This window comes from Microtus oregoni, unplaced genomic scaffold (assembly GCF_018167655.1).
Source record: "Microtus oregoni isolate MIOR12 unplaced genomic scaffold, Mior012 000023F_ref0000262, whole genome shotgun sequence".
Lineage (NCBI taxonomy): Eukaryota > Metazoa > Chordata > Mammalia > Rodentia > Cricetidae > Microtus > Microtus oregoni.
In genome coordinates, this window is record NW_024543082.1 from 29,394,016 (window position 1) to 29,536,737 (window position 142,722).

General features: G+C 47.7%; 2 protein-coding genes across 2 annotated transcripts; both read left to right on the forward strand.

Moving 5' to 3' along the window:
* The first annotated feature begins 679 nt into the window (after positions 1–679).
* Positions 680–72,064, forward strand: Prdm15 (PR/SET domain 15). Its single transcript, XM_041673384.1, has 25 exons — positions 680–741; positions 12,569–12,614; positions 13,172–13,265; positions 14,813–14,966; positions 17,015–17,267; positions 22,604–22,705; positions 31,594–31,836; positions 35,283–35,412; positions 36,568–36,749; positions 36,959–37,053; positions 37,371–37,458; positions 41,904–42,071; positions 43,256–43,350; positions 47,119–47,250; positions 47,978–48,112; positions 48,572–48,735; positions 49,502–49,581; positions 49,890–50,009; positions 52,096–52,227; positions 56,005–56,088; positions 56,423–56,598; positions 58,216–58,296; positions 59,668–59,877; positions 60,794–61,234; positions 71,960–72,064. The coding sequence occupies exons 2-25, from the start codon at positions 12,578–12,580 to the stop codon at positions 72,011–72,013; spliced, it is 3,450 nt and encodes a 1,149-aa protein (XP_041529318.1). The 5' UTR covers positions 680–741; positions 12,569–12,577; the 3' UTR covers positions 72,014–72,064.
* Positions 72,065–86,210: 14,146 nt separating this feature from the next.
* Ripk4 (receptor interacting serine/threonine kinase 4) lies at positions 86,211–109,997 on the forward strand. Its single transcript, XM_041672716.1, has 8 exons — positions 86,211–86,427; positions 94,774–95,065; positions 99,625–99,773; positions 101,458–101,507; positions 103,568–103,726; positions 104,485–104,588; positions 105,710–105,974; positions 107,654–109,997. Exons 1-8 carry the CDS (start codon positions 86,246–86,248, stop codon positions 108,811–108,813), a joined length of 2,361 nt encoding a protein of 786 aa, XP_041528650.1. The 5' UTR covers positions 86,211–86,245; the 3' UTR covers positions 108,814–109,997.
* Positions 109,998–142,722: the final 32,725 nt, after the last annotated feature.

The window sequence follows — 142,722 nt, forward strand, 5'->3', positions numbered from 1 at the left end:
AAACAGTCTGGTTTTATTTAGTCCTATTCATGTGTAGAGGCCCAGAGAACTGACCCTCTGGGCACTTTGGAATGAGTAAAATCAATGAAAGTGGTGTATGGGATGCTGGGGTTGTTTTAAAGGTGTCTTGAAGGTCAAAGATGCTCTGTGTCTACCCACTCACATCACTCCCTTATTCACACACAGCCTGTCTGCCTAGCTCCTCAGTCCAAACACTGTCTGGCCAACTCTCATAGATCACACAAACCCCTCTCCCCAGCTTTCCCGTCTACTCAGTCCCTTCCCCAGGATCCTCATAGCCTGCTCCACGAACTCTCCATACTTTATTGCCTCTCCTGTTCCCCATCCGCACGGCCAGTTAGTTACCCGCTCCCCATGCAGGAAGGCAATCATCCTCCATCTCTGCAACCACGCATCTCTGTCCCCGGGTGCTTCAATACACGCAGTCGTTTCCTAGTCTCACTGTCCACAAAATCCCTGCCAGCTACTACTCCGAGACACAGTCCGTCCCAGGTTCCCCTACTAAGCCGCCAATTATCCCTGATTCTCTTGAAGGAGGTAGTCTCTAGCTCCGGGTCCCAGCAGCCGGAGCCCTAGGCCCGCCCCGTCTGCCCGCGCTGCGCACTACAACTCCCACGATGCCGCGCCACCACCCCCCCGGCTTCCGGTGCTGCGCAGTTTCCGGAGCGGATCGCAACCCGGAGTCCGGATCCGACCCCGCTCTGCACATTCCACAGGCAGGTAAAGCCCCGGGCCCGTGCCCGCCGCGGCCCCACCGCGTGCCTCCCGCCGCGACCCACGCCCCACGCCCGGCCCCGGCTCGGCCTTCACCCGCGCCCCCCGCGCCCGCCCCGGTCCGGCCGCCGCGCCGCCTGTTCTTTGTTACAGTCGCGGGCGCCGTGGGCGATCGGAGTCAAAACCCGGCTGGATTCCGGAGCCGCTCCGGGATCGCCCTGCGCCCGCCGGGTTCCGCCGCCGCGGGCTTGGCCTCCGCCCTGGGTGCCCGACCTCGGTCCCGCGCGCACGGCCCGCGCCAACTGCCCGCCACGAGCCCGGCCCACGCCAGCCCGCGCCCAGCCGCCCACTCGCTGGCTCGGCGCCCCCCGCCCGGCCCAGGCTTGGGCGATGCGCCCCCGTTGCGCCAAAAGTCAGGCCCGGCGTGGCTGCGGGCTCAGCTCCCTCCAGTCCCTTCCCAGCCACCCGGCCGCCTTACCCGGTTTTCGGGCGCAGCCCAGGGAGGGGCCTTGGTCTCCAGCCCCTTTGGCGTTTAAGAAAGTCCGAGGCTGCGCCACGGCTCCGAGGCCCAGGCGTTTTACTTGTCGCTACCTTTTGGTGGCCTAGGAATCACAGTGGAAAGAAAGGCTGGAGACGTGCCCGCCTCCTATTTGGGAAGAGGGTGGACAGGAGGGGCCCAGGGTCAGGTGGAGCCTGAGTGCTCCAGAGGTGAGTTTTGAGAGGTCAGAGTTAAAACACCAGCTCGTGGTGGGCAGCTTGTCCAGCCGAGCCCTTCTTGCAGTGGATGGAAAGCCTCTTCACACATGCTCACAAGCGTCCCCTCCTCTGAGGTGGATTAAAATGGTAGAAGCAAGTGTGTGAACTGAAGACACGTGGACCGGTGCCTGAATTTAAAGCTGCCAACGCTTCTTTCAAAAACATATGCTAGAGCCAGTCAGAACCCTCAAATGGAGGTGCTAGTGCAGAACCCTACTGGCCAGAAGGCGATTTAAGGGTAAAGCCTGAAGAAGTCTCTGACTCTGTGGGAACCTCTCAGAGGTGGCAGGGACAGTACTCCCTGGAGACAGCAATGATGTAGTTGCTGAGATATGATCCCCTACACACCCTGACCATATTTTGATTCAAACCTATAGGCTTTCCACATCTTACCTGCTGCAACCTCTTTCTCAGACTTCCCCTGAAATCACTGTCTTAATCTGAAATAAAACCTATAGATCAGATTATTTAAGGGAAAAGTGTTAAGTTTTCTCCTTACTTTTTTTTCTTTTACTTCTGTGATTCATGTTTTTACACAAATGTCAGCAAAGAATATACTAATTGTTCTCTTTGGGGAGCAGACAGGGTAGTTTATTTCTCCAGGAGACAAATGAGTAAATTAAAACATAACCACAGCTAGGCTGATGGCAAGTGCTCTGATCCCAGCACCCAGGAGGCTGAGATAGGAGGATCTTGAGATGCAGGGAAGCCTGGGCCTCATAGTGAGACCCTGTCTAAAAACAATGGCTATCTTAGTGTGATTACCTTTGAGAATTACCTTTGTTCCTATATCCTCCTGTCATTTTCCCCTCTGTATGGTTATCTGTGCAGAAGGCAGGGAAGACACTGCTGCATTTTGCAGGTGTGATGGAGCTTAAATCTGGTCACCAGCTGTGGCTTAAAAGGCTATCCAGACTCAGTTTATCATCTGCAGGCTGATACTTGTTCAGAGTACCTTACCCAGGTTCATTTACCAGGCCATTTCTGTGGTAAATGTTTCATGTACCCAGGGAGCAATGGAAGAGGTGCAAGAGGCCATGTAGACCATAGGTAACACTGGTTAGGAGTGGTAAGGACATGAAGGAGGAAGGCGGCTGGGTGTGCAGAGGTTGGCACACTCAGAACTGGGACAAGAACCATCTGTCTAGGAAGTGGTGGTTGAGTGAGAGACCAGTGCTTTGAGGCAGTCTAGCCTCTGGAGAGCAGAGTGGGCTCATGTAGACATGCAGATAGTGTACAGAGGCCCGGGTGGGCACATAGTTGAGATCTCAAGCTGGGGAAGGCCAATGGATCAGGGTGGGAAAGCAGCAGGAAGATAGAGAGCTTTGATCAGGGATGGCACAAGGTCCTTCTCCTTAGAGCTGAATCTGTGGCCGCCACCTTGCAGAGCCAGGGCATCACACAAGTTCAGGCCAGTAGACTACACCCAAAATAGGCAGAAACACTGAGAAAGTGATCCAGCCATGAAGGATGTCACTAAAATGCACATGGCTGCTGTCCTGGAGGCACCAGCTGACCTACCATCTAGGCATCCTCAGCTGCCCTTCAGAGAGGCCATGGGCATGGGTGGGACCTGGCTGACTAGTACAAAGTCACCGTGGGTGGCCACTCTCCACAACTTGAAGCCCTCCCTAACTGGCAATTTCACCTCTTAACTCAGAAGGGTAGGCATGAGGCCCTGTTGTTTCCAGTCTCCTGCTCCATCTCCTCACCTGTGTAACTCTGTTCTCGTCTCCCAGGAGAAGAGCCATAGTGGTCATCTATCCTCAGCAGGATAAATGCCCTGTGTACTTCCTTGAACCAGCTTCTCAAAACTAGACTTTTTTTGGTGCTCAGTGACAGTTCAGTGAAGGCTGCCACAGCTCACTCAGAAGAAATGAACGCAGCCTGTGGTCCTGTGAAGTCATGTCTGATTCAATGGATAGACATACTTGTGTTGCGAGAAGTTACGACAGGGGCGTCAGGAGAGCAATTGCAGGCAGCAGTGTGTAATGGACGGTTTAGGATCTCCAGGGAAGGAGGCAGGAGGGTACAGAGAAGAGGCGGGGTCAGCTTGCTGATGCTTAAAGAGAAGTTGATTCCTGTGAGTTGGAGGTGACTGAGGCCTTCCCATCATGGGATTTAAATTTTAATAGCTGTATTTACAAGAGTGACATCAGGATCTGTTTTAGAGGTCAGTGGTACTTTCATATCTTGCTGTTCTTTAAACCAGGCCTGGTCAGGTAAGCTGGTATTGAAGTACAGGGAATGGAGAATGGTAAAAGCACTTTTGTGGGGATGTTGGCAGAGAGAGTGCTGGGCCTGGTGCCAGGCATTAGGTAGCTTCAGAGGTGGGTCCAGATCTAGAGCTGCACCAGGATCCTGGCTTAGAGGTGGCTTTCTACTTTGTGCCAAATCTAGGGGGAGGGGGATGGCCAAGGAGACACTGCAGGGCCACTGCATGCGGACAGAGGTACAGACATACAGATGTCACAGTGAGGGAAGCAAAGCAGGATCTGGGGTGGAGGGGGGACTCGGAGGTACTGATGGAGGGGGGATGTAGGCAACAGAGAGAGACCTGTGGAGCTGTGTGCTGTGCAGCTGGTTCGCCCATTCCAGAGCCCATAGAAGTAGCTCTCAACCGGTGGGTTTCAACCCTCTTATTCTGCATAAGATATTTACATTATGATTCATAACAGTAGCAAAATTACAGTTATGAAGTAGCAACATAGTAATTTTATGGTTGGGGGTCACCACAACATGAGCAACTGTATTAAAGGTCGCAGCATTAGAAAGATTGAGAACCACTGCCCTAGGAGGTGAGGAAGCCAGCAGTTTTCCCAGGACTTACACAGTGGGAGGAAAGAGAAGGTCACATGGGTGACCTCCAGGCAAAGTCCTTTTGTTTCAGTGTGTGAGTCTGGGTGTCCATAGATGCTGCCAGAAGAGGTGCAATAGGAAAAGTTTCCGGGGGAAAGTGGGGAGGCATCCTTTCAGTGTGTGGTACTTTCTGTTGTGAACTTGCAAGGAGAGCCGTGTTAGGACAGACCTTAAACAGTAGGTAGGAATTTGTCGTTGGGGGAAAGGTTTCTGACTTAGACTGTTTGCTGGTAAGATGACAGAATTCCCCAGAGATGTAATTTATAAAGAGCGAGACCGTATGGAGGCTGTCCCCAGCTGGGTTAGAGGGCACCGGGAACCCCATAGACAGGGTATCCTCAGGTTACCTTTCCAGGTCCTTGAGGCTGAGCGATGGGGCCTTACGTTCAGGAATCGGCCGTCTTGCAGTATCATGTGGGAGAGCATCACTAGTGAGGAAGTGGGGGGGGACCATGTATAGGTCCACAAGAAGGGATAGCATCTTGTGACCTCCTGATAACATCACAGTGACAACCATGTCACAGCCAGACTTGTGAGACCACATAGCACCTGGTGACATGGAGGCTGGGAAGGGGACCTGAGTAAATCCTTAGGAAACCTGTACAGGTGAATGCCTTGCTGAAGTCCCTCATCTTCCAACCTCTGTCACATGGGGTGGGGGCAGGCACTGAGCCTGTGGGATCTAATGAGCTTTATTGTGTAAATTAGACCCAGAGTGCTTTAAAGACCCCACAACCCTGCTTCCCTCTGCTGAGATATCCCCTGGTCCAGGCTCTGTTTGACAGGAAGTGTCAGTATCACAGGATCCCTTGGATGAATGGCATGGCCTGAGGGACAGTACTGAAGCCAAGTGTGTCCTGAGTTCTTGGCAGTGCCAGGGGTGTGCAGGGGTTTCATGGCCTTCTGACTGGGAAGAAGGGATCATACCTACTGTGTCAACAGACTGCCTTTGAGTCCACAGATGTGTGCAGAGCCACCACATACAGTTGAGAGGCTGCCTTTGAGAAACATATCCCTGTATCCAGTTCTCTCTGCAGGTCTTTGACATTTTGTAAGTTTGATGAACACATGCTAGTTAGTTATGGCAGTTTGCCTTTTACTGAGATGGTTCACAGTGCTGCTTAGCTTAGCGCAGTGTTAGGCAAGATACTTCTAGAACTCCTCCCTCACAGGCTGCCACATTTCTGCTGTTATGACTGGCTAGGCTAGGATCTTCAAGTTAAACACACTGTCTCAGTTTCTATTTTTATGAACTAGGCTGTACACTTCTTTTGCCCAGAAACCCCTTTGCAAGAATCAGAAGTGAACATTGGAAATAAAGCCTAACCGTAGATGAGCTAGGAAGTTCAGAAAGGGTGTAGAAGTTAGGAAAGAAAAAAAGTCTAAGCGACTTCAGAGCCAAGAACTCCAAGCTGCCAGAGTGGCAGACCCAACCCTAAGAACTCAGATACAGGGGCTAAACCAGACTTGGAGGGTTCTGAAGATGGAAGTTGCATACAAGTACATTGATAGCTGGAAAGAAATCAGACATGGTGGTGTGTGCTGGAAGCTGTAGGCCAGAAGGGTTCTATCTCACATTCTGAGTGAGATTGCCATGCCCTGGCAGCTTGCTGTGCTTCAAGGTTCCAGTAGGCACACTCAGACCAGAACCAGAACCAGAACCAGGCTTTCCAGAGAAGCTGCGGTGGGGGACGGGGCAGGAAGTGAGTAGAAACACAGGAAACAATGCACTTAAGAGCAAAGCAAGATGTCATTGCTGGGAAGATTTGGAACATGCAGGCATCTGAGAAGGGAGTCAGTGAAATGGGTGGACCTGGGGCCCAACTCATTCATTTGCCTTTTTAAACAGCTAGCTGAAGCCGTGGAGAACGTGGGAGTGTGCAGCCTCCCCTCCTCCAGCAGCAGGATCTCCACATAGGTATGCTGGTAGCAAACCCTACACACGCTCAAAACAAGAGAATCAGGTGGAGGAGCAGTATCCAATCACAAGCCCTGTCTTGCAGGTTGTTAAGTTAGGCCAGGTGAGGGCTGCAGAAGCTGGTGTGGGAGTGGAGCTGGTGAGCAGAAAGTGTTGTATGAAGACACTAGGCTGTGGGGTCCTTGAGGCTCAGAGGACACAGGTCCAGCAAGACACCCGTGTGCCTGGGAATCAGGCTTGGGTGTCTGTGGTGGTAAGCGCAGGACCTTCTGCAGAGCAGTCGTCCAGCAGGGAGAAAGCTATAGCTTGACTACTGTGGTCCTCTGTTTGCATGGAGCATTTTCTCCTGTAAAGGGTCGGGTTGGTGACACTGTCTTCAACTCTGTGCAGGTCCTGCTATCCACTGCTCTGTGGTACAGGAGAACAGTCTGAATTTTAAAGATGGGTGGAGAGAGTGGGATTAACAGGGTGGTGAGCCTGGGCTGAGAGCAAAGTTGTGCTGAGTGTAGAAGGCAGGCGCAGTGTGGTGGTTAATATTAACTGTCAGCCTGACGGAATGAAGGGGCACCTGGGAGGGGCCTCGGGGCAAGCCTGGGGGAGGGGCTCGTCTTGATTGTACTTATTGATGTGGGAAGACCTATCTTGACTGTGTAAAATGGAGGAAGTCAGCTGAACATTGGGAAGTATTTATCACTATCTGCTTCCTGGCTGGCCCCTTCAAGCTCCTGCTGCCTTGACTAGACTACCAAGACTGAACTATGAGCCAAAACAAACCCTTTCTTAAGTTACTTTTGTCAGAGTATTTTATCCCAGCAGCAGGAAAAGACACTAAATAAGCAGGAAGTTCAGAAAGGAACAATCATTTAATGGTAGAAAGCATCGCGCTCCATAGGAAACAAGCTTAGGAATAGCTCACAGACCAAAAAGCCAAATATGGAAACCAGAGCTCAGGTGACCAAGAGGTCTAAGTAAGGGGTCACTTCTGGGTTGGTGGTTGTGCTGATCTTCTGGCATGGATGGCATGCTGGAACCATTCTGCATCTGCATCTAGGTATACACCTGCTGTCAGGTATCTGTCTGCACAGGAATAGGCAGAGGAGGACAAGGTGGTAGGACTGAGGGTGGGAAGGCCCCGCCCACAGTTGTTTGGAGCAGACCAGAAAGGAACTCAGAGTGTATAGTCATTTGAGGAAACCAAGGTCCAGGAAAGGGTGAAGATCAGCAGCGTCAGCAGTGGCAAACACGCTGGAACCTGGCATCTAGCCCTCCTGTGCTAGTGCAGGGCTGAGTCTAACCCTGTGACCCTTCAGCCTGTCCATCACAGAGGGACGTTCCCTCCACCCAGCTAGGCTGATGAGCTGCTGCCGGCCAGCCCATCTTTTCTGAGAGATTCCCCAGACCTCCAGTGCCTGATCGTGTTAGCTCAAGATTCTCTCTGCCTACTCCCGGGCTCCTTTATCACCTATCAAACCTAGATCACAGTCCAGAGTTTGAGATACTTCGTTTGCTTTTTCCCTTTTGAGTCCAAGACCAGCTTGGTTTACACAGCAAGTTTCAGGGACACATACTCAGACCCTGTCTCAACAAAAAAATGCAAAAAAAGAAAGAAAGAAAAAAGAAAGACGAGGAGGAAGAGGAAGAAGAGAAATTCTGCGGAGAGGCAAAAGAACCGGAAAGACTAAGACGGGAAGCCATGAAGCCTCACAGTAAGGCTGAAGTGGCAGGCTGTTGATTGCCCATCTCTTGTGTAGTGTCAGCAGCCATCAGAACAGAATCCTTAAGAATCCTGAGATGGCCACGTGGACACGTCAACAGATTTAATGGTTTATGTTGAAACAGAGTCCTCTGGAAAGCCACAGCTGACCTGGAGCATGTGATTCTTCTTCCTCGGCCTCGTTATCCTGGGATTATCTGCTCACCACACCAGTTGTGCTATTTTTTTAGTAAGATGTGGGGTCAGAGTTAATTTTTTGCATGTGGATATCCAGCCATCCTAGCACCATTCGAGGGAAGAAGGCCCTCCATCCTCTGAACCACTTCTGTCATTGTGGAAACTCGATGGGGTGTGTGTGAGTTTGTGTCTGTCTGTTGAGCTCCTTTCTGCCCAGATCTCCATCACCATAGCTTCATGGTTAAGCTTGGGGTAGGTAGACTGAATGCTCCCATTAACATGCTTGTCTTATTTAATTTTTCCTATTGCTGCAATAAAACACCACACAAAAGTAACTTAAAGGAAAAAAAAGCTTATTTTAACAAGATATAGTCCATCAGTGGGGAAAGTGTAATAGCAGGAGCACAAGGAAGAGGGACACATTGTATCCTCATTCCAGAAGCAGAGAGTGAAGAACTCTGATACTCACCTTGCTTTCTCATTTTTACCCCAGCCCATGGAATGGTACTGCCCGCAGTTAAGGTGGGTATTCTTCCTTCAGTTATCCCAATCTAGATAACCATGGACATGTCCAGAGGTTAGCCTAATCTACACAGTCCCCTCAATGATTTAGATCCTGCCCCTTTGAGAGTGAATATTACCATTACCCTTGTCACCTGGTGCAAGCTGTGTCTGCTAGGGAACGTATGCCCGGAGTCCACCCTCACTTGTATCACCAACCAGTTAGATTCAAGAGGTCGTTGACAGAATCTCCTAGACACTGAAAATGCATTTGGTTTCCTGATAATCCACAGTGGCCCTTTGCCACTGTAGCCAAGTTTAATTGGTGTGCTGTAGGCATGGACCAGGTTTGGGCTACAGCTGAGTCAGCTGAAGGGCACAGAAAACCTGCTGGGCCCTAGCCAACCGCTGGGCAGGCGTTTGAACATCCAGTAAGCATTCAGTACTGCTGCTGCCTCCTGGTCCATGGAACATACTTTGAAACACTGGAGAGAGGCAACCTTTCCCCTTCTTCTTTTGCACTAGATAGTACTTTATAATTCCTTCTTTGGGGATTTCCTTCTCAATTTTGGTTTTTAGACAAGCTGTCCATGTATATCCCAGACTTGCCTTGAACTCACAGTTTTTCTGCTTTAGTCTCCTTTGTGTGTGTGTGTGTGGGGGGGGATGGTCATAGGTGTGTGTTACCACACCAACACTGTTCTGTTACTGTGGGAGGGTCATAGAATCTGAGGACTGAACTTGGCTTCTACAGCCAAGCACATTAATGGATGTGAGCAAACTTTGAAAACGTTCATCATCACTTCACGTGACCCCTGCTTGGAAGAAGAGTCTAGAAGCTGTGCTTTGGGGACCAGATTCTACTAATAAAGAATGCCCAGGGTTCCCATGTTGAGCCCCATGTAAGTGACCGGCCTCACATTTCCTGTGCTCTCACTTTCTACAACAACATCTAAAGCCTTCTGGCTCAGGGTTCCTGTCCTTGTACTGCTGGGAGGGGTGGAACTGGAGCCTAGGCTGCTACCCTAGGGAGAAGCACCCTACCACACTCTGTGTACAGATTCTAGTTCCAAAACAAGCAGAACAGAGTAGATTCTTTTTCCTCTGCTCTGCTCTGATGAGCTTTGTGGGCTGTGTTCTGTGTCCTGCTGGGATCTAGCCATGGCGTGGGGTAGCCTCCTGTTACCTGTTCTGGTTGCAGAGCCCTCTGATCTGCGTGTAACTGGTGTGTAGAGCTGGTTTCTGCTGTAGTGCACAGACCCTCAAGCTGTTATGACACGAGTGTGACCCTGATGCTGCTTGTTACGGTTGTGACTCTTACACCCTCCCACCTGAAGTTTGTAGCTTAGAAGCTTGGGCTCCAGCTGATGGTACTTGTGGGTGATGGCATAACCTTTAGGAGGAGGAAACTAGTGGAAGAAAGTTAGGTCATTAGGGAAATGCACCTCCATGGAGACATTTGCTTCTCAGCTGCCATGAAGAGGGTAGCTTTGCTTATCCTGCATGCCCCACTGTGATGCTGTGTTTCCCATAGGCCTCCAGCCAGCAGCACTAACCACAGAATGGTTCCCTGGAACTAAGCCAATCCCTCCTTTGATGGAGGAAGGTCATTGGTTAATTAATAAAGAAACTGCTTGGCCCTGATACTTTAGAACATAGGTGGGTAGAGTAAACAGAACAGAATGCTGGGAGGAAGAGGAAGTGAGCTCAGCCGCCATAGCTCTGTTCTCTGAGGCAGATAAAGCACGCGATGAAGCAAGACGCCAGGTCAGACATGCTGAATCTTTCCCGGTAAGACTGGTGCTACACAGATTATTAGAGATGGGTTGATCGGGATATGAGAATTAGCCAGTAAAGGCTAGAGCTAATGGGCCAAGCAGTGTTTAAAAGAATACAGTTTGTGTGTTGTTATTTTGGGGTATAAGCTAGCCAGGCGGCCAGGAGCCGGGTGGCAGGAATGCAGCCCACAGCTCCTTCAACAGAATGGCGCCCAGACGTGGATAACTGCATCCACAGAAAATCTGAAAAAGCATTGAAGGCTCAAATTAATTTTCCTATCACATTTGTGTTTTTTTTTTCTTTTTGGTTTTTCAAGACAGGGTTTCTCTTGTAGCTTTGGAGCCTGTCCTGGCACTCACTCTATAGATCAGGCTGGCCTCGAACTCATAGAGATCCGCCTGCCCCTGCCCAATCAGGAAGGAGTCTAGTCACTAGAAGCGGAGCAGGAAGCAAAGAGAGAGCGAGAAGGGAAGTGGCCCCTTTTTTAAAGAGAGAGACCACGCCCCAATGGGCTGGTATCTCAGCGGCTATTGGCTGGAGGAGCAGAAGGACCTCCCGCAACACTCCCTGCCTTCTGCTCAGTGACCAGCCACTATCCCCATCCTGGGTTGATACCCACTCCACATGGTACCCACCTGCCAGGAGTTTTGAGGCCAGACGGAGGCATGGAATTGGGTTAGAGTTACTAGGCCCTTGAGCCAGCTTAGATGCTGATTCAAAAAAAGGAAAATGTTATACTGAGTTTGGGGATTAATGTGCCTAGTTGTTTTTAGCATTTTAAGGCAGTGTGGAAACCTTGAAAACTGGGAATTCATCTGCCTGGATTGTGTATAGCTCCCATCCTGATGTTCTTAACCTTTCCCTTCTTTGCTCAGTAATAGCTTGCTCAGCTGCTCTGATTTTTCACTGGAGTGTTAAGCTACCTGCATTCTAATCTTCAAGTTGCTGGGGTTGGGATGGGTTTGGAGAGCAAGAGAGACTAACATTCAGGAGGTGCGTATCAGCTTGCATCCTTTCCTGAGATGATGATCAGCAGTACGCAACCAGAGAGGCAGAGTGATCAGATAGCAGGAAGGATGTGAAGTGGGGAGGATTATTGGGTGGGACACGTGAGTACCCCCTCACTGTGTTTCTCCCCACACTGCATGAAGTTGATGTTTTTATATTGATCTTAGAGCTTAGGCATCTTATATCCCAGAATGAACAACACCTGCATCACTCTGTCTGAAACACATGTGCGGTACTGGATTGGTCTGTGCTCAACTGCCCACTATGGAGATGGCTTTTGAGGCATCCTTCAAAGGATGCATGGGAAATAGAAATAGCTTGACAAAGGTCTATGTGGGAGCAGGAGAACCACCGTGCTGTGTGTCAGACACTACTTTTTACCCACTCGGGATGATGAGATCATTGGCACGAGCTAGATACTGAAGGACAGATTGCAGTAGAAATGACTCTATGCAGAATTCACAGCCTTGAGAGGGCAGAGAATGAGCGGCAGCAAGAAAAGTGGCTTCTAAAATACAGTGTGTATTTTATAAATGACAGCTGCTGCAAAACAATGGAGATGTGAGTTCATTACAGCCCCCTTGTCATGAAGGCATTCAAATCCATTGCTCTTCCTAAGAGCCAGTATTGCTGTAGGTGAGAAAAGTTAGAAGTAGGGTTCCCAGTGCTTGTTCTCTTGAAAGCATCGTGCTATATCCCTGCACAGGATCAAGGAGCCTTAGAAGAAATTATCTAAAAACTGTTGGTGAGCTGAAGAGATGGCCCACTCAGTTAAGTGCTTTCCAGGCAAGCATGAGGACCTGGGGTCGATCCCCAGTACCCACATTTTAAAAGCTGGGCTTGTGGCCTGTACTTGTAATTCCTGCACTGGGGAGGCAGCGACAGAATCCCTGCTGCTCCTTGGCCATCCTTGGCCTCACTGGCAGACCCCAGGCCCCAGGGAAAGTCCATATCTTGGAGAACTAGGTGGATGACTCCAGAAGATTGACATCTAACAGTGACTTTGACCTGCACACACCTCCACACATAGGTGTATGTGCACCATTACACGTAGGGAAGCCCATACATAAACTATGTTGTAAAAGCTCACAGTTAATGGATCTCTCTTATTATCTTGACAGGTGTTAGCAATGGCTGAAGATGGCAGTGAGGAGATCATGTTTATCTGTAAGTGACCCATAGACCTCTCTGTGGCTAGTATGATGTCATAGAATGTCCAGGGAAAGCTACATCCACATTTTGTTTGTATAGCACAGACATGCACTTCTGTAATTTGTTCCATTGCTTTGAGAGCCTGGCTATTACCTGTCTGCTGCAGTGCTGTGGCCTCAGATCACTTCTCTTCAGTACTCCGTTAGGGGCACATGACTGACTGACCTGTAACTCAGAAAGTCACCAAGGTTTAGAAAGAGTGAAGAGTATGATGAGATTTGGGGTAATGGGTTAGTACTACCCTAGATCCTGATTTTCCTAACCATGGAGATAATGTGTGGGGTTTGAAAGTGCCATAGACTGGTGCTCTTGAGAAGAGGCTCCTGCTTGGCATTCTGTGCTTTTAGGAGCACTAAGAGGTGACTTCTGTGACCAGGCCTCCTGTATCTGCTGTACCCTTGCTTGTCTTTGTGTTAGCACCTGTCTCATGAACTCCATTGCATTAGAGTCCCCTTTCCCAGCTTTGTGATCTTTGGGTTTCTCTCTCCCTGACATTCAGTGTCTGTTTACAGGGTGTGAAGACTGTAGCCAGTACCATGACTCAGAGTGTCCTGAACTGGGTCCTGTGGTCATGGTCAAGGACTCCTTTGTACTGAGCAGGGCAAGGTGAGTGAGTGGCTAAGCTTCCAGAGCAGTTCTAACTATGAAGAAGGGCTCTTTACGTGTCTGCTGTGGCCACAGTGCAGAGGCACCAAGTGTCTACAGATAGAAGGAGGCTTGAGAGTCAAAGTGAAAGACTGTGTGTGTTGGGGGCGGGGTGTGGACACTTGCTGCTGGGATGAGTCCTAAGAGTTTCAAAGCATGAGCAAGTGTTTCCTTGGCATAGTCAGGAACCTTGGCATCTGGGCTGTGTCAGCCTGGACTTCATCAGTTTTATGCGTTGAGCAAAAGTGGCCAAACTCACCAGGTAGTGGTGGTGCATATTTTTGATCTCAGCACTCAGGAAGAACAGGCAGGGTGATCTCTGTGAGTCTGAGGCCAGCCTGGCCTGCAGAGTGAGTTCCAGGACAGCCAGGGCTACACAGAGGAACCCTGTCTCGGGCGGAATATGGACAAATTATTGTCTGCTGGGTTTCGTCTGTGTTTGACAGGTTACTGCCTATTGGGTTTCATCTGTGTTCTGAATCTAGGCCTCTGTGGGCAGGTATGCACTGTGGACAGAATAAGCTCAGTCAGGTAAGGGTTCTGGGTAGGTAATCCAGGAAACAGGTCAAGCTCCTGTAGCTACCAGGAAAAACAAACCTTGCAGATGTACCGAGACAGCTTAGTAGCCAGGCATTGCTCTGCAAGCCCATGTATTCCTGTGAGGTCTGTGCCTTCAGAGATCTAGGGTAACGGCCCATAAACTACCAGTAGCTTGAGAATTGGAGAACCTCAGTTACCCCTCTGAGGCTCTGATGGTGCCTGACTTGGTCTGGTGCTAAACTAAAATACTCAGTGTCTTATCACTGTTTCTAGAAATCCCCCAACTGGTATGTACCCCCATTTATTCATCTTTATTTGTGGCTTAAGTTTTCAAAATATTTTTGCCCTAAGTAGAGAGCTGATCAGCTCTTCTGTGGGGGTGAGGTGCCAGTTGCCCATCAAAATCCAGCTGAAGACATTGAGTGCAGAGCCATTGACTCTTACAGCATCTGCTCATCCCCAGGGAGGATGTCTACCTCTGTCTGCTTCTCGACATGTCTCCACTAGCCCAACCTGAGGTCCCAGCTCCACGACTTCCTTTTCCATCATTTTCTTTGACCTTATAGTCTGGCTAATAAAGGCCTCAGTGAAGCTGATCCAACCCTCCCAGACCGGAGCCCCTTTGTTGCTCTCCAGCCTGACATGCTCTGTGCCCCTCTCTTTTTCCCTTCCTCCACCATTCTCTACAACCTGGAAGGTCATAGCCTTGTCTGATTTAGTTATTATATACCAGCCCCCACACTAGGAATGTGGGGTTGGCATTGTCTTGTGGGGCTGTAAATGTTTCCATTAGTATATGGGCTCTGGGTCCTCACAAGCCTAGCGCCATTTCTGTTCCCATTTATAGGAAGAGATTCTGCTCCCTGTCAGAGAGCATCTTTGGAACATTATGGGGGCTTGTAGGCACTGTGCTGCTCTGATCAGTGGGTAAGGTGGCAGGACCTCTTTGAAACTTCTTCTGCTTTCAGGTCCTCGCTCCCCTCTAACCTGGAGATCAGACGCCTGGATGATGGGGCTGAAGGTGTGTTTGCAGTAACCCAGCTAGTCAAGCGCACACAGTTTGGTCCATTTGAGTCCAGGAGGGTCGCGAAGTGGGAGAAAGAGTCTGCGTTTCCACTGAAGGTAAAAGTTGCATGGGCAGGGACTTTGTGGCTACCTCAGAATCCGGGGCTGCATGACTCCTGATGGGAATGGAATGAGGACATCTGAGGGGTGATGATTTGTAAATCTTTCCTTCACTTCAGTTTGCGTTATTCCTCAGAGTGTGAGGGTTAAGACAATGCCTACTAACTTGTAGGTCTTTAGGGAGTACATTTAAGAGCACACAGGAGTGACCCCATGCTGGTGTGACCCTTGTCCTCCCCCAGCAGGTGCTGTGGCTGCAGCACAGCAATGATCTCTATAGCTTCCTATACCAGTGTGGCAATCTCACTCATGTTTGAGTTGCAGGAAGCTCTCCGAGACTTGAGTGACTGCATGGGGCTAGGTAGCTGCACAGAGCATATCTGGCTGAGGGAGAATGGGTATCTCCAGCTTGGATATAACACCAAGAGAAAGAAAGTGGATGTCAGTTACAGAGATGACTGAGGAGGCTCACACATAGAGCAAACCTTCGGAAATAGTTAGGACCTAAACAAATGAGGGCTGAGTTGCTCCTAGCAGCCCTAAAGACAGTGTGCTTCTTCTGAGACCTGAGAGAAACAGCCACCAACCTTAGGTGCTGTAGCCTCAGAGTTTGGCACGCCTGGGATATTGAGCTTATGGGACAGACTTTTCAGCCAAAGAGGAAAGACAAATACCTGATGACAGATATTAAAAAAAAAAAAACGTAAGGAAAGCATAAAGAAAGGTTCTGTGCTGAAGAATGATGGGAAAGGCCTAAATCTGAGCCCAGAAAGGCAGGTAGCTTAGTGCCCTCTGTGGGCCCACACTGGGTCATCACATGGCTGGAGAAACTCCTTCATGCCTGTTTGACTTCTTTTCACCTCCTCAATTCTAAAGGTTATTTTCGGGTATCAACTTGTCCTTATCCCTGAGCACCTTTGTGTCCCAAGGGAAGCCCTGTGTCCCTGAGAGGAGGGTGGAAATGTCCTTCCACACCCACTAGGGGTCACTGAGCAGCTGGTGGCCTCCAAGTTTTTCCCTGCTGTTCAGGAAAAGCTTGGCAATGGGACAGGGTTCCTAAGGAAGCAATCGTCACTCCACAGGTAGAGAACAGACCCTATACTTGTGCTAACTCAAGCTTAAAGTCACTAAAGGCTCTCCCTGCCTGCTCCCAATTAACCCTGAAGCTGTTCTGATGCTCTTCAGATCAGAGACAGCTTACCTGAACTGAAGAACTCGTCTGATGCCGTGCTTGGTGCAGAACCAGGAGGAAAATTCCAATTTCTGGGTATCTACCTGAGCCATGGGGAGAACTCAGGTGTCCCATTCCCAGTGAAGCTGGGAGAAAATCTCATTGTTATGCTGGACAGGAGGAGAACTCAGGGTCTTCATGATATCTAGAGAGGAGAACTCAGGGTCCCCTCGACATCTGCACAGGAGGAGAACTCAGGGTCCCCTTGACGTCTGCACAGGAGGAGAGCTGAGGGTCCCCTCTATGTCTGCACAGGAGTAGAACTTAGGGTCCCCCTATATCTGCACAGAAGAGCTCAGAGTCCCCTCGATGTCCACACAGGAGGAGAGCTCAGGGTCCCCTCGATGTCTGCACAGGAGGAGAGCTGAAAGTCCCCTCGATGTCTGCACAGGAGAGAGCTCAGGGTCCCCTCAATGTCTGCACAGGAGGAGAGCTCAGGGTCCCCTCAATGTCTGCACAGGAGAGAGCTCAGGGTCCCCTCAATGTCTGCACAGGAGGAGAGCTCAGGGTCCCCTCAATGTCTGCACAGGAGGAGAGCTCAGGGTCTCCTCGATGTCTGCACAGGAGAGGTGTCTTCTTCCCCATCTGGGTCACAAAAGTACTCAGATACTCCAATGAGGAGGGACCTGTTGCATGTCTTCAACTTTTTTGCTGCAACCCACCTTAGCCATCTAAGCCACCAAATCTTTCTCTGATCCCCTGGCTGTGGCAAACAGCTCGTCAGCAGGTCCTATCAGAAGCAGTGTTGTGTCCCCCATCGTCCCATGCCACACTGATAGACTAGTCAGTAACCAGTCTGTGACCCTCCCCTCAGGTATTCCAGAAGGACGGACATTCTGTGTGCTTCGACACTTCCAACGAAGACGATTGCAATTGGATGATGCTGGTGCGACCAGCACTAGAGCCTGGGCACCAGAACCTGACCGCCTACCAGCACGGCAGTGATGTGTATTTCACCACCTCGAGGGATATTCCTGCAGGCACTGAACTTCGTGTGTGGTATGCTGCCTTTTATGCCAAGAAGATGGACAAGCCCATGCTGAAGCAGGCCTGCTCTAGCATCCAGGGTACATCTTATTTCTTCACTGTGGTTGGGCCCCTTGCCAGAGATGCTAATGAAGGTGCCAGCAGCTGAGATGGGGGCAGTGGGATGGAATCGGTGCAGTGCTTGCCCCCATGCCTGGGCCTATGGGGTGACAGAGACAGTGCCTCTCTGTCTTTAGGTGATTTGAGGCACTTGGGTATAAAACAGGTTGGCACTTGCTTTGGTCTCAGGGCTCCCACAGTGGCCCACCCTCCTGGTGCTGTGAGGAAGCACAGAGGGCAGGGACGGCCAAATGAAGGTGAGGCCCAGGACAGGTGACAGTGCAGAACAGCAGTTCTCAAGCCTTCCTAATGCTTTGACCCTTCAGAACAGTTCATGTTGTAACCCCAACCATAAGATTATTTTTGTTGCTACTTCATAACTAATTTTGCCACTGTTATGAATCATAATGTAAATGTCTGGTTTTGAGTGGTCTTAGGCAACTCCTGTAAAATGGTTATTCAAATACCCCCCCCCAAGTGTTTGTGACCCACAGATGAGAAGTGCTGGTGTAGAAGGTGAGGGAACCAGGGACAGGCTGAGTGATTGACAGTATAGAAGGCAAGGCTCAGAAAGCAGTCACATCACAATGTAGAAGGTGAGGGAACCAGGGGCTGGAACAACAGGTCAGGGTGCTGGTACTGCCACTGTGTACTGGATAGCCGCTCCTCCTCAAGTCTGGTTCACGCACATGTATGTATGCGTGTGCCCAGGCAAAAGTGTGGGATGTCTAGACAGATGCCTTGGTGTGTGCATGTGACTGTTTTAAGCTGCAGAGAACATGCTCTTGTGTAGTAACAGATGCACAGTGCCTTTCTGTGTTTACAGATGTGTGCATGCAGATGCACCAATCTGTGCATTTGTCAGCATGTATGCAATTCACAGTACACATTTTGTATTCGTCTAGATGTATAGGTTTGTATATGTGTTAGAGTGTATGAATCGATGGGACTACATACATTGTTAATATATGTAGTCATTTAGAAGTACATACAGATGCACAGGTATATACCTATATTAGCATGTGTGTAGATTTATAGGTCTATGCCTGTATATGCTCAGATGTACAGATGTGTGCATATGCTTGTCTGTAAGTACAGATATACAGGATTGTATGTATATGTATATGCAGAGGTATATGTATGTGTTTGTGTGTGTCCTGTTCATATGCATTCAAGAAATGTAGTTCCGCATGGAGGAATCATTTCGGTGAGCCACTAGGTTCAGGATCTCCTGATGGAGAAGCCAGTCACTGTAGTCACAGTGCTTGCCCTATTAACCTGGGTACTGGGCATCCCCCAGGGAAGAGCCTTGCTCATTGTTGTTACTAAGGGTTTTCAACATCCAAGTGGGTTAACTCTGCTTCTGAACCAGATATAGTGACCTCTCATGAAAATGGTTTCTTCCTGTAGTGTGATAGAAAGGCTTCACGGGGCAGGTCTTAACATCTTGCAAAGATCTTACAGGTGGAGGTTCATGAATCAGAGGGCTCTGTCCTGTGCTGTGTTTATAGTCAGTTGTGGTTTAACTGAATGGAAGAGCCTGAGCCCAGCCTCATAAAGCAGTACAAAAAGAGCCAAGCACAGATATGGCTTCTCCCAGCTCTGGAACCTAGAGACACTTCACTGTGTGTTGGGACAACTTGTAGTAGTGTAGGTCACTGGCTACTGTCACCCAGATGGCAGCTAGAATCTTTATGTCTTTCTATCTTTGGAGCACTTATCTGGCTCTCCCAGGCTGGCTGCTGCTGGCATATGCTCCCCTGGGCTTCCCCACTGACAGTTTAAGTGGCAACTTCCATCACACCTTGCCACCTACCTCTCTGCCCGCCCCCCCGTCTGTCCTTTCCCTAAGTCCCTCTCTGCAGTACCCTCACAGAGTTTGGGCTATGTGCCGAATGCATCCCCCCTTGCAGAAACCATGCATTGCAGCCCTCCTTGCCCACGTCTCAAAAGCCCACAGAGAGCAAGGCCTCTGAAGAGAGGAGTGAAGCATCTAGAAAGCGGTACTGATTGATTAGTTCCCTGGTTGGACCTGAGAGGGATGGACTTTTCATTCTTCTTAGCGCTAGTCCTTGTGTGTGTACCAGAGAGTTTGTCACCCCAAGGTGGAGTGAGTAAGTCTTGTGGACATCACTTTGTCCTCTCCCTAGGTGGGTGAGATCTCAGGAGCTGTACTGTGGGACACGCTTTGGCCTGGAAGGCTCATATGGATGGTCTCCAGCTTCTGATGGGTCAATTTAATGATTTTTTTTTTTTTATGATGGATAGCATGGGTGGAGAACATTGACAAGAAAATCTCTACTATAAGCTTTGGTCTTCCCTCGGCCTGTGATGGGTAGGTGGTAGGATTCTCTGGAGGCTGGACAACTGCAGCTCTCAGTGGTCACATGACCACCAGGAGAACAGCCACACTATTCGCTGTCACAGCGGGGGGTGCAGTAGGCTTGTTATTTGCACTTAACAGCAGCTTCACCAGGCAGCTCTGTGAGTTTAGGAACATCTGCTTAAAGAACACAGGTTTCAACCCAGATGTGGAGGCTCCCACCTTTAATCCCAGCACTTGGGGGGCAGAAACAAACAGATCTGTGTGTTCGATGTCAACCTGGTCTACAGAGTGAGTTCCAGGATGGCCGTAGAGAAACCCTGTCTCAGAAAAAAAAAAAAAAGAAAAAAAGAAAGAAAGAAAGAAAGAAAAAGAAAAGAGAGAGAGAGAGATTGATTGATTGATTGATTGATTATACAGGTTTCATCCTGCTTCAGCTATGATGCCCCTTAAAATGGACTTGGATTCTTTGTTCTGGCTATGGACTGCTATTCTGGGTTCATGTTTCCCTGAGCCCACATTGAGTGGCTTGCTTTCCTCCAAAGGGCATGAACAGGTGGATGTAGTGGAGAGCATGGGCTCAGAATCACCCTTCTCTTGAGAAAGAAGGTAACCTCTTCTAGTCCCTGGAAAGCCATGTTATGCCCGTAGTCTGGCCTGCTTGTCTGTCTGTCTATCTGTCTCCCTGTCTCTCTACCTCTGGCTTCGTGATTAGTGTTCTCTAATTTTCAAACCAGTTTCAATGTATTCAGTTGAACTCAGCTTGTTGAGTACTCACGTCTGGGGCTTTCAGTAGGTGTGCAAGTGTGTGACTCTACCATAGTCTCCTGTAGATTAGCTCATCCTCCCGTCCTGATTTCACCCTCAGTGACCCTCTGCCCCAAGCTGAGCTGCTGTGTGTCCTGCTGGACTTTTCACAGTTGGCCTGTGCCTGCCCTTCTGTTACTTGGTTTTGACTGTACTCACACCTGAAACTTCTCTTCTTATGCTGTCCATGTTGCTGTAAACTTTGTGATTGTGTCACGTTGTTTGGCTGAGCAATTTCCCTGTGTTAGGAAATGTCAGGTGGTACTTAGGGACTCATCTGCTGGCTATTGCCTCTTGGTTTTTTTCTTAGAGAATGTTTTTACCTTGTAAAGTTACCTTTGGGCAAATCTTCTGTCATGTCTGCCTGGTTCTTCCAAAGAGAAGTCTTCACTCAGTGCCAGAGCAGCAGGTACCCAAGATTAGGGGCCTGTTTGGGGCAGCATAAATTCTCTTGTGTGATTGTTGTAGGAGATGGTGTGCCTCTTAGATGAAAGGAATTCCAGCCCAGTGTCCCAAGGGCTCCTTTTTAAAAACTGTGTGTGTGTGTGTGTGTGTGTGTGTGTGTGTGTGTGTGTGTATGTGTGTGTATGCCATGGGGCTAGAGTCAGCTTGTGAGATTTGGTTCTTTCCTTCATCTCATGGGTCCCATTGAACTCAGGTCATTGGGGTTGGTGGCAGGTGCCTTTTCCTGCTGAGCCCTTGCTGGACCCCAGTGATTGCTTTTTTGAACCCCTTCTTGGGAAACTCTTTATGTTTGGGAACCTGGATGAGAAGTGGGAATTTGACTCATTTCTATTTGTTCCCAATTTCCTGGGAGTCCCTAACCAGCAGATCCCTAGAAAGTGGCAAAGAAGAGTTCAGACATTGGGTGGGACATTCAGGATGCAGTTCCTATCTGCCACCTCTTTGTTATCTTTTTCTATCTCTGATTTCAGTCTGACAGGTTCCACATTGCATATGCTTCTTCCCCAGCCGTGATGGTCTGCATCCTCATCTCTATTCTTTGTGTTCTTGGCACTAGCTTAGGATGCAGAGACACGGGATGTGCTCTTTCCTGGTGCATGGTGGGTATATAGCTGCAGATCTGGGAGATTGTCTAGACTCAGGCACTTCCTCTGAGTGGCCTCTGGAGCGTTAAGCTATGTGGTGATGGGTCTGGATATAGCAGGCAAGAAGGGTAGCTGTAAGCTGGCCGCACAGACAAACTGGCTAGACCAGATCTTGAGGCATGCCCAGTGCAGGTCCCAGGAGAATGCCTGTGACTTGGAAAGGAGCTTTCAGTCCCCTCCCCATTTGCATCACCAAGGTTAGTCTGTTCCTGGAGACCCCGTCCTGGTCCCTCCTCGGGTTCCTGTGTGTCATTGGAGGACTAGAGACACTCACTGTCTGGGTGGCATTCTCCTGCCCAAGATGGGAATTATTTTTAATTGAACAATTTTAAAGCTTACTCCTGCCCAGGTACCAGGCTTCCCTGCCAGACAACAGTTATCACAACCCTTATCACAAAAATCTCCATGGGATATGTTGGGCCAGGGCCACAGCCATTTCAGTCTCGAGCACTGTGAGGTGGCTATTTTAGGTCCCACCATACCCTGTTATGTGAGCCACTGAAGATTTAAACATGAGTTGTGTATGTGTGTGTGTGTGTGTGTTGCTATAGAAAGAATTCAGGTAAAGTAGTCTACTTCTGAGCTACACACCCAGCCCCCCTTTAAAGCAAAACAAAATTTTGAGACAGGGTCTCACAAAATGCCAAGTTGTCTTTGAATTTGTTCTGTGACCAGAGTGGGGGCCTTGGACTTCTGGTCATCTTGTTCAGCCTACTAAGTAGCTGGTATTACAGGTCAGCACAATGAGGCCCAGCTCAAGTGTGGGTCCTGAAGGCTTGTTTTTCTCTCAGAGAATATGAAGGACTCTGCTCCCACAAGGCTAGTGATTCAGGGTTGGGGAGGGGCACGTTATGCGTCTGGTGACAGGGCTGACCCTGTGGTAGTCACAGGGATAATACATCTGCCCAGATTCCTCATCTGTAAAATGGGATGAACTTGGTCAGTGTGTGTGAAACTGAGAACAGTGCCTAGAATACACGTGCTCATGAGTCTGGGCATCTCTGTCCTTGTCATCATCACCTAGGAATCAGGCCTTACTCAGCTGCAGTAGCTAACCCTTCTGTCTTATGTCTTGCAGCTACAGGCACCCCTGAGCCCAGTGTCCCCGCAGAACCTGAGCGTGGCCAGTGGGTGTGTAAGGTGTGTTCCAGCCCCTTCCTGGAGCTTCAGCTCCTGAATGGTAAGGAGAAAGTGGCAAATAGGGGTTACCCGAGGTGGGCATACTGTTGTGTTGAGCTCGCTCTTTTTTTCTTTCTTCTTTCTCTTTATTTCTTTTTGTTGTTGTTGTTTGTTCATTTTTTTGGTTTTTCTTTTTTGTTTTGGTTTTTAAAAATTGTCTTTATTAGCCGGGCGGTGGTGGCGCACGCCTTTAATCCCAGCACTTGGGAGGCAGAGGCAGGCGGATCTCTGTGAGTTTGAGACCAGCCTGGTCTACAAGAGCTAGTTCCAGGACAGGCTCCAAAACCACAGAGAAACCCTGTCTCGAAAAACCAAAAAAAAAAAAAAACAAAAAAAATTGTCTTTATTATATGTACATTGGGATTTTGGCCTATGTGTATGAAAGTGTCAGATCCCCTGGAACAAGAGTTACAGACAGTTGTGAGCTGTAATGTGGATGCTGGGAATTGAACCTGGGTCCTCTGGGAAAGTAGCCAATGCTCTTAATTGCTGAGCTATCTCTCCAGCCCATGTGCTGAGCTTTTTCATGCATGTTGGCTCATGCCCATGGTTGTCAGGATGTCGCAGGCTTTGTATTGTCTGTCCCCATGGCCCACAATGGTGGAGCTGCTACTCAGAGCTCCTCCCCTTGGCCTGACTCTCCCTACTGTCCTATTGACCAAGCTCTGGATATGGTGGACACAAGCAAGGGCCAGAAACAATGATGACTTGCCTCTTATAGTCCTGCCAGGTTTCTGTATCTGACGGTTCTTCCCCCGTGTGGTGACAGGGCTGACCCTGTGGTAGTCGCAGGGATACCACATCTGCTCAGCTTCCTCATCTGTAAAATGGGATGAACCTGGTCAGTGTGTGTGAAACTGAGGACAGTTTCAGGGAATCCCATTACCTCAGGCTCCCTTACTAATTGAAGGTGGCCAGGGAAAAATTGACTCCATCCCCTAGTTACCTAGTTATACTGTATCCTGGGAGCCTCTTTGGTGGGCCATAGAGAAAGATGCCAGTCACAGAAGCTACAAGGAAGCTAGGTATGAATGCTGTGACTTTTATCACATACAGAACATGCTTGAGAGCCAAACCTCAAGGGGCCACTGCTTTGCAAGTTCTGAACAAGTCTGTGATGGAATGTTCTGGAATCGATGACAATGTTCTTTCTAGGCAGATTTTAGCAACAGAAAGGCTAATCTTGGGCAGTCCTTGTTCTTCTAAGGAGTGAGGCTGTCTGTTCCTATGTTCCTGGGCCATCCTCCTAATCTTGTCGTTAACACTTTTGCCCTCTGCCTGGGGAAAGTCACCTGTATTCATCACAGATAGGAGCAGAGAGCACCTGCCAGTTTCTTCTTCCTTCTCCTCTTCTTTCTTCTCCTCTTCTTCTTCTTTGTATTTATTTTTATGTGTAATATTGTTTTGGTTGCATGCATGTCTGCACCACATGTGGGCAGTGCTCATAGAGACCAGAAGAGGGCATTAGAGCCCCTGAAACTGGAGATGCAGAGGGTTGTGAATGAACATGTAGGTGCTGAGACATGAACCTTGGTCTCTGGAAGAGCAGCAAGAACTCCTGGCCAGTGAGGCATCTCTCTAGCCCCATTTGCTGCTGCTGCCAGGTTAGAGTGCCAGGTTTGTGAAAAACATGCCCCCTAGATGAGGGCAAGGCCCATCTGTGGAAACCGGAGGGTGGGGGCATCACACTTTCACTCAGCCCCAATCAAGAAAGGCTTGATTGCTGTTTGGTTTGCTGGGGCATTTTCTATGCTGACTAGTTTTAGTTGAGGGAAAAGCTTCCCCTCACTTTGGTAGTAGAGCTAGGCCAGTGTTCCCAGAGGGTCAAGGAACTCTTCTTTCTTCTGCAACCCCTGTGTGGGTGTCTGGTGGGTAACCTGATAGTTACCCTAGGTACAAAACTGATGAGAGAGAGAGAGAGAGAGCAGGGGTGCCTTTTGTCGCCCCCCCCCACATACACACAGACTGGCTTTGAGGACATCTCAGGGCCACATGACATGGCTGCGGTACACAGATCTATGGAGAGCAGGCTTCATTGGGTAATACTTTGTCCAGTAGGAGAATGTTAATCAATAGTCCCTCGTCTTAATTATGCTCACACTGTCTGAAGCTGCCTTCTATAGAGCTTTGTCTGACAGGCTTGCCTCAAGCAGAAAGGCTCTGCTCCCTCAACCATGTTAACTACCATTAGAAGTAATGCACAGAATACTATACCCGGTCATTTTATATCTGGTATCTGCTGGTGTGTGGTGTGCCGAATGCCCCTAGCACATACTAGTAATAAAATGACCAAGGATAGCAATCTGTGTGTTACTTCCACTGGCAGTAACATGATTGAGAGAGTGTCTGTGGTTGGCTGACTTCCAATCAGATGAGTCCTTTGAACTTGAACTTACTTCATGCATTTATTTGTGACTGAGCATAGAACATAATATAAACTATGGCCAGGTAAGACTCAACATGTACCCTTTAAAGTCAGGCTCACCACTCAAAACACCAGGAGACAGCTGAGGTTGTTGAATAGCATGGGAAGCACAGGTTGTTCTTCTTGACCTTTGACCTGATGCTGTCACTTCCTGTGTCCCCTTAGGGAACCCTGCTTCTGTCTCAGGAGGCCACTTAGGAGTGTCTGATTAAACATGAGGCAACAGTGAATGTCCTGGCCTTGGTGCCCTCCTGGAATTCTGCTCCACGTCAATGCAAAGACAGAGGGGAAAGTGGGGAGCATTGAGCAAGGTTAAAAAGATGCCAGGATATGTTTGCAGCAGCATTAACCCAAGCATGCCAGAGAAGCTGAAGCCAGCAGTGAGATACCCAGGAAACATGTCTGCTCGTGCAGAGCTTAGAAAATACAGGGAAGCACAAACTAGTGGCCTGCTCAGAGCCCTGGTCTCCTGGTCTGCCCCAGCCCTGCCCTGCCCCACCCACCTACATTTCTGCTCCATCAGCAGAATGTTGGGTCCCTTGGGAGAGACTTGAGACTGAGGACAGGGACTCAAGAGTCAGGTGTTGGAATCTGGGCAACTTCAGACTTCTTCATTTTCTTCTCAGAGTGGTGGAACTGGCTCAGACCCCAGATAGGGAGGACGGATTTCTCTGTAGAAACTAACCAGGGAGAGCAAGGACCCACCAGTGGGACTGCTCAGCCCTTACCATCCTGTAGAGTGAGGCTCCAGATGCTGGAAGAAGACTGTGAGCAAGAGACCAAACAACTTGTCTGAGGTCTGAAAACAACCCTTCCCCCTAACAAACCCCTCCAGGCTGAAGTCTCACTCAGGTGAGAGATGGCAGCACAGCACTGCGTCCTTCAGTAAGAGCATCGTTGAAGATATCAGAGGACAGTAGTTACTAAAAATGAAAGCTGGTAGCAGACATAAAGTTACTGGGAGAATTTTCCATACAGAGGAGCATAAGAAGGACACAAACAGAAGAGATATGGGAACCGGAGGATGGTCTGAGACTCTGCAGGTGTCTAGGAGTATTCTGTAGGGAAAAGGGAGAGGACTGCGCATGTAGCTCAGTTGATAGGATGATTGCCTAGCATCACAAGCTCTGAAATCAATTCCCACCATCCCTAAAACAGACATGGTAGCACATTCCTGTCATCCCAGTCTTCAAGAGGCAGAGGCAGGAGGACCAGGAGTTCAGAGTTATCCTCAACTACATAGCAAGTTTGGGTGTACCTTGGGTAACGCAAGATCCTATCTCAAAAAAAAACCAGATAGATAAATAGCAAGGAATTACTAAAGGATGCAGGTTTACAACCAAGAAGGGCCCAACAGGCCATCAGTATGACAAGTCCACAGATGCACCTGCACCATTGTGAGACCTAACCACACGAATTACAGGAAAGAAAAAAAGCTGTTGGAGGATAAGCCATTAGGGCATCGTTAAGACAGGAAGGCAGACTTAGCCATCAGATTTTTCACTGTCAGTAACCTGGTGAAGGAAGATATTTACAAATCCAGAAATTTCCAAGCAGGACCAAAAAATGTAGTGAGGAGAACCCTGGAGTATGCAAGCTGTCCCCATCAGGCCACTTGACGAAGACATTGCCAACCACACAACACTGGACTCCAGAGCTCAAATGCGTGGCTTCTGAGATCCCAGCACCTCTATTGAGTTTTACAGTGTTGCCCTGCCCAACACATAGGGAACGGGAAGAGGGTCCTTTGTGGGGAATGAAAGAAGATGACACAGGTCACCAGCCCAAAGTAGTGAGAGCAGAAAGCAGTGGGAAGAACAGTGCTAAAGGAGAGAGATCAAAAAGTAACTGAGGGGAGCGAGGCAGACATGGGGCAGCGACTAATGGAAGAAAAGGCTGTGATTAGCTCTAAGAGGAAAAACGTTAGCCACAACTGCCGTGTGTGGATAGATCTTTATGGCCAAGGTCTCGCAAATATCAGTTGGCTTACACCAAAATGTGATCTGCGTCTGTTGGTGGGATTGCGAGGAGTGAGGTCTAGAAAGGAAGCAGCATGTATAAGAAAGTAGAACCCCTTTGTTTTATTTTAAGTCATCAATAGGCACTGTCTAATATATATAGTCAGACCTTTTTACCCGTGGCACCCTCATGCCAGCTTTTAAACAAAAGCTGTGTACCAAAAATGATTTGGAAATCATGAGTCTTTATTGAATATGTACAGTATTTTTTTCTTGCTGTTATTCCCTGAATATAGAGCAGTAACCTTTTACATAGCATTTTTACTGCATTTTTATATTTTGAGTGATAATATGTATGGTATGTGTGCTGGCTTTTGCAAATACTGTGCCATCCATTTTTTGTAAGGGGCTTGGGTGTCTGTAGGTATTGATAGCCTTGGGTTCCTGGAATTATCCTCTGTAGTTGTAGATGGGTGACTGGAGAATACAGAGGAATGGATGGGCAGAGTGGGGCAGGAGACTGCTGTTTTCTGTTGTGAGCCAGTCACAAAGTTATTTGTACCTTTCTCATTGGACTTTTTTTTTTTTTTAACAATATTGTGAGTCTTTTCAAGGCAGCAACTTTGGGCTTCACTTATTTCGTACTGCATTTTTATTTTGAAAAATAAACTTCTGCTTATTTATCATCTCTTTTTGGGCTTTGGAACAGGGTTCTATGTAGCCCAAGCTGGTTCTGCACTTTCTCTGTAGCTGAGGATGACCTTGACTTCTGCTTGACTTCCTAAATGGTGTCTCCATGCCTGGCCCCTTTTTATGCTTTGTTTGTTTTGTTCTTTTCTCAGCTTGAGTTGAAGGCTTCACTCAGTCATTATTAAGTATTTTTTTTTTAATGGAAGCATTGACTTTTTCCTGAAGAGCTGTGCTAGCTTCTGTCTGTGTTTTATTCTACATTGCATCTAAATTCATATGCACACCATAACATAGTCTAGAAATTCATCAAGCAAAGACTGACAGCTGTATGAGGAGAGATCGCACCACCTCCTCTTACAGAAGACTTCTACTATAAGCAGCTAGTTAATAAATCAAGAACAGATTTGAGGAGTGTGCTGGGCAGACTTAGGCCTGTGTGAGTGCAGCGTCAGAGCTGGTGTGCTTCTCTCATGCAGTTTTTAAATGATGTATTTATTTATATTTTATGTTCATTGGTGTTTTGCCTACATGTATTTCTATGTGACGGTATCATGAACTGGAATTAGTTGTCATCTGTCGTGTGAATATTGGGAATTAAACTCTGGGACTCTAGAAGAGCAGCCAGTGCTCTTAACCGCTGGGCATTAATTTACTGATTTCTGAGACAGGGTCTCACCTTGAACCTGAACTCTTGTCCGTCTGCTTTACCCGTCTGAGTTCTGGGATTACACACGTGACATCGCATTGTTTGTGCTGGGCATCAGACGCGGGGCTTCATGTGATCCAGGCAAACTCTCACGGCTGCACTTACCCCTAGCTCTTGCTCTCCTTTTATTTACTCTCCTTATTTGGACTTTGGACCTGAGGAGTCACAGCTTCCATCTACTGTGGGTGACTCTGACTGTGGCTAACGTTGCTTCCCTCTGCTTTCTGTTCTCCCTGAGAGAACTCTGAAAACCCCCTTTAGACCATTTTCTAGTGTTATGCCCACATCTCCTGCCCTCCCTCTCCTGTTTTTAGGTCCTTGTCACTTGTCCATTTTTGGGGTTTCCACTTAAAAGGTTCCTTTTTCAGTAGTGTCTAAGTCATGTTTTTAATTTGTATCTATGAGTCTTAGACTTATAAAAGCTTTTTGCTTACTTTTCTTACTTGTTTGCTGTTTTTCAGTCATCTTAGTCTTTTTCCCAAACTTTTTATTCTTTACTTGGTTATATCTGTCCCCTTCAATCCAGTTTGCCCTTAGCTTGTACTGTGATTTTGGAATTCCAGTCATCTGGTTTTTATGTCAGCTGATACCCTAACATGATACCCTAACAGTTGTTTTGTTGCTAAGCTTTCTGGGGTGTGGTGGGTCACTACTTTGGGTTCTGTTGCTTTGATGATGTGCTCAGCAAGAATTCTTCCCTTTTTCCTCTCCATTGTGTGCTTTTCCCATTGCCTGGGAAAGTGTTAGTACAGAGTACAGGGTGCTTTTTTTATTTTATTTATGTTTTCTTTTCTGAACTTCATAGTTGAGGTTTTATTTCTTACTAGGACGTGACGTGGAGGGGTATGGTATGGCTTTGGCTTCAAGGGGTTTGTTTTGTTTTAGCTTGTTTAGCTTGACTGGTATATATTTGTGTTTTATACCCCTACTGGGGCTTTGGTTCTTTATGAGAGTCATTTTATACCACCTGCCCTTCAGGTGACAATAGTTGGCTTAGCAGGTAAAGTTGCTTGCTTCCAAGCCTGACCACCTGATTCAATCCCTGGGATCCATGTGGTGGAAAGAGAGAACCAACTCCCACAGTTGTCCTCTGATCTCCGCTTGCGTGCCATGACCCAAGCACACCTGCACACACAATAAATAAATAAGCATGAAAGTAAATAAATGGATGATGATACCATTGCAGAGAACAGCTTTCTTTCTGTTTCCTTGGGTCACTTAAGCCCAGAGGAATCTTGATGAAAACAAGGCTTTATTGACTGTCTCAGAGCCTAAGCCATATGTAACATTCGATCTCTGTTGTGCCAATACATGAGCCTAGTGTAGAATGAATCCATGTCTCCTATCCAGACTCCATGTAAATTCTATGTTGCTCTGTGCCTGGATTTAGAGTAGACCCAAGTCTGTCTCTCAGTCCCCAGACCCTGTGATGACTTGTGATCTTGTCTTTACAACCAATGACCTGAGAGACCCCAGGCTCTCAAATTTTCCTCTTGTATGTCCTTCCCTTCGTTTTAAGTTCCTTCTGTGTAGTTGGCAGAGTCTTGTTTGCTTTCTTTTAATACTGCTCAGCTTGTATTTTCCAGGTGTGTGTTCTGTTTTGTCTCACCTTCCCCCATTCATTTTCAGTCAGTGGGCTTGGCGTAAGCTTGTTCTGCTAGCTACCAGATCATGTCAGCCTTGGGGCCACCCACCTAGCATAGAGTCTCTGATGAAGGACAAGTCAGGAATAATGGCTACTTGGCTTGATACTGTTGCAGAGGAAGGAACCACCAACTCCAGGCACAGTGGTACTTTTGTCATGTGTGTGCTTAGTTACCCGCTTTCCCTGCCACTTCCTCTTCCTGTTACCTGGTACCTGTGACCTAGCCATATTTGTCCACTATCTCCCAAACTTGCCATTCCATGTGGTACCTGCCTGTCTGTTCCCAACATCTGTCTCCATTACCTTTTCCTGGGTGGTCTTGGAGACTTTCTGTTAGCTATAAATAAGCAAAGCATTTTGCTTTATTGTAGGGTTTGTAAAGAAATGTTTAGCTGTGCAGTGGTGGTGTACACCTTTAATCACAATACTTGGGAGGCAGAAGTAGGTGGATCAAGACCAGTCTGGTCTACAGAGAGAGTTCTAAGACAGCCAGGGCTACACAGAGAAACCCTGTCTAAAGGAAAGAAGTCAGTTTACCGTGAGTGCTCTGGAGGTGCTTCTGTCTTAGTGTGCCGCATTCTATGGGACAGTTAGAAAACACAAACTATCAAGGAAGCAAGTCAGAGTTGCCCATAGTTTCATCAAGCACTGCACCAGAGTGTGGACATTGCCTCATGCACTGCCTCATAGTAATACCATATCCTGCCTGTGTCTCATTTACTTCTAAGCAGAGTTCCAGGATGGGGGATGTGGCCCAGGTGACAAGAGGAAGGCTGGCATGCAGGAAGCCCTGGGTTTGAGCTATAGCACTGTGTAAAACTGGGCATGGTGGCTTTGCTTAGTTTTAACACTTGAAGGTGGAAGCAGAAGGATCAGAAGTTGAGGACAGTCTGCCAACACGGTTTAAGCTGACAGCTCAGGGGGCTGGAGAGATGGCTCAGTGGTTAGGAGCATTGCCTACTCTTCCAAAGGTCCTGAGTTCAATTCCCGGCAACCACATGGTGGCTCACAACTATCTGTAATGCGGTCTGGTGCCCTCTTCTGACCTGAAGACATACACATAGGCAGAATATTGTATGCATAATAAATAAATATTTTTTTTAAAAAAAAGCTGATAGCCCAATTTGAAAGTTCAAAATCTGGCCAGGCAATGGTGGCACACAACTGTAATCCCAGAATGCAGAGGCAGGCGAATCTCTGAGTTCAAGGCCAGCCTGGTCTACAGGGTGAGTTCCAGGATATCCGGAGATACACAGAGAAACCTTGTCAGATAAGAGAAACTCCTTCTAAAGCTCTATGCATGTGGTAGAGCCATTTCTCTTTTAAAACAGTGAAGACTAAGTTTTTTACCTGTGCAGAGGCCGCACTCAGCAAATACAACAAAGAAAACCAACACTGGGGAAGGTGGTGAGCAGGCAGGTGCACGACTCCTACTCTGTCATCAACAGCCCTTCTCCTCTTGCAGAGCATCTCCTGGGCCACCTGGAGCAAACCAAAAGCCTTCCTGCAGGAGGCCAGCAGCATGAGGCAGCTTCTGAGAAGGAGCCTGATACACTCAGAAGGGAGCCTCCCATCGCAGCTGAGAGCAAGAGCATCCAGAGTGTCGTGGCCACCAAAGAGCCAAAGAAAAAGCCTCGAAGAGGGAGGAAACCAAAAGCATCCAAGGTTGAGCAGCCTCTGGTCATTATCAAAGACAAGGAGCCTACAGGTGAGAAGCTGATGAGCTGTGTGCCAGGGTGGGAGGTATGTACCTCATCATCATGGGTGGCCATGTTGGCAGGGAGGGCTCATGAGGTAAGGTCTTGTCTCCTCCACAGTCCCTCAGCCAGCTGTTAAGAGTGTGATTATCTTGCAGAACACTAGAGTTCAGAACACAGATTTTAAAAATAGACATCTGACTAGGCTTTGCCGTATCAGTCTGTTTTTGTTTTGTTTTGTTTTTCTTTCTTTTGTTATTTTTTGAGGGGAGGGGAAGGCTTTGTTTCCTGACAGTCTTGCTAAGGCTGACTTCAAGCTCAGTATGTAACCCAGGCTGACTTTGAACTCTCGATCCTGCCCACTTAGCCTCTCTAGCTGGGATGGCATGCCGGTGCTACCATACATCGCTTGTGTGTGTGCTTCACAGTCTCAGGTGTACGCCTTGTCCATGCCATGCTTGTCTGGCCAGCTCTTCTGTTTGTCCAGCAGGACTTAGTTTTTCATGTGAGTTCCCAGTATTTGTTGCCCACTGCTTATGGGTGGACAAGTTGCTGGTCATGGCCCTGGCTATTTCTAGTGTGTGTGTGTGTGTGTGTGTGTGTGTGTGTGTGTGTGTGTCTGTGTGTGTGTGTGATATACAAAAGCCAGAGGATAATTTTGTAGTTCTCTTTTACCTCTGTAAGGGCTCCAGGGATGGAACTCAGGGTTCTGGCTTGCACAGTAGGTATTTTTACCACTAAAAATTCAGTCTCTTAAAATCCAAAGTGTCTGTAAAATTCCAAAATCCCTTTTAAAATTCTCTGAACTGTGGGAGCCTATAAAATCAAAATTAAGTTAAATACTTCCTTATTTTGAAAGGAAGAGTCAGGGCACAATCATAATCTGAACAAAGCAAAACTAAACTCCAACAGTATAAATAGTTCAGTGTCCAATATCTGGGGTAACTCACGGTCTTTTGGTCTCCTCCAAAGGGCTTGAGTAATTTCTCTGGCTCTACCCTCTGCAGCACACACAGCCTGTCTTCCTGCTTCCAACAGGCTCCACTCTATGGCTGTTGTTCTTGCATCTCCAATTTGCTGGGTCTCTTGCTACAACTGGGCCACACTTTCACCAATAGCCTCTCCCAGGCTCTCTGCATGTTGGCAAGCCTCATCTTCTCTTCCTGGCCCCTTCAGTCCTGGGTTTTCAACCACTGCCGAGGTTGCACTGTCACCAATGGTGTTTCCTGGTCTTTTACAGTGCCAAGCCTCAACTGTTTGTTCTCCCATGACTCCTTCATATTTTCAAAACCAGTGTCTTACACCACCCAAGTTTGGCTGATAACAGGAAATACAACCTTGCCTATCTCTGAAACACAGCTTCTGTGTCCTGTCTCTGAGGAACACTTCCCAGATTTCCCCTCGGTGATGCCGGTTTCTTCCTTCTCATCCCTATTTCCTTGCTCCAGCTGACTACCATCAGTTGTCCCAGTAAAGGCAAAGAAAGGTTTTACTTCAGTGACTCTGATCCCTTGTTTATATAGCTGACTCTTGAACCACAGATTCCCAACTCAAAATAGCAAATAGCCCTGATACATTTTTAAGGGACTTTCAAACTTCCTTCTGGAACTCTCAAGCCAGTGGTCCATCTTTGGCTTCTCTCTCAATATTCTTCCAAGTTCCCACAGAAAAGTTCACCAATCTTTGAACACTCAATGACTTTTCTAGCCCAACGTTCCAAGGTCCTTCCACAATCCTCCCCCAGACAACATAGTCAGGTCTGTCACAGTAATACCCCATGATCCTGGTATCAGTTTCTGTCCTAGTTAGGGTCAATATTGCTGTGATGAAACACCATGACCAAAGCAATCTGTGTGTGTTTAGGGGGGCGGGGTATTTGGCTCATACTTCCATATCAGTATCAATCACTGAAAGAAGTCAGGACAGGAAGTCAAACAGGGCAAGAACTGATACAGAGGCCACGGAGGGGTGCTCCTTATTGACTTGCTCCCTATGGCTTGCTCAGCAAGCTTTCTTACAGAACTCAGGATCACCAGCCCAGGAATAGCACCACCTACAGTGGGCTGGGCCCTCCCTCATCAGTCACAACTTAAGAAAGTACTCTACAGCAGGATCTTATGGAGGCATTTTCTCAAATGAGGGTTCCCTCCTTTCAGACTACACTAGCTTGTGTCAAGTTGACATGAAACTAGCTAGCTGCTGCTTTGAACCATTTCATGAGCCTCAACTTGTTCTTTGATTGTGCAGAACCCTCAGCTGAGTTTGAAGGGATCCACTTCATAGCATGAACATGTCTCTGGAAAACCATTGTCTCTGTGGTCCTCATGTAACTCCCTGTCCCAGCTGCCCGCTTCTCTGCTGCTAGGTCCACCTCACATTCAGGATAAGGTGTAGTGCTCAGATGTCTCTCCCTTCTGCCTGTGTTACTGGCACTGGATGCTCTTGTCATTGTGGAAATGAAAAGCAAGCTTGAAATGAAAGGGAATAGAAGAGCAGTTTCTGTGGAGCATTCCCCACTGTTCCTGTTTCCTACTCTCTGGCCAGTGCCTGTTCTCTAAGCCATGTGGGAAATACTTGCACATGAGCAGGAGTGGTTTGAGCTCCCTCTGGGACTTCCCTGCATCTGCAGACAGAAAGGGACAGGAGGAACTACTTCCTGGCTATCACAATTGATGATAGTAGGAGAAATAATAGAAACCTGTGGCTCCAGTTATCACAGAGAGGCTCCTGCCAGCAACTGATGGGAGCAGATGCAGAGACCCGCAAGCTAAACATTATAGTGGGTGGAGAGAGAGCCCAGATTGGAGAACTCCATTGGGTCCCTCCCCTTGGTACTAGGGGAACCCCGAAGAAGAGGAGGAGGAAGAACTGTAGGAGCCAGAGGGGTCAAGGATACCAGGAAAACACAGCCCATAGAATCATGGCTAGAATTATAGCTCTTGGGAGATAGAAGGATTAAGTATCTTACATAGTAAATTCAAGGGCAGTCATGGCTACATGAGACCCTATTTCAAACAACAACAAAACTCACAATGGCTGAAATTTTCTTCTGTATGATCTTCCTGTGTGTGAATTTTTATCCCATTTCCGGCATGGCCCTGAACGGAATGTTTACTCACCTTTGAATGTCCTCAAGATGACTTGTCGTACTTGTAAATCTCTGCCAGAGCTTATTTAGTAAGCTTCACGGTCTGGCTGCATACCCATCTGCTGTATGTCAGTAGTGTCCCGGGCAGGGGCAGGAGACGCTTGGGCTTTGCAGGTGTGGCCTGTAGGTTTGGCTTCCATTAAAAACATACTTTCTTTGTATATAGATAAACACTTAAGTTCTGAGATGCTCTGCTTTTATCCCTGTTGCACCCACACTCAGGATGTGCGGCCAGGGGCAGTGCTTCTCCTGGATTTGTCACAATCTGTCCCTACGCTGGTGGTGACCCTTTTGTCATACCTTTCACAGAGCATGTGGCAGAGATCATTACCGAAATACCCCCAGATGAGCCTGTGAGTGCAACGCCAGACGAACGGATAATGGAGTTAGTCTTGGGGAAACTGGCCACCCCCACAAATGAAGTCAGCTCGGTGCCAAAGTAAGTCCTGCTTGTGTGCAGCTGGTGCTTGGGGACGGAGCACAGGGAACAACTAATTGGTACTGCAGGGAGAGCGCCTCCCACCTCTAATCCCCACAGATGCTGCGCTTCATCTTTTCAGGCCAGCAGTGTGTGTTCTGGAGCCCGAGGGTTTCATAGTCCATTCACTGTGAAAGCTTTTGTCTTAAAACACACATGACAGACAATTTACCGTCACAACTCTTTTTAAGGGCACGGTACAGAGACATCCCCCAAGCCTTTATCTACCCAAACTGGAACTGCCCCCAGTGCCCACCATTCTGCCTGCATTCATTCCTACTCTGTGTCCCCCATGCCAGTAGGGCACACAGTGCTTGCCTTCTGTGAATGGCATATTTTATTCAGCACATGCCCCTCTGTGTCAGTGCGTATCCAGATCTCCTCTGTCAGGCTGACTGATGCTACACTGATGCATGCACCTGCTTTGTCTGCTCCCCCACGGGGGCTCCTGGCGGCTTTGCCCCAGCAGTGTGAGCGGTGCTCCTATGGTTCAGCAGTGGCTTGTGTTTGAATTTTAGTCAGTTTCACACCTTGCTCTACTTTCTTTTTTTGTGAGCAAGGGAAAGAAATGTTTATGCCGCAGTTATGATTCCCTGGTGAGTTTTTACCCTGAAGTTGACTCAGCTGTTTTCTATGCCCTTTGGAGTTGGCACAATTCACCTGATGAACCTGTGAAAATGTGGACATGTTTATTATTTCTTTTCTTTGTTACTGCCCAGAGGATTTCAAGCACTTGACAGAAAAAGCACACTTTTTTCTGTGGGACGAAGAAATGGTTAGAAATCAGGTTCAGAGTCAGCGTAAAACAGAGTAGAGTTGAGACCAAGTGAGGGCGAGAGCCACAGTCAGGGCTGCCTTGTTTGGGACAAATGGAGCTCAGGCTTCCTGGCTGAAGCAGATGAGCTGCACAGCTGTTAGATGGCACTGAAGCCACCATTCATGTGCTCAGAGTGTCTGTGCTACCCGGGAGCGGGTGACGTCAGGTTCTGCCTTCCTTCTCCTTTTCCTCATGGACCAAGTGTAGCTGGGAAATGGCCAAGGACCTTCCCAGGTGACTGTGATCAGAAACTTTCACTCTGAGAACCCATCTTGACCCTCTGTCTGTCTCCTGGACAGGTTCACACATCATCCAAGCAGCGCCATTGCCCTCAAGAGGGGCTTGGTTCTGTCCAGCAGACACGGCATCAGGCGGAAGCTCGTACGGCAGCTGGGTGAGCATAAACGAATCCATCAGTGTGGCACCTGCAGCAAGGTCTTCCAGAACAGCAGCAACCTGAGCCGGCACGTGCGTTCGCACGGTGAGTGCGTGCACGGTGAGTGCCTGCCCAGCCCACGGGGCAGGGCCAGGAGAGAGCATGGAGCTGCCGCAAGGGGTAGCCCTGTGGCTGCCGGTGCTCTTCAGCATTGGGGGCACCCAGCCCAGGCCGAGGGCTTATGTTTCAAAGATGGGTGCAGCTTTCTGAGAGGCCAAAGCAGTGAATCTGCCTTCTGCTGGCTGATTCCTTAGGTGACAAGCTGTTTAAATGTGAGGAATGTTCGAAGCTGTTCAGCCGTAAGGAAAGTCTAAAGCAACATGTCTCCTACAAGCACAGCCGGAATGAGGTAAGTGGGCACCTAGACAGCTGGCTGAACAGCTGTTTCCTAGAGGAGGCGCCATGGGGGACGTCCTGTCGTGCCCCCCAACGTATTCTGAGCCCAGCTTAGGCCAGTGCTTACAGAAGCAATTGGGAGAACACAGGTGACTGGCATTTGGGGTTATCTTTCTCAGGCAGTTGGACAGCAGGATTTTTTCTACTAGAACAGGGGAGGAAAACTGTGGTGCAGCTACCTCTAGAAGTTACTAGAACAGCACACACCAGGAGGGCCTCTATGATGAACTCATGCAGTCTTCCTTACTGACAGTGTGCCCCTTTGAGCAGGTGGATGGTGAGTACCGCTATCGCTGTGGCAGCTGTGGGAAGACCTTCCGCATGGAGAGTGCCTTGGAATTCCACAACTGTAGGACAGGTGAGTCCCCACCCCCAGCCACCTGCCCTGCATGTTGGGTGGAAGGGTCCCATTGAACAGACAGCTGCCTTGGCTGGCATCTCCCTGATCCTCTTGCCTCCAGGACTGTGAAGAATAAAATTGTTCAGCCGTTAGAGAAGACTTGAGCAACTTTCCGTTAGTCAGGAAGGGATGGGTTGTCTCATGTCCGTTATACATTCTCAGACCCTGCCTGAGGTCACCTTGATGTGGGACCTTCATCCTTGCTGACAGGGTGAGCAGCTGTGTTGGGTTTGTTCTAGAAGCGTGTGAGAGAAAAATGCAGCAGCATGGCTTAAGATGGGAAAGCCTTTCCTCCCACATCAGCATCCTGCAAGTGTGTCCCCTGTGGGCACCCAGACAGGTTATTACATCCTGAGCCTGCCTCCATCTGCCGCTCTCCAAAAGGAAAGTGGAAGCCATCTTTGTACGAGGCCGGAAACTGCTGTGTTTTGAGCTGTCCCTGTTGGCGAGACAGCTGTGGTTGTAGAGCCCAGGGTGCTCTCAGACACTGTCTCTTGTGCAGTTTATAGTTGGCAAGTGTGAGTGAGCAAGCAGCAAGTTGGCCAAGGGGTGGAAGCTCCCTGAGGCCTGGATGCCCTGTGCTCCAGAGAGGCAGTTCTAGGTCCACTAGTTCCCATGCAGCCAAATCACCAGAGGAGGGTGGAGGGAAGATCACCAGTGCCTTCGTGTTCTCCCTCTTACTAGGACTTAATTAATCAAGCAGTAGAGACCTACAAAGTCAGCCTGTGACACTCTCCACTCCTGCGGTTGTGTGTCTGTCCATGCTTTTGCTCACTTGTGGATATCAGAGTCTCTATCAAAATTGGTTCCATGTCTGGCTGGTTTCTTCTGTCTTCAGCGTGATGCCTTGCTTACTAGGACAAGGCTGTTGTGAAGGGCAGGCCAGGCAGGTTTCTGGAGGACACTTGTCAGTGACATGTACCACCTAGCCAGTTCCTAAGCAGCATCGGTAGTGTGCCTATGAGAATCTGGGCATACTCCTAGCTGTTTCCACTGGGTGCAGCCTCGGGCATACTCTTTGTTAACTGGGATTAGCGCCACCTTCCCATTGTTCCTCAAGGAGATGCAGAGTGGGCCGAGAGTTAGACCAGCTTGATATTAGGTTGCATTAGAAACCGAAAAGCACTTGTTACATCTAAGTTAATGATTCTTTTTTCTAAACGAGTAGAACAGAAAATGAAGAAGCACTTGCTGTGTATTGGTTAGAACTGTCACATCAGACACTTGTCTCTGCTAGGTACTGTGGCACTGATGAACCGCAAGCAGCTTCTCTCCTGAGACTGATTTCAGGGCTGAGAGACCCCATGGCGGCCTATTTACACATGCTCATGTCTTTTGTGGTATGAAGTTAGTAGAACATTCATCCTCGAAGGATTTATACAGCCAGGGCTGGGTGCTTCAAGTGTGCAGTGGGCAGACATTTCTCCAGCCCACTCTGTCAAGCCTGTTTCTGTGCCTCCAGTGCATTGCTGTCACTCTCATTCACATGTTTGCTGTGCTACCATTGAACCTAAAGAGGCTCCCAGCAGTGGCTCCCTCACAGTTCACTCTTGTCCTCTCAGTACATGAGCCCGTTGTTTTCTTTAACAAAATCGCAATTGTTCAATTTTACCAGTAAAGACTCCTGAGACAAGTTTTCCTGGGGTGAAAACTTGCTAGCTCAGAGAGAAAGAGAAAACCCTCCCTGACCCTCTCCACCGACATCCCAGAAGCTCTGTTTCTACTCCATCTCCAACCAACCTTCTTAAACTGAATGTCCCTCCCTTTTACTTCCTATGGGTCTCTATCTGTCCTCCCGATTCCCTCTTACTCTCTCTGTTTTGTTTTGGTTTTTTTTTTCTTAATAATCTTGACTTCCTGTCAGCTGGTTGCTCCACCACTTGACCTTTAATTAACTTTAAGCTCTTGGACTAAAGGTCTGTGCTAGGGCTGAGCAACACCACAACTAGAAACAGGTTTTTCCAGTAAATAATGCAATCTCAGGGTTCACAGTGTGGTCAAATATTCTGCAACATTAGTCCCTCGTCCTTTACCAGATTCCAAAGCACTACCTTCAGGCCTTTGGTGTCACTACATACCTCCATAGTGACTGGATTACTGGGGGGAAGAGGGGAAGTCATTCGGAGACTAGATGTCTGGGTTCTTGCACCTCAGAATGTTATTGAGGTATATGTGATGGATCATGATGGATCATCTTAGTTGACAGTGTAGATCAGCACAGAAAACAGTTGGAAGTAGGGTGTGGAGGGACTTATAGGGACAGCATGAGAGCCCAAGCCAGCAGTGCTGCTTTCCATGGTTACACATGTTGTTCAGAACCTATAAGAAAAAAGGCTCACCTGTGATGTTCAGAGACTCACTTGTACTGTGAGCACCTTCCTGGAAGGGAGGCCCATCTCATCTGTGCTGCAGACCTAACTACTCTGTAATTCAGCCAAACAAATGAGAAAGAGGGTTGGATCTTAAGAATAACATTTCACCTTGGGAAATTGAGTTGTATAGTAGGATTGCCAGAAGCAGGTCCAGGTCTCCTGAGACTTACATAGGACTTCTGATCCATGTCTTTACAAGAAGAACCAGTGTGCTGTGGAGGAAGCTATAGCTAGGAGACTGCTTCCTGGGCTGTGCTGCCCTGTCCCCACTAAGGCCTTGATTCCTTCTCTCACCTCTCCCTGCTCAGAGGCCAGCATATGGCCCTGCCCTGTATCTTTCTTACCCTGGTAGGAAGAGATAAAGATGGCTGATTTTCTTCAGATTTAGGTGGGGTGACCTCCAGCTAGCTACACATGGAATCTCCTGAGTGGAGCTGGAGACTTCCTGCAGCTGTAGAGACTCAGTTCAGTAATCCTACCAGTGGGCCTCAGCTTCAAGGGGCGTTGGCTTCTCTCGGCCAAATCTTGGTTATCACAACTGACTGGAGGTCAAGGGTAGACTCTAGGAGAATGTATGGAGTCCTGGGTTATAACCCCCCTGGGTCTAGGCAGCTCCTAAACAGAGTGACTTGCTCAGATGTCAACAACAAATGCTTGATAAGTGAGGTCCCAAGGTATCTGTAGGGACTTCTTTCCATAAACAGGTGGATGTGTGGTGGGCAGTGGCTATGGAGACTAAGGGCTTTATAGGAAAACATTTGCTGGGTCTAGTGGCATTGTTGTAAATAGGGGCGGCGGGGCTGCGTCCCCAACACCCCAGCTGCCTGCTCGGCTAGCTTATGCCCCAAAATAATTACACGGACACTGTATTCTTTTAAACACTGCTTGGCCCATTCTCTTCTAGGCTAATTCTCACATATTAATTTAGCCCATTTCTAATATTCTATGTAGCACAGCTAGGTGCGCTTACCGGGAAGATTCTAGCCTAAGTCCATCCTGGGTCGGAGCTTCATCGCGTGCATCTTCCCTGGAACGGGGAGCATGGCATCCCTCTCAGGCGTCTGCTCCTGAGAGGAGAGCTGTCGAGTCTCAGCTCACTTCCTCTTCCTCCCAGCGTTCTGTTCTGTTTACTCCTCCCACCTATCTTCTAACCAATAAAATGGGCCAAGGCAGTTCCTTTATTAGCCAATGACCTTCCTCCATCATGGCTTTCTGAGAGAAGTAATGTCACATTTGTCATCTGCTATCATACACGTCTACATTCATGATTCAGGAAAGAGCACGTGATTTTAAAAGGCAAGGTACTCGGTGGTGTGGAGCAGGGGCTGCGGACACCACGCAGAGGGGATGGGGCAGATGGTAGAGTAGACTTTCAGAGGCAAGAACTGCAACTTGCCTGGTGCCTTCCAGAGGTACTTGAAGTGGGGCTAGGATGCAGGGATGCTGACTTATTGCAATATGAGCGTGTGTGTGTGTTGTGTGTGTGTACGCGCGCGCGCGTGTGTGTGCATGCTGTGTGTTGAATAGGGTGGAAATGGGTGTGAATGCAGTGTGTGTACATGTGTATGCATACATATGCATGTATATTTGTGGGGTATGTGTTGAATGAATGGCGAGCATATGCTTGTGTTGTTGAGTGAGGCCTAGGCCCAAGACAGTTCTTCTGGAATAGAGAAGCTGGGAGTGTTGCTGTAGAGGATGCTATCGGAGGTAACTGGGCAGAGAAGAGGGGGCAGCAGTGACACTGTGCTGGAGGAGCAGGTGAGCAAGCTGAGGACACCAGGAGGAAGCTTGTAGTGTGTACAGATAGAGAGGAGCCTGGAGAGCTGCCCGGGCCGTTTTACCCAGTGAGGAACTGGCACACCAGTGTACATTTATGTCTAGCTGAGCACACAGCAAATGAGCTCTGGGCCACGGTGCCCTGCTGGTCTCCTGCCTTGACTCCACTTTTTACTCTGCTGAGGCACACATGCTGGAGCCTGGTCAGGGGTGATTTACCGCACATTGTGTATTTGTTTACTCTCTGGACAGATGACAAGACGTTCCAATGTGAGATGTGTTTCAGATTCTTCTCCACCAACAGCAACCTCTCCAAGCACAAGAAGAAACATGGGGACAAGAAGTTTGCCTGTGAGGTCTGCAGTAAGATGTTCTACCGCAAGGATGTCATGCTGGACCACCAGAGGCGACACCTGGATGGTGAGCCTGAGATGCCTTCCTTCTGACCTGGTGACGTTCTTCCCAATCCTGGGGGTTCTGGGGTGCTGTTAACAGTGCCACGAGCAGCAGGAAGTGGTAGGAACAGTGGGGAACAAAATAGCACAGCTAGACTGCTCTTGAGTGCTGACTGTTAGGAAGTTATTTGAAGTATTTCTTTAGAGAACTTTTGAATCCTGTGAAGAATGATTTTAGTGTGATGGAGTGTAAGAAAGGCAATGTGTTGTCATGTATGCCACAGGCTCAGTCATGTAAACAGTGGAGTGTGCTGGTGTGTACTGTGGGTGGGGGCCATCCGTCTACACAGTCTGTGAGGTCAGCTCTCTCCACACACGTGAGGCAGCAGCCAGGGCAGAATGAGAAGTGGAACAGAGGTTAAAATCAGCATTCTGACTGAGGCTGTCCTTGTTTTCCCTGCTAAGAGTCAGTAGCACTCACTGATGCAAACACTCTTTGGTAGTGTTTGAAAACACCATTTACAGAACGAATTCAGGCTGTGTGTAAAGCTTAACGGCTAGATACATGCACATGAGTTTGTGGAAACAAGACCCGTCACATCTCTTCTAAGTTCCTGCACTTTGCTTCCCCCTGCCCTTTGGTTCGTAAAGACCTACAACATGGTCCCATGAGAGTCATAGGAGGGTACTCTGGGCCCCACCTAGCCTCTGAGAACCATGGACAAATCACTACACCTTAGTTCTCCTGCTTGTATAGTGGTGGTGGTAACTGTTTCTTTTGAAGTCAGTGTCATAGTTGGACCTGAACTTGCCATGAGGTTCCTTCAGGCCCATCACAGCAGTTGCTCAGAACCAAGGATGCTCACAGCTCTGCTCAAAGCCACTGCTTTCTGTGATGCACCTACCTGGACTAGGTGTACCTTTCACACTTGTTGTTTATTTATTTGTTTGTTGTTGGGGAGTTTTTTGACTTTAGTTTTTGGTTTTTCAAGATAGGGTTTCTCTGTGTAATAGCTCTGACTATCCTCAGGATTAGATCACCACCACCTGGCCAAATGAGCCTTGCTATGTTGCATATAAGCTCAAACAATCCACCACCAGCTTCCTGCATGTCTAGTACCACAGTACTTTCAGCATAGTTCCCAAGCAGGTCTAGGATCTGACCCGTACCGTGTGACCTCACACTTCCTGTTTGATCTGGGATTTCAGGTGTGCGGCGAGTGAAGAGAGAAGACCTGGAAGCCAGCGGGGAAAGCCTGGTTCGTTATAAAAAAGAGCCTTCTGGATGCCCAGTGTGTGGCAAGGTAATGTTCCGCAGTTACTGTTGGTGTTGCATGGCAGATACCCACTCTCTAAGCTCGAGCTCAGAGCTACAGACAGGGAGCTTGTATGTCCAGCCTACAGCCCACAGTCCCCTTGCACTCCCAGATAGCTGTAAATGCAGCCCAGTACAAAATAGACATTTAAGGCATAATACATGTCCTAGTTAGGGTTCTGTTGTTGTGGTAAACTGTGACCAAAAGCAACTGAAGTGGAAAGAGCTGCTAAGAGTCCATCATGAAGGGAGATCAGGGCAGGAACTCAGTCAGGAACTGGAGCAGAAACCGAGGCAGAGGCCATGAATGAGTGTTGCTTGCTGGCTTGCTCTCCATGTCTTTCCCAGCTTGATTTCTTGTAGCACCCAGGACCACCAACCATCAGTAATTATGAAGAAAATGCCCCACAGACTTACTTACAAGTCAGTCTAATGGAGGTGTTTCTCAACTGATGCTCCCTCCTCAGAGTTGGCTCTGACTTATGTCAAATTGACCAGAAAACTAGCCAGCACAAAAAGATTTGTTTTTTGGCTTTCATTTCTTCTGTACAGTTCTTAAGTGTCAACTTTGTAGACAATAACCATGTTTCTGTGTCAGAAGGTTAGATACACCTTCTAGGGCAACCGTGTTAAGGTACATAAGACAGGTTATGTACCATCTGTCTTTAACTAAGTGTCCCTCAGGGTGCACATTTGGGATGGGTTTCCAATAAATCTGTGGAGAGTTTTTTGTTTTTGTTTTTTGGCCCTTCCACTCTGTGGGACATGCTGTCCTCTTGAGTGTCTAGACCTTGTTTTCATATCCATATTGAAGAGGCAAGATGCCCTGGGACTTTATGCTGCCCGCTCTGGCCACCCCTGCTCAGTGTCCAGGTAGTATTTTCTAAGTTAGGGGTAGCCCATCCCATGATGGCCAAGGTTAGTTTGTAGATGCTAAATATTTTTGCCCGGACAGCCTGTGCTGTTGTGCAGGTGCCTTGATATGATCTACCCTGGCCTTGGCCGTGTCTCTAGTGTAGGCATCTAAGACTCCCAGCCCTGTCCTGACTGCCACATACACATTGCCCCATTCTTCACACATGAACACCTGTTCCTAACTGGAAATGCCATTGCTGGTTCATCAGACTCAACTCTGACAACTCAGGTAACAGGAGGTACAAGCTATATCCCCAGAGGACTAGAATCGTATCCCTTACTGCATAGAGCACACACTGGGGATACAGGTTCTTGAGAGGCTCCTGTGCATGTGGCCCAAGCAGCCTCTGGTGTTGCTGAGCCTGGCACAGCTGCACAGGGAGCTACTGGCATAGAGTAGCATTGGCTCCTGGGTACCACCACACTGGGAACCCAGCCCCACGTGGCTGGCCACTCCTGACTGAACATGTGGCAGCACTGCCAGATCCAAAGATGCCTTCAAGAGGAAATGAAAAGCTCTGCTTTCATGGTATTTCCTGGTTTCTTTGAACCCACAGAGCCAGCCAAAGCCTGTGGATCAGTGAAGCCATGTGCGGCCATTGACCTTAAATTGTAGGTTTGGAGGCAAGATGGTGCAGGGACAGGGAGGTGCAGCCCATGGGAATAGACAAATAGTCCCAGGGCACCTCATCTGCAGAAAGTCCTGCCTTTGGATGCTCCATGATCAGTGGGGCTTCTGGGACACTGGTGATTGTTGCTTATCTGCCTTGTAGACCCCATGTTCCTAGCCCCAGCTCAGGGTTGACTGTTAAATGGTTCTTGGAAGACTAGTGTGGATGCTTGAGTGAATCCACATCCATCCCTCCAGGCTGGAGACAGAAAGCAGCATGAAACAGTGCTCAAACTGGATTGGGTGTCTTCTTTGGTATTCACTTTGAGAAAAACTGCAGGTGTATCTGCATGGCTTCCCAGTAGGCTCTGTGCCAATGAGCTGTTTAACTCAGCGTAAGGACTGCTGTACTCTCATTGCAGCAGAGATTGGAAACAGTGTCCTGTATTGTGGTGTGAGTGGGTGTCCAAATCACTATAAGTTTAGCCAGGTAGTGGTGGTGCATGCCTTTAATCCCAGTACTTGGAAGGCAGAGACAGGTGGATCTCTATGAGTTTGAGGCCATCCTGGTCTACAGATCAAGATCCACAACAGCCACTGCAGTTACAAAGAGAAACTTTGTCTCAAAAATTAAAGAAGGAGCCAGGCACATGCCTTTAATCCCAGCAGTCGCCTTTAATCCCAGCACTCAGGAGGCAGAGGCAGGTGGATCTCTGGGAGTTCAAGGCCAGCCTGGTCTACAAGAGCTAGTTCCGGGATGGGCACCAAAGCTACAGAGAAACCCTGTCTCGAAAAACAAAAAACAAAACAAAACAAAAAAATTAAAGAAGAAGGCTGGGCAGTGGTGGTTTAGCCTTTAATCCCAGCACATGGGAGGCAGAGTCAGCTGGATTTCTATGAGTTTGAGCCAGTCAGGTTTACAAAAACTAGTTCTAGGACAGGCTCCAAAGCTACAGAGAAACCCTGTTTTGAAAAACCAAAAAAGAAAAAAATTAAAGAAGAAAGAGAAAGAAGGAAGGAAGGAAGGAAGGAAAGAGAGAGAGAGAAAGAAGAAAGGGAAGGGAGGAAGGAAGGGGAGGGAGGGAGGGAAGGAAAGCAAAACTGCACTTTTGCTTTCCGGCCATCCAGACCCTGAAGCACGATTAATAAAAACTCAGGGTCATAAATTGGGGTTCAACCTGAAGATTCGAAAAGCAAAACAGCCCCACTGGCTCTCACCTCGACCTCCAGGAGTCTCAGAATGAGACTGCGAGTCTGAGAGTTGTTTCTTCCCATTTTATAATCCTGTCTAGGGCTGGGATTAAAGGTGTGTGTCATTACAGCTACTGAGATCAAAGGTGTGTGTTACCATAATCTGGTCTGTAAGGCTAACGAGTGGGACTGTTTTACTCTCAGATCTTCAGGCAGTCTTTATTTATTAAAATACAGTTGAAATGCCACTACAAGACCCAAATAATCACAGAAAATTACAACACTGTTTGGCCAAAGGCTCAGGCATATTCCTAGCTAACTCTTACCTTGAGGCTTTTGGTTTGTTACCTCACATCTTGCTTCTTGGGTGGCTACATGGCAACACCTGGCATCTCCCAGACTCTGCTTTTTTTCTTTCTGAATCTCTGCTTGGATTTCCTGCCTGGCTATTGGCCAAATCAGCTTCTTTATTAACCAATGGTTGTAGGCAGAGACCTCTCGTTTGTTCCCGGCTGCCTAAACCCAAAATAATCACATAGAAACTATATTAATTAAAACACTGCTTGGCCTATTAGCTTAGGCTTCTTATTACCTAACTCTTACATATTTAATTAACCCATTCCTATTATTTTTATGTTTTACCACGAGGCTCATGGTTTACTGTTAAGGTTCCGGTCATCTGTCTCCATCGGCAGCTACATGGTGTCTCCCTGATTCTGCCTTCCTTCTCCCAGCATTCAGTTTAGTTTTTCCGCCTAACTCTATTCTGCTGTGCCACAGGCCAAGGTGCTTCTTAATTAACTAAGGATAATAAAACATATTCATAGCATACAGAGGGGAATCCCACATCAAATGGTAATAAAGCATATTCACAGCATATAGGGAGATATCCACACCAAGGAAGGGAGGAGGAAGGCAAGCACCATAAGTCTAGAAGAACAACTGCTAGATATTTAGGCCTGGTGGTAGCTTGTCCTGTAGGCCACAGGATTTGGCTCCCTGTATGCCCTAGCCCTCACTGCACTGGCTCCCTGTCCCCAGGTGTTCTCTTGCCGGAGCAACATGAACAAACACCTGCTGACCCATGGTGACAAGAAGTACACCTGCGAGATCTGCGGGCGCAAGTTCTTCCGAGTGGACGTACTCAGGGACCACATCCACGTCCACTTCAAGGTGCAGGCCCCACGTGGGTGACAGTGACCTGGCCCATCCATTGTCTGTGTAGATGAGGCACTCCACTCACCAACAGTAGACTAGATTTCACAGTTCTGGTGCTAGAAGGTTCCATGTCTGTTGAGGGCTTCCTCATTCATACATCTCCTTGCTGTGTGCTCACATGGGGGAAAGATGAGGAAGTTTCTGGGGTCTGTCTTTTAAAGACTCTAGTCCTACTCATGGCACCCCACTATCGGACCTTGTCATCCCCCAGAGGCCCTCCTTCCTCACGCTGTCACCTTAGGTGAAGTTCTAACACATGGGCACTGGCATTCAGATTGCTGCCATGTCCTTCCATAGCTGCCAGCATGGTCGTTGGCAGGCTTTTCATACAGATTCCCACTGACACGCCTGCTGCAGGGCCCAAACAGAATCTCCCTGTGTAAGGAGGGTGACGTTCTGCTGTCTCCCTGCCTTTAGGGAAAGAAGAGCTGTGCAGGAGTCCCCGGTAGAGAAAACTGGGTATGAGGGCAGGTGGGAGAAGCACCTGTCTGAGTCAGAGGCCCAGAGCAGTGCTGCAGCAGCGGGTGTCCTCCAGGACTCCGCCTGAGCATAGGTGGGATTGTCTATACCACAGGATGGCCAAACCCAGCGCCATCCAAAGGGACATAGGTATAGCTCGCTAGGCAGACAAATGATTCCCCAATATGCTGCAGTAAAGGCGGGGTTTATGACTGTCCTGCAGGACATCGCACTGATGGACGACCACCAGCGGGAGGAGTTCATTGGCAAGATTGGGATCTCCTCAGAGGAGAACGATGACAACTCTGACGAGAGTGCAGACTCCGAGCCGCACAAGTACAGCTGCAAGAGGTGCCAGGTACTCAGCACCGCCTGCAAGCACGGCCGCGGGTGGGATTGGTGACCATGGGGCTGAGAGGATCTTACAGCACAGTGTTGCCAATCTCCTTCACTAAGGAAGCTTGTCCCATATCACGTGGGCTTAGGAATGGTAACTGTGGGAGTCACCCATCAGAACCCACTCATGACTTGGTGTGCACATAAGCAGGACAGCTGATGGTGTTGGGGCCTGTGTCCTGGAAACTGGCCTAAGACTGGGGATGCTTGGCCCCAGCCAGCCTGAAGCTGGTCCATACTACACAAGGCAGGGTGCATACTTTCAGGAAAGCAGCTCATGGCCTGAGTTTCCAGCAGCCTCTCCTGTAAGCCACCACTCCCCCATGAATAACTGGCCCTCCCGTGGTGTCTGGTGATAGAAGTGTAGCAGAGATGCCCAGAGATGCAGTGAGTCAGCAGCTTCCACCCTGTGTGCCTATAGCTCACCTTCGGCCGTGGGAAGGAATACCTGAAGCACATCATGGAGGTCCACAAGGAGAAAGGCCATGGCTGCAGCATCTGCCACCGACGCTTTGCGCTCAAGGCCACCTACCATGCCCACATGGTCATCCACCGAGAGAATCTGCCTGACCCCAACGTGCAGAAGTAAGAATCCAGGGTTGTGAGGAAGAGGGGGACTCTACAAAGCCACAGTGCTTTTTTTTAGCAAGTCACAATCACTGGGTCATCTTTGCCAGATATTTGAGGCACCTAGTCTCTAGGCCGCATTTCTCACCGTATTTTTTTTTTCTCTACAGGATTCTAAAGTATGTTGGCCTACTTGACAAGCTAACACAACCTGCTATAGCTAGGTTTTGTTAATGCTGCCCATGTCAAAGGTCAGACCATAACCAGAGCTATGTTGTGAGCAACTAGATGACTGAATTCATCTTCCAGAGCTGTTGTGACCAAATACCTCATACTCCATAGTCCTAGAGCCTGGGATCCCATATCAATTATATCGATCAGGGTTGTCTCCTCCTAAATTCTCCTTGACTAGCCATGGCATCCTCAGTGCCCTCAAAGGCTCAGCCTTCTCTACATATTTAGCTCTTCTCTCATCTTCTTAAGGATTGGGGTCACCACAATGACTTCATTTTACCTTGATCTGCTCTGTGAATGCCTGTCTTCGTATACAGCTGTATTCTGGGCTAAGACTCCAACAACAGTTTTTGAGGGACACAGTTCAACCTATTACAGAAGCTGAGTTACGTAACATCTTCTTGCCTCACCTCCCTTGATAAAGGAGCTCTCACACATGCCCTTCACAGCTGAACAGACCCTCACAGCAGATGAAGCCTTCTCCGTGGATGAGCCCCTCAGATGGTAAACCCCCTAGAGGGGGCTCCTGAAGAGTTGTCTCTACTTTCAGGTACATTCATCCCTGTGAGATCTGTGGGCGGATCTTCAACAGCATCGGGAATTTGGAGCGCCACAAACTCATCCACACAGGTATCATGCTCCTGCTTACATCTTACCACCCACCCAGCAACAGGAATCTGCATCACTCTCCCTGGCTCCATAACAGACAGCCATGCCTTGGCTCCTCACACTGCATCCCTGCTTCTCCACCTTCCCTCCAGGCCTCCCCTGCCACTGCACATCCCTTCCCATACCTATGTCCACCTCAGGTTCTCAGGGCCTTCTCATGCCAAAGACTCCCATGGAACATACTGGAAAAGCAGCCCACGGTATCCCTGTGCTTCTAGCTGAGACCCTTGCTGGCTGGGGCTTTCAAGCACTGCCGTGTTTGTTTGCAGGTGTGAAAAGCCATGCTTGTGAGCAGTGTGGAAAGTCCTTTGCCAGGAAAGATATGCTGAAGGAGCACATGCGTGTGCATGACAACATCCGAGAGTACCTGTGTGCCGAGTGTGGGAAAGGTGAGTGTGTGTCTGGAGCCCCGGGGGGTCTCTCGTAGCCACAGGGTATTCTGGAGCCATGGGCCATCCTGGGCCATCCGAGCATGTTAAGCCAGGCATCCAGCTTGCCTATGATCACTAAAATGTGGACCTGAACCTAGACATAGTCTGTGCCCGTGACAGTGGGTGGCTGCTAGGAATCATGAGTCTTCTTGGCAAATGGGGGCCAAAATCACACCATGTACACAAAATTATCCTTTAAGACTTCTCTATAGCCTACAAAAAAAAGCTGGACGTTTCAAGTTCTGTTATTTGAGACAGGGTCCATGTAGCCCAGGCTGGCCTCCTGCTCAGTGTGTAACGAAGGATGACCTTACATACAACCTCTCTCCCCAAGCTCCTTCCTGCCAGGTTCTGCCTAACTCTGTTTTCTTTCCACATACTATGTAGGTTCTCTTACCCCCCCCAGTCTCACTTAGAACAGAAGTCCTATGAAGCCAAGGGCTCTGTCTAGCATAGCACCTCGTCTCTAATGCCTGGCACTTAAATAGTCAAAGCATAGCAGTTATGAGAGTGAACGAAAGAGACGATGAATAGGTGTTGGAACTGCAAGGGTGAGGTTTGTAACAACTAGGTTCAGTCCTTTGCAAGAAAGACAAGCAGGAGCAGACAGCAATACTGGGTAACACTGTTTTAAGTAGAGCTTAGATGTGATAAGCCAGAGAGGGATCAAGAACAGGCCAGTTACCTAAAGAATACTCTGCTGGGTGGCTAAGCTTTGACTGGATCTCTCATCACCTGTGGTTTTTGTCCCTGGATGGTGTGTGGGGGGAGGGTATACAACATTTTTATTTGGAGGGTTGGGAAGAGAGGGAAATTAAGGTAAAATTGTTCTTCCATAGTCAGAAAAAACTGGCACTTTGCACAGCCAGGGACCAACAGCCGAGAGACTCGGGGTGGAACTTGTGTGCCCTCTGCTGTCTGACTTGATGGGTCCTATGGCCCAGCTGGGCTGTCACTGAGATGGGTGAAGATGGGTAGTGACGGGGTGGGACTGGGGTGGGACTGGGGGAGCTGCTGTCCAGCTGAGGTTAGAGCTCTGAGCCCTCTGAGCTCGCTCAGCATGCCGCCGCTGCTAGTTTGTCCACTGGGGGCTGCGGGAGGGTGGGAGGGTGGCCCAAGGACTGCAGTCTGCCTGCACTGGTGTGTGGGCACTCTGGGTATACTATGCTGCTGCCACTGCCACCCACCCAGCTGGGCCTTGGCTGGTGAGGATGCTTCACCACTTCCCTCATCTTGAGTCCTAAGTCACAGCTTTGGACTATTTCAGTACCTAAGATTGGCAGCAGTAAGTAAAAACTTGTGGTCTGACAAGGTGACGTGGCTAGTAGAGGTGTTTGCACATGGCTGTAATGACCTGAGTGTGATCCCTGCATCCTGCAGTGTGGCAGGAAGTGACTCTGGGGAGTTGTCCTCTGATTGTACATGTTCCTGCACTCACTTTCTCTGTCTCTGTCTCTGTCTCTCTCTCTTTCTCTCTCTCTCTCTCTCTCTCTCTCTCACACACACACACACACACACACAAATATTTTTTTTAAAGAATGGCTCTTTTTGTTTGTTTTTTGTTTTCATTTTTGTTTTTCGAGACAGAGTTTCTTCATGTAACTCTAGCTGTCCTGGAACGGGCTTAGACCAGGATAGCCTCAGACTTACAGAAATCCACCTGCCTCTGCCTCCGTAGTGCTAGGATTAAAGATGTGTGCCATCCCCACCCTGCAAGAATGGCTTTTTTAAAAAAATAAGCATATATCTGGTGTCTTCATCTTAGTTACCATCTTGTCGTTGAGACAGACAAGAAGCCCTAGTCATCCTGTCCATCTCACTGCATCATCTCAGATGCTGTTGTTGACACACCGCCATCTGAATGTCACAGTAAATCTCTAGTGGCCTCCTTCACCCTCTGAGGTGAGGCCCTAGCCTTTTTCCCAAACACATTCTGTGTCTGTGCCCACTGGGTTCAGAAGGGCGCTTCAGGGGAGTGGATGGGACACAAATGCCCGGGCAAGTTCTGGTGAGTCTGGCACTCATGCGGATCTGCCTCCTCTAGGAATGAAGACGAAGCATGCACTGCGCCACCACATGAAGCTGCATAAGGGTATCAAGGAGTACGAGTGCAAAGAGTGCCATCGCAAGTTCGCCCAGAAGGTCAACATGCTGAAGCACTACAAGCGGCACACAGGTGTGTCAAGTCCCCGTTCTGCCAGGTCTGCGAAACCAAACGGCCCCAGTGTGGTGAAGATCGGTGCCAGGCACCTTCTTATGAGTTTGTCTTTGACTGAGTCCCTGGAAATCAGAGCCACTTACAGGGGTACCCTGTGTCTGCAAAGGATCACAAGTCCATCCCACCACCAGTGTGAGATCTTTGTTTTCCATATCTCTCTAGTGTTTTGTTTTTGTTGTTTTGGTTTGTTTTTAGTTTTCGGGACATGATTTCACTGGGTAGCCCTTGTTGTCCTAGAAGTCACTCTATCCAGGCTGGCCTCAAACTCACAGAGATCCACCTGCATCTCAAGTGCTGGGATTAAAGGCAGGAGCGACCACTGCCCAGTATGTTTTTTATTTTTAATAATAGTCATAACTAGGGTGAGATGGCTCCTTATTGGACTGTTGGTTTTCAGGTCCATGGTGGCTGATGATAGAGATCATTTTTCATTTATTTGTGTCTATTTTGATCATTTCTGGTTTTAGCTGTGTTGTTTATTTCTTTTTTTTTTTTTGGCAAACATGAGTAACAATAGTCATTTAATTGACTCAGAAGTACTGTAACTCTAAATTCAAATAAACAGGGCAATTTTGTTTTAGATTTTTTTTTAAAAAAAATATCGGAAGAAACACGTGTGGTACACTAAGGAACTGCCACACCTCCACACTATGTTCAAAGCTGTTGCTGGTTACAAGTGCTAAATGAAAGTGTTAAAAAAATTATTTAGCTTATTTTAATACACCTGCTTGTGCAATATATTTTGAAAAATTAGAAAGCTTATATATTTTATTTTAATTAAGCAATATTGATACTTTTACTTACATGTATTGAAAGGGGGCAATAAACTTGAAAAGGTGTTGAAATTATAAGAAATTATCTCCCTCACATGCTTATAAAGTCATGAATGTCACAAAGTTCTTTTAAAATGTTCAGAAAGTAGATCACTATATACAGAGCGTTAAGTCACTTTGGTTCAACATACATTGTTCGTATTAACCTTCCGTCTCATGACTGACTGACGGGTGTCTCTTTCATTGTATCTCTTGTCTCTTTGCTCTGTGGCTGTTTCCTTTGCTCTGGAGAAGTCTCATGGTTTGATGTGTAGTTTTTTGTTTGTTTGTTTGTTTCCTGGACTTCAAGGATCATCTCAAAGCCATTGCTGTAGTGTGTCTCCTAAGTTTTCTTTTAGTACCAAGGTCTTATCTTTAATCTTTGACCCGTTCTAAGTTGGTTTTTGTAGAGATAAAGGTCAAGTTTGAAACTTCTGAATGTAGACATGCAGTTTTCCTGGCACCTTTGTTGAGATTCAGTTGACTGTACATGCATGTTTTTATTTTAGGATCTGTTCTGTGGATGTGTGAGTTTCTCATGCCAGTACCATTGTGGTTTTGTGCCTGTGACTCTGGTACCTGCAGCTCTGCGTTCTGTTCCGGGTCACTTCTGCTACCCTTCAGGATTGTTTTCCTGGCTCTGTGAAGAAGTCATTGGTGTGCTGCACTGAATCTGTAACTCACTTTGTGTCGACATTTTAACATTCTTAAAGTCCATGCATATGGAACGTCTCTCCACCATTTGGTGTCTTCAGTGGCTTTATGATCTTCGTTGTAGGAACATTTCCCAGCTTTCATTATAGCTATTCGAGGTAATTTTTTTGTAGTTATTGTGACTGGAATACCTTTCGTGATTCTTAAATTAAAATATACTTTAAGCCAGTCAACAGTGGCGCTCACCTTTAATCCCAGCCCTTGGGAGGCAGAGCAGTTGGATCTCTGTGAGTTTGAGGCCAGCCTGGTCTACAGAGTGAGTTCTAGGACATCCAGGGCTACACAGAGAAACCCTGTCTCAAAAAACCAAAAAATGAAATAGGCTTTAAAGACTTCCTTTTAAATAAAAATGACTTGTATTTTGTAATCTGAAGCTGTGGTGTCATCAATCTTCCCAGCGTGTTCCATAGGCTTCAGCAGCCAGTACTCTAACACTGTGCCCCTGGGGCACATGATGGATGACTGTTCGAAATCCCTGCGGCAGCTCCAGGGCCTGGGCTCTATCAGGTGTTTGACCACTTTCAATTTAGTATTACCTGAAGGGATGTTCTTGTGAATTTGAGGGCTGTGTCCTTCCACTAGTCCCAGCATCTTGATTGTATATTTTCCCCAGTATCGATACCTTTTTTTGTACTAATTATTCTGGTAACAGTGTGTAGCTTATGTGGGCACCAGGGATCCCCACCATATTTTTCATATCTTCAGGTGATTTAGAAGTCTTAATTTGGTAAATTTATGGTGAATGCAGTGTGTGCCAATGAGAGATTGCACACCGTTCATATCTTGTTGTATATCTGAAAACTGAACTTCTGAACACAGAATCCCTGTCCTGAACTTGGAAATTCTTGGTTTTAGATGCGCCTGCTAAAAGTCTGACCTGAACTTCCTACTCTCAGGATTTTTTTAACTTTACAAAATGACAGGTTTCATAATGTTTTCCTACATGTAGGCAATGTATATTTTCATGATTTCCTCCCCAACAGATAAATATGATTGGTGTGTGTGTGTGTGTGTTTCCCCCCCTCCTCCTCCAGAGGCTGGTCTTGAGCTTGTTGTGTAGCTAAAGGTGACCTGGAACTCTTGGATCCTCCTGTCTCTGCTGAGTGCTAGATTACAGGTGTACACTGCCACACCTGGTTCATGCAGTACACAGGTCATACCCGGGGCTTTGTGCATGCCAGGTGAGCACTCTGCTCACTCAAACATCCTCATCTTCAGTTCTTTGTGTGTGCATTGCTGTGTGTTGGGTATCTGTGTGTTATGTAATTCTAATTCTTACCAGTTGAGATCTTGGTGGCATCTTCATGCTTCCCCACATGAAGTTAAGCTTTGTACAGATAGGGATGATTTGACTTCCAGTCTTCCTGCACGCTTGTGTTTTGCTTCCCTCTTGCCTGATGGCCATGCTAAACCTTGAGGTGCTATCTCGACTACCAGCATGGGAACTGACACCTTGTCTCCTTTCAGACTCTAGTAGAGACTGCTTTAGTGTCTCCCTTTTGGTACAGTTGCTGGCTCTGGGTTTGCCATGCATAGCCTCATGCTGAGGTATGATCCTTCTACACCTGGTTTGTTAACATTTTACTTTGAAGGGACGTCTGTTTATCAAATGCTTTTTCTGCTCTATTTGAAATGATTGTGAGATTCTGTGTCTGCTGATATTTTGGCCCTTTATTCTATTGATGTACCATATCACATGTGCCAATTTATACAGATTGAACCATCCTTGCTTCCTGGGATGGATTCTGATTTATCTTGTTCATCCTGTGGATAGTGAAAAAGTAATCCCTGGTGTTTGTGTGACCACAGCTGCTCTGCTGTCTCTCCTTGTCCTGACTTTCTCTTGCTGTTTAATCTCTAACTCCATGTCTTAGGAGCTAGCCTTTTGAGGCTAAGAAGGGATTTAGGTGAATAACCCTGCTTTGAGAAACTGTTGCTTTCTCTACCCGTGGGTCTCTTCTCTACATCTGTGTTTTCAGGCCTTCCCAATCTCTTCATTTTTAAAAATATGAAATGTCATATAATGGGCTAAATTTTTGAGGCCACAGTTTTCTAGGTAAATCTGAGAATAAATACAAATTTTGTCAAACTATCTTCTATTTACCATTCCCCTTAGGTGCTACAAATCCTGAAGCATGAGACATCCTCTGTATATACTTAAACTGAAAACCCACTAAGTATGTGACGTTGAACTTGACTTTTCCTGCAGGAATTAAAGACTTCATGTGCGAGTTGTGTGGGAAGACATTCAGCGAGAGGAACACCATGGAGACCCACAAGCTCATCCACACAGGTAACTGCGGCCCAAGGATGGTTCAGGCTGTCCGAGTGTGTAGGGATGAGAGCCCCAGCCCAGTCATAAACACTTGCAGAATAAAACTCCCTGGTTTAATGCAGCCCGTTGGCCTCTAAACCCCACTGTACCTTTCCAGTGTGTATTCTTCAAGGACGAAGGCCAGTGGTTCCTGCTAGTCTTAGGCATTGGTGTCCAACTGGTCTGCCCAGGTGACGGCTCTCTAGAGGAGCAGAGGGAATGGCAGGTGCTTAGCTTGGGAGATGACTTAAGCATTAATGGCTGTCTGCTGACTTGCATTTCTCTTTTCTACCCCACTTATTTGTGTGCGAAGTGGGCAAGCAGTGGACTTGTTCCGTGTGTGACAAGAAGTACGTCACAGAGTACATGCTGCAGAAACATGTCCAGCTCACCCACGACAAGGTGGAAGCACAGAGCTGTCAGCTGTGTGGCACCAAGGTGTCTACCCGGGCCTCCATGAGCAGACATATGCGGCGCAAGCACCCTGAGGTCAGCCTGGGACTTATTCCCATCTCTCCATAGCATAGCCTGGCCCCACCGAGGGACTGGAGTACCTGTTCTGCTCTGAGACCCTTTGTCCTGGTGCAGTGTGAGTTTAAGGTCGAGCCCTGGTCTTATGTCGAAACTATATCATCTTTTTTTTTTTTTTTCCTTCCTAAGGCAGGTCATGTGTAGCCCAGACTGGCCTAGAACTCACTATATATCTGAGTAACGTTTTGAACTTGAGGTCCTTCTACCACTTCTCTGAGTGCTGGGACTGCAGACATGCTTCACCACATGCAGGTTTATGTGGTTCTGAACCTTGAACCCAGGGCTTCAGAATGCTAGGCAGGTACTTAGTCAGCTGAGCCCCAGCCCAACCATCTTCTCATGACAACAAAACTAGACAAATAGTTAGTTACTAGACCCCTAAGAAGAGAGACTTTCTGAGCACAAGGGTCTGAGCAGGGAAGCTCTTGGGATTTCTGTAGGTTTGGGGCGGGGGGGGGGGGTGGGTGTAAACTGAACACCTTTGTGAGCTGTATTCCCTTTAACAGATACAGACTTAGTGTCAGCTGTAACAACCATTCAGTAGGAAAACCCAGTGTGTAGGGAAAGAGAATTCATGGGAGAAGAAATTCATACAAGTATAAGAAACACCAGGAAGACTTCTACTTTTCTCTGGGTCCCTGGAGTGGTGATGTAAGCAGGAGACACAGTCCTCAGAGCCCATTCGTGTTCTGCTGGCTCAAGCATGGTTCAGAAAAGGGCACAGAATGGGCTTTTGTCTAGAGGTCCAAAGATGGAGCTCCCTGACACCCCCACGAACCCCTACAACGAATAGTGTACATTTTTCCACTTTAGATTTAAGGGGCCATTGGGGTGAGGTCAGATGTGTAGCCTTCCCCAGTCCTACAGTTTCTCTACACCTTGTTTCTTTGGCCGCTCACCTTTCTTACACCTTCCCAGTGCATTCATTTCCTCCCTGTGCTTGTGTCTATTGCCTTACGTAGGACTTAGTCACCAGTTACGTGACTGTAAGCGGCTGACTAGTGTTGCTCGCCATGGTGGGAGGCTGTTTGGGCTCATAGGACAGGTCATGGAGTGAGTGTTGCATGCGAAGGACCCTTGTGAGTGGGGCTGAGAAAGGAAAGGCAGGACTAGGCGGACATGCACATAGCTGCATGCCTTAGGCTAAAGGCTACAATGTTAGACCCACAATAACCTCCATTGGTGGTTCCTGTAGGACAGACTTATTGCTCTGTGTCTTAGCTCACTGAGAGCACGTGTCATGTAGGCTACAGAAGGAGGATGTAGCCTCCATCTAAGGACAGGAGCCACAAGATAACACACAGGTACCAGGTGTCCCCACCAGGCCAGACAGCAGTGTAGAGACTTGAGATGGGGGTCAGAACACAGGGTTCGGGCATACTCTGGAGAGCATTTTAGAAATAGTTTCAGAGTCAGACCTGACCCTAGGAGTCAGAAGCAGAGGTGAGTTTGTCAGTTAGCTGCTGGTCTCTGACAGCAGTGGCCCTTGCACAGTGAATCATGCTCCTAGTGCATGATCAGGAAAGCCATTGGGTGGCCATAGCAACCCTGTACACTGCCCTCTGCCCCTTTCAGGTCCTCGCTGTGCGGATTGACGATCTGGACCACCTCCCTGAGACCACCACCATCGATGCCTCCTCCATTGGCATTGTCCAGGTGAGCAGCACAGAACGTACGCAGAGGGCTGGGGTGTGAAGGGAGCAGATTTCACATGTAGGAACAGACTCTAGACACGCACCATTGACCACGCCTTACACATCAGCACAGTCTCACTGGGATTTGGTTGGCATTTATTATGATTAAATTATCTTAAGCAAAATTAACAATGTTAGGCAAACAGAGAATTTTTTCCTTTTTAGACAGGACCTTGCTATGTGTACCTGGCTAGCCTGGAGCTCTATGTAGACCACACTGGCCTTGAACTCACAGAGCTCCACCTGCCTCTGCTTCCCCGGTGCTGGGATTAAAATGTGTACCACCATACCAGGCCAAATCTAGATTTTAAAGGAACTTTTACTCAATTCTTTTTTTTTTTTTTTGAGATAGGATCTCATATAGTCTAGGTTGATCTTGAGCCTGCTGTATAGCAAAGACTAGCCTTGAACTCCTGCCTCTGCCTCTCAAGTGCTAAAATCCCAGGCATATGCACCATCTTGTCTGGATATACTGAATATTTTTATGGCACTTTTTTATTTTTAGTCACAGAGTACGTTACACTGTGTTTAGGATGTCTGTACCCAAGTGCTTTGACTTGAGTGATGAGTGTCCTATAAGTTCAGGTGGCCATGTCTTATGGAATGGATAGAATTCACATCTAGCCCCTCTGTGAGCTGTTTATGTGCTTGGCAATTCACATGTGAGGGTGGGTGCACCCCTCGTGGTCCCGACTTCTTTGCTCATGTTCTCCCTCCTTCTGCTCCTCATTGGGACCCTGGGAGCTCAGTCCAGTGCTCCAGTGTGGGTCTCTGTCTCTATCTCCATCCATCACCAGATGAAGGTTCTATGATGATATGCAAGATATTCATCAGTATTGCTATAGGATAGGGTCATTTCAGGTTCCCTATCCTCAGCTGCCCAAGGAACTAACTGGGGATCTCGGCTTGGGCACCTGGGAGCCACTCTAGGTTCAAGTCTCTTGCCAACCCTAAGGTGGCTCCCTTAACTAAGAATTGTGCTTCCGTGCTCCCCTATCCAACCTTCCTTTATCCCAATTCTCCTTTTTCCCCAAGTTCCCCCCATCCTCCCCTTCTCCCTTTTCTCTCCCCATCTCCCCTTACCCCCATGCCTGCATGGTTTTAATCAAGTGTTTACGTCCAGTGTCGTTCCTGCTGTGGATAGTGGCTCACAAGCCCTTTCTTTGAGCTGAACTCCCCTCAAGGGAAATACTTCTCCTCTAACGATGTTTCTGTTTGAACACAAAATAGCCACTTCCTGTGACAGCTTGATGCCGTGGGTTGTAAAGGAGTGAATGATCCATCCAGACGTAGCCCACTGTCGTGGTGGTTACTAACGCCAATCTCCTTACAGCCTGCACTGGGCCTGGAGCAGGAGGAGCTGGCAGAAGGGAAACATGGGAAGGCTGCCAAGCGCAGCCACAAGAGAAAGCAGAAACCAGATGAGGAGGCCGGGGCTCCAGTGCCCGAGGACACTACCTTCAGCGAATACCCCGAAAAGGAGCCAGAGTTCACAGGCAGTGTGGGTGATGAGACAAATTCTGCTGTGCAGAGTATCCAACAGGTTGGTTGGTGCCTTTGTGTATGAGGTGACAGCCACCTCTGCAGGGGCAGCTCCTCTGGGTATGTGGGTGTGCACCATGGTTCCAGCTCTCACTTTCCATGTAGGCATTGTCTCGTGAAGCTGTGCCCCCTGTGGCCTCCTGACCATACATGCCGTGTCAATAACAGCGTGACACGTTAGCAGTTCCCAATTGGGTGCCCCAGGGGGCCTGTCAAGGAGCAGGAACTGGACGCCGCGAGCCACTGAGCTGGCCTCTCTGTGCAGTCTCTGCTTTGCTTATCTTCTGTCCCTTTGTCTGTGTGACCCCACTTCTGCCTCGTATTTGTGGGTGGTGAGTCTGCAGTAAGCTGGATTGCGTCCGTCTCGCCTTTCAGCACTAGGTATGAGGAAGCCACAGCTGTGGCGCCTCCATAGCTACGCAGGTTTTACTGGGCCACAAGACAGGCAGGTCAGAGGGTAGATGAAGGTAAAGTGTTGGCTTCCTGGATTTTCAGACTTGCTTTACTCGCTATATTGTGATCTGACTCTTGCCTCTGCTGCTGCACCTGGCTTTCATGTTGGTACTGGGGTAGCATGCAGGTCCTCATGAATCAGCAGCCAGCACTTTGTCAACTGAACCGTCCTCCTCAACTCTGGGCACACTTCACTCTTTGTTCTGGCCAGTGACATTCATTTGATTTTCCCATCCCAGCATTGCCTCTGAGAACTTTCCAAATTTCCTTTCTCTTTTCCACTGGTATAATTCTCCTAGGACGCTGTGTTCTGCTTTTCCCAGTGGAGGCCTTGCTTTAGCTCTTCTGCCTGAGCATGCAATTCCATCACACACCGTGACCTCCAGCAGGAAGGTACTGTGGGGTGTTCTGCCTTCTTTTTTCAGAAATAATTCATTGTCTCTTTTTCTATGTGACTCTTGCAGGTGGTGGTGACCCTAGGGGACCCCAATGTGACTACTCCATCGAGCTCTGTTGGCCTGACCAACATCACCGTGACCCCCATCACCACTACAGCTGGGACTCAGTTTACCAGTCTACAGCCAGTGGCTGTCGGACACCTTACCAACCCTGAACGCCAGCTACAGCTGGACAACTCCATCCTGACTGTGACCTTTGACACAGTCAGTGGCTCCGCCATGTTGCACAACCGCCAAAATGATGTCCAGATCCACCCACAGCCAGAAGCCTCAAACCCTCAGTCAGTGGCCCACTTCATCAACCTTACCACACTGGTGAACTCCATCACACCCCTGGGGAACCAACTTAGTGAGCAGCATCCACTCACATGGCGGGCCGTGCCCCAGACGGACGTGTTACAGCCACCACAGGCTCCTGCAGCCCCGCCACAGGCAGTGCAACCCCAGGTACAAAATGAACAGCAACAGATGTACAGCTACTGATCATGCAGCTGCAGAGCTGGCTGAGCTTCAGGGAGGGCTCTGCAGCCTAGAGGTTTATTTGCTGGGTACCAAACAGGAAGAGTATGTACATGACAGGATCACTGAGGTTGGGCTAGCATTGCAAAGTTACCACCTCAGCTGGTGACATGGCCTTTGACCGGCAGGAGCTTAAAGCACTCTGGAGTTACACCATGTGCTTCCCCTAGGTGGTGCTGTCTGGCCAGACCACAGTGTCACCCTCAGAGGTCTGCAGTTGTCATGGGGCTCAGGGACACAGCAGGGTCCTAGAAGTAGGTGTGATATCCCTAGGACCAGGGAGATTTGATCTGTTTTCTTTAGCACTCCAGTGATAATACAGAAACATGGGTAGCCTTCTCAGGCAGCACACAGAAGTAAACCCAGGTTTCTCTTTGCTCCTGAATTCACAAGCAGGGACAAAGAAGTCAAGTAGTTCTTCCTCTGAAGTCTCAATTTGTTTGTCACAGGGCTGTGACCTGAGGCCTTGTATGAGAAGTTTCATGACCTTCATGGGAGGTCCCTAGGTCAGGCACAAAAAGCATCTTGGGAACAGTCTGTTCATTTTATTTCATAACCACTTTATGTATTATGGCCCTCTTGTGGCCAATATTGATTTATTTTAATATGATAAAGTCGTTTGCACTGTAGGGTGTTGGTCCCTGTCTTGTGCACAGGTGCCTTGTGTGAGGGCACACACAGTTGTGTGCAAAGTGAACCCTCATGCTCAGATCCTAATGCTCCTCAGAGCCATCTCAGGACTCTGCCATCCAAACATACGTATTACATTGCAGCTTAGCCACACCCCTGAATGGAGGATGGGGAGTGAACTCACGTTTTCTTTCTGTGTAAGCCTTAATTCCAAAGGTGTTTATGTCTGACTACCAATTTCCTATGAAATGGAGGAGTTCAGCTCTACAGGAGAGAAGTGTAGCTAGTGATTTAAGAAACCCAGTGAAGGTAAGCTGGCCTCACCCAGCTCTGGGGGAGACATGGCAGCACCTGTACTATCCCGAGCGATAGATCAGGTTGTCATCATGGTGTCCACAGTCCCAGCACAGGGACGCAAAGAGACAAGGTTAGAGGAGAGGAGTCTGGTCTTGCTCTTCTTACCAGTTTTTAATATCATACAAAAGAAGAGGTTGAAGACAAACTTGCCTTACTTTGTCCTTGGTCCAGTGTTTCCTAGTTATAGCCGGATGTGGGCAGCTGCCCTGCAGAGACCCTGGCAGCTAACCAGCAGGGCAAAGGAAACTGCAGTCAGCCTGGTGTCAGACGAGATGCTACTCTCTCAGCATCTCCTTCCAGAGAGCAAGCTTTGAGGATAGGGCTAGAGCTTGTGTTATACAGTTGGAGCCTAAGGAAGAGATGTCACTCAGACAGGTCCTGCTGGTCTGTGGATTACTTGGCCCACACCCTCTCCATCCACACAGGCCAGTCTCACCTCTCAGTTGTTGGTGTGGTGGGAGATTCTTGAACTGCTTAATTTATGAGTTATTTTATGTTATTTATGTGTGTAATTAACTGCTTTGTATACAGTACCCTTATCAGATGAACTTGGGCGAAGGGTAAACTGTTTTCTAAAATATTGCCTTCATTTTCCAAATAAATATAACTAGTGTAGGAAGCTACGGAAGCAGTGGGCAGTCCACAGTTCCTCTTTGCCTCTACAGCCTCTCAAAGATGAACAAGCTGAGCCCAAACGACCATTGAGCTTAGTCAGACACTTACTAACATTTGGCTTTTATTCTCTTCCCTATGAAATAAACACTTTTGAAATCACATTTTTATTTTATAAAGAGGTGTTTTTGTGCCTCCAGTCAGGCTGTCAAATCCTGTTGAAAGACAGAGCTTAGGTTGTGTAGTCTCCCCTGCTGCCACTGTTTACACACACGGAGGCACCTGCTTCTGCTGTAGTAAGCAGGAGCTCAGATAAAACCAGCTTTGTGACACATGGTCTTACCAGAGTCACTGACTGGGGCAAGCAGGTTGTCTTAGCATGGTTACAGCTACTCTGCAGACTGAACTGTAAAACAAAGGCATCTCCTCCACACTCCAGCTGCCCCACATACATCATAAACATGGTTGGTTGGTGAGAACTCTTTTTTTTTTTTTTAAACTGGTTTAAGGTGGGCAGGTGCATAGTTATGTGTTCAATAAGCCCTGTGACTGTCTGGGTTCACATAAATAAATGTATAATGGGAATTTGCTTAAACCTTGTGAATGGTAATGTTGTAGGGTCACATGTCATGACAGGATAAAACTCACAGTTGGAGCACAGGGCTCCACCCTCTAGGGTGGTGTTAGCAAGTGATATGGTCTCAGGAAAAGGGTCTGTACCGTGAAAGCCCTCTGCAGAATGCCCTCGTGGAAGGCAGATCTTTTGTCCTTCACACCATTCTCATTCAGTATACAGAGTCGGAGGTAGCACCTGGGGCTCACATAGGTTTTGAGGGCCGTGAAGACCATTCTGCAACTCGACGGGTGTTTCATGTCACATCTGTTTGTATGATGGTGAATAAAGGTGCTGTGACCTGTGTTTTTCAATTGCTGGCCCTCTGCTCTCCTGCCCGTGAAGAAGCTGTGCCTGGTAACCGTTGAGAATGGCTTTAATTCCTGTTGTGGGTGATGTTCTCATTTCCCTGCAGGCCTGAGAATATGTTTGGACCATTTGAAATACTCTGAGATACTGAGTGTTGGAAACTTCCCCAAGAGTTACAGATGGCAACAGAGAAAGTACATATGAGCTTCTTTGTAAAGCTGAGATCAGAAGATGGGCACCAGGCAAAGCTTTTCCGTGGGCCTATGGTCTCAGATGGTCCCTTACTGATACTGATCAAATATTAGATGGTGTGTTCTAATTTGTCCCTGTGGGTTTTATGTTTGTTTTGAGGCAGAGTCTCATGTAGCCCAGGCTGGCTTTAAACTCTGAACCTTCAGTCCCCCTGTGTGTACCTCCATATACTATAATTACAGGCAGCACCACCATATCAAGCTCTTTTTTAAAGCCGTGAAATGCCTTTATTTTCAGTCCTCTAAGGAGCTGAACCGTCAGGACTACATTTCACGTATCTTAGCATCTGGTAGCAGGTAGCTCCCCTGCTGGTAAGACTTGTGGATCCAAGCCTGTATATCCCTTTACATTCAGAGCAGACTTTGGATATACCAGTAGGAGAGATAAGGAAGCCTGTATTATTTCCACAGCTGACGCACTAGCACCATGAGGTACCACATGGTACATCTGAAGATACCTGACAGAACTTAAAGGAGGGCTTACCTGAGCTCCCGGTTTCACATGACACAGTCCCTCTTGTCAGAGAAGGTTGGGTGGCCGGAGCAGCTCCTTCTGTAGTGTTAGGAACTTATGATAGTAGTTTTTCCCATGAGTCTGTGGGAGACTGCAGATTTGAACCGTAGCATTTGTGTTCCTGGTCCCCTTCCACTCTTGACTACCTCATAAATGCAACTACATTCAACTATCAGAGTCCCGGATCTTCACAACTTCACTGTTGCAAAGTGTCTACTGAGATTCAAGGCAGCCTCTTTGATATGAAAGAGTAAAGCTGCATTGTAACAGGTCTTTCTCTGTCCCCCAACCAGCTCCCAATAACGACACAGATCCGTCATTAATTATAAAAGCTTGGCCTTAGCTTGGACCGAATTACCTGGGAGATAAGATAGCAAGGACATACCAGACCAGAGGGTAAATGTTGGCCCCTGTAGCCCCATATCTAGCATCTGGGGCTTACGAAGACATTGCCTGTGTGCCAGTGGCTAGAACAGCTCCTTCTTTATTTGCAGTTTCACCCAGCCAGTACCTGTGGCTCTTCTGGGAGGATATCTTGTTTTCTTGGAATCTCCAACATCCAGGTCTCTCCATTGAAACTGAGATTTCATCTTCACAGATTTCTTGCTTGGGAACTCCCTGAAGGAAACATAGTCCTGCTATGCATTGCTTGACTCCCTTGCTTTCCTTTTTATTATTATTTTTTATTTATTTATTTATTTTTTTTTTACCAATTTAAAACCAGTAGCACGCCGGGTGGTGGTGGCACACGCCTTTAGTCCCAGAACTCGGGAGGCAGAGAGAGGCGGATCTCTGTGAGTTCGAGGCCAACCTGGTCTACAAAGGGAGTTCCAGGACAGGCTCCAAAGCTACAGAGAAACCCTGTCTCGAAAAACAAAACAACAACAACAAAAAAAAAAAAACAGTAGCACGAGGTGTGTTCCCTTGAACTATGACTACAGAAGCCTCTGAGTACTGTGTACCTTAGCTGTTGGGGGGCTGTGGATACTTAATACACAAATCTTTACATGCATATCTATTAATTCTCGTTCCACATACAATGAAAACTAGACCCCAAAGAAAAAGAATGAACTGGGTCATTAGCTTCTCTCACCTGTTTCTGTATGACTTGAGTACATCAGGCACCCCAGATCTGCAATGACAGGTTAAAATGAACATGCTGGTCTGGCTGAAAGCAGCCTTCCATCTAAGCCTTGCATCCCATTCCCATTTCAGGGACTGACTCTCCTGAGACTGAACCCTGGAAACATGGGAGTGCATAAGCTGCCTCAGACCCCAGCAACTTGCTCCTCCCTGCTGACATGCTCACTCTCTCACTTCCACGAACACATGGGTGAGAGTACCCTTTGCCGCAGCACAGACCCACTTGTGTCTCCAGAGGCTCCTTGAAGAAAACAGGCTTCGAAACCCAAGAACTGCTTGTTTAGGCATAGCTTGTTTCACGCAGGTGGGATTTGAATCCATCCCAACACTGGTAGTTGTTCACTTGTATGAAGCCTGGAGCTTAGCTCGCAGATAGACCCTTCCTTTCAGAAGGAAATGGAGCTGCTGGCCAGGCTAGGAGCTACTTCTAATATACCATGGGTAGAACATTATGATATAGATCCATCTTGGATATTGCAGTCACAGGAAACCCGATACAGTGGCATTTCAAATGTATTTTAATAAATACTGTCTGAAAATCTGAGTAAACAGTCCCACTGGTCAGCCTTACAGACCAGATTCTGGTAACACACACCTTTAATCTCAGTAGCCACCCTAGTTGCCATAGAGATTGGGTGGCACATGCCTTTAATCCCGGTGGTGCACACCTTTGATCCCAGCCCTAGAGAGGGATATAAGATGGGGCAAGACAGCTCTCAGAGACGATCTCGTTCTGAGATTCTGGAAGGCAGGATCACCATTTCAGACTGAGGTCAAGGTAAAAGCCAGTGGCTGGCTGTTTTGCTTTTCAGATCTTCAGCTCAAACCCCAGTTTCTGACCCGGAGTTTTTATTAATCGTGCTTCAGTGCAGGATCTGTGTTTTGCTGTTCTTCATTGGATTAAAGACTGACCTATCCCCACACAGACCTTGCCCTCTAGCCACTGTCCTCACACTCAGACAGCAGTGCGGCCCTTTATTCATTCAATGTACAGCTGAGCTCCTAGCATCATCTTAGACCAAGACCTATTTCCTACATGACATCCTGAGTGGTGTACATGGAGACTGCGTGTTCATTACTAACCACCCAAGACGTAACTAATCACGCAGAAACTGTATTAATGACAACACTGTTTGGCCAATGACTCCAGCTTATTCCTAGCTAGCTCTTATATCTTAAACAAACACATTTCTATTCATCTGGCACAAGGCTGTGGCTTACTAGTAAGGGTCTGGCATCTTTCTCCTTGAGCAGCTACATGGCATCATCTTTGACTCTGCCTACTTTCTTTATTTCTGTTTGGATTTCCTGACTGGCTTTACTAAACCATTGGCCAAAACAATTTCTTTAATAACCAGTGGTAATAAAAACATATTCATAGCATATAGAGGGGAATCCCAAATTATCTCCCCTTTTATGTCTATAGAAAAAAGAAAGTTTTAACTTTAACATAGTAAAATTAAATATAACAAAACAGAACTAGTTACCTAGGCCAAAGCAGACCTGAGGCAGCAAACTCCACAGGAGCAGGACTGAGCCAGTGAATCATAAACACTTTCAGTAATGTAGCAAAATACAAGATTAACTCAAAAAATCAGTAGCCCTCCTGTACACAGATGATAAATGGGCTGAGAAAGAAATCAGAGAAACATCACCCTTCACAATAGCCACAAATAGAATAAAATATCTCAAAGTAACTCTAACCAAACAAGTGGCAGAATTGTATGACAAGGGGCTGGAGAGATGGCTCAGTGGTTAAGAGCATTGCCTACTCTTCCAAAGGTCCTGAGTTCAATTCCCAGCAACCACATGGTGGCTCACAACCATTTGTAATGAGGTCTGGTGCCCTCTTCTGGCCTGACATACACACAGACAGAATATTGTATATATAACAAATAAATAAATAAATATTTTTAAAAAAAGAATTGTATGACAAGAACTTTAAATCTTTGAAGAAAGAAATTGAAGAAGACACCAGAAAGTAGAAAGATCTCCCATGCTCTTGGGTAGGTAGAATTAACATAGTAAAAATGGCAATCTTAACAAAAGCCATCTATAGATTCAATGCAATGCCCATCAAAATCCCAGCATAATTCTTCACAGACCTCAATAGAATGGTACTCAACTTCATATGGAAAAGCAAAAAACCCAAGATGGCCAAAACAATCCTGAACAATAGAAGAATTTCTGGAGGCATCACAGTCCCTGACTTCAAACACTACGACAGAGCTACAGTACTGAAAACAGTCTGGTATTGACATAAAAACAGACAGGATGACCAATGGAACAGAATTAAAGACCGAGGTATTAATTCACATACTTTCGAACACCTGATTTTGACAAAGAAGAAAAAAAAATATCAAATGGGGCAGGAGAGATGGCTCAGAGGGTAAGACCACTGATTGTTCTTCCAGAGGCCCTGAGTTCAATTCCCAGCAACCACCTGATGGCTCACAACCATCTGTAAAGAAATCTGGTGCCCTCTTCTGTCCTACAGGCACACATGCAGACAGAACACTGTAAACAAAATAAATCTTTTAAAAAAATCAAATGGAAAAAAGAAAGCATATTCAACAAGTGGTGCTGGCATAACTGGATATGAACATGTAGAAGAATGAAAATAGATCCATATTTATCACCTTGCACAAACTCAAGTCCAAATGGATCAAAGACTTAAACATAAAGCTAGTCACATTGATCCTCATAGAAGAAAAATTGGGAAGTACACTTGAATGCATTGGCACAGGAGGCCACTTCCTAAATATAACTCCAGTAGTACAGACACTGAGAGAAACAATTAATAAATGGGACCTTCTGAAACTGAAAAACTTCTGTAAAGCAAAGGACATGGTCAACAAGACAAAATGACAGCCTACAGAATGGGAAAAGATCTTCACTAACCCTACATCAGACAGAGGTCTGAGCTCCAAAATATACAAAGAACTCAAGAAATTGGTCATCAAAAGAACAAATAATCCAATAGAACAATGTACAGACCTATACAGAGAACTCTCAACAGAGGAATCTAAAATGGCTGAAAGACACTTAAGTAAATTCTCAACATCCTTAGTCATCAGAGAAATGCAAATCAAAATAACTCTGAGATTCCTTCTTAGACCGGTAAGAATGGCCAAGAAAGATCAAAAACACTGATGACATCTTATGCTGGAGAGGTTGTAGGGTAGAGGGAACACTTCTGCATTGCTGGTGGGAAAGCAAGCTGGTACGGCCCCTTTGTATCAGTATGGTGATTTCTCAGAAAACTAGGAAACAACCTTCCTCAAGACTCAGCAATACCACTTGGGTATATATCCAAAGGATGGTCAACCATGCCACAAGGCCATGTGCTCAACTATGTTCATAGCAGCATTGTTTGTCATAGCCAGAACATGGAAAAACCTAAGTTCCTCTAAACCAAAGAATGAATAAGAAAAATATGGTACATTTACACAGTGGAATACTACACAGCAGAAAAAATAATGACATTGTAATTTGCAGACAAATGGATGGAGCTAGAAAACATCATTTTGAGTGAGGTAACCCAGACTCAGAAAGACAATTACCATATGTACTCACTCATAAGTGGTTTTTAAATATAAAGCAAAGAAAATCAGCCTACAAATCACAATCCCAGAAAACCTAGACAACAATGAGGACTCTAAGAGAGACATACATGGAGCTAATCTACATAGAAAGTAGAAAAAGACAAGATCTCCTGAGTAAATTGGGAGGATGGGGACCATGGGAGAGGGTTGAAGAGTAGGGGAGAGGAAGGGAGGGGAGCAGAGAAAAATGTAAAGCTCAATAAAAATAAAAAAAAGTTGAGTTCTTCAAGATCTCACATCAACATTTAAAGGAGACCATAAGTATGAAGACACAGGCTTTTGACAACTGTTTTAATAAGGAAATAGATGAATAAAGTATGTTCAAAGTTAATAAATACATATAACAAAACAGGTATCAAGCAAGAATTATAGTTACAATATTTAGTCCATTTACATTTGGAAAATTAAGGAAAATATTTTATCATTTGTCCTATCTTTGTGAGTCTAAAGTTTCATCATATCTAATTTATCTTTTATCATACTAAGGAAACTTATAACTATCTGTCTTCAACTTTTCAAAGACCCCAGAAGGATATAATGTTATCTAAGTAAACAAGAAGTGCATTGTAATCACCTTCCAAAACTCTAGAATTGACAGAGACATCTTGCTACTTGGATAGTCATCCAAAGTTCTTCTGTAACATTTGGGCATCCATCTTCAGCCTACAGGACCATAGTATCTTGCAGACTTTTTCATGAAGCAGGAAATTTCAAAGACTGTTTTTCCTATATTGGCAGTTTGTCAGTCATTTTCTTCTGTGTCCTGAAGAATGTCTGGCAGACTCTTTCATTAGGCAGGAACCTTAAAAGGCTGTCTCACCTTCTTTAGGCAAGTTCAGCAATCACTTTTCTGTGGGTCCTGCAAGTACAGTTTATACAGCAAACCATCAAGCAGTTCAAGCAAGAGCAGTTTCTTGCCCAAATGGCTAACAAACTCCATAAGGAGCCTCTTTGATGCCCATTGTCTCTTGAAGTAGATTGGTACTACCAGGAGATGTGCCTCATTGTCATAAAAAGTCTAAGTTCTTAAAACGTTTTAAATGCCATATTCTGTAGGTCTTTGAAGTGTTGAAGATTATTGGTCTAACTGAAATATATCTCTGTATATCTAGAAAACCTAACTAATATGACTACAAGTTTGACTATTATAAATGACTACCTATTAATCTGCAAATTTTAATTATATATTACATTTTTTAATTTCTATACAAAGAATACCTTAATCAAGGGCAGAAATATACATAAAACAAAATTGACCTTAAATTTGTTTCAATAAACCAAGATCCATACCAATGCAAAGTATTCATCTCTATAACATATCCCCCTTTAAATGTAAACAAACATTTATAAACAATCATTTATGGAATTTGGGAGTTGTTCTTTAGACAACTTCCTGCCGATTGGGGGCACTGTTAATCAGGTCTGTCATGGGATATCCTGTGTGGTAGGTCCATCTCAGCCAGCAGTCCTGAAGCTGTCATGGATTTTGGACCATCTGTGCCATTGCTTCAGGGCGTCTTGTTTGATCAAACCATATTAGCCAGTAAGAAATTCACAGCTTTCTTTCCACTGTGGAAACAAAAGCAGAACCTCTCTTCCAAACAACATATTCTTCTTTTGTTTTATTTTGTTTTGTGTTGTTTTTCGAGACAGTGTTTCTCTGTTGCTTTGGAGCCTGTCCTGGAACTCGCTCTTGTAGAGCAGGCTGGCCTTGAACTCACAAAGATCTGCCTGCCTCTGCCTCCAGAATGCTAGGATTAAAGGTGTGTACCACCACTGCCCAGCCCAAACACCATATTCTTAGACTCAAATTTTGAAGTCAAGATAACTTTAAAATATGTATGTTGGTTAAGCTGAGCAGCCTATACAATGAAATGTCCCTCTATACTTATCTTATTCACAGTAAAACAATTCAAAGAAAACAAAATAATATATATAATCCAGATTCTCTGTATATTTTCCATCTTTACATGGCTTATTTTTCTTTATTCTTTTAATCTATGACTATCTATACTCTCTTTTAAAGACTTTGTTTTATTTTTTTAAAACCTTTTATAACTGTGTATAATCTTTTTCTTCTTTCTCTCAAGCCTATGTATATTTTTTAAACACTATGACTCGTTCAGAGGTTCATTTCTGTCTGAATCTGTCTTTGTTGCTTACCTGTAATCATTTTCTGACTAGGAGCGCTTTCAAAATGGTAAGCAGGTTGTTTGCAGCAGCCCTGGATGCTGGCTTTGTCTCACAGCCTTTCAATATGGCAGAGGTACCTTTACCACCAGCTCTGGGACCCCAGGGTGGGAGCCGTCTTCACCACCTCTACTCTGGGAAGCAGTTGGCTCATGCTGCCACCAAGTAACTTGCAACATGCTGCCCACAAACCCCATTCAATTGTTTGGCCTCCTGAAAGAGCCAGAGCTGTTCCTGCAACAAGCACAAACCAGGAAGCCTTCTTAAAGGAGCCATGCAGTTTTTGTTGCTACCACTGAGTTAGGAAACCTTCTCTTAAAGGAATTGTGCTTCTGCTAGCTTCTAGCAAACAGAGCCTACCTGACAAAATGCTACTACCATAAAGCTGTGCTTAACTCTGTTTTGTTTTGTTTTTGTTTTTGTTTCTAGAATTCCTTTCCAAGCTCTCTCAGGATTTATGTGGATATAGCTGGCCCACACTGATGCACCATTATGTGAGTGGAGACTGATCATTTCTTCCTGGCTGCCCAAGACCCAAATAATCACACAGAAACTGTATTAATTACAACACTGGCCAATGACTCTAGTGTATTCTTCACTAGCTCTTACATCTTAAATTAACCCATTTCTATCAATCTGTTTATTGGCACACAGCCGTGGCTTACTAGTAAGGGTCTGGCAAATTTCTCCATTGGCAGCTTCATGGTATTTCTTTGATTCCACCTTTTCTCTCTATATCTCTGTTCACATTTCCTGCCTGGCTTTACTCTACTAAGCCATTAGCCAAAAGAGCTTCTTTAATAACCAATGGTGATAAAACATATTCATAGCATACAGAGGGGAATCCCACATCATTGTGGTTTTGGAAATGACCAGGTTTGCCCATCTTTCCACATTCCCCTAGTTCATATCTTCAGCTGTCACCTCCAGAAATCCATCAAGTTCCTCATTCTTCCCCAGACGCTTTATCACTGTGTTGTCCGTGGCACTCAAAAATGGTTTGTTCCATTATGGCCCCTACAACCAAGACCAGTACCTCCTGTGAGGCCCTCAGTGCTGTGTGACCACCATCAGATCCCCCAGACCCCAAGGCTATGAAGAAAGCTCTGGGGGTGTTCAGAATGTGTCTGGTCAGCAGTGCCTCTCCATAGCCCAGGGTGCTCAGGGCCTGCCTGCTTTCCTCCCACTGGTGGCTCATGCTGTTCTAGCTTTGAACCCACTGTCCACACTGAGCACTGGCCCTTGTCTCTCCCCTCAGTTGATGCCTGTGTGCCTCTCAGATCATGACTCAAATACCTCTCATGGTAATCTTCTAGAAGCTCTCGTTTCCCACTCAGACAGTTACCTGTCTTTTCATCACAGCACTCAAGACTATATATATAGTCACACCCTGTGTCAGAACACATGACAAAATTTTCCAGGGATAGCCAGCCTGTGAATGTGGCACTAATAATATATACCTGCAAAGAAGAAAGAAAAAAAAACTGCACTCTTTTTAATTTGAGAGATACCAACACAGATTTCAAAGAGGTGTCAGACCAGCAGTCAGCTCAGTCAATAAACAACTTGTCATGCAAGCATAGAGACCCAAGTTTAAGGGCCAGAATCCATGTAAAAAAAGCTGAGCCTGAGAGTGCATGCTTGTAATTCCAGAGTCAGGAAGCCCCTGACTATCCAGGCTAACCAAATCCATGAGCTCCAGGACAGTGTCTTAGCAAATACGATGGAAAACAATTGAGAAAAACACAGTGTCTGTCTCTGGTCTCCAAACAAGATGTATACTTGTGTACACACAAACCCATCCGTCAACACAGACACACACACACACACACATACACAAATAGGAGGACACACGAAAGAAGGAAAAGAAAGAGAGAAAGAAAAACTTCACAGACTCCTATACCTGACTGGTGGTGATGATACCACAACCCAGCATTCCCAGTGAGGTGCAATTCGCTGCCTCTACCACACCTGCCTTCAGATGGAGTCAGAGATCACATGTTTTAACTGATTCATCAGACAAAGTCAGGCTTCTTACTCTGAGGCTTAGCATATTGCTTTGTAATACAGACTGTGTGAGAACGTCTCTCGGGTGGACAGCTCATGCCACCTGCACTGACTTATGGCTGAGCCTACCCTATCATCTTTGCCTTCAGCTAAGAACAAATCACATTTTTTTACAGCCCTCCGCTGTAATTTGAGGGCCATTATTTGAAGCCAAGAACAGAAACATGGCTGAACTACCCCAGACATAATTTATTCTATCATGAAGGGAACAGATAGAATGGATTTCTCAACGTCCAATCCTCCCACGGCATTTCTTCCCCCAAAGCAGCCTGGTGTCGGGTAATTGGCAGTATCCACTCTTGTTCTGTTCTTGGTCATGGTCAAGATCAAGAAGAGCTGATTATAGCCTTCTGCCTAATAGCCTTTCACTTCTTAGACCCCTAGGCTATATCAGCAGCTGCCGATGTTTCTCAGACATTTTCTCCCCTCTGCAATACTGGCAGGAAGGGCGGTAGAGCGAGGGCTCTTCTGCACATGCTCAGTTGTAGTCTCTGGAAGGACTATATGAGATCAGAAGCTATTGACCCTAAGACTCCAGAGCATCATATTTCATTTGCATATGACTCAAGTTTACAGGGATCTTCTAGAATGTATTGTCTTGTCCATTTTTATCAGTAGAATGTACAGAAATTCACTGAGATACTGTTTTTTTTTTAATACAGTCAGGTTTGGGGAAGTTCCAAGTTATGTAAGGAAATGGCACATGTATACACACACACACACACACACACACACACACACACACACACACCCTGTTGGATGACTTGGGTTCAGGTATAACAGCAAGGAAAGAATTCAGGGGCTGGAGAGACAGTTCAGTGTTTACCAGTACATAATCCTCTTGCAGAGGACCCATGCACACATGTCAAGTGGCTTACAACCACCTGTAACTTCAGCTTAATGGGAGCCTCTGGCTTCTGCAGGCACCTACACTCATGTGGACATACCCCAACACAGACATATACATATAATTAAAAATAACAAAAATAAAATCTTATTTATATGAATGGGTGTTTTGCCTACAAGTACATCTGTGTAACACATATGTGACTGTTGCCCCTGGAGATCAAAAGAGGGAACTGGATTTCCTGGAACTAAAGTTACCTGTTGTGAACCATCATGTAGGTGTAGGAACCGAACCCTGGTCCTCTACAAGAGCAGGAAGTGTCATTCACCACTAAGCAATCTCTCCAGCTCCTGAAAATACAATCTTTACAGAAATAAAAATTAAAAAGTCAGCACTGTCTTCAGAAGCATTCAACCCATGCATCATAGAGGGGCCAAACGACAACCTTCAAGGGTTGGTTCTTTTCCATGGTAGATTCCAGGGACTGAATCCTAGGCCTGCTAAACCATCCAATTTGCCCCAGTTCTCAGGAATCTGAGTTTTGCAAGTGTGCGGGGAGTTCAGGACTCTTACACCATAAACTAAGGCCTGGGTTGTCACTGTCTACTTTAAATTAGCACAGGCTGTGTGGCCTTGGGTTCTGTTTCTGCAGAGAAGCAGACATTTGAGAACATCACAAGACTGAGCTGTGTGTGCTGACTCCTAGCCTGTAATGTGTGCTTACAGAAAAACTATCAAGCCCTCATGGGTGGTTGGAGTAAAAATGTTTTATTTTCCCCCTCTCCTTGTTGTGTGTTTGTGTGTGTGTGCGTCCGTCCTTGTACATCTCAAGCTTAAGGGTTCAGAGTAGATTTTATCTTTGATATTGACTTTGCCTTTTCAGGTGAGTACCAGGTGTTGGTAACTAACCCAGGCTGAAGTGTACTGGGTAGTGTTTCTCAGAAGTTTTGTTTGCTGAGTTGTTCTTAGGTTTTAACCAGGTCTTTCTTACATGTTCTGGATCTTCACTGGGTCTGTAGATATCACTCTTATTTTTATCTTACATAGATTATCCAGGGAATGTATACCAGATTTTTTAAAACTATTTTACCCAGCCACAGGGTTGTCCTCAACTCCGAAACAACAAACAAACAAACAAAATTGCTTATGGATAGAAATAAGTGATCAGCATGGGGGAAGTGGTGGGGAATGGGCTTAATTTTAAAGAACTAAGTAACCAGATGTGACACCTTCAACGGACTGAGTTCAATTCCTAGCACCGAGAATTAGGTGGCTCACAACCCTATGTAAGTCCAGCTCCAATGTCTTTGGCCTCCAGAGGCACATGCATTCTCAAGCACACCCACACAAGTATACATAATTATATATATTTAATAAACATTATGTATATATAAAAGCTCAAACAGTGGAGACAGAGAATCTCCCAGAAGCTCAAAGGCCAACTAGCCTGGAGTATATGTGTAGCAGCAGAAAGACTACCTCAAAAACATGGTGGAAGGGAAGAACTGCTTCCCTACAGTTGTTCTCTGACTTCCGCGTGCTGTGTCACAAGAGATACCCTCACTTACGTACACATCAAACACACACACGCTAATAAAAAAATCAACTGGGAAGATCACAAACAGAGACAAAAGCTGTGCCAACAGATGCATAAATTGTATTTTTGAGCCGGGCGATGGTGGCGCACGCCTTTAATCCCAGCACTCGGGAGGCAGAGGCAGGTGGATCTCTGTGAGTTCGAGACCAGCCTGGTCTACAGAGCTAGTTCCAGGACAGGCTCCAAAGCCACAGAGAAACCCTGTCTTGAAAAACCAAAAAAAAAAAAAAATTGTATTTTTGAGGAAAGACACAGGATGAATGAGACATGACTTTTTCAGACGTGAAGCTGTCTTATTTCTTGGGTCTCCACAAAAGGGCAAGCCTATGAGATAAAGTGGGAATTTAGCACCAACGTAGACAGCTGGGCCTTCTAAGCTCCACACTGATGGGAAGCCTAACGAGCTACTAATAAAGTCCTGTGGAGAGAGCGAACTGGGTACTGAAGCTGTGATAGTTTTGTTCCCTAGAGATGTGTCCAACCCAGCCAGCTGTAGTTAGCAAGGATCCTGTTTGGCTTGATCCTCGTCCTGGGGCTGTAACACCATAGACTGAGTGTTTTATAAACAGTAGGAGTTGGTCTGGCAAGATGGCTCAGTGGGTGAAAGCATTTGCATTATAAGTTAGATAACATGAGTTCGAGATTGACTCCTGAAAGATGTCATATAACCTCCACACAGGTGCCATGGTATGTGTGGACCTGCACACACACACACACACACACACACACACTCACATCATAGATCAAAAACAAAAATTAAAAACAACCAAAAGTAACAGGCTATTTGCCTCAGTCCAGAATGGAAGGGTCACATCTGCTGAGGGCCTCTGGCTGCTTCCTAACATAGTAAAAAGCATCACACAATGGGGTGAGACCCTGGTGTAACAAATCCACTGAGCGGGTCTGGAAAGATGGCTCAGTGTTTCCAGAGGACCCCAGTTCTATTCTCGGCACCCACATGGCACCTCACAACTGTCTGTAGCTCCAGTTCCAGGGGATCCAACACTAGACATACATGCAGGTGAAACACCAAATGCATATAAAGTTTAAAATGAATAAATTTTAAAGAAAAGAATGAAAACCAAATCTACTCAGTTATGACGGTATTCATCTGTTCCAGAGGGCAGAGTTCTCCTGACCTGATCATCTCTTAAAGGTCCTGCCCCTCAACACCATTGCCAAGCCAAAGAGATTTCTACATAAGTTTGGAAGGAACATTCACACCCTTGCTGTGACATACTAGATTAATGTGGCCTTGTCAGGGGCTCCATCCTTATAAGAAGAGGGAAGCTGGGACAGAGCTAAGTGCTGGAGGAGATAGACCGGAGAAGTGCAAGTATAAGTATTTTTTTAAGATTTTTTTATTGATTTTTATTAAGCTCTACAAGTATAAGGTATTTTTTAAGGACTTGGGAGCCAAAATAGGAAATCCTAGGACCCAAAATGCCTGGATTTCAACCAAAGATTACCAGACATATGAGAGGCTAAAAGAGACACAAAACAAGGAGAAAAAAAAATCAATGGACCGAAACCAACCCAGAAGCTGTAAAGATGTTAGCACTAACAAAAAGTGAGGTTTTCAGTAATAATCGTATGACATATGTCCAAAGAGGCTTGGGAAATTCATTTATTTTTTGAAATAGGGTCTAACTTGCCACAACAGGCCTAAAACTCATAGAGATCCACCTGCCTCTGTCTCCTGAGGACTGGACTTAAAAACCTTGCTGCCACATCTGGCTGAAAAGTTTGTTTTTAAAGACCTCCACGGGGCTGGAGAGATGGCTCAGAGGTTAAGAGCACTGCCTGCTCTTCCAAAGGTCCTGAGTTCAATCCCCAGCAACCACATGGTGGCTCACAACCATCTGTAATGAAGTCTGGTACCCTCTTCTGGCATGCAGGCATACACACAACAGAATATTGTATACATAATAAATAAATAAATATTTTTTTAAAAAAAGACCTCCACGGGGCTGAGGATGTGGCAAGGCTGGGAGATTGTTTGCCTCGCATGCAGAAAGCCCTGGATTCTGTTCCCAGCAACACGTGAACTACGTGGTGGATCACAACTGCAGACTCAACACTCAAGAAGCAGAGATCAGAATCCCAAAGTCACATTTAAAGATGCATTTCATAAGCAATCCAAATGCAGGGCTGTCACACTGCAGGACAGACTGTCCTCACAGATACCACAACACTGAATTCTGCAAAGTAGGGCCGTTTTTAGCTTCACTTTCCAAGTTTCAGAGGAAGAAACTGAGGCACCACAAGATACTCGTGTAATCTTGGGATGTATTCTGTTCCCGCTTCCAGCTGGGTTTCAGCGTTGTTACTGAGGCACAGAGGAGAGACCCAGAGACAGCAACCAGGCCACCGCCAGCCGGAGTCGGGGTCTTTTGTTGGGTGAATGAGAACTCTGGCTGGAGTTTGGTGGGCTCTTTAGGCCACTGTGCAGAAGGCCAAGCAGCCAGTCTGCGGTTCTCAGCACAGCCAGCAGGTGGCGCCCAGTGGGAGGACTGGAAACTGGCACAGCTGTGTGTGTTGTGCGTGAGAAACAGAACCCTCAGAGCCTTCTTTTCCAAAGAGAGGGAGAAAAGTCTTGGCCGTCGGTGTGTGATTGAGCATTGATATGAAGGACCCCTTTGGCAGAGCCGCTGTGCTGAGGACTCAACGGGGTGACTCACGCTGGGGCAGGCAGACAGCCTCCTTTCCTCGGAACAGCAGCGGGCTTGGGGAGGAACAGCACACCTAGTCTTGCTCCTGCAAGGCAGTTCCTCTCTTGATCACCAAGGTAGAAAGACCTCTGTACTTGTGCCCACTTTGTACTGCTGCAGAGGCAGTGGCCACAGGCTTTTACTGGGGCTTGTAAATGGGTTTCCAAATTCAAGGAAAAACAGTCACAAAACAGGCTGCAAAGGAGTAAACTTAACTATTCGAGGGAAGTAATGGCTCCATCCCTAGCACCCTATAAAATGGGCATTCAGGAGGTAGAGACAACAGAATCAGAAGTTCAAGTCATCTTTGGTACTTCTTTAGAGGTTGCCAGCCAGTCTGAGCTACACAAAAAACAGCCTCCCACCTCAGATTCAAATGAGTCTAATCAGTTCAGGGAATAAAAGGCTCTTTTGGTTCTAGAAATTGTGGTCCAAGCAAAACAAAACCTTCAAGATCTCATGTTCGCTGGGGCTCTCTAGAGAAACAGAAATAGGATATGTGCCTATGGAACACGTACATATCACGCATGCTCCTCACTTACTGTGAGAATGTCCCAGGGAAATCACAGGAAGTTGAAAAATACCATACATGTTGCGAATGTATTGAATACACCCTCCCAACCTTCCTAGCTTAGCCTTGTCAGACTTTCTTAAACATGCTCCAGGTAGAGTTATCCAACACAAAAAGCCTGCTGGACGGTGAGTGTGCAATATTTCATATTATTGAGCAGCATCTCTCCCTGTACTCAGGGACAATCAGGTGCACTGCTGTGTGCTTGATTCTGTTCCGTGATCTTACCAGGTCCCCCATCCCATTCCCATCAAAACCAGTTTAAGGACCGTAGAAACAGCTTGCCATTCAATTCTCTCCTGTATTCTCATCTGGTCAGTTGTCAGAACACCAAGGAGGCAACCAGGAAGACGCATGGTTACCTCCTGTGCTGCCAGCTCCCAGGAGTGGGGTCAGCCATCTTTAGAGGACACATGACCTTAGAATTCTACACTAGTGAAAAGAAGCCAGGCTCACTGGACCACTCTAGGTTGGACCCTATGAACCTGCCCTTTGGACCTGCCTGAAGTCTCCATGCAGTACTGGCCGGCCCTGGGCTAGATTCTGGACCCTGTGCTGGGCTGCTCCAGTTGGAGATAGAACTGCAACCCTTTCTTGGCCACTAAGAACACCTTTGATGGTAGACTCAGACCCGTTCACCACTACCCAGGGTGGTTCCCTGAAAAGTAAAGGGGCTTCTAGGGTACTCCTGTGGGTGTGTGAGGGGAAGGTCTCACATACCCCTTATTTGCCCTGTTTTGATTCCCCTCACATGTAGGTAGTAGGCCCATCAGTCATATTAGCTATTGCCACCGCTAAAACCTTCCTGTTCCCCTTTCTCCTTCTTTCAAAGTAATAGCAGCCGATGTTGAAAGCCTGTGTCATCTCTCCTCTGTTCCTTTTGGTATCACACACACTGGGATGAAATCTAAGGCTTTGAGGTTGCCAGGGTTTTCTCCATATTTTCACTGATGTCCTGCAAGTGGCCTGTGCTTCTCTGTCTGTCTTTGGAGCCATGCAGTTTGTGTTCCTGCTCTGGAAACGCTAGACTCTGTTCCCTGAATGAGCCCTGAGCATCCTGTGTGACGCCAGTGGAGGTGGCTATCATGGCCTGCCCTCTGCTGCCACAGTGAGAGTGGGTGTTTGGAAGTATGAGAAAGCCTTCAGGGCACACGATCATCCTTCCAGAAGTGTGTGTCTTTGGGAAGCAATTGGTCAGGTATTTACAAAATCACTTGAAAAAGTGACAACACAGAGAGGAAGGAGAAGCCGCGGCCATGCAATCAAACAGTGTTTAAGGATACATTTGAGCATTGGCTTGGTAGTCAGCTGAGTCATACAGGCAGATGAGGACAGCCCAGACTTGCAGTGAACATCAGCACAGAGAACTCACCTTGAGGTAGTGGGGGAGTTCAGATCTGGGAGAGAGACAGTTATGCATGCTAGACACGTATAAACTTGGCACTTTCAGTGCAAGCTTGAGATAATTTCTTGTTTGGTTTGGATTTGTTTGTTTGTATATTTATTTGGTTTTGAAGATGAGGTCTTGCCCTATTGCCCTGTCTGATCTTCCTGCTTCCATCTTCTGAGCGCTGGGATGCTAGGATTGCAGGCATGCCCCACCATGTCAGGCAGTATTAACGAATTCCTTTTGATGATGTCATCTCTTTGCATAGTTGGGTTTTCAGGAGATTGCTATGATACAGAATGAGGGCAAACTAGTGTGGGGTAAGAGCAGGCCCAGTGTGGTTCCCACGCTGGGAGAAAGTGTGCCTGCAGCTCTCTCACTATGAAGCCCTGTCTGGACTAGAGCTCGCTGTGTAGACTAGGCTGGCTTTGAACTTGCAGTCATCTTCCTGCCTCTTCTTCCATGCTGAGATTCCAGGTGTGTATCATCTGACCTACTGAAAAAATATTAATTACCAAGGTTTTTGTTCTTTTAGACAAAGTCTCACATGGCCTGAACTGGGGCCCAAACTCACAGCATAGCTAAGGTGGCCTTGAACTCCTGATCTTCCTAGGGCTAGGAGATAAGTATGCACAACTACAGATGGTCCACACGGGATTATTGTTTTCTTCTTTTCAGGGTTAGAGATGGAATCCAGAGTTGAACACAAACAAGTCAAGTGCGCTCACACTGAGTTGCACACAGCTCTTCCTTTAAGTTATATGCATTAATTTTGTGACACCCTACTAAGTGGTTAGGGTGTAATTTTATTTTAGTAGTGGTAAAATTCACAGATTACAAAATTAACTAATCAAAAACGAGCAACCCATCTGGGAAATTCAGAGATGGACAACTATTACACTCTAATTCCTTTTCGTTGTTGTTGCTTTTCAAGGCAGGGTTTCTCTGTGTGGCCCTGGCTGTCCTGGAACTTGCTCTCTAGACCAGGCTGGCCTCGAACTCAGAAAACCAGACGCCTCTGCCTCTCAAGTACTAGGATTAAAGGTGTGCGCCACTACTGCCCGGCTATGCTCTCTAAAACACAGTTATAGATATAAAGGAAATCTCACTCCTCCTAAGAAGCAACTCTCCTCTCCTAACAGAGCTGACTTCCTGCCCCTATGAACCCATCTACTGTGAACATGTTATCTGAATTGGTCATGCAAATCGTGTGTGTGTGTGTGTGTGTGTGTGCGTGAGAGAGAGAGAGAGAGAGAGAGAGAGAGAGAGAGAGAGAGAGACTTCTGTCACCTCATTTCTTTCTTTGAGGGTCACCTGTATGGCATACATCAGAACTTTAAACTTTTTAAATTAATTAATGCATGTGTATGCATGTGTGTGTGTGCATGTGTGCGCATGTGCGCGTGTATGCGTGTGCGCGTGTGTGCGTGTGTGCGTGTGTGTGTGTGTGTGTGTGTGTGTGTACATCGTTGTACCGTGGCACTGGCATGAAAGTCACAGGACCACTGTTGGGAATCGGCTCTGTCCTTTCATTTTGCTTTTGAGGCAGGGTCTCTCTTGTTTCTGTGCTGTGTGCTCTGGCCTAACTAGTCCAGGAGCTTCTGTGAGATTCTCCTGTCTCTGCCATTTACCTACTAGGAATACAGATGGAGGTCACATCTCGGCTTTTATGTGAGTTCCGAGGTCTAACTCAAGTTGTTAGGCACTACCTAGGAAGCCTTCTTGTCAGCCCCAGAATTTACCTCTTTCAGTATCTGTGTGGTTATTTCAGTGTGGAGATGTGGCAGCTGGTTTATTCACCCAAGCATTGTTGAACATGGAGGTAGTTTCAACTCTATGCTGCTATGGATAATACATTATATTCATATTTTTGTTTGAATATTTGATTTTTAGTTCTTTGGAGTATATACCTAAAAAATGGAATTTCAGGGTTACCTGGTAATTTGAGGTTTAATTTTGTAGGAAGTGCCAAGTTCTTTTCCCATATCTTAGAAATTGTTTAGTTCTAACTACCTAACAAATGAGACTATCAGATACTGCTTTTGGTCTGGGAACACTAGACAAAGATGGCCAGGATAAGGCACCTCAGGTAAAGTGCATCTAATCTGGGGGAGTAAATTCAGTAGCTCCTAGGCATCATGGGGTCCCCAAGCAGACTTCCCTTGAAGAGCTAGTTAAATGCAGAGGCCTCAAGGTATGGGGGTGGGGGGGTTGGGCTCTAATCCCACAACTCCCACTGGCTCCAAGAAGGTAAGTCAGTTTTTGTTTTGGGGAACTATCTCACAAAGCCTAGACTGGCCTCTAGTTTGCTATGTAGTTGAGGATGGACTTCTGATCTTCCAGTGTGCAGGGATTGGTTTATATAGATCTGGGGGCTCCATCCTTGAATTTTATACACACGTTAGCACTCTACCTGCTAGGTTTCTTCCCTAGACCTGGGATGAGGACTAGGAACCCATCTTTAAGGAGGCATAGGTGTGATGGAGGCTGAGGAGTGGGACATTGTCAGCATGACTATAGCTTCACACCACCCCCTGCAAACTCCTAGGACAGTCAGGCTTTCTTCCTGGGGTTAAGGCTCTGGGGCAGGGAATGAATGAAAGTTCTCTGGAAGATCGTGGGAAAGACAGATGGGAGTGGTGGTGATCTGGGGCCAATGAGGGTGGAGTCTCTGAGAGGGGAGTGTTTGTGTAAACAGAAAGTATTTGCTTGACAAAGAAGTGGGGCGTCCAAGAGGGTAGTCTCAGTGCTTAGCCCCAGGGGGGCTCCTGGACACCTACCCAGACCTCTCCCAACCCAGGTCTTTAGAATTAAGGCAGACAGAAACCCTGCCAAGAGCAGGCTGGATTCTTTTAGAAATACCAAACCGCTCAAAGCAAGCCTAGAAGTCTCAAAGACAACCCTGCAAGTTGTGGCAGGAAGGAAGGTGTGGGGTAGCTTCAGGATGCTTCTTTAGCTCCAGGATCCTGGATCTTCAAGATTAACTGCTTCGCAGAGCTGTGATCACTCTAGGGAGCCTGAAATTCACAAAGTTGAAAATAACTGTTTAAAGCCCCTTAGCCCAGATACACATCAGGAGTAGGAAATGACCACCACTGTTTAGCTGCCATCTGGCTGTGTTGGTGTTCAAACTATCATCTCAGGGCTACATGTAGACCTATCCTGAAGCGGGTGCTAGTCTCCCACACCTGAGTATTCGAGGGGTGTGCTCATTCTGTTGCTGTAACAGTCTTGGGACCCTATTCCAGGTAGGATGGCCACAAGCCCAGAGTCCTTTGCTCCAGTACCCTGGGCCTGGAAAGCTTAATTGTGTCCTTCCAGGAAAGATGCTAAAGGCATTTAGTCCTCTTCAGGATCCTCTGCCTGCCTCATTGGTTTGGGCATAGTGATAAGTGGTCCAGATGAAGCAGAGCTCACATCCAGACATGTCACCCACTTTGGCAGCTAAAGGGTAGGCTAAACATTGGGAGGGTGGGGGAACTTTAAAACGTGGGCAGCACCCTCACCTCAAGTGCCTCATTTGGTGAGCACACTCTCCTATGGAACATAGTGCTGCCCATATCAGATTCATTAATGTTTCAGAAATCCTTCAGCCGCCTCCCAGTTCTGGGGCACAGAACTCGCATTATTGCTCCCTGAGTATTTTTCTTCTAATCTGTGCATTTGTCTTTAGACCTACAGTATATTTAACTCACAACTTTACTTTCCTACTTGGAGATGTCAACTTCACCTTCTGGTGAGCGTTCCTCCAGCAGGGCCCTGCCTTTCAGAGACAGTCCCCTTTCACAAATTAGCAGACTGTCAGAAGGGAGGGCTAAACCCAGTGACAAATCTGGAAGAGGGAGGATCTGAAGCCAGTTCCATGCTGTGATCTAGGTCCTGATGGGGGCTGGCTGTTTTGGTCTCCCTGGGTTCCAGTTTCCATATGCAGCCTGCAGCAGGCACTCCATAAATATTTGTTGAGTGATGCACACAGATGATTAAATAAATGAAATTGGAGTGTTTTATTACTTGACTGCTATGGGCTGTTAGTCACCCCCTCCCTGTTGTTGAGAAGGCAGGGTGAGACTAGCAACTTGGGGAGAAAGGCACCCAGGGTTGTACCCCGGAAATGGGTGCCATGACTCATTTTCTAGTCAATTCTTTTTTTCTCACGAAAATAATGACTATGTTTACTTTCAAGTTTTTTTTATCTATTAAAAAACCCAATTATTCTTAAAGAGTTAGCTTAAACATACTTGTATTTGCTACAGATGAGTTTAAAATAGCAATCTGCTGCCTTGGACTCAGAAATTTGTGGAGAAGGAAGGCTGTGTCTATAGCTCTCAGGAGACCCATCCCCACCCCCAAGCAAGCATGTGGTGCTAGGGCTGTGGGCTCTTCCACTGGGAAGCCAGATGGGATGTGGGGATCAGGGGAGAAGGCTCAGTCATCAGCTATAACTTGGGGCAGCCTCCCTCTCAGATGAGAGATTCTCCAGCATTCATGTCCTCGTAACGCCCCCTCTTCTCTTCCCGTGAGGCCATTATTCATCTGCTTTGGTGAGGAATAGCATGAGTGTTGCCGAAGGTGGGGAAGTCACGGGCACTTCCACCTCTGACCCAGCGTCTTCCCAAAACTGAGACTTTTCCTGAAGGTGAACAAGTCTATTATCCTTCCTTTCCCAAGCCATCTGTTTACCTTTAAAAAGTCACTTTTCTCCATAATGAACTTTCTGTATTTGAAATGGAGAATTATTTTGTACATTTGTGGTGTGTGTGTGTGTGTTTTTTTAAACCAAGGTCTCACTCTGCAGCCCAGCTTGATCTCAAACTCGAGGTGATCCTCCTACCTCAACCTCCTCAGTACTGTGATTACAAGCTTGAGTTATAGGGTAGGGATGATTGAATTTTAAGGAGCCAGTTGCCTCCTAAGAGGAGTTCTACGAGAAAGCAAGAAGCAAGTGGAGTGGAAAACCAATTCAAGAGGTTAGGTACTATATAACTCTTTAATATAAACAAATGCTTTCTAAAAAAAAAAAAGAAAGAAAAAAGAAGAGGGAAAGAAGAGAAAAGGAAAGGAAAGGAAAGATTAGTGATCATCAGGGACTAAGAATGCAGTTACAAAAGGTCCCCAGAAGGGCACCGAATGTCCTGTTTCTCGACTGGTGTCGGGTACACGAACTGACCCAGACGGCTACACTGTGTAGGACTCAGCGTCCGCAAACGAAAACACACACAACCGTGGAAACCTGAGCAAGCTCGGCGATCGGACCTAAGTCCACGTCCCAGTTAGAGACTCTATTTACTTCTTTGCCGTGTTTCACAGAGTGGCAGCACTGTGCCTAGCGAACTCCGGACGTACTGTACTACACCTTCCGTGAGAAGCCGGCCAGCCGCAGCACCGGGCGCCGGGTCCCGGGAGGGCGTCGGGGGTGGACCCAGACCCGGCGGGGCGGGACGGGGGACGAGCGTCGGAAGTGACGTCAACGGGCGGGGCGCGCACCTGAGCACCTGGGCAGTCGCGGTAGAGCCAGGCAGCGGCGATCCGCACGCGATGGAGGGCGAGGGCCGGGGCCGGTGGGCGCTGGGGCTGCTGCGCACCTTCGACGCGGGCGAGTTCGCAGGCTGGGAGAAGGTGGGCTCAGGCGGCTTCGGGCAGGTGTACAAGGTGCGCCACGTGCACTGGAAGACGTGGCTTGCGATCAAGTGCTCGCCCAGCCTGCACGTCGACGACAGGTCAGCGGCCGGGTGGGGCCGGGCTGGATGGGGGGCTGCGCGCTACGCGAGGGTCCGGGGAGCAGAATTCGCGGCCCTCAGGCCACGGGCCCCTCGCAGCTCCGGAGGTTCTGGGATCCGGAGCTGGCCCGGCGTGGTGGCCACTAGCCCTGCGAGGCGCGTCGGGCTCGCCCGGGACCCACCTAGGCGCTGCGGTCCGCGCCCGGCTTAGAGAAATTGCCGTGTGGGCCTCCGCGCTTTGTGAATGAGTTAGATTTAGTTCCACTTACTAATTTTCGTCGGAGAACAAATTGATGTAAGACCGTAATTATTTCGATCGGAAGCACAGGCTGGGCTCGTGTGAGGCATCCGCGGCGCTCAGCCGCTTCCAGGGCTCCGGGTCCATTTTGGGTCCGGGATCTGATTCCGCCCACCGCTTTTCTCCGCAAACCTTCGTTTTAGGGGACTTGGGGTGGAAGCCAAGGGAGGATGTCTTGCTTTGACACTGGCAGTTGCTCCCCCTCCACCCCCTGCACCCTGGACCTTTGTCCCTCCTAGCGGATTGTAAAGAGATTGGAAAGGACTCAGAGTTGAGCCCGGTAAACCCGACGGCTATTGTGGTCTGTGCGTGAATTCGGAGATGACGTGCGAAGCAGATTCTTCAAAAGCATTTTCCCCAGATTGCACCATTTACGTTGGGTGGTGATAGTTTATGTGTGAGCCGCAAAACAGCACATTTAAATGGCTTATTCTTTAACCAAGCTGACATGGACGTAGTATTTGCATTTTACCAGTTTAAGATCCCTCCTAAACCCCATTGAGCCGTGGCTGTGTGCAGGACCTGCCTTAAACCACAGGAACTCTGGACTCCAGCTTTACTGCGGAGTGGTGACCATGGCAGTACCCGAGTGACACTAAGGAGGATGGTTTATTATCGGTATATTACTCCGTTTACACCTCATCCCTCTCCTGACTGTGTCAGAAAGCTCTTGGGCGTTTGTTGTGTGCTTGTTTGCTTTTTGCTATAAGCCGGTTTTTCTTAGAACTGTGGTACAGTGAGGACTAGTGTCTAAAATCACCGTGAACTTTGCCATGCTGTGTAAATCTTCCTCCAACCCAGCCAGGAGAGACCCTGTGGTTATTTTGGTGAAATCCAAACCGTTTTGAATAGCAGCCAACAGTTACTTTCTCAAAGGTGAAATAAAAGAACTCTTCAGGGGTGATTTTTATGCCCTTAGAACGTGTGGGGAATTGTGTTTTCTAGGCAGAGTAAATATTATTCACCATCAAAGACAACACAGATTTTGGATACTGCAGGGTAAACGTGAACCACCCCAGGTATCAATATACTGTGCAGTTCTCCAGTCCTCAGGTCTTGTCTTTTGGGTGGCCAGGTTGCAGGGAGTGTTTTTCCACTTGCAGAGAGCCTGTGTTGAAGTGTGTGTCCTTTAACTGCAAACGCCTTTCTTCCCTGCCTGTGGTGGCTTGTCCGCAGCACCCAGCAGGAAGTACTCGGTCGGGCTGGCTGCCTTTGCGCTTTTGTTATGTGGAGGTGACTTCTCCCACCCAGACCACATTTAGGTGTTTAAGTTCCTTTGGTGTTAGGAACTCACATCAGTTCCCAGGCTGGGAAATGTTAAGGAGTTCACTTTGTTCTGAGCGACCTGTTGCCTTGCAAGCTAACCAGCCTGTATATGAAGCTTGAAACAGCTGTTGAGAGAGGCTAACTTTTCCTGGGCTGTTGTGGTGTATAGTCCTGCTTTTGCAAAGTGTTACCAAGAGGAAGAAACAAGAGTTTTCCTAGGGGCTTTGTGTGCAGCCCTCAGCCAGAGAACACTGCGTCTACTCTGCCGATCTTAACCTCAGAGATAAGAGCATTTAAACATGGCCTTGGAGGATAATTTTATTGAGGTTTGAGAGAAGAAAACAATAGGACCAACAAGCAGTCCATCTGTCTGGCAGCTTAGACAAAGAGAAAGTCCTGCTCTCTGAATTAAGAGGTCATGTGGGCAGGCTCCGCAGTGGACCTCCGTAGTGGGCCCACTACATGGGCAAGGGGTGGGAGGGGAAGGACTTCAGATGGAGAGTGGGAAGGTGGCCAGCCTGTCAGCATGAGCAGGCTTAGTATATTGGCCAGGAAAAAAAGAAAGGAAAACTGGAAGGCACACCAGTGAGGACCTACAGGCAGCTGCCCCAAAGGAGTGGCTTCCCAAGCATCACATATCCATCTCATTAAGGGGGTAATTATTTCCCTCATCTCCTTAACATGCTTTCAGGTGTCTCGTGTTTCTTAAAGTTAAAGCTTCTTGAGGGATCTTTTTCTGTCTAGATGCTTGACAGGCCCTTTTGGGTTAATTCTGAAGGGAAGGACAATAGTTTGTCTTTGCAGTCTTGTTTTCTTTTGGTCATTAGGAAGCGTCTACAGACAGGTAGAACTTAGGTACAGTTCTTTTGACCAGAGTAAACTGAAAAGAATTAAAGAAGCTGGCCATGGTGGTGCATGCCTTTGATCCCAGCACTCAAGAGGCAGAGGCAGGAGGACCTCTGTAAGTTCAAGGCCAGCCTGGTCTACGTAGTGAGTTCCAGGACTCTGTAGAGCAGTGGTTCTCAATCGTCTTAATGCTGTGACCCTTTAATACAGTTCATTGTGTTTGTTGGTGACCTCCACTCATAAAATTATTCCATTGCTACTTCTTAATTGTAATTTTGCTACTGTTATGAATCGAATGTAACTATCTGATATGCAGGATATCTGATATGCAACTCCAAAGGGGCCTTGACCCACTGGATGACAAACGCTGATACAGAAAGACCATGTTGTTGTTGTTGTTTTTAAAGTTAAAGAAAAAAACAATGTAAACCAGCCATAGCTGCCAAGAGGAAACAGCTTCCCCCCCCCCCCCCCATGGGTTTCAACAAAGACCTGCTTACTTTACTTCTAAAGAGTGGCTGTTGCACTTCCCCAGGGGCACTGGAGGTGGTGTCCAAAGCTGAGTGAGGGGCAGGGTCCATCCACAGTCACCTTCAAGCCAGCTAACATCTACCTCTGCTGCATAGTGTATAGCTATGTCCTTTACCTGCTGCTTGGGGGTGAGGGGGTCACTTTAGCCACAGCTGTGGGCCAGTCCTGTTTTTACTGGCCAAGGCTGTTCACCCTGCAGGATGACTGGGAGTCTCTTGGCCCTTAGCAGCTGCCCAGGAAGGCCCCAGCCTTTATCCGTTCTGTGGTTTGTGACCCTCCATTTCTGTTTTGGGAAGGTGGGGCCTTAATCAGGTCTGAGACACTCATAAAGCCTCTTGTGAAATTTCTGCCAAAGCAGGGACATTTAGAGGACCTTGACACAATTCATGAGTGACTTCCCACTGATCAGATTTCTCCTCTTGGGAGAAAGTCCCATTGTTTGGCTTTGGGGAGAGGGCTGTCTTCACTTGCTGGCTATCACTTTGAGGTCACAAGTACCGGGAGGCAGGCCTGCTGGCACCCTTAGAACAAAATGATCCAGAGGCCCCATGCATCTCTCTGATCCCAGCTAAGGAGCTCAGAATAACAAAGTCCCTGGCACAGGGGCCCAGGAGCTGCTAAGGCAGAGTTGGGCCTCAGCTAGTTAGGGCGAGCCCGAGCAAACCCCAGCTCTGTAACTACAGAGCTGACAATTGGACAAGCCTGATTCTTGTCAGTTTTAAAAATAGCAGTGTGGGAACCCCTCTGAGGCTCCTGGGAACGTAATTGGAGTGGTGTGCAGGAGCCTAGCAGAGAGGCTGAAATACTGTTCTCCCAGTAAAGCTTCCCAGGTTCCCTGGCAGCTGTTACTGAATCCTTCTCTACTCCCCTGTTCCCTGAAGGCATCAAGCTCATTCATGGCTGGTCTTAGGTTTGCTTTCCCTTTTTCAGTAATGGAACCCTCCGCTCTTACCATCCCAGGGTCTTTGGAATTTCTTGCTGAGCTGGGAGGCAGAGGTATGGCTTCTGTAGAACTTCTAGAAATGATGGGTGATCATTGACTTTCTTCTGTACTCTGATTCCCTCTCTCGGTGGGAGACCACATTATGCTAGGTGTACATGAGATGTGGGAGAATTATTGTAAATGCTTTAAAAAGTTTCTTGGTCTGTAATCTTAGTAATCAGGAAACTGAGATAGGAGGATTGCCTTGAGTTCAAGGTCAGCCTGAGCAAAAAAAGAAACTTGTGGGGGAAGCTGGGGCTACCAGTTTGTTTCTGGTTAAGTCCTTACCTGGCCATGTGAGCTTCTGGATTTAGGAACCAGTGCTGCCCCCCACCCCCGCCAAAGTGTCTTTAGAGATTGTAACTCTAACCTGGTCCTGTTTGTGCCCAGGTTTTCTAAGTAGAACCCCAAAATGGGTGAGAATGGGGCAGAGGTGCCCTTCTCTTTCCTCTCAGAGACTGAATTAGTGCCCCTCTCCCAGGGACAAAAGAGGTGAGAATGTAACCCCAGCCTTCCTGCACCATGTACAAGAAAAGATCAAGTTGTGTTTTAAAGAATCTGGCTTTAGTGGGTTCCTTGGCCCAGAAACATTTTGTTCACTGTGAGCAGAAAGAAGAGAATGGAACAGAATGGCGACCAGGAGCAGGCCCTGGACTTGCCGTCCATGATCTCTGCCTCACCCAGGCATCCAGGGACAAGCTGGAAAATCCCTCCAGGTTTTAAAACAATGGTAACAATTACAAATGTACAGTTCCTTCTGTGTTATCAATACTAGTCAGAAATACTGCTTATGAGAAAGGTGTATTTTAAATGATAAGAACCAATAACACAAAAATGATGGATTCTATATATTTTAGAGTTTTTTGGCCTCTCCCAGGCTAGGAGCTGGCCCAGTTTAGACTTATGGAGTGGCAGGTGCTCCTGATAACACCTAAAGGCTGGAGCTTCCTGCCCTAAGTGGTGGCCCAGGTGGCATGTTGGTGTTTGAGTTCAGAAGACATTAGATAATAAATGCTTTGAAAAGTTTTTCTGGATGTCCCAGGACTCTGACTCAGTGCTAGGCTCTGATTTTTGTCCCAGCAAACAGTGGCCATTTTCTAGTGAAGTGCCCTGAAGCATGTAGCCCTGGTCCAGGCTGTGTGTGGGGGGTGATGTCACGAGTTCCTTCCAGCCTTCTGAACAGACTAAGTGGGTCAATGCAGCAGGAGTCAGCTGATTCTCTAGCAGACCTATGGCTCTTGTTCTTTTTAAAGTGAGGCTTGTGTTCTGGAAAGAGCCTGGGCAGAGAGGGAGAACTTGTTAGATTTTGAGTGGTGGGAAGGGTAGAACTAGCTACTGGGAGCTGATTCTAAGAGCTACCAGCAGAAGCTGCTGTGTGTATTAAATCCTTTGGGCAAATAAAGACATTGGTTAGGTTGACTGAGTAAGGCTGCCCAGTGGAGGGGAAGTGGCCCATGCTGCAGCCAGCCTGCAGACATGAATATTGCCAACTCCTTAGACTGGGGATGGACAGGTATACCTCTTCAGATGACTTGCTGGTGGTTCCCTATACTCAGAAGTGCCGTTGTCTGGGCAGGAAGGATACACACCGGAAGGTGCAAACTGTCTACTTTATAGAATAAAATGAAAGTAGTGGGGTGATGGGGAGGGTTACAAATTATAACTTTCATCCCCCCACCAAGACATGGTTTCTCTGTGTGTAGCCCTGACTGCCTTAGAACATCTTATGTAAACCATGCTGACCACGAACTCAACAGAGATCTTCCTGTCTCCGCCTCCCTGGTGCTGGGATTAAAGGTGTGCACCACCACTGCCCGGTTTATAACTTTCTTTCTTAGCACAAAAGAGAGCAAAAGCAGCTGCTGATAGCAGGTCTCAGTTGTGTGTGGGACTGACCAGCCCGGTCCTTAGGAGCTCAGCTGTCTTCTCCTTCAAGTACCAGCTTTATTTTGATAATGCTTGACCAGAGCATCTAACTTTTCAGGGGCTTCTTGTGGAGTATAGGAACAGGACTGGGAGTTTCCCATCCTGTTTTAAACTGTTAGTGTTAGGAGTCTGCCTCCTGTTGGGGTCGGACCCTTGAAATCTTCCAACAAAGAAGGGAGCAGTGGACAAGATCCTAGTGCGAGATCAGTTTATCCTCCCAGTTCAGAGACTCATGGGCTGGCCCTGCACACCTGTACTAGCTACTTTGGGCAGCGTCTCCAGAAGACCGGGACAGCACGCCATGTTAAACTCTGTTCCGAAGCCATTTAGTGACTCATTCGAGATGCTTCATTAAAGTCAGAGGTCTGCTGCCTGCCACCCCAGCATAGGCTCAGAGTGGGTGCTCATGGGGAGTAAGATCTGCTGTAGGATTCACACTGGTTGGCAAAAGGCTGAGCTCTTCAGCCCTTGGAACTTGTGGCAGTTTCCCCTGCCAGAGTGTGATGCTCAGAGGAGCTGCTTTTTGCTGTGGTGTTTGGTGCCTGCTGCTCTGTCTGCCTTTGTCCTCCTCTCCCCTCCCCCCCAGAAGCCTGGGAGACCCCCTACAGTTTGAAGGGGGAGGCCAGGTTAGGAAGTGGCTTGTTAGCACCATTCTGAGTCTTCCAGCAGGCTCCTGTGATTTCCCAACAGGCACTTTAGACCCAGAAGAGCCCCTTTGGTGGGGTAATGAAACCCCAGCTAGTCTCAGGTTACAGGTAGGACTTTGTGCTAGACTACCTTCTGGGGAGGCCCCAGGGCACCTCAGCCCTTCGAGGCCTATGTGTGGACACCCAGGCTGCTCAGTTCCCAGCTCCAACGTGTCTCTCTGGAAATGGTTCTGGAAATTTCCTTTAAGGAACTCTTTATTTCTAGAAAGCAGATTTCCTGGCATGAGAACCTCTTCCCAGCTTCCTGGGTGCTTTCTTGTGTGTATTTGGAGAGACACTGACCCAGATCCTATGTAACTTGGTCACACCCTCTTGGGATGGCGCTTTTTACCCTGAGCGCACTGAGACTTTTGACCCTTGTTGCTGGCACAGACTATTACACAGCAATTCGCATCTGTATAAACATCAGGAATTGACCTTTGGCTGTGACTGGTGAATGCAGTGAGTGCTTCAGCTGTCTCTGTGTGCGGAACCAGGAAACAGCACCGCAGCCTCTCTGGGCATTAGGCATAGAGCTGCCACATGATCCAGCAACTCTGCTTCTGGGCAGATACCCAGAAGAACTCATACAAGGCCTCTCTAGACACTTTTTCCCCGAAGGTGTAGCATTATTTTCAGGAGTCAGCAGGTAGGGACAGTGTCTTAGTTTGCTTTCTTTCTGTTGCTGTGATAAAACACTGACCAAAAGCAATTTGTAGAGGAAGGGTTTATTTCATCTTACAGGTTACAGTTTGTCCTAAAGGGAAGTCAAGGCAAGACAAGGACCATGACACAGAAGCCGAAGCTGTGGAGGAGTATTGCTTCCAAGCTTGCTTCCTATGTTTTACTCAATGTACTTTCTTAGGAAACCCAGTACCATCTGCCACGCTGTCCTTGAGCCCCCTCCACATCAATTGTAAATTAAGAAAACACCCCCACATGTACATGGGCACATACGCCTACAGGGCATTTTCTTCATTGAGGTTCTTTTTCAGATGACTCCAGATTATGTCAAGCTAACAAAACAGAAACAAACAAAAAACAAAAACAAAAAAAAAGCTAATCAGTACAAGCAGTCTTGTCCATAGCCATATGGTTGAATTAACAAAACGTATATTCCCACACCATTCTTGGCCACACAAATGCAACTTGGATGTGTGCAACAATATAAATGAGTTTTGGAAACTCCTCATGAAGGAAGCAGACATAGAAGAGTGATGGAGATGATTCCACCCCTTTGGGGCACCTGGATTTAGAAACAGAAAGATGTGGGGCCTGGTGGGTGTTTAATGGGCGCAGTTTGTTAGGGATGATAAAAATATCCTGGCATAAAGGTGATGGTTACATATGGAATGTCCTGTGTTGTCCACTCATGGGTAGTTAGAGGAATATAGACAACCTCTGTGTAACCAGAGTGACCAGTTGTTTGTGCCCTTGGCCAATCTCTGCTAGACTCAATTCTGTTAAGTGTGAGATTAGATTGAGGAGTGATTGAGCCAGTAAAAGAGTTGGACTTAGAATATAAGGTGAGGGTGAAGGTCCTTGGATAGTTTATAGCAGTTTTCCATCCTGACAAGGGATGTGATGTCGCTCCTAGGTATCCAGATAACTGCTAGGCTCTGTCCTCGCAGTGACCCCATTGCAGAGGCGGGTGTGAACAGCGTAGGACTACAGGCTCTGGAAGGCCCAGTGTTTAATTATGTGACCGTGAACTTTGCACACGTGTGCATTTATCACTTGTATCCTGGCCAGTGGCTCTGTGTCCTGCTAGGTGACAGCTGCATGCTCTCACACCTGTGGTTTTTTTTCAGGGAGCGCATGGAACTTCTGGAGGAAGCGAAGAAGATGGAGATGGCCAAATTCCGCTACATCCTGCCTGTGTATGGCATATGCCAGGAACCTGTTGGTTTGGTCATGGAGTACATGGAGACGGGCTCCCTGGAGAAACTGCTAGCCTCCGAGCCACTGCCTTGGGACCTGCGCTTCCGCATCGTGCACGAGACAGCCGTGGGCATGAACTTCCTGCATTGCATGTCTCCACCACTGCTGCATCTAGACCTAAAGCCAGCAAACATCCTACTGGATGCCCACTACCATGTCAAGGTAAGGGCAGTGCCTGCCCTGGGGAGTGAAACAAGTGGTTGTTTGTCCCTGGAGCAGAAAGCTTGAAGCCAGGGCCTTTCTTACTTGTAAGACCCACTAGAGTGCCCAGCTGGTTACACTTGGTCCAGAAGGGTGACCCTTGTAAACCCGTGGGATTCTGCCCCATATCCTGGCATGTCCTAGGTTCTGAGCACCCTGAAGCAGACCAGGGACTTAGAGGTCGCAGGTCTTATAGTCTTGTGAAATCAGAAGTTGGGCTGTGAACTAGAGAGACCCTGTGTCCTTTGATAAAGGAATCCTCAGTGGTCTGGGACTATGGATAGGTGGTGGGGTCTGCCGTGATCCTGACAGTCTGTGAAGAGGACTCATTTACCTGTTTGTCCTCTGTTAGGACAGTCATATTGATGTGAGGCCTATAGGGTTTGCTTCTTTGTTTCTTTGTAAGTTTATAAAATACAGTATAAGAATGAATGACACAGGAAACAGGTGCTGTATGCCTGGATATAAGTTTTGTCAGTTTGTACCAGGTTGCATGGCTTTGGACATGTTTTTTCCTCTCTACCTCTGCCTCAACACCAGGGGCAACACGTCTGTCAGGGCCTTTTTCTCATATGACATGCACGTGACCTGGGCAGCCTAGGCCATGGACCCACAGTATTGGACACAACCGCCTTTTCTCTCGGTGCAAGAAAGTAGATAGGCCTGAGCGAGGGAATGGGACTGAGCACCCTGGATCAAACAGTGTTCACACAAGCAACAGTGTCCCCAGCCTAGGTCACTGTGGTGGGTCCAATTGCCTGACACTTCCAGATCCACTCTGCTGGCCTGTCCTTTAGGAGGCTCAGCGTACCACTCGGGTTCTCAGTCCACAGTGGCCTGTGGGACATGCGTGAGGGTATTTGTAGCATTCAGACTCAGCCAGGCAGAGAAACTAATTTCCACTCTGGGCAACAGCTATGGGTTGTGGCTTAGATAGACATTGTTCAGTCATGGCCTTTACATCCTGAAAAGTGAGACAGGATATCACACAACTTAGCATGAGCCAACTCCAAAGTGGCTTCCAGCATCTTCCTGTGATCTGAGTTTCCTGACGTTTGTTTGCTTGTGGCTGGCAGGAATTGGCTTCCATTCTTCCTGGGCAGAACAGGACCTGTGGGCCCAGGCACATTCTTAAGGTTGTGGCTGTCCTATATGTAACCTATACCAGAAAAAGAAAACAATAACAACAAGCTCCTTACCTTGGACCGAGACCTCACCACAGAGTAGTACGGTTACTTGGTGGCCACAGCGTGGCTAGATTACTCTAGCTGTGGTCGGGAGCAGAGGTTGAAATGATGGCCTCCAGAGATCTTGGCTTGACCCACTGCCGTCCGTTCATGACATCATGACATGTTCAGGAAACCTGCTTATTGTCATACTACCGTCACAGGAAGCCAGAGTGGTTTGTGAAGAGAGGTCGGGTGTGCAGACAGCCCTTGGATACCTGGGACTGGCCTTCACAGGGGCAGGCTCTGCTTCTGTATGCGGTAGGGAGGGTAGCCTTTAGGTGGAAGAAAGAGCTCAGAAATCGTATAAAAACTCTGGGCGTTTGAGAAGAGGTAAGGAAAATAGCAGGCAGTGCTGGATGGTGTATGAACGCTTCTGTCTCTTCAAGAACTGCAGAATGGGAGCTGCTTGACACCTAGTCCTCCCTAGTCCCTTGGGGTCATGAGTCTGGTATAGCCGCCAGTCGCTCTACCCAGGGTCCCTGCAGAGTCCCTCAGGTGCCCTAGGTACAGCCAATGTTTCCATCTCGTTCCCTTGCCTGCTGCCCTCCTCTCCTGACAGGGCTGTGGCTGTCTGAGAGAGCTGTGGTGTGCTTCTGGGGTGGGGAGCACAGTACTGTTCTTTTCCAAATGTCATCCTTGTCAGCCAGGAGCTGGGACAAGGACACAGTTCCCCAGCTCTGTCACTTTGCCGAGAGGTGTGGTAAGGAGACACTTTACTTCTGGGTTGTCATCTGGATCAGTGAGGGTGAGTGTTCACACAGTGCACCTCTGGGAGTACAAAGCGATGCCCCAGTTGTCACGAGTAGGTTGTCCTTTGTAGGTCTGGGTGCTGACTTCTCTTAATGCTTTCCCATTGAAGAAGTAAGTGCTGTCCTTGACAAATTCTGTGCTAGCGTTCCCTTATAGGCCATTGTCCCCTCAGCCTGATGACGCTTGTAGTTCTTACAGTGTCAGCTGGATGTCTGAACTGGGAGCTGTCGAGTCATGATGAGAAGGTGTTTGGTTGGTTGTTTGGTTGGTTTTGTTTTCCAGAGACAGAGTTTCTCTGTATAACAGCCCTGGCTGTCCTGGTACTCACTTTGTAGACCAGGCTGACCTTGAACTCATAGTCATCCACCTGCCTCTGCTGGGATTAAAGGCATGTGCCACCATGACTGGCTGAGAAGGTGTTTCTTTAGCATGAAGGGACACTGTCCCAAGGCTGGGATGCTGAGGCCTCCCCCTAACCTGCACCACCCCACCCTGAAAGGCTTGCAAAAGCTGCTTTTGTGTGATACCAGGCTGTTAACACAGAAGTTAGCCACTGACAAAAAGCTGAAAATAAACAGAAATGTTCTTCTACAATACAGTTTCTTTATCTTGTACAAACAGCCTCTCAGGAGGAGCCTGCGGTGCTGAGGGTTCTGCATCTCCTTATGTTGGGACCCCGAGGCAGGGGCAGCCTCATTCCCTGTGTCTGGAAAGGCACCGCTGCCCTGAGTCTGTGCTCAGTGTGAGTACTACTGATGCTTCACAGCCTGGTTGTGCTGATGCCTGGGATCAAGTCCATTAAATTATTTCCTATGTCACTCTCTGTTAGTATGCTAAATATCCAAGTTAGAACCAGCTCCAGACATCCCCAGACTCCTTATTCATTACCAGAGAGGTTCTTCCTGCCGCGTCCAAAGAAGCCTTTCTGAGATAGCAAGAGGCCTTTGGTAGCTTGGTGTAGCTATTCTGAATTAGAGGGGCTATGATCCTGTAGACTTGGAGCTCTTTGGAGTACTGAGTCAGGTGCCGGTGTCAGGTGTCCACTGTTGAAAGCTGGGGGAGGAGGCCACCCTGTCCTGGGCAGGAGGGTAAGAGAGAAAATTCCCTCGCTCAACTCCCGAGCACCTCACCTTGGTGCGCCTTCACTGCCAGGCTTTCTACAGTACTCTTTTTTCTTGAAGTGAATTTTGAAGCTGTGCCCAGTGTGCATGAGAGAAAAAGAAATGGCTCGGTGCTAAGCATTTCAGGTGCTCTCCTTGAACTCTTTTGAGAGGTGCAATGAGTGAGCCCTGCCTCCCAACTCTAAGCGGCATGGACGACCTGCAGGACTGCCGTTGTTGCTGGCAGCTTTTCCAGAGTTCTTGTTTCTCCTGAAGCCATGGAGTCTTTCAAAGTGGGCAGACCTGAAGGGCCCTAGAGGCCTGTTGAGGCTGAGCACTGGCTTAGTGTGAGCAGAGACAGACAGAGGGCCAGGCCAGCTCTGAAGCGTCCACAGCCGGCAGTCCTCAGCGTCTTTTAGTTACCAGTCTTCTGCCGTTAGGTGTTAGGCATCGATGACACCAGGCCTGTGGGCTCCCTTCATGGGCATGGCCAGTCTGGAAACAAGAGTCCTGACTCAGCCCATTTCCTGTTGCTACCTGGGTGTGTTTGAAGACGAGCCCAGGAGTGAATTAAAAGGCTTAAAACCACATCAGCCTTGGAGGAGACTAGAAAGGAGCCATTTCTCTGTACACTGGAGACTGTTTAGTGCTGAATTGGGGCTTATGTACACAGTGCTTCAAAGGGTCTGGTTTGCACCAGGAGGTAGTGCCAAAGGCAGAAAAGGGAGACTCCCAGAGATGGCTGCCAAGTCTACAGTAGTGGTGTGAGCTACAAGGACACCTTTGCCACTGGGGGACCTGCCTCCCCTGTGAACTCCGGAAACAGATGGGGGTTCCTTGCAGTGACATCATCACCAAGGGAGGGGACTCCATATCAAGAGTAGACTGATGAGCCCGGAAGGTGATGAGGCGTGTGTTTTACTCACTTTAAATCCCTCTGAAGGTGTGTTGTGCTTTAAAGGACCTGCTGGCACTTGTAGCTGCCCCAGCTGGAAGGTTGCATAACCGGACTGACTGTGGATGATAAACGGCCCAGCCCCAGCCTGTCACGTGGCTCCCTTTGCCTGAAAGCTGAAGGCTGTTTTTCCCTTCATGCTGACTGTGACCATCAGCTACCAGGGCAGACATGAAGCCTTACAGACATAGGGCCGGTTGTCATTTCTGAGTTCTGTCTCCAAGTAAATTCCATTCTTTTATTTAATATCTTTCTTCCCCATCCATCAAGTTTATACTGATAGGGCATCCAGGCTTGACCCTTTGTATCCCTATGCTTCCCGCCTTCCTGGAGACAGGGCTGCCCAGGGTTCAGGCCCTCTCTTTGGGGGTGAGCCCCTATAGTATGTGTTGGGGAACCACCATCTGTTATGTCAGAGGGAGACATGCCATAACCTCTCCTGGCTCCCTTTAAGGCTGACATGCTTCCTTTGGATTGCTTTTACAGATTTCCGACTTTGGGCTGGCCAAGTGCAATGGTATGTCCCACTCCCATGACCTCAGCATGGATGGCCTCTTTGGCACAATCGCCTACCTCCCTCCAGAGCGCATCCGTGAGAAGAGTCGGTTGTTTGACACCAAACATGATGTATACAGGTGTGTGACACGCCACCATGCCCTCTGTGCAGGCAAGGAACTCTGTCTTGCCCTGAACAGCAGTTTCCAGTACCATTCAGCCATGGAGTTTGGTCCACATGCAAATGGTGTGTGCCTGTTGGACGTGGGGGTTTTAGCTGGTGGCTATCTGCTCCCCGGCCACAGGAAAGACTTCCCTTTCCTGCTGGCTGAGAAAGAGGCTGTTCTTGGCTGGTGCTAGGCAGAGGCAGTTAGAAAAAACAGTTTCCAGCTCCGTGTTGTACATGATGAGTTACTTCCGTAAAATGGAATTTTATTACTTGTCTGACAGGAGAACCTGCTTTGGGTAGTCCACAGATCCATAGGTGGGTGGATGGGTTTGGGCTCTTAAAGCACACAGTCCTCTGAATCCCAAAGTGAGCAGCTTTGTATGGTTTACTTGCCTCTGAAGGAGGACATCGACTTCTTCCTAAGTCCCCAGTGTACAAGCTGACAACATGATTGCTCCATGGTCTGGTTAAGAAGAAGATTTTTATTATAGATATGAGAGAAAACAGCCAGAGGCATCTGGGAAATTCCAGAGCAGAGAGAGAAAGAGCATGGCCAGCAGACTGGACCTGGCCAGAAGAGAAGAAGCGAGGACAGAATAGAGGAAAAGTGTGTGTGTGTGTGTGTGTGTGTGTGTGTGTGAGAGAGAGAGAGAGAGAGAGAGAGAGAGAGAGAGAGAGAGAGAGGAACAAAGAAAGTACAGGCAAAAGAGGAGGATTAGAACCAGGTTATAAGGAGAATGGGTAGCTGCGGAAAGGAGTCCATGAGCTGACGAAGGTTAGGGTGTGGGGGAGGCAAGAAGAACTGAGAAGAGCTAGGATGCCAGCATGGACTTTGAAATACGTAGCAGGTACTCCTGATAGACCTGCATGAGCTTCGGTATGCTAATAGGCACCACGACAGCCACTTCCTTCTTCCAGTGATGAGGGAAACGGCTCCTTCTGGTAGCGGGGCACCAATTCCACAGTTCCTGAGGAATGCTGGCTTTTCTAACCATCAGAATTTGGGGAAATGGAGTTTCCTTTGGACCTGATATCCAGGATCTGAGTACCTGCCTCCTTTTCCTCCTCAGATTGTGAGGGCCACATTTCAACCAGCTCTGTCTTTTGTCACCAGTCCCAGCTGACTGGTTTGACAGAAGCAGTGATTCCCGCTGGGAATGACCTTCTGGGGACTAGTCAGGGCTTGTAGAGTCTGGGGAGACTCCAGTACTTTATTTTAAAGTTGGCTTTAACTTTTGAACCTGCATTTTCCAGTTGATGAGTTAAGCTCAATTTTTAGTCTTTATTTTCTTCTTTTTCTCTTTCTTTTTTAATTAGATTGGGCTATTTCAGTGTATCTAGAATAATTTATTTATCTAAACATATGTTCCCCAGTAGCTAAGAGAGGGTTTTTGGGCTCAAGTGATTGCTTTTTACTACTTTCTGTCCATTTTCTTTAGCCACTCTCTGATGAAACCTTCAAGGGCCTTTTAGAGCATCTTAGTCAGAACCCGACCTTGGATTCGAAGGATTGAAGCCACAGCAGAGAAGAACAGGGTTGAAAGTGCCCGTAGATGTCTGAGGACTTGGCCTGCGCCCCTGTGAGACAGCGGCTCAGAGCTCAAGAACACTTAAGGACTCTAACAAACCTGACTGACACCTCATTTCTCTTTCAGTTTTGCCATTGTGATCTGGGGTGTACTCACACAGAAGAAGCCCTTTGCAGGTAAGGGCCCTGCCTGGAACAATGGACATGTCCTTGAACTTTCCCAGCCCTTCCGCAGTGCCTCTGGTTCATGCTTGACTGAGACTCCCAGGGCTTCAGAGCCAACCCTTATTACACATTAGAGACCACAGCCAGCTTACCTTCAGGTGGTTTACATACAGGACAGATCAGTTGTGGGACCATCAGACTGTGCCTTGTTCTTTGATGCCACTTAGTGTTCTGTCCTGGTAAAAGTCTACATCTATGCCAGTTTTTTGTTTTGTTTTGTTTTTCGAGACAGGGTTTCTCTGTATAACAGCCCTGGCTGTCCTAGAACTCACTTTGTAGATCAGGCTGGTCTCAAACTCACTGAGATCTGCCGGCCTCTGCCTCTCAAGTGCTGGGACTAAAGGTGCATGCCACCACTGCCCAGCCAAGGCTCCGGTTTTAACATTTAAAGTACCTATCTCCTTGAATTCAGTGCATTCCCCTTATCACCCCAGAGGATCTGTCTCCATTAGCTGTTCCTATGATCCAACAGTTAATTTCTTCCGCTCTCCCTCCACCTTCCTCTCTCCCTTTCAAAAGCAAATGATATAAAAGATACGTGACAGAATCTACTGTGTTAAGTTAACCATGCTAAACACACTGAGCAGCAATAAAAGCGTTCATGTGTTTGTCCTCCCTAGAACTTATACCACATCAACTCAAATTTATAAAACCTGAGTTCATAAAACTTATTTAAAAAGTTTATAAAATTTGAGTCACTTTTAGCTGCATTGGTAAGAGGAGTCTCTTTTCTTTTGTGGCGTTTCTGGATAACCGCACTGTGGGATGTAACCAAAGATATTTGAAAATATAGATCACGCTCGGTATATATAGGGTCTGGGTTCAGTCTCCAGCACCAGACAGACAGATATCCGTGAGTGAGAGCCCCTTGCTGCCTCAATCACACACTCAGGCCAGGCATGGGAAAGATTATGGGTGGAGACAAGATTCTCCAAGCAAAACCTCGGCTATGCTGGAAGCTTATTGAACACTCAGCAGAGTGGTTCTCTTATGTTTCTGTCCTCCATTGTTTGTTCTTTTAAAAAAATATTTATTTTATGTATATATGTGTGTGCCTGCGTGATACATGTGTGCAGGAGTCTGTGGAGGTCAGAGGGGGGCATTGAATCTTCTGCAGCTAGTGTTACAAGCAGTTGTGAGCTGCCATGTGGGTTCTAGGAACTGGACCAGGGTTATCTGAAAGAGCAGCCAGTGTTCTTAACCACTGAGCCATCCCTCCATTCATTCCTCCTGCCCTCACTGCTCTTTCTTCCTACTGTGTCCCCCCTCCCCAATGGAGGTCCACCATGGAGGTGTAACAGTCTACCTGTTGGATTGTCTGATAGCAGTAACTCTTAAGTCGGGTGTGTGGTGTGTAAAAGATCAGGCACTTAGGTTTAGCTGTCTCTTAGGTAGGAGAATCAAGGTGCAGGACTTCCCGGATGTCTTGTAGGCTCCATCTGGCTGACTTTGCCATCCGAAAACCTTTTAGGTGTTTTCTTGACTTTTGTTGCATTTGGAAGGCTTGCTGGGTTTGGAAGGCTGGATTTTCGTGGAAATAACCTGCAGATACTGAAGAGATAGGCATTGCCCAAGACTTAACGGGAAAGCGAACAAAGCGTCAGTGTGGAACCCTGGCAGCCGGTGGTGACTGTGGGCCAATTTTCCATACCTGCCAATCGGCTCCTGCTACTCCGCAGGGTGTGCTTGGAATGCAGGGGTGGGGAAAAGCCCATGGGAACCAGCGGCTGCTGGGCCGTGTGGTATAAGATGAACAGACTATAACCCACTGAGAGTCACCTTGAGGTCCTTCCTGTGCAGGGCTGGTAATAACAAATAATGGCAGAGCCTGTGCTGTGCTCATGAGAGTTTTTTAAACTTGGAGAAACAAGGATATGGGTTAAATAAAGCTCCAGGGTTAGAAAGGGAAATGGTATTGTCCCAGGTAATAGGCACGCCACAGCGTGTCCCAGGCACTTGTCCGTACATATCTCCTGCTCCTCAAAGTCCCGACGTGTGCCTCTCCTTTGCAGATGAGAAGAACATTCTGCACATCATGGTGAAAGTGGTGAAGGGCCACCGCCCAGAGCTCCCACCCATCTGCAGACCTCGGCCGCGCGCCTGTGCCAACCTGATAGGGCTCATGCAGAGGTGCTGGCATGCAGACCCACAGGTGCGGCCCACCTTCCAAGGTGAGTGCCCCTGCCTGTTTCCCTGTCTCATCATTACCACGTGATGGGTCTTGCAGTGACACGGGCCATAGAGTCGGTGACCACGACAGGGTTGAGGGCCAAGCTCAGGTGACCACGACAGGGTTGAGGGCCAAGCCCAGGTGGGGGAAAATGTGCGTAAAGACAGGGATGAAACAAGCCCATCATCCCCTACTTTGGGGGCCCGACACTAGCAGTGTTTGGATTTGATGGCTTCTTAGAACTAGATGGCTAGAACCAATGTTCACCTCTGCTCTCAGCAGGCTCCGTTTGCCTCCAGGTAGCTTGGAATTCTGGATTTCAAGTTCAAGTACAATGGTATGGCTTTAGACAGCTGGGGGTGGCTAGTGACTGCAACCTTTCTTTAGGGTCTTGTTCTCATAGACAGGTGTACCTTTGGGATAAGAAAGTGAACCTGATAGAATTGCTTTTCAATGAACCTAGGGAGACATGAGTGGCCTGGAGCTCACCTGCCAGTCCTGATAGTTTTAACCCTTTTGGTCTGGTAGGTTAGTTACTGAGAACCCATTTTGATCCTAATGAGATCTTACAGATGACTGCTCACTCAGGTTGGTGGTTGGGTTGCCTTCTGGTGATGCCTGGGGCTTTTCCTACGAACCAGCATTGATACTGGGCATGTCTTCCACTGGTTAGAAACTGGGGTGTCTCTGCTTCTGTCCCCATAGAACTATGTAGGAGTCATATCTAGGTGATAACTCTCTTATTTTCTCCCCCTAAAGAAATTACTTCTGAAACTGAAGTTTTTTGTGAAAAACCTGATGAAGAGGTGAAAGACCTGGCTCATGAGCCAGGTGAGAAAACTTCTCCGGAACCCAAGAGTGGGGTAAGCATCTCTAGCAGGCATCCTCAGGTTTCCAATCTGTGGTAGAATTTTCCAGTCCAACCTCTTTTCTGAAAATTCCTCCCCATTTCCCTTTGAGCCTGTCCTATACCTCCTTCCAGAAATATAGGTCCCACAGGGGTCCCCCGCCTGCCCAGCACACTGGAGATCATGAAAGGGCAGATGGCCCCAGATAGATGGTCTGGCTTGAGGATCTGAGTAGTCTATCTATTCCTAAATGATTTGAGTTACAAGTACCACACAGTTGCTCAGAGGCAATGAGACGCTCCTAAGGCCAGTGCTAGCTGAATGCATGGGGGTAATGACTGAAGCTAAGCCTGGGGGTGAGGAACTCTGTTAAGAGGGTTGGGAGTGATGGTGGTGGTTCATCTGGCATTGGACAGCTTCTCCTCTGGAGAATAACTATGGGACAGGTGAGAGCTGGGGACAAAGGGGCCCCTGACAGCAGTAAAGGGGCAGAACTTACCTCTGATATGCTGGCGGCCATCTAGTAGACATGACATAGTGCACAGGAGACAAACTTAGTAAGGCCAGTGGTTCCCAAAGGGAGGAGGACTCAGAAAGAGCTGTGAGCAATCCTCATTCGTTGTCTCTAGAAATCTGATTTTCTTGCGGCAGCCAGACCTATAAAAGCCCCCCATTTTCCTTGTTCACACAGCCCCCAAGCCAGCCTGACATATTTGAGAAGTCTGAAGCTTTGTTAGAGCTGTGGAGACCCCCAGCCTGACTCTTCTTTCCTTTTTGTTGGGCTGCCTGTTATGGGTGAACTTGGCCTTGCCTGTTCTGTGCCCTCGCAGCTTACCCATGGACTGCCTTTGGTCCTTACACATGGACAGTGCCCCTGAGTGAGAGGCAATATCGTGCAGACTTTTCTATTTTTGTGAAGGTGTTGTTCTTAAAATGCCAGGGAGGCCCATGAAGTTTCCTTGCAGCCCTGAGTTTCAGGGTTTCTTGATGCTGTTTGTCTATGGTAGTGCACAGCTATGGGACCTCCACCTCTGCTCTATAGTCAGTAGTTTCTTGTCTCCTTTTCTTATTCTCTGTACCCTGACATGAAGGCTGGAGGAGCAGAGTCCTCACCACAACCCTCTCCATCTTTGCAGGCCAGGCCCGAGTCCTCACGCCTCAAGCGTGCCTCTGCTCCTCCCTTCGATAATGACTGCAGTCTTTCTGAGTTGCTGTCGCAGTTGGACTCTGGGATCTCCCAGACTCTTGAAGGCCCTGAGGAGCTCAGCCGGAGTTCCTCTGAGTGCAAGCTGCCATCCTCCAGCAGTGGCAAGAGGCTCTCTGGGGTGTCCTCGGTGGACTCAGCCTTCTCCTCCAGAGGATCCCTGTCACTGTCATTTGAGCGGGAACCTTCAACAGGCGGTGAGTGGCTGTGTACACTGGTGAGCTTGCACATGACACTCTTGTGCATTATGTTAGCGTCTGAGCAGTTGATGCATCTGGTTTTTTTGCTCTGATGATTCTTGTGTTCTTTCTGTTTTCTCTCATGAGTTTTTGGCATCATCAGCATAGTTGGTGCTCAAAGCACAAATCCAGAAATTCCCACATCAGTAGTGTGGTTCTGGGCATTATGTAGCATGCAGGGAAGACAGGCCACATCACCTGGCTGAGCTAACATTGGAACAGAGGCTGGCCTCGAGCCTGCAACCTGGTAAGCCCAAGTCACACCCAGTAAACCTAGTGACACTGGGGACTTTACTTGTGCCAGTCATGTACCCTGTACTCAGACACTTCCAGATAACCCCTGTCCCAAGCTTTCATGTTTATGGGCCCCCTCGGTTACTCTTGCATAGCCTGACATCAAGCTTGGCTGGCTGTCCTGGGAGGTGCTGTCACTTGGAATGCTATGGCTCCTTTGTGAAGCGCAGCCATTCCAATCTAGGTTCTAGCATGAGGGAGTCGAGTTCAGGTCGCTGAACCAAAGATCTTACTAGCCTTCAGGGAATTTTCCAGTAGGATGTTGGGTAACAGCATTGAAGGTTAAGGAAGTGCCTTGCAAAGATGGGTAGGGAGAACGAATCCCAGTCTTGGACAACAGAGTCAAAAAGGACAGTCAGGACTAACTTCACAGCAGCCACAGAAGTATCACTTTTTGCCACAGAGAGGTGTGTTACGGGAGGTTTCTAAATCTTTTCTTCAGATTTAGCCGTCTCTGGTGATGGCCTTGTCCTCATGCCTGAGAGATGAGTACCATCTTATGAGAATTTAGTGTTTAAGCCAGGCATGGTGGTGCATGTCTTTAATTCTAGCACTTGGAAGGATCTCTGAGTCTGAGACCAGCCTGGTCTACAAAGCAAGTTCTCAGATAGCTAGGGGTACATAGAGAGAGACCCTGTCTCAAAACAACAGAAGAATGCAGTGTTTAAACACTGGGTAGGGTCTGTCTCCTTAGTACCACCTATACCCACACTGCTGTATAGAACAACTGGAGAACGTTCTACCTGCAGAGGGAGAGTCTTTTCATGGGACTCAGGACTCTCAGTAATGGCAGTGGACTTTTAGGTTCAATAAAAAGTTCCATTGCGAATACCGAATAGTGTGTCCTAAGAAATCCAGTTTTGAGGATCCTTCCAGAAACACCCCATATGATGTTGCCTTGAATCCTCTTAACGTTCCAGAAACCAGCTCTACAGACCAGTAGAGCCCCAGGAAGAGAGTCTTGGAGTCTAAGTCTTCAGGCAGATTGTTTTCCTGTCTGACTTTCCTTTTTTTTTTTTTTTGGTGTACCTCTTTTTAAATGATTTTCAGCAATCCTGCTGCTGCTGGGGGAGGAGTGTGGTCACTTGCCTTTTCCGACCCTGGAAAAGCCAGAGTGGTTTTATTCTGCAAATTGGCAGAGGAACATTGGAAACATTAACTGCACTGCCCAGGGTCTCCCTAGATTAGATCTGAAATAAGCACACAGGGTGAATGCGTAAAGGCCTGAAAGTAAAGGATGTACCCTGAATGTCCTTCAGCATCCCTGAAGATGTGGTCCACCTGACCATCCTGCCATAGTGGCCTTGCTCTGACCTCTGACATTGCACCCCCTCTCCCTGCAGATCTGGGCCCCACAGATATCCAGAAGAAGAAGCTAGTGGATGCCATCATGTCAGGGGACACCAGCAAGTTGATGAAGATTCTGCAGCCTCAGGATGTGGACCTGGTTCTGGATAGCAGTGCCAGCCTGCTGCACCTGGCTGTGGAGGCAGGACAGGAGGAGTGTGTCAAGTGGCTGCTGCTTAACAATGCCAACCCCAACCTGACCAACAGGAAGGGCTCCACACCACTGCATATGGCTGTGGAGCGGAGGGTACGGGGAATCGTGGAGCTCCTGCTGGCCCGGAAGATCAGCGTCAATGCCAAGGATGAAGACCAGTGGACTGCCCTGCACTTTGCGGCCCAGAATGGGGATGAGGCCAGCATGAGACTGCTACTGGAGAAGAATGCTTCTGTCAATGAGGTGGACTTTGAGGGCCGAACACCCATGCATGTGGCCTGCCAGCACGGACAGGAGAACATTGTACGCACCCTGCTACGCCGTGGCGTGGACGTGGGCCTGCAGGGGAAGGATGCCTGGCTGCCTCTGCACTATGCTGCCTGGCAGGGCCACCTGCCCATTGTCAAGCTGCTAGCTAAGCAGCCTGGGGTGAGTGTGAATGCCCAGACACTGGACGGGAGGACACCCCTGCACCTGGCTGCTCAGAGGGGTCACTACCGTGTGGCCCGCATCCTTATTGACATGTGCTCTGACATCAACATCTGCAGTCTGCAGGCACAGACACCTCTGCATGTTGCTGCGGAGACTGGACACACGAGTACTGCTAGGCTGCTCTTGCATCGTGGTGCTGACAAGGAGGCTTTGACCTCAGAGGGCTGTACTGCCTTGCACCTGGCAGCCCGGAACGGACACCTGGCCACTGTCAAGCTGCTGGTAGAGGAGAAGGCTGATGTGCTGGCTCGGGGGCCCATGAATCAGACCGCACTGCACCTGGCTGCAGCCCATGGGCACTCGGAGGTGGTGGAAGAGCTTGTTAGTGCTGATCTCATTGACCTGTCTGATGAGCAGGGCCTCAGTGCACTGCACCTGGCTGCCCAGGGCAGGCATTCACAGACTGTGGAGACGCTGCTCAAACATGGAGCCCACATCAACTTGCAAAGCCTCAAGTTCCAAGGAGGCCAGAGCCCCACGGCCACACTGCTCCGACGCAGTAAGACCTAGCTTGTCTCTTGCAGAACCAGGGCTCCCTGTAGGCTTCTGGTCCATCCTTGTGTCCCTCGTGGGAACAGAATGGTTCTGGGACACTCTGTGCACCCTGTTGGTGGCCTGCCTATACACTGACCAAGCAGAGGCTAATGGACCAGGCAATAGTAGCTGTGTCAAGGCAGAGGCTGCCACTGGCTACTGTGGCCGGCCATGGTGGCTAATGTCAGATGGGACTAGGTCAGTGTCATTTCATTGTGGTCTTGATTGGCGGCTGATGCGGGTCGTTCATGACAAAGCCTATATAAGGATAGCTGTTCTATCTCAGTGCAAGTCACCTCTACTTGCTTGGAACACAGTGTCTTTGGTAGAGGCGTGAAAGGGGCAGTGTCCTTCTACTTCCCACTACGTGGGCAGAGCATCTTGTCTTTGGAGACATAGTGGATTTTTAGATGAGTGACATGCTAGCTTTGCTTGAGACCTGTGACGGGCACTGGCCGATGGAGTCTAGAAAGGGAACGATTATAAAAATCATAAAGCTGGTCTTAACGTTAAACAGCCTTACCAGCACTGAACCCCTGTTTCGTTTGTTTTGTTTTTGTTTTTTGTTGTTTTTTTGGTGATATCTAGGTTACCACATCTCGTGCTGACAGTTGCTGAGTTCTCACCTAAAATGTTAGAGCCACATCTGTAAAAGTTAGTGGAAAATTCTTTATAAATAGGTTTTATACTAAAAATCGTTTAATCAAACAAATCACTCTTTCAGGCTCTTGTCTTTTGGTGAGGTAGTGGTTTGCGCCAAGGGCTCTGCTGGTGTGCCCTGTGGTGACTCCTGCTGGTTCCAGCCTCAGCAGTTGAATGTGGCCTGAGATGGTCACTGGAGATGGTTGTACTCCGAAGGTGTGATGGCCTCATTGTTATGCCTTCCCCATTCGCAATCGTCTCTGTAGACATGTGTTGCAGAGGTGCCCTGTGTGCAAACACATGCTATAGCGTGGTGTGTGGCACAAAGAGTATCATTAATGTACTGTGTACTTTGACGTGAATCACGGGCAGGATCGTTTTCTGTGACCGGAAGTGGTGGAACTGGCTATGTTTTAATATGCCTCAGTTTGCCTTCACTGTCTTCCTCCCCTGTTGTGTAAAACACAGAGACCATAGGAGATCTGTGTGATGTCAATAAAGGACTCGCCTACTTTTGGAATTCACTGAGACTATTTTTTTTTTTAATTGGTAAACTTTAATCATCTGGTCCCTCAAAACCAGAGATCTGAGACAGTAACATGGTGTTTGGAGATGTTAACTCACCAAAACAACTCAGGGCCTGGGAAATGTGGGAAGCAGAGGATGGCCACAGGCCAGATCCGGAGGGGAGAAGCTCTCTGCACCAATGTTTGCATTTTTAAATTGTTATTCTCATGTTAACTTTACATCTGAAATAATTTCAGTTATGATAACTTCACATTGGCTCTGGGCTTCTTTTTCATTTACATTTGACGTGTTTTCCTGACCGTTCTTTTTTAGCCACTGCCTTTCCATCCAGCTGTGTCCATCAACCCACCATCCACCACTATACCTATCCTTAGCCGTCCACTTGTCTACCCAACTCTTCATCCTCCCTGCCTGGCCACCCACCCCTGCACCTGTCTGCCTTCCTCTCTGGTGACCTCCCGCATACCCTGTTACTTCTCAGTCGCTCAGTGTGTACTTCCCCCAAACCAAGGACTTTAATTTCCTAACAGCCGGAAGTTAGCGTTGACATGATGCTATCTAGTCTGTAAGTGCTGACCTCAGAGAGCAGAAGAGACTCCTCCTAACCTTGGGGTCCCGGATTCCATCTAATTCCCTACATTTAGCTGTCTCATCTCCAGTTCTCTGCTCGATTCCAGGCTTCTCTTGTTTCGCACAACCTTTACATTTTGTGATGCCTGTAGCACTGTAGGTTTGCCTGACTACCCATGATGGCTTCGGTTCACCCATTTTAACCAGCACACAACAGACTTGATAGTGTGTTCCCATCTCCCTGTTTAGTTTTCACTGGTGTTGGTACACAGCCGCATATTACTGTATAGCCAATGGGTCAAACTTCATTATTCCTTAATGCTCAGTGATCCCCTGTTGGCCAGCTTGAAGTCCTCTGTGCCCATTGGCTGCACAAGGGCTTACTGCTTCGACTGAGGCAGTACAGGTTTGCCATATGTGCAGCCCTCCTGCTGGGGGCAGTCTCTTCCCGGAGTGTCTCCATTGCTAGACCCTCAGCAGAGATCAAGAAGGGTGTTTTGTGGACTCCCATCTGTGTTGTAGGTGGATTTCTGAATCTTGCTAGACCCAGGCTTTTGCCAACAGTACATCCACCTATAGTCCCAGTTCTCCTGATTGCTAGAGCTTTCATGTCCTCTCTCACAGCCTCAGGGTTGCCTACTGCTCAGTTCAGTGGAGAACCTTTCCTGCCTCAGCCCACTACACTCGCCTGCTATACCCAGCCTGCTCAGCAGCCCAGAGCCTTCAGCTTGTCTTTATTCGGGCGTGAAGGCCAGTGAACTTGTCTTCCCAACACTACCATTTGTCTTGAAACCCCACCCTTCCTCTGGGGCACCTACACAGTTCTCTTCCTGTCTTTAGGCTGGAATAATGCAGCTGGGTGATCATACTTGCTCCTGCTTTTCTTCCATGTTCCCCCTAGCCCTGTCCTTTGCTCTGGAATGGTTTCCTGGTCTAAGGATTACTTAGCTGTGTTCTTAGACCTTCTGCTTTAGAAGTGACCTCTGAGTTCCTTGCTCGTGCTCCCTCTCCTGCTCCTGATTTGGACCTTGAGATTTCTGTCTGATGCTCCAATGTGGGTCTCTGTCTCTGTCTCCTCTCATCGCCTGATGAAGGTTAATATTCAGGAGGATGCCTATGTGTTTGTCTTTGGATTCACCTTCTCACCTTACTAGACCTGGATGGAGGTGGGCAGTCCTTGGACTTCCCACAGGTCAGGGAACCCTGATTGCTCTTCGAGCTGATGAGGGAGGGGGAGCGAAATGGGAGGCGGTGGCGGGGAAGAGGCAGAAATCCTTAATAAATAAATAAATTAAAAAAAAAAAAGTGACCTCTGGTGTCTCAGCTAATCCTCCTAGATCCCCAGCCAGGCAAAGGGCTTCTGGCTCAGTGAGCAATCTGGTCTCTAGACAGTAAGGTGGAAAGTGGATGAAACCACCTGATGGCCTCCTCTACCTTCTGCATGTGTGCACACCTGTGTGCATGTGCAAGCACCACTCAGATCACGTGTAATGCACAGATAGATAACAAACAACACACTACATTTGCAACATACTACACACACACATACTTAATATACCACACATACATAGACACCATGTACATCACACATATACTGTACACCACACATGCACACAACATAACCCTGCAATACAACATATATATTACACCTGCATCACCCAAAGTACCCCACACACAAACAGACCAATAGATATAGACTACCTATCACATACCATACACACACAAAATGACTCCACCCACTGAATTCTGCCTGATGGGGTGACATGGGGGCTGGTATAAACAGAATTGTGATGAACAAACCTCACACTCTGAGTGACCACTGCAGCTGGATCTTGAAGTGAAAAACTCTGGAGCTTGCTGGGTAGTTGTCCTGGGTCACTATGAGGGCAGTAAGCTGTGAATTCTTCCCTGGTCAATGGTGATGGTCATGGTAAAAATATCTGCACTGAAACAAGAAGCTTGAACAAAGCCCTTCTGTTGCTGGATTAAGGAGAAGGCTGCAGGTGGGTATTTTCTCTGCTCACTGTCACAGGGTTTATTTTTTATTTTAATTTTTATGATTTATTTATCTTTTATTTCATGTGCATTGGTGTGAAGGTGTCAGATCCCCTGGAACTGGATTTTCAGACAGCTGTGAGATGCTGTGTGGGTGCTGGGAATTGAACCCTGGTCCTCGGGAAGAACAGTCAGTGCTCTTAACCGCTGAGCCATTTCTCCAGCCCCTTGTCACAGGGTTTATATGTAATGAATGGTATATGCCTGTTGCTGAGAGGCTGTTTGGGAAGATTCCCCACAGTGAGCTGACCCTGACTGTAGAACTCTGGGTAAAGGGAAAGAGTCCCTGCCCCAAAGGTTTTACATTGTAATGTCTGATGATGTTGCCTTTTGGGACAGAGCCTGGAGATTTCAGCAAGTCTTGTCCTTTATGGCAACCCAGAAAGGAGAGGTCTTGTCATGGTCTCTTTCTGTGGCTTCAGCTCCTCTTCCTCCTGGAGTCACTGCCAGGAACAGCTGAGGCACTGGAAAAACAAGGTTCAGTGAGGTGGCAGCTGTGCTGCAGGTGTGGCTGGTATGACAGGTGTGGCTGATGGGAAGTGGCCCTGGGGGAAAAGGGCAGTAAGCCTCCTCCACTGCTTCAGACTGAGCTGTCCTTCACTTCCTTCTCTACCATCTTCCCTGGAGGCTGAAAGAGAACCCCTGCCTTCTCTGCACTGAGAGGAACAAGCAAGGACCCCAGTTTTGCTTCAAGGAAAGGACAAATTAAGAAGTGGGGGCAGTGCTGGTGCCATCAGTGACAGAAGGTGGCCATGTGCTGACCACGCACCCAGGCACAGCATCTCTGAATTTGGATGTTGAAGGGGCTGTGGGCTGCATTCCTGCCGCCCTGCTCCCGGCCGCCTGGCTAGCTTATACCCCGAAATAACAACAAACAGACTGTATTCATATAAACACTGCTTGGCTCATTTCTATAAATGCGTGTAGCACCATGAGGTGCGCTTACCAGGAAGATTCTAGCCTACGTCCATCCTGGGTCGGAGCTTCATCGTGTCTGCCCCAGAGAGCAGAGCTAAGGCATATGAGCTCACTTCCTCTTCCTCCCAGCATTCTGTTCTGTTTACTCCACCCACCTAAAGGCTGGCCTATCAAATGGGCCAAGGCGGTTTCTTTATTAGCCAATGACCTTCCTCCATCATTTGGAGACCCAGCCAGGTCCAGATTTTCTGAAGGGTCAGCTTGTGCTTGTCCTCCTAAAAAGATGGAGAAGGTAGATGGAGGAGAGACAGGTGATGGAAGCTAACTATGAGAAGGGAGATGGGAGGAGGAAAGGGTTCTACCTAGAGAAGACATGGGAGACTCCTTCACTCATGGTAGAAGGAGACCAGCTTGTCATGGCTTCCTTCCATTGACAAAGTGCCCAGACAAAAGTAATTTATAGGAGAAAGGATTTATTTTAGTTCATAATTGTAGGATAAGAGCCATCATTGCAGGAAAGTCAAAGCAGGACGTGAAAAAGCTGGTCATGGCGCATCCACAGTCAAGAGCAGAGAGAAATGTGTGAATACATGGGTGCCTGTGCTCAGTTCACTCTGTCTGTCTGTCTCTCTCCCTCTCTCTCCCTCTCTGTCTCGTACAGTTAAGAACAAAACCCAGGGAATAGTGTGATTCCCTTTTAGGCTGGGTCTTCCCAGATGAAGTGATGTAAACAAGACTGTCTCTCACAAACATGCCCAAAGGTCAACCCAATCCAAACAATCCCTCGATGAGACTCTCCCCAGGTGATTCTAGATTGTGTCAATTTGACAATTAAAGCGAAAGCTAGCCATCACAGCTGGTATCTAGTATCTGTCTCCCTTTGACTACTAAATGACCAGGCAGGGATATGTGATTGGACAAACCACATGGTCTCCCTCAGGAGACAGTTTTCAATCTGTAGGAGCAACATCTGGAGGCTACCTTTAAACCTGTCGTGGGCCTGATACAGACCATGTGTGGGTCAGGTTGAGGCTGAGGCTCTGGGAACTGTCCCTTGTACACAGAAAATCCATAGCAGTCACAATGAGGCTATGTCTGCTGACTCTAACACTCACCATGTCAATTAAGAAGGCACCAGACACAGGGGAACAGTCGTCTCCACCAGGAACAGTGTGACTCTGAGAGCTTCTGCCCTGCCTCTCCATCAGTAGACAGGAAAAGTTTGGACCATGTGTGCCTGAACCTCAGGACCCCAGGCAACCTGGAATGTTCCCGGGAGAAAGAGCTAGGGGAAAGAAGACTAGCTGCTTAAAGTGCAGCCTGTCCCACCGCACTTGTGCAGCCTCTCCCTTCTCTCAGCACCAAAACCGTGTGTGGACCTAACATTTAGGTCTATGATCCTACAATGACAACCACTAATAAGCCCACTCATGCACATGGATCTTCAAATACCTGTCACTAACCCACTGTGCAGAATGAACTGAACCCAGCAGACAGAATGTCTGTGTTTCCCACCTGGGAAAACAAACCCCATAGTTTCCCCAGTCAAGCCAAGAAGCAGATTTTTAAAAGCAGAAGAAACAGAATGTCAGCAAGATGCCCCAGCTGGTAAAGATGCCTGCTGCCAAGTCTGATGTCCTGAGTTGAATCCTTGGGACCCAAATGGAGAAGGGAAGAATTGACTTCTACAAATTAACCTCTGACTTCTAATAGCACACCATGGCATAAGTGCACACATGTATGTACTTCCAGACACATGAATAAATTGACATAATAAAAACAGTCTGCCGTGGTGGTACGTACCTTTAATCTCAGCACTCGGGAGGCAGAGGCAGGCAGATCTCTATGAATTCAAGGCCAACCTAGTCCTATAGAGTGAGTTCCAGGACAGCCAGGGATATATAAAAACCCTGACTCAATCAATCAATCAATCAATCAGTCAGTCAGTCAGTCAAACAAACAAACAAACCTAGAGAAAGCAAAGTTTTAATCAGAAAGCTCTCAAAAGTCTACAGTTATCTCAGATTTTAAGTAGATGAAGACTAACACAGAGTGTGTAGAGTAATGATATGAAACTCTCCAAAGAAGAAAATAAGCTTTGAACATTACCATGAAATTGTCGCAGAGACTGGTAAGATGGCTCAGTTGGTAAAAGTGCTTGCTGAGCAAGCCTGGAGCCAGGGCCCAATCCCTGCAGCTCACAGGAGAGAATTGGCTCTTGACAGTTGTCCTCTGAAGTCACATACACACAGGTACGCCCAGTGTCCCCATCCACGCTAATAATAATAATAATAATAATAATAATAATAATAATAATAATAAATGAAAGACCCTACAGACCCCCTCCTCAAAACCCACAGCTAGCATGCTCCCGGGGGAACGTCCTGTTTGCTTTAAAAAAAAAAAAACTCTCTGGATCAGCAGCCAGCCTGCTCCCATAAGAACATCCCATGTGCCTGAGAGAGCAGGAGATAGAGATAGGAAGACTGCAAGGCAAGATGTCAATAAGATAAGATATCAACAAAGCAGGTTAGCTATAAGATAGGAACAGGATGACTGTTGCCAGGCATCCATGCTGAGAGAGGAAACCATTCATGCCCCCGCCTCATTCCGGTCAACCAATAACCACGCTTTTGCTTCTGTAAACTTGCTTTTTGCTCTTCCCTATAAAAAGACCTCCCCCCAGTCTGCAGGTGCGCAAGTCCTCCGAAAGACTTGCTGCCCGCAGGTACCTGTGTTTACTCAATAAACCTCTTGCTAATTGCATCCTGTGGCCTGGTCTCGGAGTGTCCTGGTTCTGGGGTCTTCATCAGAGAGGAAAGGTCCTCTCTGAGGGTCTTTCAATAAACACATTTTTTTTTAGGTTTTTCAAGACAGGTTTTCTCTGTATCTTTGGAGCCTGTCCTGGAACTAGCTCTTGTAGATATAAGCAAGAAAGGTAGAAATTTGAAGAGGGGAAGATGAGAAAGTGGGAGTTCCGTCAGAATCCAAACATCTACAATACGGAGCTACGGAAAGAAGAGATTGGTCCCCAGGCTGAAGGTTAGCACGGGGTTGTGAGAACACCCACTCAACACAATCTTGGGGAACTTGGAAGGGTGCTAACATGGGAATCCAATATATCAGTTTTCTAGAACAACACAAAAGCCAGGAGATAAGAGATCATCACCTTCAACACTAAGGAAAGGATTTTCAGCCTAGAACTCCTTTGAATATGGACTTGCTGTCTCTAGTCTCACTTTCTGGTCCCTGTGGTCTCCCTCTTATCAGGAACTGTCCATTCTAGTGGCCAAGCTGCTCTGGCTGTAGAGAAAACAAGGCTGCATCTACTCTGCCGTACACATATCTGCTGAGATTTTTATTTCACTCATTTTTTTTCCTCCTCTTCAAAATTATCCATTCTTTCCAAGTATGTCTTGTTTTTACAGTATTGTCTGGAGTTTATTTGTTCTTTATGACTGTAATAATTTAAACAGGTATGCCCTTCCCTATTACCCGAGGTTATCAGGGAAATTGATTCCTTGGTTTGTTGGGTCTGCTGGTGGATTGCTTTCCTGCCTGTCTTATCTTAATAGACTCATTTTCAATATTGTTCTATCCATGGAAATCTTTTATGCCTGGGAGGGATTTTTTTTTAAATTGTAAGATCCACAGCTGGGCTGCCAACCTATGATTAGTTTTATGCTCTTTTCAGGGTTCTATGGGTTCTGAATCACGCTGTTAGTATGATTTCAAACGGCAAGAGCCAAGAATGCAGAGGCTTGACACGATGTTATTCAAGGGCATTTTAATTTCTCCCCCAGCACAGGCTGAGATACACTTTCAGGTCACCCCCTTTGCAGGTAGATGGGATGTTTTCCCCCAGAGGTGGCTTCAGGATTTCCTTCTTAACAACTGCATTACATGGGCCTCTGGCCTTCCTTCTGGTCTCTGAGTGATTTTACCTACACCCCTTGGTGCTGAGTTTAGCATAGTCCTTATTTCAGTCCAGGGACAGTTTGTGTCAGCCACAATTGTGTTCATTCCTTTAGTTCTGGCCCTGGAGTTTTGTCCCCTCTCCTTGTCTACTTATAGTCACTTGCAAGGGTTCTGGTGCTTCGGCCCACAGCCAGCTATGTGACAAGGCTATTGCCAAAAATGAATCTATCTCCAAGCCAGGGGTCAATGTCTCACCAAATCAGCAACGAGGGGCGGATCTAATGACCGCGGCCTAGTCATAATGATGTCTAAACAGTGAACTTGGATTCCAGGGACAACAGTGACACAACCGTAACCGCCCTGTGGGTGTGAGAGGGGTTGTTGTGTAAGAGGTCGCTCTGCATGCTGCACAGCTGGAAATTCAGTCGTTAGCACAAAAAGCAAAAGGTAGAGAGAGCATGGGACGGGTGGACACGGGAAGCCAGGCCTCTAATGGGCCCTAGCTGGCGTAGGGGATGGAACAGAGAAGCTGCTACGGTTTGTTTTCTCCACGTGAGTCTTTCGGTTTTACACTACGGCATTTTTTCTGTGTTAGTTTAAAAACAGACAAATTAACATGGAAAAGACCGAAGATACTGCCTATGCTTGTGCGTAGGTAGGAGGGTCTTGGGTGGCTCAGCACAGGAGCACAGAGTCTGACTCTGAAGGGGCCTCCTTGGAATCACAGGAACTGAGAGCTTTCCCTTCTCATGGTAGTGGCCTGGAGTTCTAAGGTCGGCTTTTTACAACACCATGTTTTCAGTCCCCAGGGGCCAGTGAGTGGCCCAGGAGGCTTGACAGCTTCCTGAGGCACAGCGGGTAGATATAAAGGTGAGACAAGGAGCCTGGTAGGTGAGCAAAGCTGCCTTGAACTTAGCACTCACCAATTGGTTTTCTCAGCATTTCACATTGGGCCTTTTTTTTCCCTTGCAGCCAGCCCGCAGAGGCACCAGTGGCTTCCCAGGGATGGAGAGACAGTGCTTTGAGATCTTCTCTGCCCACTGCTTTGGGCCCCAGTGAGAACATTCCATGTTTCCTGTTTCCTCGTCTGAGTAACTGGGCAGAACAACTATGAGGAGCTTGTTTCTCCTGCTTGGCTCCCTCCACCCAGCCTCCCATTTAGCCTCTAGAGGATGTCGAGGCCTCTGACCCTGGGTGGTTCCCACCCTGATCTTGCTTCCAGGCCCTAGCCAGGTGCCCTGCAGCTGCCTCATGTGTGGGCGAATGTGCTGCTCTGGAAGGTGACTGAGGCCTGCTTTCAGCAACACTATGTGTGGCTGGCCTGGTTGGTGTTGACCAACCTAGAATGGCAAATGAACTCATCTTCTGTCTCTCCATGCACCTCTATCGCCAGGATGCTTCTGCAGTAGAAAGAGCAGAGAGGAGTGGGTCAGGCCTAACCCTGTTGTCCTGCCAGAGTGCGCTTGGTCAAGATTGATGCCGAAAACTGAGGGAGAGGGGGTGTAGACCATGACAGGGCCTCCTAGTTTGCGTTCTGTTGCTGTGATAAACAACAGTATCAAAATGAACTTAAGGAGTAAAGGGTTTATTTGGCTTACGGATCATAGTTCATCACCAGGAGAAACCAAGACAGGAACTCAAGGCAGGTACTGAAGCAGAGACCAAACAGGAACATTGCTTACTGAATTGCTCAACTTGCTTTCTTATTACAGCTCAGGACCACATGCCCCAGGGATAACACCACTCTTCTGGGCGCTGGGCCCTTCTATAAGAATCGTCAATCAAGAAAATTCCCCACAGACTTGCCTAGAGGTCATTTTCTCAATTGAGTTTCTCTCAATTGAGAAAGTTGCGTTAAGTTGACAAAACTCACAAACACAAAGGGGTGGCAGAGCCATATCCCCTTTTCCTCCCCACTACACTTGGGACTCACTTGGAGCCGTACAAGCATTGTGGACACTACTTAGCATACAGGGGAGTCCAGAGGGACCAGTTGTGACAGGATGCAGGAGTCTCAGTGGCCCCACACAGGGCTGGGCCATCCTCAGGAGGCAAGGGGGTTAGTGCAGAGGCTGTGAAGTCCTCATAGGCTGCCAAGCCACCAAGAGCCACTTTAACTCATCGGGGAACATTTTTCCTTCATTTCTCAAAGCCAACAGCAGCTTGTTGGGACCTGCCACCGGAAATCATTATCTGCCAATCTGCACTGGGTGGGGCCTTGTGTTCTGGGTGGATCCATCCCATTGTCCATGAAGTAGACTGTCCTTTGTCTTAGACACAGGGGAGGGCTGCAACCTCCCACCCTCTGGCCAGGGGAAACTGGCAAGGGGAGTAAGGATGACAGCCAGAGTGAGCAGCTTCTCAGAGGGAATGCACACGTGTTCCCAAAGAGCATGGGGGCGGGGGGGGGGAGTCCAGAATCCTTTGAAGGGTTTGTAAACGGTGCGTCAATCGGGGTCAGGTGTGAGCAGGTCCAGAGTCCTTGGCCTTTGCTTCTTTCAGCTCTTGGATGCAGAGCTATTGCCAAGGACTTGGTGTGGGAGGGACTGGATCTGAGTCTGGATCTGTGGGGGGCACTTTGTGTCTGCAGGTCAGGTGCTTAGGGTCCTAAGTCACTGTCAACTGTGAATGTCAAGATTGTCTCACCCCATCTTCCCAGTCCTGCTTAGGCCCTCTTGCCTTTGACCATAGCACTAAACCTCCAGCCCCTGGCTAGAAAACCTGGGTTTTCTTGGACTCTCCAGGGTCTTGTGCTACCTGAATTCGCTGCCCCCAACTCCTTCTAGAACAGGCCTTTCACTCTTCATCCTTCCTACTGTCTCTGAGTCCACCTCTACTAAAGAACATCTCCTGGGACCTCATAGAGCCATACTATGTGTTACTGGCTGTCTGAGTACATCTGAGAACAGCTGTCCATGCATCTTATACCCTGTGGTGGGACCATAGCTATGCATCACCAGGGTGAGAAAGCTGTGTAGCAGGTTCAGCCAGGGAAAGTGCAGGATGACCCCACCTGATTACTAGTCAGTGTAACCAGCCAGCTACATGCAAAACACCAGGCTGGGTAGCCCCTGCCAGAGTGCACAGAACTCTCCACAAGGATGCCCTACTTCTGCCACACCCTTTCCAGAAGCAAAAGGCTATGAGGGCAACCCTGAATTTATCCTGTTTCCATCTTATTTCTGATGCCCTCAAGAAGAACTGACTGATCTGGGCAGTGGTGGTCCATGCCTTTAATCCCAGCACTCAGGAGGCAGAGGCAGGTGGATCCCTGTGAGGTGGAGACCAGCCTGGTACCCAGGACAGCCAGGGGTACACAGAGAAACCCTGTTTGAAAAACAAACAAACAAAGAACTAACTGGCTAGGCATGGTAATGCATAGCTTAATTGTAGCTCGCAGGAGGAAGGAGCCAAGTAGATCACTGCAAGTGGAAGTCTAGCCTGGTCTACATAATAAATTCTAAGCCAGGAAATCTGTCTCAAAACAAACAAACAAGCAAACATACAACAACAAAAATAATCCCCAAACTGTAACTTTCTCTGCAGGAGTGTGAGGAGAAATTGTGTATGGGAGAGAGATGAAGCTTCCTCTAGCTTCTCATACAGAGAATGAGACCAGGGCTACAACAGAGGTGGGTTGTATTTTGAGCATGGTTGGGCTGAACTTTCATTTAAACTTGCAGAGTAAATAGAATCCAAGATGGCCCGTGAATTTCAGATGCATATTGAATCAGTTTTTAGTACATAGCCCAAATACTGAATGAATTATCTACCATATACCTTATTATATTTTAATATAATTTAATTTTGAGACAAGGTCTCACTCTACAGCCCAGTCTGGCTTGGGATTTACTATGTACCCCAAACTGCCCTCAAACTTGTGACCAATTCACCTACCTAATCTGCCTCATGCTAAACCACCATGCCAGGCCCATATTTTGTTGTTGTTGTTTTGGTTGGGTTTTTTGAGACAGGGTTTTGCTGTGTAGCCCTGGTTGTCCTGGAGCTTGCTCTGTATAACAGGTTCATTTAACCCAGGCTGAAGAGGGCCCGATCGTTTGCCTCCAACTCCTAAATTCTGGGATTTCAGGCATGCATTCCAATGCCTGACTGTGAATTATCTCTTTTTCTTGATCTTCGGTATCAGTAGAGCACCTGTATCGTATCCAGAAGCTCTTTTGGCTTCTAGCCTTTCTTGACCATATAATTTTATTTTTAAATGTTCCTGAATTTGGAGTTCTCCACAAATAATCTCCTCTGATTTTGTGCCCACAGACACTCTGTTAGTGGGGAGGTCCTTACTTGCTTTTCAGAGCAAAGCTAGGTGTATTTGGGAGCATGTAGGAGGTTCCCACAAAATGGCAAACTGCCTGCTTCAAATTGTCATAGCAACCACTGGTGAACCAGCTAAGGGATGTTGTGTGGTGACCCTTCCCAGCTTGCCAGGAGCCTACAGTTCCTCAGTGAGCCCGGGGACAGGTGGCCGAGGTCATGAAGTGACCTGTGTCAGGCAAAGCTGGGAGCCTGGGGCAGGCATGCAGTGTATGCAGCCCCACACTGCTCAGTTCAGTGTGGTGTGGATCCCACAAGCTTGGCTACTGCTGACCACAGAGGGTGTGGTGGGATCAGGGGAGGTTGGATGGCTAATGTGAAGACAAGCATCTGGCACATGGGCCACTCTCCTTGGTGCAGGGTGTGTCTCCTGGCCCGAGGGCTCACCAGCCTCCTCCTATTAGTCTGGATTAACTGGTGAGGTTGGTGTCAGCCTTTGGTAAGGACTGGGATTTTCCTCTGAGGCAGAGGGAGCTTGGAGGCAGGGATGCAGGAAGGAAGCTGCTGCTTTCTCTGGGTCCCAGATAGTTTGCAGAATGCGGGTAGCGGAGCCACCTGCAACAGTGAAGAGGAGGGTCTGAGTGCTGAGCCGCCCCAAAGGAAGCCAAGCATCTTGGCTCTGGGAAGCAGAGGGAGGTATTTTGGCACCTGAACCAGCTGAGCCTGGTCCTCAGGCTCTGGCAGGCTTTACCACCCTCAAGGTTAAGCAAAGCCGGATGTAGGGATGCCATTCCCCAGCCCCAGGACAAAGTGAATTTATGATCCTCAGAGTAGACTGGCTTCTTGCCTGGTTCCCCAGACCTGAATCCCCTTCTTGTGTTACACAGCGCAAATGCTCTGATGGACTTTGGGTCCTAATTTGAGTTCGCCCTGTTAGAGAAAGCAGATGATCTGTGGGAGTCACTTTCAATTTTTTTTACATTTAATTATTTTGTGTGTGCCACAAATATATAGATAGATAGAGAGATAGATAGAGAGAGATAGATAGATAAAGAGATAGATAGATAGATAGATAGTTAGATAGATGATAGATGTAATTTAAAAAAAAAAAAGAAAATCCAGTGAGTGATTGACTGTTGTTCTTACTCAGAGACCCCTCGTTCAAGAGGCTAAAATGCAGAGCAGAGACCACGTGTACGCTAGGGACTCAGAGGCCCCCAGGACCCCTAAATCAAGCAGCAGAATGGGGAGGACTCTGTTCTTTGACACCTCTAGCAGATTTTCCCAGCCCTTCCTCTATCATAAATCTGAGTGGGGATAGGGCAGCTGCCCTTCCCTCGACCTCTCAGTCTCTCCAGATCTAACCAGGTCCTGGGTTCTCTCTCTGGCTCTTCCAAACCCAGCACCTGACCCTGCTTCCCTCATCTTGAGGGATGCTCTATAGGTAAGAGTCTCTGGGATCCCGTATCTGGCTCTCCCTTGCTTTTCTCTACAGTAAATGGAGGCTCTAAGTGGCCCCCAGGCTCCCAGGTCCCAAGAGCTGTAGGCAGTCAAGACCTCCTCCAGGGGCCTGGCTGTCAGATACCTTGGCTTGCCTATCCTTCTGTTCCTAGGTTTTACTCACTCCTTGCATCTTCTACTGCCTCTGCCTCTAGGTCACTATTAGCTTCTCCAGGAAGCCTCTGAGCCCACATGCAAATTTTAACACACTGGCCTGTGGTGCATAAGACAATGCATGGCTGAAGCTTCCAGTAAGACTGACCCCAGGAGGCATCATCCAACAGTCAAAGAGGTTGACACCTCTCATCAGGGGAAGGTCTTGTTTTTCTCGGGAACTTTCCAGGTAGAGCTATACAATAGGCTTGAAAATTGGAGGGTGTTGGGGAAAAGGAGGAAGAAGAAGAAGTGCGGGGCTGAGAGCAGGACCTGGACAGTAAAGACTGGGTTAAGGTTCAGGCATTCACTCCACATGGGTTGGTCTAACTCATGGAGAATGAGAAGGTATGTGAACAGTGTTGTACATGTTTCTGTTCCTGACCCCATCTTCCCAAAGTCAAGAGCGAACTGCATCTATCTGGAGTCTAAATCTCACCGTGGTCTTTCTGTACTGAGGTTGGAGGTTGGGCAAGGCAGGGTGGATGCTGCCTCTTTTCCCTCTGTGTGTCCAGCCAGGGAGCCAGGCTTGCCTGTGGTCCATACCCTGGGATCTGTGAAACAAGGCCCAGTGAAGGTGCAGCCCAAAGATTTGTGAGATGCCCTTGAGATTTCTGTCCCCGTAGCACACGCAACCTTCTCCCAGACAGTCACACAAGAGCCACTTCCACAGGCTGTACCTGCTAGACTTTAGGGAACGAAAGGGGAGGAGGTTTTACAGAGAGAAACCAAGTTGACAGTCCTTCAGACAAGAGCTTCATTAATGACACCAGCTTTGTAATAAGAGGTCTGAGGAGTGTTTCAGCACCTCATGACACGACAAAGTATCTTTAAAAGGTTGCTGAGGTAAAAGGAGGTCTTGCTTCTAGAAGCATGGTGAGTTAATGTGTGACCTGTGCTATGTGACCAAGGCAGAGCAGAGGGTCATGCTACATGACCGGGGTCAGTCTTTCTCTAGGTAAGGGAGAGGAATTTGGTTAATGTGTGAGTTATGCAATGTGACAGAACTCAAGATGCCTCTTTTCCCCAGACACAGGGAGTCCTGGTTCTCTGGAGGGCCTGGCTTTACCCACAGTGTTGAAAAGATCTCTGTCTAAGCCTAGTGAAAGAGAAAGAGGTGATCATACCAGGGGCTGATGCAGGGCAGGATCTCTTTCCACGAGGAGGAGGAAGACAGATCTTCAGCATGAGAGTTCAGGCTGCAAGGTGAACAGAGTCCAAAGGCAGTCATAATAGCTGGAGATGGCCGAGTGGGTAAAGTGCTTGCCAAGCAGGTGTAAGGACCTGAATTTGGATCTCCAGAACCTATGTAAAGCCAGGTGCAGGAGAGCATCTGTAATCCTAGTATTCTTGTGGTGAGACAGGGCATGAAGACAGGAGAATCCCTGGAATCTCGAAGGCCAGATAGCCTGGAGCATTTGAGAAGGTGGTAAACAGTCGGAGGAGACCCTGTCTCTAACAAGGTGGAAGGAGGGGCTAACCCCAAGGCCGTCCTCTAAACACCACATGTGTCGGGGCACATACATGCCTGCTCACACTCAGGAATACACACACACACACACACACACACACACACACACACACACACACACATCTTTCACAAATGCCTAAAGGTTGTTTTTGTTTGTTTGGTTGGTTTTTAAGAAAACAGACTTATGGTGTCAGTCTGTCAAGCCTCAACCAAATAAATAAGTAGCCAAAGGGGGGTGTGAAGGAGAGGGTCTCAGATACATGTGCCTGATAGCAAGAACAACTCACGACCACGAGGACCAGTCTTGTTCCAGTGTCACCGTAACTCCCGCAGAAACCAGTCTAGAAGGACATACACCTGGCGGCTGACTGTCCACCTTCTGACTGACCCTGTGGCTGAAGAGGACCTTCTCGTGGAGGCTGCTTGTTGACCTGCTTCACAGTCTTTGCAGACTTCCCAGCCACCATCTCCTTGAACACATCACCATATGCCCTCCCATTGCAAGGTTCTACCAGCTCCAGATGAGCTTGCTCTAATCCTCCCTGCCCAGTGCAAATTCTGGCAGTGGGTGACAGGGGGCACAGGTGTGCTTGGGGCAACCTTCCATCTCATTTCAGCCGAACCATGTTGTTCGTCTGTGTTGGTCTGGAAGTGGCTTGCCCAGGCTTCCAGGGCAGTTACTCCTATTACCTTTTCTGGATAGTCAGTTGAGCCAAGTTTGTACTCTATTCTCAGGCAGAGTTTACTGAGATGGGCAGAATAATGGCCCCTCCAAAGGCGTCAGCATCTTTTCCATTTCCGGAGAAGCTGGGTACTAGGTGGGGCTAATGCAGGAATGCTAATAAAGAGAAAGAGTTTTCATTTACAATGTACACAGTAGGTGCCTCACGAGTGCTTCTGCCTGCCTGCCTGCCTGCCTGTCTGCCTGATGTGTTAACTGGAACCTACAGGTTCCATTTAGAACTTCTGCCCAGGTCTGATCTTTTCAGAGACCATTTCCCCATGAGCTCTGCCTTGCCAGTCCTGGGCTTGCTGAGTAGGAGCCATGCCTCTGCCCTGGGGACAGCTTGGCAGTGGCCTGAAGGTTCCTAGGAGCTGAGACACGTGCAGGGGTGGGAAAGGCAAGGCTTGTAAAGACAAGGAAGGTGACCTGGGGCAGGTCTGTCTCCTGTCCTTAGGGAATAATTAATAAGTAAACCATTGTGTGAGAATGATAATAATTAGGTTATTAGGAAGGGCCCAATCTGCCCTCTCCACTCCCTGCCCCAGGGTTGGGCCCTGGACCCACCTGACAATTTACCTCTACTGTAGGTGTCTGGTCTCCATGGAAACTAGGAGTCATTTCACAAACAGAAGATTAGGCCTCGTGGGAACTGGGAGGTGCGGAAATCTCAAGGGGCAAAGTTTTCATTTACAGTGTTATGAAGTGAAGGTGTCAGGCCAAGGTCTCTAGCCAAAGTCTACTCACTGACTAAGGGCAGAGCACAGAGCACAAAGGCTGGTTTTCTGGCCCTCTTCCTGCCAGCAGGATGACTCCACACTGGGTTTATGTGACACCAGAGATCAGACCCAGGTCTCATGCGTGCTAGGCAAGCTCACTTAAGTAACAGAGGGAGTTTGTGGCAGAGATGTTAGGCTCCTCTTGTCAGAGTTTTCCCAGGGAAAACCAACATTTCTTCTGCCTAAAAATGCAAATAATTAAAACTTCCGGGAGGGCTGTAATGTGGCTCAGGTGGTAGAGTGCTGGGTTCCGTCTCTAGCCCTGCAGAAGTGAAAGTGATAGAGCAGGCCTGTAATTCTGGTGCCTAAAGGAAGGGTATCAGAAGTTCAAGGTCATCCTTGGCTACGGAGTAAGCTCAAAGCTAGCCTGTACCACCTGAGACCTCGTCTTAAAACAAACAAACAACCCCAACTTCCCAGGCGAATGTCCAGGAAACAGCCTGTAGGTTTCTTGCTCTGATGATAAAACATCCCCAGGTGAGTGAGTGGTGGGCTCTAGCGGAGCCAACTCTGGGATCAATGGAATTGCTCTCCCTTGGCCCAGCCTGGCAAGAGAGTCCTTAAGAAGGCACTGAGCTGTCCCAGTGGGTGGAAGTTTCCTTCAAGCAGGGCAGGACCCCAGCTGATTAATCCCAAAATACAGCACAGTGAGAGACAGACAATAACCCCAAAGAGAAAAAAATGTCTTCTTCTAGGTCCTCAGGTTCTCCAGCATCCTAAAAGTTATTATACACCCTGTATTGGATGGTGAACATTCTACTTGGGTAAAGGCAAGTTTTTTCAAGTATGTGCATCAAACCCACAACCCAGCAGCTCAGGTAAGCTGTCGTCTAGATGATGCTCGACAGGCACTTGGTTTGAGTGGGTGGCCATCAGGACGACTGATGCCTTGCTGGTCTGAAAGGTTTTAAAGGCTGAGCAAACAGAAAGGCTTCTGAAGACTTCAGGCCTCATAGGAGCACACCTCATGGCTCTCTGGGGTCAGAAGCAAACTAAAAAACTCTCGTGGGAACTAAAAAACTCTCGTGGGACTGGGTTGGATACCACAGACTGTTCCGAGGTTCCTGATGGTTCAGAACAGCTCCCTGGATGCTGGCAAGGCAAGTTCTAGTTCTGCTGCCAAGAGGCACATCTCCATCATGCCCTCAGTGGTTTCATTATGACCACTCCAGGGTCAAGGGCCTGCTCCTGACTTAGATCTTTGCCAAGATAGGCAGCTGGACTTAGGTTAGAAGGAGGAGCTGTTCAGAAATGCCTAGAAAGATGGCCTCTCTATCTTGTAGGTCCATTGCTACTTTAAAGAGCTCTTGACCTGAGCTTGCTGTCCTGTGTTCTGCTGTCTATTAGGTTTCCTGGTACAAAATACCTCAAGCTAATCCAGCTATCTGGAAACAGTTTCCAGTCCTTCCTCATTCCTCCTCTCTTTCCTCCTTCCTTTATTCTCCCTCCATCCTCCGTACCCCTGCCATCCCTCAGGAGACACCTGATCTCAGAAGTCCAATTTCTGGGACTGTCACAGGGCCACTCTGTTGTTTAGAAAACCTAGCCCATAACAGTTTGTCAGTACTGCCCAAATAGACTAAAACAGGGAGTCAAGGTCCCCATAAATGGGGAAAAAATTATTTCAAGTTCTGTTCAGAGCAAGGGGCCACATTATACCACCCACCTACCTGTCTCCTGTGTGAAGTGGCCAGACGGTGGAAACTTAAGTGATGCTTCCATTGTGAGTAAAATGTGAGCTTGCTCATGGCTTCTTTTGCAAAATGAAGAATACAGGGTGGGCCATGCTTGCTGGTATACACCTTTAATTACCGGAAATATAAAGGTAGGGACAGGTAGATCTCTGTGAGCTTGAAGTCTACATAGTGAGTTCCAGGACAGTCAGGGCTATGTAGAAAGACCCCAGACACCTAAAGCAACAAGAATATGTGGTAGGCCATATTTATAGATTTTTTTAAAAAAAGATAGGGTTTTGTATAGCCCAGGATGGTCTTGAACTTATTACGTAGCAGAGGATGACCTTGAACTCCTGATCCTCCAGTGGTCTCCACACCTCTAGCGCTAGGATTAAAGATTACACATGGTTTGTGTGGTGCTAGGACTAAACCCAAGGTATCATCATGATAAGGAAGGACTCTACCAACTAATCTACATCCCCAACCCATATTTATGGACTTCTTTTATCAACACTAATGCCTCTCAATTGCTCTGTTGTAGGGGCCATGGAACTCATTGTCTCAGGATCTAAAAGCCCTTGTTAAGCCAGTTTCTCTTCAGAGTATACTGCTACCATGGTTCCATCACACCTAACCTCAGAAAATGTGTGGAGCCCAGAAAGTTCCCAGTGTCCACCATTCAGTTTTCAGATTTCCCAGGATCCATAATTGAGTTTGCAAAACTTCTCTGGCTACTTCTGCTTCAGGAGCAGTGGGAGCCATAATAGACTCCATTGTCACTGGGCTAGTGCCCGGAAAGAATGACATCAGACTCTGGCTGCAAGTTAGGGCTATTTTTAGCAGCTGATTGGTTGTCAGGAGGCTGGCAGCCTGGGTATAAGGTGAGGCAGAGGTGGGGCCCTGAGATTCCAGTCTGGCAGAGCAAGAGATGCTAGCCCTGTACAGTGGCCTCCTTTTTTCCCAGCTTGAGTTCCAGGTACGGCTCTCCTGGGGACCAGCATCCACAGAGCTGGGCTTGGCAGCAACTGAATGTACTGATATAAATACCCTACCCTGTCTGACTGCAAGGGCAACCCTGACAATAATGGTTCTGTACTGCCTGGTATGGGCTCCTGTCCCAAGTCATGTGGAAGTAGCATCACAGTGACTTAGAGGGGTCTTGTACAATTCAAGGGGAAATGGGCATCATACTCAACCAACCAGGACAACCAGCACCAACCTCTTTGAGGGTGACTGAGGCTATCAGGGTTTTAGCCTTCTAGCTGCTCTCAGGCCCCCAGGGTCCTTGGACTTCGGTCAGGCTGAAGTTACCTCTGGGAGTTACCTTTCTGGGATCATAAAGTACTGTAGTCAATGTGTGCAAAGGGAGAAGAGACCACTCCCTCCTCAGAGAAGCCTCAGGTAGATTCAAATAAGCCTCACCTGAGCCCTCAGAGAGGCCGTTGGCCAAACAGTCTCAAGATCAGACGGCACAGAGGGGTTCAAGATAGTCCCTCCGGATAGCTGTCAAAGCCTGTTCTTTGGAAAGCTTTAGAGCAAGAATTATATTGGATAAGTGAACTGTAGGACTTCTCAGTCCTGATTAAGGTCCCTGATTAAGCCTAATCCTCAGGGACTCTGCTAACAGGGCCATGGAGTTCAGCATTTCCCGGGCTTGTTGGACTGCAACCTTTATTTTAAAAGTCAGGTTCCTTGTACTGGGATGTGGCTCAGTGGTAGAGTATTTGCCTGCACAAGACCCTAGATTTCCTAGGCTGCATCCCCATCACAGCAACAGCCACAATAATAATATGATAGGTTTAAAAGGTGAAGCTTTCTGAGATAGAATGGGGTACACTGTGAACTCACACTTACTTGGGTAGCTACCACCGTAGTCCATACAAGGATGCACAGGGAACCCCAAACTGCCCTCACTTCCCTTGGCATCCACATTGTCCCCCTTCCTAAAACTTCTTTCCATCTTTACACTTTTGCCTTTTCTAGAATGCTGTCCCCTGGAAGGAAGTCATTCCCTTTTCCCCAGGAGTTCCTGGATTGGCTTCCAGTAATGATGGACTGTAGCCTGTAAGCCAGATAGCCCTGTCCTCCTCCAAGATGGCGTTGGTCAGAATGTTTTATTGTAACAACAGAAAGCAAACTAAAACTAGGAGTTTGACAGAGTTTTAATTATTGAAGAACAATTATCAGAAAGTACTTAAGTAACAGCAACAATAAAAAAAAAAGCAAGAGCCAACTCCAGGAAAAACAAAATGTTGCACAAAAATAACCATAGCATCCTAAGTGTTTTAGATGAGACAACATTTATGGGTCATAATGACACTAAAAGCAAACATGAATTTGGTCACAGGTTGTGATAATTGTCATGATAATGAGTAGGGTATTATGTAGTGAGGGTATATGGAGATTTATATGGTATACGTGAGGAGAAAACTAAAAAAACAACAAGAAATAATAATATTATTACTAATAGCAATGTGGAAACAAAAAAAATCAAGAAGTAGCTGGGAGGGTCGATAGCAGGTGACTCCACGAAAGGGAGCCAGAGGTGGGGAGGGAGTGGAGTGTCCATGCATCATGCTGCTGCTGCCTTGAGGAACCATTGAACTTTCTAAACAATGGCACAAAAATCACACTTCTAAAGGGAAAAGAATCTGGCCAAAGACGTGGCCCCAAATACCATCCTGAGCCTATCAGGTAACATGCTTGCCAACAAGCTTGACAACCCAAGTGCAACCCTTGGAGCCCGCATGATGGCCAGAGAGAACTTATTCTTGCAAAGTGTCCTCTTCGTTCCGCATGTGCACTGTGTCATTTATGGGCCTACACATGTACACATGCGAAATAAACGTAAGGAAGTTTTTAAACAACAATAACAAACTACCAGCTTAGTGACCATCTAACCCTCACAGCTGTTCAGAGCTTCCTGTCCTGGGGTATGTTTAGGTGGTGTGGTGGCAGGTGGAACCCCTCTCTTCAGTCAGCCCCCTTGTTGCATCTTCTTCCCTTGGCACCAAACTTCTAGAAAAGTCTTCACACTTCAGCTTTCCCTGGCACGCCCTCTCCCCATCCCTGCTGTTCTACCTACATTTTCTGAAAGTTCTCCAGGAAAACTTTCTCTTATTCTTGTCCCTTCTCACCCACAGTAGTTTCTGAGAGTGCCCCTTGCTCCAGCTTTGCTACCATCTCAGGAGAACCTGCTGCTCCCTCCTTCCTTAGGCAGCCATAACCACTGCTTGGGAAGAAAAGAACCCACCCAGTCTTCGACAAGACTTTTCACCCCATTTTGTGACTCCACGCTTGCCTGAGTCTTTGGACGGAGGCAGAGCATCAATCACAGTTTTGTATGCAGCCTGGCCACTGGTGCAAACAAGTCTGAACCTCAGACTTCCTGGGCCATGCTGCAAAGACACAGTACTTCTCTGCTACCTGCAGCCTCCTTCTGCTATCAATTCCTGCTGCCCCTTATCTCTTCCCTGCAGCAAGAGCCTATCTGCCCTGCCTTCTTTCCCTGATGTGGGCAGATGACTGCTATTGATCTTCCCTCACCTGCACCCACTGTGCCTTGGGAGCCACTTTCAAAATGACTTTCCCAGACTCAGCCCTCGCCTGGAGCAGTGGCTTTGCCTGTTAGACCACGGATGAAAGACTGCCCCCAGAACTCAGTGCAGCAAGCAGTGACCACCTGCATTGTTCTTCAAGGCCCATGTGACTCCTGTGAGATGGGAACACCAGATCCATTCTGATAAAGAGGGGAGCCTCTGGAAGACGCTGTGGACTTAAGTCTGAATCCAGTGTCCCAGCTTGTGAAACAACTCTACCTCACTGCCAAGCTGTTGCTGCTTCTAGCTCCCCAGTGCATCTGCCTCTTCTCTATGTTATTTTTTCCCATGTGAGGGTAGAGGGGGAGGGAGGAGGGGAACCTAACCAATCAGTCCCACAGCCCCCAAGCAGGGCAGCCCTATCAGGAAGAGCCTGGAATGCACAGGACAGCATCCTATCTGCATGTGGAATAGGTTAAGGTCCTCTAAGTGAGAAAACAAAGGTTATTTTATTCGCTAGAGCAATGCAATCGGGCCCCTTGCTTGTCTTTGAAGGTGAGGAGAAAATTTTGTCATGGACAGAAGGCACCAGGTGTGTCTTGGTGAAGATTGTCATCCTGGGGGGGGGGGAAGGGTCCCTAGAAGTAGGTGTGGCCTTCTCTGGTTGACCCTAAGTGAGACAGAAGCAGGGATGAGAACAAGCAAGGATGTTTGTCTCCACAAAGGCCAGTGGTGGGCAATCTTTACCCGTCACAGGAGAGGATTGAATGTATGCACCGCCAAGCCCAGTCAACTTTAAACTTCTAACCCTCTTGCTTCTGCCTCCTGAGTGTTGGAATTACAGCTGGGCACCACCCATGGTATATTAGGTGCTGGGGATCAAACCCAAAGAATCAGGCATGGTGAGCAAGCACTCTCCTCTCAGAAAGGACTATGGGTGTGGCACTTCCTGGGAATGCTCTTCATGGTCTTATCCCAGCATTTAATGAGACCCTGTCTGAGGGAGGGGGAGAGAGAGAGAGAGAGAGAGAGAGAGAGAGAGAGAGAGAGAGAGAGGAAAAAGTTGTTCAAAGTTGTCTTTGATTGAATAGTGGAATTTGGGGCCAGCCTGGGCTATGTAGTTCTTTGTCACAAAACAAAACAATCTAAGCTTCCTGTGCTAGACCTGTGACCCAAGTTGTAGTACCTTAAGAACTCCAACCTTCTCCATGAAGCTCAACCCTGTGCTCTCACCTAGGTTCCTTAGCAGCCCTCTGAGTTGTAACTGCAGGACACACACACACACACACACACACACACACACACAGAAAAAAGAAAGAAAGGAAGGAAGAAAAAGGAAGGAAGGAAAGGAGAGGAGCGAAGAAAAGAGAAAAGAAAGAGAAAGAAAGAAAGAAAGACGAAAGAGATCGTGAAAAGGAAAGAGAGTGGCAATCAGGGTTGCAGGAATGAGCTGAACTCACCATGACCCTTCCACATTCAAAATACCTTGAAATACCTTGGTGTGTAAGCAGAGGCCAGGGGACAAGAGGTTACTATAACACCAGATAGAGCATTTCAAACAGGAAAAACAAAAGAGTGAGGTGATCTGGAGCCTCAGAGTTTAACAGGCAGCCTCATGGCCATGTGGGGGGGGCGTTGGGGGGTGCCCTCTTCATGTATGTTGGCAGCTTCTGGGTCTGAATGAACCTAGATATAAGAAAGCAGGCTGAGCAGGCATGGAAAGTTAGCCAGTAAACCATGTTCCTCTGTTGTTCTGCTTCGGTTCCTCCCTTGGCTTCCCTGAATGATGTACCATAAACTGTGAGCAGAAATAAACCCTTCCTTACTTTTGGTTACTTTTCTGTTGCTTCGATAGAACACCATGACCAAGGCAACTTACAGAAAGAAGGATTTATTTGGGTCTTAAGATTCCAGAGGGGTAGGGTCAGTAATAACCAAGCAGATGCGTGGTGGCAGGGACAGCTGATCACTCACATCTCAACCACAAACAGGAATCCGAGAGTGCCCTAGGAGTGGCACAAAGCTTGCCCCCAGTGGCACACTTCCTCCAGCAAGGTCATACTTCCTAAGCCTCCCTCAAAACACAAATAACTGGGGACCAAGTATGCAAATGTCCAAAATTTATGGGGGACTTCCTTTTCACACCACCATACTCCCAAGTTGCTTTTGATCATGGATGGTGTTTACCATAGCAACAGAAATAAAATCAGGGCACGGAGCATCCCCACTTCAGAGTACCCATGCTTCCTCGCTGTTCCACATGGCTTTCAACAACACCTGCTCTCAAAGATCCTAGCAGATACGTCTGGCCTGTGCCCTGTGGGCTGTATGTGGCCTCATGTGATCCAGGATAGCTACAAACACGGCTCAACACAAAGCTGTAATCTTAAAATATGAGGTTCCCTCCCCGCCAATTGTTTTGGTAACTTGATTGTGTGGTCTTCAATGTGAACTTTTATTTTTTAGCAATGTTAAAGAGCTGCTGGGTCTTGGACGCTTCCTCATGTGGTGCATGGTCAACCATTGCCTACACATTGAAGACAGCTTTCCAGGGGTTCCAGCCAAGCAGTAAAAGCTTTTGTGACCCATGACTCCTGCTGAGGTTCTGACCAAATTCCATGAGATAAATATTGAAGATCTAGAGACTGACAAAGACTCTGGGAGAGGACTGTAGATGAGGGTTAGGTGGAATATTCTAGGCAGAGGTAGAGGAAGTCTATGAACAGTGAGTCCAGAAAATCAGTTGTAAAGCCCAGGCTGGCCCGTCAGGCCTGGTGACCTAGGCAGCTCCACTCACCTCACTGAGTCCTGGGAACTCACTGTCACTTTGACAACCACTGCAGGTCCCCCATTTCTCTCCAACATGACCCTTCGGGCACACATACTGGGGTCCTGGGTATAGAAGTAGCCTGATCTATGACGGCTCAAAGGGGGGTTCCCTAAGCTCACATGATATAAAGCAATACACAGTTGGTAGAAAATGAACTTAGCACTCTGCCTCTGCAGTTTCCCTGGGCTAGCCATAGATGGTGCCAGGTTTGCTGGAGTCATGGGGCAGTGGTAGCAACTGTAGCCCCAGTCAGTCCCAGATCATGAGGAAAAGCTGTGCAGTGCTGTGTGGCTAAGCCACAGTGTTAGGTCAGGTGAGTTACACACTTTTTACCTATACTATGTTCAACCTACCAAGGGTTTTTATGAAACATGACACCATCTTGAGTGGAGAGGCATCTATCTAGTGATTATCACTGTTATTGGATCAAGTGTCATGTGATTGTTATCCCAAATATGTTTCCTGTGGATCTTCTTGGCAAATGTGTCCCCACAGTGCTATCACAAAGCATTTCTTAGCTCTCACTCTCCCTGTCCTTGTCTAGGGAGGTGCTGTCGTCTCTTTGAGCCCCAGGTCATAGGACCTTCAGGCTCTGGCTGGCCTGACCTGCCTCCCTGCATTCCTTCTCATTTACATTCTGAAAACAGCATCTTTCATGGCTGGTGCCCTGACAGGCTGGTGCAGGCTGTCTCAGCATGAAGATGCATTACAATTCTAGTCTGAAAGGTTTAGGGTGTCACTGGGGCTCAGAGAAGGGTTGATCAGACCCTGGTGCTCAGAGGTGCCCTGGGCAGAGACAGGTACTATGACATGTGTAGTGACTGCAAGGAGGGAGACTGGGATGTGTAGCCCGGCAGATGACTCCATTGATCCAGCCTCAGCTTCCTCATCTGCTTCTCATGGGAGAGTACACATTAGCTTGGCACAACACAGTATCCCTGAGAACAGAGATCTTAAAGCAGCGCGTGACCTGGTCTCAGCTGAGGCTCTGCCCCAGCCTAGGTGCTGCGGACCCTTCCTGAAGGGATCTGTTTGCAGTCCTGGATCAGCTCAGCCTAAATGTTGCTTTACCTGGGAACCTTCCCTTACCAGGATGGTAGGCACATTCGACACCTCCCACACTTCCTTTCTCCTCCCTTCCCTTCCACACCCTTTTCCGTCCAGCAAGTTTAGAAAAGATGTAAAAGCCTGTATTGTTGACTAGGAGGAGAATTGAGCTAGAGGGCACTGATCAGAGAGATATTTTCATCTTTTGAATTGGATCCCCCAGGTCATTCGGTTCAAATTGTTCCCTGAGTCCTCTCTGTTAAATGGCCACAAAGTCCTTTAGTAACCACCCACGAAAAAAGCCCAGGCTTTTGTTTATGCACTCCTCAGCTTAATCCTGTCCTCCTCCTGTGCTATTTTTGCTTTTGGAGAAACTCTGACCTTTTCTGAATGTTAGATCCATTTTCTCAAAGCCAGGCATGGACTCACCACATACCCGAGGCACCTGCTTGCTGCCAGTGTCTGGCCTTCACAGGGCACTGCTGGGCTCTGGATCCTGGTCCAGGTTGAAATGTGGTGTCCACATGCAGAATATGGCCCTGGCTCTGTCTATGTGTTTATCGATGGTGCTGGGGATTGAAGCTAGGACCACATGCATACATGGTAATCGTTCTACCGCTGAGACACATCTCCGGCTTTAGCCTCTGGGTTCTGAGCACACTGAGCCTGGAAAGTGCATTCCAGGAGTAAGGAAGATGATTCATTTGTGCCTGGATTGGATGGTAAAGTTGGATGGCTTTCCCTCCTCCACTCTTGCAGTAAGTGTGTGTTAAGGATCTGGTGAGTACCTTGGTTCATCCTGATCAATAACAAAAACCACTCTTGACTCTGGGTGACTGTATGTACAGCAGGAGTCTCTCAGGTCACAGAAGAGGAGGACCATGGGAAACTCGGTGACCACCAGAAACTGGGGGAAACTTCTGTAGTTTGGGAGGCTGGGAGTTCTGAGATCCAGGCATTGGCAGGTTCAGTGTCTGGGAAGGGCTTCTGGTTCAAAGACGGCACCTTCTGTTATCCCATGGTAGAGGGAGAAATCTCACCTTTCTAGGTTCCAACAAGGATGTGAGGCCCACTCCTAAGGGCTCCCTCTTAAGACTCGATCATCCTTCTACCCTCTGCCTCTGTCTCTGAAAAGGCCCTACCCCTACCACCAGCCCCTTAGGTATTAGGATTTAAGGCATACCTTGGGGGTAGAGGCCTAGACACTCTACTGCAGCAATGGGCTTTAGAGTTATTGGAACTTATTGTGCCTCTCTGCCTTGCTTCTCATGTACTGCGTACTGTGTGAGGCTCTAGGCCCTAGTTCTAGGGACTCAGACACAGGAAGACAACTCTCTCCCTTTCTGATGCCCCACCCCATGCCCACCTGACCCATAGCAGACACACGGCAAATTGCATACAGAAAGTCTAATAAGCAAACCTGTCCTGATGGGCAGAGAATACTCAGTGCTGCCCCAAGAGCTGGTTGTAGCTTGGCCCTTAAGATGATGTTTGAATTGTGCAACCACTTTGGAAATCAGTGTGGCGATTTCTCAGGAAATTCGGGATCAACCTACCCCAAGATCCAGTAATACCACTCTTTTGAATATACCCAAGAGATGCCCTATCATATGACAAAAACATTTGTTCAACTATGTTCATAGCAGCATTATTTGTAATAGCCAGAACCTGGAAACATCCTAGATTGATGTGGGAGTGTCATATATCAATCTGTTGATTTCATTGGTTAAGTAATAAACAAACTGCTTGGGCTCATAGCTTAGAACATAGGTGGGTGGAGTAAACAGAACAGAATGCTGGGAGGAAGAGGAAGTGAGGTAAGACGCCTCAGAGAGAGATGCCATGCCCCGCTCCCGGGCAGACACACGCGATGAAGCTCCGACCCAGGATGGACGTAGGCTAGAATCTTCCCGGTAAGACCGGTGCTCACAGATTATTAGAGATGGGTTGATCAGTATATCAGAATTAGCCTGTAAGGGCTAGAGCTAAAGGGCCAAGCAGTGTTTAAATGAATACAGTTTGTGTGTTGTTATTTCGGAGCATAAGCTAGCCATGTGGGCAGCCAGGGTGCTGGGGACGCAGCCCCGCCGCTCCTATTACTACAGTAGATGCCCTTCAATGGAAGAATGGATGAAGAAAGTGTGGAATATATACATATTAGAGTACTACTCAGCGGTAAAAAACAATGACTTCGTGAATTTTGCATGCAAATGGATGGAAATAGAAAACACTATCCTGAGTGAGGTATCCCAGACCCAAAAAGATGAACATGGGATGTACTCACTCATAATTGGTTTCTAGCCATAAATAAAGGACATTGAGCATAAAATTTGTGATCCTAGAGAAGCTAAATAAGAAGGGGAACCCAAAGAAAAACATATAGTCATCTGCCGGGATATGGGAAGTAGACAAGATTGCCGGGCAAAAACTGGAAACTTGGGGGTGAGGTGGCATGGGGCTAAGGGGAAATGGGGTGAGAAAGGTGAGTAGGGGAAGATGGGGGAAGCTTGGGGGAATGGGATGGTTAGGATAAAGGAAGGGTAGATACGGGAGCAAAGAAATATATATCCTAATTAAGGGAGCCATCTTAGGGTTGGCAAGAGACTTGACTCTAGAGGGGCTCGCAGGTGTCCAGGGAGATGTCCCCAGCTAGTATCTTGGGCAACTGAGGAGAGGGAACCTAAAATGACCCTATCCTCTAGCCATACTGATGAATATCTTGCATATCACCTTAGAACCTTCATCTGGCGATGGATCGAGATAGATACAGAGACCCAAATTGGAGCACTGGACTGAGCTCAAGATCCAAATGAGGAGCAGAAGGAGGGAGAACATGAGCAAGGAAGTCAGGACCACGAGGGGTGCACCCACCCACTGTGACAGTGGAACTGATCTATTGGGAGCTCACCAAGGCCAGCGGGATTGGGACTGAATAAGCATGGGATGAAACCGGACTTTCTGAACATGACGGACAACAAAGGCTGATGAGAAGCCAAAGACAATGACACTAGGTTTCGATCCTAATACATGAACTGGCTTTGTGGGAGCCTAGCCTGTTGGGATGCTCACCTTCCTGGACCTGGATAGAAGTGGGAGGACCTTGGACTTGCCACAGGGCAGGGAATCTGGACTGCTCTTCATTCTCGAGAGGGAGGGGCAATGGAGTGGGGGGGGGAGGAGAGGGGAAGAGCAGTGGGGAGGGGCGATGTGTGGGAGGAGGGGGAGGGAAATGGGAAACAGGGAGGAGGCAGAAACATTTTTTTCAACAACTAAAAAAAAATAATAATAATAAAAAAAAGAAAAGCCTAAAAGAAAAACAAAAACAAAAATGGAAGGAAGGAAGAAAACATGCTCCGGATTCATCCCTTTATATACTTTAACTTTTACCTTTAGAGAAAATATAAATTATAAAAGTATAAAAAAAAAGATGATGTTTGAAGGCTCATAATCCTGTCTTCTACTGATGGCATCAAACATACTTCTCCTCCCCTTTGGGGACACAGTCATGGCAGCTGGCTCAGACAGGTTTGTGCTTCCAGAGAAAGTAGTTCCATGCTGGTGAAAACAATGCCAAACCATTGCCTCACCACCCACCTGCCAGCTTCTAATTACTGATGGGAAGACAGGGAGAAGCTGGTTAACACCTGCCAAGCCTAGGCTCTGCTGCGCCTTGCCTTTCGTGGGCTAATGGTGCGGTACAGGGAAGGTGGTCCCCTGTGAGGGAAGAGAAAGAGGCGCCCTACTGACAGGAGCCCAGCTCTGCCCCCATTGCTGTCTCCTCTCCCAGGAAAATGGTCAGACTGTGGGAGCCACGTGAGTGCGCCAGAGACCCTGATGCAGAGGAGAAAAGCCTAGGAACAGTCTTGTTAGTAGGACAGTCCTAGAGAAGTTTTGGGGCCATGCTAGTAGCTGACCAAAGCAAGACTCAATAGGAGGCAAGGAGGAAACTCTCCTGAAGGAGCAGGGCTCTGGAGAAGCTTAAAGGGAGCACACACCTAGCTGGAACTCAGAGGGGGGGTTACAACTTTATAAAGCCCTGATCATCCTTAGAGGGTCGAGTAACAAGGAGTTCCAGTCTGGGAAATCAGGGGTGCCAGGTACTAGGGACATATTAGAGACAAGTTGGGAATAGGATCATATAGGGGAGAAGAAAAGTCTGAAGAAACATGTAGACACTACTGGACATGGAGCCACTGGGCAGCCTTCTTATCCCGATTCAAGCTTGACTTCTGAAGTCTCCTAAAGAATGATTCCCTGGGGCAGCCTCACACTGGGACAGTCTAAATTTACAATTTCCTCAATCAGGGCTCTGGCTCCACTCACTGTGACTGGCTTCTCCCCCACATCCCTCCCCTCTCCTATTGTTCCATCTTTTGCAGAGGGAGAATAAGCCAGAACAACCTTGCCTGGACACCCATCCACCCTCTCTGTTGACGAGTGTCCTTACTGAAGGAACGCTTTCTTTATTTTATTATTATTACTCATTATTATTTTGATGTGTATGTATATGTTCATGCATGTTCCTGTGTGCACATAAGTGTGCATACTGAGACCAGAGGACGGCCTACCTTGATGGAATTCTCCAGGGAATGGTCCATGTTCCAGAGAGTTCTTCAGCTGCTCTGGTGTGTTTTGAAGGATATGTATGAGAAGGTCTCATGCAGCAGATGACAAGATATATCTGGGTCAGGAAGGGCCTTGAATCTCCAAAGGATGCACAATGTCAGGAGGATACAAGTGTTTCTAGGGAAAGGCTGGACTCTCTGTCTTTGTTTCTAGGGACTTCCAGCTGAGAACTCAGACTTCTAGGAAGGACTTGTCCTGCCCTTTCCTGGCAGTCTCTGGTTTGAACCCATGATACAGAAAGGTACAGAAGTTGGGTGCTGGCCTCTTCTGGAAGCAGAGCACCTCCTAAGCTGTTTTCCTAACCTTTCAAATGAGCTAGGAACTGGCTCTTCAGGTTCTGTGAGTCCAGGCCCATGAGCTGGGTAAGGAGTCTAAATTTGACCTGACATTCATTTGTATTGAGGATACAGGGCTTGGGACACAGAGAGAGAGCCCAGAGCAGGGTCCAGGCCAAACTACACTTAGCCTGGTGGGTGGGGACAAAAGAAGTGTGGGGCACAGGGCAGTGGGAGAGGTCCACTCTGTTCTTTGCTAGCCCTTCTTTATGGTTTAAACAAAACTGATCTAGGCTTAGTGGTTCATGTTTATAATCCTAGCATTCAGAAGACCGAGGTAGGAGGATTGCCTCAAGTTTAAGAGAGCAGCCTGGGCTACAGAGTAAGATCTTGTCTCAACAAAACAAAACAAAACAAAACACACCAGCAATATTAAATGCTGACATGACCTTTGCTCATTCTGTTTTGCATACGAGGAAGCTGAGACAGAAGCCGTCGATGGTCTTATGTTCACCAAGTGGCCACACAAGACCATCAGACACTGGACACCAAGTTGGTGCTTCTCAAAGAGGCTGTGACTTGGCTGAAGCTCAAGGGAAAGCTATTCCCAGACCCTTGGAATTTGGGTGGACTCAGCTGTCTGAATGGTAAGGAGTCAACATCAGGACTCTGACCCAGGTCCAGGAGGGCTACCTTTGCTCGGCCCCTCTTTCCTATGTAAGCCACTGTACAGGATGGTGCTAAAGACACAGGTGACCAAGAAAACACCAGTCATATCCCCACCTTCTTTGAGCATGAAATGAGTCTCCAGAGGGCCTGGAGATAAAAGCCTCCTTTGGCCTCTGGGCTGTTTCAGCCAGAAAAAGAACCCTGTAACCATGATCCCTATTCTTGAGTGGAGCCCAAAGAGCCACAAAGAGCTACAAGGAGCTTCCAGAAACAGTGTTTAAAGGGAGTGAACAAGATTCACAGAGATAGGTTGTGTTTCTAGTTGGAATCTTGCAACTAACTGAGCAAGCCTGCAGACACTCTTGTTTATGTTTTCTAGTACCTTCCTCAGATTTGAAGATTGGCAGGGCGTTGTCCCAGGGACACACGCCTGTGGTCCTGAGCTCTTCTCTGGAGGCTGATGTGGGAGCATTGCTTGAGACTAGAGTTGGAGACCAACCCACATATTACAGTGAAATCTACATTCAAAAGAAAAACCTACTGGAGACCAACAGGGGCAATTTTGAAGAGTTTGTGCCTTGAGCTTTTGTTTCAGGAGATTAATAGTGACAGTTTTGAAAGATTTGTGCCTTGTGCCTTTGTTTACTAATGGGTGGGTTTTTTTTTTTTTTTGATTTTTCGAGACAGGGTTTCTCCGTAGCTTTTTTGGTTCCTGTCCTGGAACTAGCTGTTGTAGACCAGGCTGGCCTCGAACTCACAGAGATCCGCCTGCCTCTGCCTCCCGAGTGCTGGGATTAAAGGTGTGCGCCACCACCGCCCAGCTACTAATGGGTGTTTTGAAGGATATTCTTAAACTCTAGTGGCTGAAAACTTCAACATATGCAGGAGGCTGGAAAGCAGCACTGCCCTCCTGATGGCAAATGTGATGTCCACTTGTTGATAACACAGGATTTTTAGGCGGATTCTACTTTTCCTTCACAGCTTAGGCAAAATGACACAAGCCCCAAATCAAAATGTAGACCATCACCTATGGGACAAAATAAAACAGAAAAGAAGGTGGAGCACATGAAGGAAAAGCACATGAAAATTATCTAAGGATAAATAAACAAGCTTCCCAGATGTATGAGCTGCCCAGAAGAGATTAAACCAAGTCTAGCCTGCCTGTACCACTTCACCCCTCACTGTGTACCTTGGATACACTAAGTTCTGGGATCCTGCAAACTGGAGTGGGTTATGACTTTAAAAAGCGACTGTGTGGCCATACTGAGTAACTCCAGAATACTTGTGGAGCAGGGTGTCCCACTGCCAGGATTGGCCTCCCATGGACCCAGAACACAGGCTCCTGACACTCCCAATGTCTCAGAAGGGTCATGGCCTTTTCTAGAAACTCTCCTGTGTGAGAAGGGCATGAGGGTCCTTGGGCCAAGACCAGGCCTTCAGGCTAAGCTCCCAGGTCTCCCTGGGGCCATGACATTTTATTCCTCAGGTTTTGCTCTCTTACCCTCTTCTGGAGGACATGCCAAGTCTCAGAAGCTGAGTGATGTTATGTGTCAGCCTCTTACGGGCTGCTAAAGCCACAGGCCTGCCTAGACTTCAGATATGTCTCAGATTCGACCTCTTGAGGAGAGAGCTGCAAGGCCATGTACTGAGGGAGCATGGTAAGTCTCCTGCATCTCTTACAAGAGGATTGTTGCAT

Excerpts from the sequence above, each read along its gene's own strand:
- Prdm15 (XM_041673384.1), top strand. The coding sequence starts at position 12,578 with ATGGCTGAAGATGGCAGTGAGGAGATCATGTTTATCT. Across the intron at positions 37,459-41,903 it reads ATTCCACAACTGTAGGACAG|ATGACAAGACGTTCCAATGT; the intron begins GTGAGTCCCCAC and ends CTCTCTGGACAG. Across the intron at positions 47,251-47,977 it reads ACATCCACGTCCACTTCAAG|GACATCGCACTGATGGACGA; the intron begins GTGCAGGCCCCA and ends ACTGTCCTGCAG.
- Ripk4 (XM_041672716.1), top strand. The coding sequence starts at position 86,246 with ATGGAGGGCGAGGGCCGGGGCCGGTGGGCGCTGGGGCTGCTGCGCACC. Across the intron at positions 99,774-101,457 it reads ACCAAACATGATGTATACAG|TTTTGCCATTGTGATCTGGG; the intron begins GTGTGTGACACG and ends TTTCTCTTTCAG. Across the intron at positions 105,975-107,653 it reads GCGGGAACCTTCAACAGGCG|ATCTGGGCCCCACAGATATC; the intron begins GTGAGTGGCTGT and ends CTCTCCCTGCAG.